General features: G+C 33.7%; 1 long non-coding RNA gene across 7 annotated transcripts; it reads right to left on the minus strand.

Annotated features, from left to right (window-relative positions):
- Positions 1–13,679: 13,679 nt before the first annotated feature.
- Positions 13,680–103,284, minus strand: LOC144291482 (uncharacterized). Of its 7 annotated transcripts, none has more exons than XR_013358763.1 (10): positions 103,203–103,284; positions 102,324–102,496; positions 100,085–100,147; positions 95,765–95,900; positions 80,785–80,874; positions 46,757–46,790; positions 43,098–43,338; positions 25,016–25,181; positions 17,624–17,770; positions 13,680–15,482 (listed from the first exon to the last, which is right to left on the minus strand). It is a non-coding gene; the product is annotated as an uncharacterized LOC144291482 (long non-coding RNA). The 7 variants fall into 7 exon arrangements; XR_013358764.1 differs by lacking the exon at positions 17,624–17,770 and adding an exon at positions 34,731–34,909; XR_013358758.1 differs by lacking the exon at positions 17,624–17,770 and having other exon boundaries at positions 13,683–15,482.
- Between the last annotated feature and the right edge of the window lie 40,895 nt (positions 103,285–144,179).

The raw sequence follows: 144,179 nt of genomic DNA on the forward strand, positions 1-144,179 counted from the left end.
CAAATTTGGGGTGAGGGGCTCATGTATGGGAAAACTACAATAAATTAGTTTCACTAGACAGATTTTATTTGGTGCCCTTTCTCTTTTATTTTTTCTCCCAGGAATTTAATAACATGCTGCATATGTTATCTTAAGCTATGATTGTTAAGGAAAACATATGAACCCTTCGCTAATTTTATAGATAAGTTCATAATATGCATGATGTTTGTAAGTTGGATACATGCTTTAATATGCATCTAGAGAGTCCACTTAAATATTAAGTTGCAGCCTGTAAAATGTTTTTCTCTCTAAAGATGCCTCCTTTGCTAATAATGTTTGGGGTTGTTTTTACTTCTCATTATTTAACATCACCTTCCTTGATACTTTTACTCTTTTCTTTGTTTGCTTGTCTTTACCTTTGCTTTTAATATCTTGATTTTTATTATGATTCTTTCCAAATGATACCTTTTTTCCCCCTTCTTGTATTTATTGAGGTTCTATCTATCTTTTACTTCTTAAACTCAGGGTTTACTTTTCTATACTACGTGGCTCCTTTATTGTCTAATCCATCAGATCTCATACCTTCAAAATTACTACTTCTAGTAGGACACAATATAGCAGAAAACAATGGAGTTGTTTAGGGTATTTTTTTTTTTTATATACTTCTAGTAGGATACAATATAGGAGAAAACAATGGAGTTGTTTAGGATTTTTTTTTTTTTTAGTATTTCTGTATTTTTTTTTCCTTTTTACAATCAGGATCTTTAAATCTTCAACATTGTGGAAATAAAGTTCAAGATCTCAACATCACACATAATCTAAGTTACAAAAATAAGAGTTAAATGTGTGTTGTAATAAATAGTGTGAAATGAAAGTATTTTGTTTCTCTGAAGAGTTTTTCTCTATTACATCGACAACTTACTTGATTTTGACATTTACATTCAATGAAGACACCAGCCAGTATAAGGGGTTAGGAAGCTTCTTAAATTTTGTGATTGATGGTACTAGTTGCCTAGTCCACCTATTAAATACCAAATTACTTTAACCTAATACCCAAAATCTGGGGGGGACATGTTCCATGTAAAGAAGAAAAAGGACATTTCAAAGTAAGAGATTGTGGTGCCATAAAAACTAGCCATAATCCAATATTTAAATTTTATAGTGGTTGCTGTATCAAAATGCTTAAAAATAAGCAAAGGAATTTAATGAGCACACAGCCCATGAAAATATCACGAGTGTATAACATGTTCATGTGTACCAAGAAAACTAAATAATCTTGGTTGTTGCATACTGATTTGCTCAAAATACATCAAGTAACTATATAAAATTTTATACTATATATCCTCTATTTTTCTATTCAGAGAGAGATATATTTATTCATTCATTTATAGATTAGTAAACAGATAATAAAGTGTTAGAAACTCAATCCATGTCACACAGGAGTTAGTAATAGAACCAAGGTTTGTATCTAATGGCGTGACGTCAAAATCTAAGGATAAAAAAAAAATCTAAGGATAATGAACCGATATAAGCTATATTTTTTCATCAATATACAGGAGTTTCATGCAGAATACTCAGAAATTAGAAAATGTGCAATGCTAAAACTCGACCATTGTCATAGTTAATGATCAGACAAGTTTATCCAGACTTTGTTTTTTTTTTAATTTTTTTAAAATTTTATTTATGATAGTCACAGAGAGAGAGAGAGAGGCAGAGACACAGGCAGAGGGAGAAGCAGGCTCCATGCACCAGGAGCCCGACGTGGGATTCGATCCCGGGTCTCCAGGATCGCGCCCTGGGCCAAAGGCAGGTGCCAAACCGCTGCACCACCCAGGGATCCCATATCCAGACTTTAAATACTTTATGTGCTTGGTGCGTCACTCAGGAATAAAGCTGTCAGCATTAGAGACACAACTAGCTACAAAAAGAAAAAAAAAACTTTTTTTTGTTTATTAAATATCAGAGGAGGCAGTTTTTTTTCCACAAAATTGTCATGGACCTGGGTGTCTTCCTTGATTTTTTAGTTTTAATTTATTTTGTTTTTGTGTTCACTTTCATGGCCTCTATGCTCACGGTCACCTCTGTTGTTCAATCTGCTATAGACCCAATCACTTGGATTAAAGTAGACATTAGTTGTCATATTCCTGGAAAGTTCAATGTCACTTCCATACCATGCCCAGGACTTGATGCAATGGCAAACAAAGCTTTATAATGATGAGAAAACTTACAGTCTTTCCTTCACCTGGTTTTATGTGTTTTTTTTTTCCTAAGTTTTTTTAACCCATAATGGTTAATAATAATGGCCCAAAAATATCTTTTGGAAGCTCATAATATTTAATTTACATAAATATTTTTAAGCATCAGCCTTTTGAGAAATACTGTAGTGTGCGGTCTTGTAATGAAGGTAAGTAAAACAATTCCACCTTTCTCAGAGTATTTCCAAACTGGGTAAAAAATTGAAAGTTGAGGGACACCTGGGTGGCTCAGCAGTTGAGTGTCTGCCTTTGACTCAGGGCACAATCCTGGGATTCTGGGATCGAGTCCCACATGGGGATCCATGAAGGGAACCTGCTTCTCCCTCTGCCTGTGTCTCTGCCTTTCTCTCTGTGTCTCTCATAAATAAATAAATAAAATCTTAAAAAAAAATTAAAAGTTGAAAATTGGCACATCAATCATGTCAGACGTGGTAAGTGGTAAGTGATAGAAAGGAGTGGCAAAAGTGTGCTAAGTAGCATAGAAGAGAAAAACTTTGATTTTTTTTTCTTACCCAGTTAAGTGAGATGGTTCCTTGTGATGACCAATCATCCTTTTTCCTAGTCTCACTTAGCCAATGCTTTTATTTGGAAATGTTCTTCAAATGAAATAACTGCACACTGGTACACTATATGTCTTGTTGAGCATGGTTCTACTCAATGATTTCCATTATTGAGGACAGCTGTTACACACACTTAGTTTCACCATTTTGACATTTTTGCATTACTTAGTGTTCAGCCATTAGCACATATCCCATTAGCTTTGCATCATAGAACTTATCACAGAACTCTATGAGATTATTTTTTCATTTCACATTCTCTCTCTCTTGATAGTCGTATCCACATCAATGAAGACCCAATCTGAATTAGAGCACTTTAGATCCAGGAAGATAGTATCATTTCGCACGGCTCTTTATTTTCCAAGTTAGGAACTAGAGACCCAGTATTTTTTCTGGGACTCTTAATTAACTTTTCACATTCTACAGTGTCTGTCCATGCTCTCCAAAAAAGTCTATCATCTGGCTGATTTGGTCAATGAATTCCAAACCTGGATTTCCAAGTATGCTTAGGAAAGCTACGAATAAGCGATGTATAATGAACATTAGATTTCGTTCTTTCTTCTGTATCCAAAAGAATAATTGAAATGCTAATTTCAATACTTAGAAAAGTCTGTTATTAAGTGAAATAGCTTCTTAAGTAGAGCATATTTCTGGTAAAAGAGGTGCTATTTTTTAGTCACTTAATCTTTTAGGGCCAGTTATGATATCATCCCTAGTATCTGACTCATAGATGGTGAATTAGCTCTTAGAGAGATAAATGTACTTGGTTCCATTTAGCATAAAACTAAGTGTTCTAAAGATTCATTTTATTATTTATTTTTACTTATTTATTTATTTTTAATTTTTATTTATTTATGGTAGTCACAGAGAGAGAGAGAGAGAGAGAGAGAGAGAGAGAGGCAGAGACACAGGCAGAGGGAGAAGCAGGCTCCATGCACCGGGAGCCCGACGTGGGACTCGATCCAGGGTCTCCCGGATCGCGCCCTGGGCCAAAGGCAGGCGCCAAACCGCTGCGCCACCCAGGGATCCCTCTAAAGATTTAATAATATAATTTTATATACATCCATGCATCTATATTATTATTCATTATGCAAAAGTTTGAGATAGTATTAACGAAGATCATATGGGTTTTTTTTTTTTTTTAGAGAACGTATCAAATAATTAACCGTAGTTTGTAAAGGGGATAAAGTATTAAAATGGGATTTAAGAAATTTTGGATCTATCTTCTATAACTAACCAAAGTATCTTGGGATGCTAATGTCAATTCTATGGATATCAATTTCCTTATTTGATAATTAACAGGCTTGGACAACTTTGCAAAAGTATTTTGATCACGTATAACCATAATCAATAGAATTCTATAAATCCCTGTAATGAGCTAGAGTAGAAGTATGAAAAGGAATAAATCCTACCTCTATCATTTAAGATCCATCACTGTTGTAGAGGATGAGTAAGAACTAGGACACATGGAGGCACACTCACCTCTCAGGCATTGTTTCACTAGATGGCAACCATATTTCAGGATTTGGTAATAAGAGTTGGATATTCGAACTTCAGTTTTATCAGTACACTGGCAGATAACAAGGTTTTGGGGAGTCCGACCTACTAACAAAATTCAGACAATACTGGTGTACAAATCAGAGGGACAATTTATTAATATAAAGCAAAAATATAACCAATAAATTAACCATAAAATTTAATTAAATTGGCCCATCCACTTTTTCTCTGTTAAGGAGTTACATGGAAACCTAAATTACAATTCAAAGGCTACATGTGGAACATGTAAGCAGAGCGATAGAATTTGACATGTTTTTAAAGGTATACAATTACAAGTGGGCCAAAATAGATTCGTGAGTTTATACTTCTCAAAACAGCTGGTCCACAAATTCTTTGTTCCTTGCTATGTGAGATAAGAAACCTGTGCCAGAAATCTCAGCTGAACTGAAGTAGTGTTGTTAGTCTTGTTGATTTAAACTAGAACTCTGGCTCCTTTTATTACAGTGACCCATTAACACACTTTGTAGACCACACTTGAGATAACACGAAAATAGAGGACCATCTTATGTGAAGCAGTGAACACACAGCAATCAATACTTGCAATTTTATACCTGTTTTTCCAGCCTTCACAGTCAAAATTCTCTATCTGGAAACAAGGTCTGTCATCAAGCAGGGTACGTGAAAATTATTTGTATTACTGTTCTCATCATTACATTTACATTCCATATAGACTTCTCCTGGCTTCAACAAATTAATGTAAGCTAACATAGCTATCCCTAAATTTCTTCACCCTCCATAGTAGATGCCATTAGTATCCTTCCATAGCCTCTTGACAATGGGAATTTCCCTAAGGGCTGCCCAAATTCCAACTGCCAGCCCCTTTTCACCTGTGGGCCTTTCATGTCCTCCAAGGCACTCTCTGCCCGCAAATGCTGACAGAAGTACAGGCTGCAAGTGTGGGGGGATCAGTTTCCTTCGGGAACTGCCTTCAACTAACTACAGACACAAGTTGGTAGAAAATCCTTATTCTACTCCTCATTTTGAGAAGCCTTGGACCTGCTTTAAATTGTTTCTGGAATTCCCCAGCAGCCTTGAGCTCCATTTGTTCACAGTGATATCTGCTGGCACCCTTTATTAAGGCTCTTCCCTTTCCTCTTTCATTTCCCCAGGCTCCCACCAGACCTCAGGAAGCACCTCTCAAATAATCCATTTACACTGTATTATTTCTCTCAATGTCTTCTGGGAGAACTAATATTATGATACCCACCCATTCACAAAGAAAAACCACTGAGTTAATTCTATCAGTGAGTCATTTAAGCTGTTTTCTTTCTTTTTTCCCCTCTAGTTGAAAAACTTAATTTTCATGGTTCTTCACAATCTTGTTTTATGTACTGGATTTATAATCTAGTTCAGTTCATTTGTCAGGAAACAAATGACAGTTCCACATTGGATTTAGATTATTTTATTTTATTATTATTTTTAAAAGATTTTATTGAGAGAGAATGGGAGAGTGCAAGTGGGGGGCGGGTGAGGACAGAGGTAGACTCCCTGCTAGGCAGGGAGCCCCATGTGGGGGCTCGATCCCAGGACCCCAGGATTATGACCTGAGCTGAAGGCAGAGGCTTAACCAACTGAGCCACCCAGGCCCCCAGTTAGTTGTATTTTAGACACTCAGAAGGTAGGGTCACTAGACAGGTCTGAAAAAAGAGACTTCATAGACTTCATAGACAGGACTTGAGCAGGTTTTGAGGATCTATGGACACATATGCATAGGCATGCATTTGGGAGCTATTAGACAATTTGGAGTGCAGTGGGAAGAATGGCTGGTAGATTGGAAAAGCATGGAAAACACATTGCAAGAGCTGTAAACAACAGATCTAGGAATAAAGGAACCTTTATGCAATAGAGCATCACTGATGCATCTAACAATAAAGGAATCACATATTTTAGGTGTTGCTTCAGTCTCAGTACATAACTGTAGTAGCGAGAGATGGCATTGGCATGAGTAAGAAAAGAAGTTGGACTAAAAGGTTATTTCTTGGGATGCCTGGTGGCTCAGTGGTTGAGCATTTGGCTCAGGGTGTGATCCCACATTTGGGTATCGAGTTCCACATCGGGCTCCTCTGGGGAGCTTGCTTCTCCCTCTACGTATGTCTTTGCCTCTCTCTGTGTGTCTCTTTTGAGTAAATAAATAAATATTTAAAAAATAAAATAAAAGGTTATTTCTTGTTAAAACCGTAGATGCAGAATCATCTTTCTATGTTTTTGGAACTTCTGTGCATCATGTCCTTTGGCTGGGGTACATGGTAGAAGGAATTCACTGCATTGGAAAAAAGAGATTAGGGAGACTGGAAAGATAAGCAAAATTGTCTTCAGGCATCACAGCGTTAAGTTCGGCACCAACCAGAGAGCCGAGCGTATAGTCATCACTTATCATCACCTATGAACAGAGTCCATGGAAGCCCCTGCAAGTTGTTTTCACCCAGGTTTAAAAACAAGGTGTAAGGTTTCAGCTGTGAAGACGGTTTGGTATCTCAGGTTGGAATTAGCAAAACAGAGCATAATTCCAGGAGATCAGATATGTGAGAAAGGTAACCACCCAGGAACTCAGGCAGAGGAAAGCTGACATGAACTAGAAGCAGAGACATAAAGTGGTAGTAAGGGGTCAATTATAGAAGGGCAAGATATTTACTTACTCACTTTAACCAAAAGAAAAAAAAAACAGAGCCACAAAGGAAACTTAGACATGAAGTCCAGGATGGAAGTCCAGGATGAAATTATAATTTAGATCGATATACATGTGATTTTAAAGAGAATATGTATATGCAGCTAAATATTTTATTTATTCAATAGAAAGATCTATACAGCTGTATACCCACTTCAGGGAGAGTATTAGGGTTTAAAAGTGAGATAAATATAAAAATATATCATTGCATTATTATGATTAGTACATAGTTAAGTGGTAGTAGGAAAGTGATATGATGTGTTGGGTGATTTAAAGCTCATGCAAGAGAGAGACTGCTTGGATTTAAATATTAGCTTTGCCAGTAGAGAAAGTTACTTCAGTTCTCTAAGCCTCACATATATATTCCATAGCTACAGCTATTAATAGCACATGCCAAATGGAGTTTGGGGGATTTAAATAAAACAATATATGCACAGTCTTAGCGCAAAGCCTAATATCAATGCCCACCAGCCAATGATGACATGGAATCACCTATAGTGAAAGAAAATTAGATTTATTAGCTTACTGTAGCAGGAGAGAAGGCACACCATGGAGACCCAGGAGGCATCTCAGGAGGGAGGATTTAGAAGACATCATTAGAGAGTTTTGGTCTAGAAGACTAAACAAGTGAGGATTTGTCCTGGATTTTTGCTCTCAGGGATAGGGTCAATTTCATTTTTGTGCAGCTTAACAAATTTTAGGGTGCAAGAGGAACAAAGCACACCTAGGTTTAGCATGGGTAACCCTATGCTTAGGTAAAGAAATACTGGTGATACATGTTAGTCAAGACAGGGGCATGACTGGTTATTTTTCTGATTGTATTATACCCTTCTCTTTGTGTTCAGACATGATTCCTGAGTCGTTTTGCTTTTGTCTTATCCCACCATAGCCACAGAATGATTCTACCCATTATTCTGAATTTTTTGTCAAAATTCTTTATGTTCAGAATCATAGGAAGTAGGGTTTTTATTTTTATTTTTTAGATTTTATTTATTTATTCAGGAGAGAGAGAGAGAGAGAGGCAGAAGCAGGCTCCTCACAGAGGAGGGAGCCCAATGCAGAACTGGATCCCAGGACCCCGGGTTCATGACCCAAGCTGAAGGCAGAAGCTCAACTGACTGAGCCACCCAGGCGTCATATAAGGGGGGTTTAAAAATGGTTGCCAATGTTCCATCTCTCCTGGTATTTGTCCCCTTGGGTAATTCCCTTCCCTTGACATGAGCTGAACCCTTAACATGCTTCAAATGAACATAACATGGTAAAAATGATAGGATACCACTTCTCAGGTTAGGTTATAAAGCTTATAATTTCCATGTTGCTAGCACCCTTTCTCTTGCTGGCATTCTCTTGCTCTTTCTCTTGACTTTGGGCTTTTTCACTTTATGGAAGCAAGGTACAATGTTGGAGAGGCTCACATGGCAAGGAACTGAGGGATGCCCCTGGCCAAGAGCCAGTCAGGAATTGAAGATCTCAGTCCAGGAGCCCACAGTGAAAAGAATCTTCCCCACAACCACATGAGTGAGCATGGAAGTATGTCCTTCTGCAGTAGACCCTTAGATGACTACATCTTTGGCCAACACTTTGCCTCCTATAAGAGACTCTGAATCAGAGGATCAGATAATCTGCCCTTGGATTCCTGGTCCACTACAACCATGAGGTAAAAAAAAAGGTGTTTCTAAGTTTTGAAGTATGTTAGTTATTATGTCAGGAAGAGTTAATTTAGCAGTCCTGGACAGCTTAAACTTGTCACATTGTCAAGAAAGTCCTATCTATCTTTTGGACTGGCCCTTGGCCAGCACCTGAGACATTAACTCTGGGATATTCTTACCTAATCCATGTTTCTGTATGCCTGAGGCAGTGAGCCACATGGTACCAGTTGATCATATAGTTTATATTAACACAATGATTTTTTAAAAAATATTTTATTTATTTTTTTTCATGCAAGACACAGAGAGAGGCAGAGACATAGGCAGAGGGAGAAGCAGGCTCCCTAATGGATCCTCATGTGGGATTCCATGGGTCATCTGGGATTCCATCCGGGATTCCATCCCAGACCCTGAGATCATGCCCTGAGCCAAAGGTGCTCAAGTGCTGAGCCACCCACGAGTCCATACTGACACCATGATTTAGAGTGAACATCCAGTTTTGCTCTTGTGGGTCTGGAGTCTAGGTAGCTAGCTCCTAGCTACTTGGAGGTCATTCATACAAATGCTGCATGTTTTTGCTGATTTTAATCTGTATTCTTTTATCATACTCGTATTACAACTTTTCTGAGTCCTGGCAGACATAGCGATTCATTGAGTCAGATTGTAATCTTGGACCCTCAACACAGTTCCAGAGCAAGTCTAGCTGTCTGCTACCAAAAAAAAAAAAAAAAAAAAAAAAAAAAAAGAGAGAGAGAGAAGGACAAGGAGAAAAGAAAGAAAACAAAGGAAAAACAAGAGTATGTAGTAAATGCATGGTTAATCTTAGCTTAGTAATTTTTGGCAGGCCCAGAAAAATAATCTACCTTAAGATCCTGAACCAGAACCTCCCCTTCCTGTCTGTGGCTAAGATAGGCTTAAATGACCTTCTTTTCCTAACTTTTCTTTCTTCTTTTTATGAGTGAGATATAAATACTGATTTTTAAGCATGGGTACTACTGTTTTCGTTACTTTAGTACTTTTTAATAATTATAGAATATTTTAATACCTATATCATTTTCACCCTGCAATGAAATTTCTGACTACAAAGTAGATCATTATGGCAAAGTCTGTTTATTAATCCAGCTCTTTACAGTAATGTCTTTATTCTCAAAATAATTTGCTGCTTGCCAATTAAATTCTATTTTTTTATTAATGAGAATATCATAGTGACATAGATATGTTACAAAACCACTCTTTTTTTCTTCTTGAATATTTATTTACAAAATAAATCTGAAATTGAAGTTTTGAGCTTGCCTTTGAAAGCTTATTTGATCATTGTTGTATGTGTTCGTTTGAATTGATAAATAATTGCATTTTAAAGATGTATTCATATATATTTCACTATCCCTGCTCCATTATTAAATAAGGTCATCTTAGGACTTGATTTTATCAGTACTATCCTGGCATATGGACTGAAAGACTTTAAAATATTATATACTAAAAATAACAGATGTTGCAAGTGTTTTCTTTAGTGGGTTTAAAGTACTTAAAAACCTCTTTAACACACTCTCTTTTACTGAATCTGTTGAAACACCTATTTAATTTTCATATGATAACTATTAAAATTCATTCTGCATTATCAGCATAAGTGAACAAACATTATGTTTGTGAAGACAATTATCTCTTTTGAAAATAATGTTAAATTTTAAAGAATTGTACATTTTTCATAGAAAGAGACATAAGACATAACTAGTATCAAAATATTTTTGAAACTTAGACTATACCAAGCAAGAAACTAAATTGAGATTATTTTCTCTTGTACATGATGTTAATTTGGCTTTCTTTTGCTTTTAAACATTTTACTCTAAAATTTTAATTTAATTTCATGTGCTCTGCTGTCATTCTCTTTTTCTGATTCTTAAAAATTTATGTGCAATTTATACCAATATATGGCAATTTTCTTTTCTTTTTTTAAGATTTTGTTTATTTGAGAGAGAAAAAGAGACAGGGAGAGCACAAGCAAGAGGGGTGGAGCAGAGGGTGAGGGAGAAGCAGACTCCTTGCTGAGTCTAATGTGGGGCTCGATCCCAGGGATCATGACCTGAGCAGAAGGCACACACTTAACCAGAAGCCCCTATGGCAGTTTTATTTTCTGAAATATTCCAAACTCAAAAACATTGTTCGAAGCACAGTGCAGTTAACATGGACATTACTACATATGATATTTAAAATAATTAAATAATTAATAAAATGCATTGGAAATTGCAGTAAATGATAAACATGACAATATAATTATACAAGGAAACTATGTCTCTAATTCTGAACTTTATAGTATTGATATATTTATATTTTAACTGGAAGGAAAAATGCAATAGCATAGTGTATCCAAATATTAATGGTCAATAAAATGTCATCAGCAAGGGTACTATTTACTTTCATGGTAAACAAAATAAAAAATTACATTTCAGAAAGAGAAATGCACACACAAACTATAGAAATGATCCCTGAAAGTATATGTATGTTGGCAAATTGAAATCCAATTTAAAAAAATAAAATTAAATTAAAACAAAACAAAAACAAAAACCAAGAAATGCACACACACACATGCACATTTGTGGACACAAATCTATTCCATATATAAATAAATATAGAGACAATAAATATGCATATAAATAAATATATTTATTTAAAGATTAGACATAGGGCAGCCTGGGTGGCTCAGTGTTTTAGCACTGCCTTTGGCCCAGGGCATGATCCTGGAGTCCCAGGATCGAGTCCCATGTTGGGCTCCCTGTGTGGAGCCTGCTTCTCCCTCTGCCTGTGTCTGTGTCTCTGCCTCTCTCTCTTTCTCTCTGTGTCTTGTGGATAAATAAATAAAATATTAAAAAAAAAGATTAGAGATATATAAAAATGAATATTAAAATTCTTGAGTCTGCCACATGGGATATAGAGGTCATATGATAGATTTATTAGGTCAGCTCCCTTTCCACCTAACTGCGTAGCTTCTTCAGTAGTAAATCTAGTTCTAAGAGGAAGGCACTGTTTTTCTTTCCATTTTGCAGTTCTGGTGGTCAATAAGACTTGTTACATCAGTACTGAAGAGAAGGCAGGCAACCTACTAATTTCATAAATGTAATTATACATTTGCCCAAACCAGATTAGCCAGACAGTAATGTGATAGCAAGATTCACTTCTACATGGATTATTTATGAACCTTGTTCAAGATTATATGGTCATGGATAGAACTTTGCATTACTGGAAGAGACGGTGTAGTTACCATAGTGACTAAAGTGCTCAGGTGTGGGTTATAAGATATAACAACTACAGGTAATCTGGTATCTCAGAGATGCAGGGGAGTGTGGAACTTAAAATATATTGGGTGCAAATGAAATATATAGTCTTCCTGACAGCTCCTATAATTGATGTCTGAAATCCCCAATGTATAATATAGCTATTTTTTCTTTTCAATTTAAGTATGCCTAGTTTTTAAAAAATATATAAAATATACTTATTAATAAGCTACGTTCAGGTTGAAATAGCCTTTAATAATTCCTTCCTGTCTCTGAGAGATATGCACTCTAATATCTTTAAAAAGAAGTTAAAGTTTAAATAATTTATTTTATCACATATTTAGTTTCAAGCTGCCATGGAAACTGCCTGAAGATTTTCTAAATAAACTATATAACATATAGCCTATATATTTGACCTTCATCTCCATTTGTCCCTTACACACTTAAAAAACAAACAAATGAGATATCGTATTAAATAAAAGGGAATGATTACTACCAAAAAATCCTTATGAAAAAACAGATTAATACTATCAAAGATGAAGGATTTCTAGAAGCCAGGTCCATTTCAGCTATTTTATACAGATATGAATGATGTACTAGTTAAGTAAATTTTCTCAACCCTTGGCATAGCTGGTCTTATAAAATGTCAGAAATAATCAAAGAGGTATGATCTTGAGTTCACTTGTTAAAGAATCAAAATCTGAATATGAAGGAGGAAAACTTTGGCAACATATTTGAAAGTCAAACTCTCTTTTGTGTTCCTAACTGAAAATAATTTCAGGCACCTATTATCCTAAGACACATGTAGCCATTTTATTTTATTTATTTTATTTTATTTTTTTACATGTAGCCATTTTAGATAAGATTTAATTTTCTTTCCAAATTATTTTTATTTTTCATTAATAAAATTTAATGAGTATGGGAAAATGTTGGTTGCTATGATTATATTACCTAAACTGTATAGTTCATAAATCATTTCTCTACAGCATTGTATAAGTGATAACATAGCATAAGTGCTAAACATAATGTGTTTCTATGTCTAAAATATACTCATATATATTAAATTTTTAAAATGTCATAATGCTAATATTTTGACTCCTAAAGTATTATTTGAATAACATAATTTTGTTTTATGAATATAATCTGTCCTCTTTAAGTAATATCCTTTGGAAATATCATTTTATATCACCATCGGAAGAGAATGTTAATTTTTTTTCTTTTAAACCTGATACTTTTTATACCAGAACCAAAAAAAAAAAAAAAAAAACTGTTCTGTGCTTCTGCAAATTAAAGTCTCCTGCAATGCAAACAATGTTTTATTAATAATCTTCTCTTAATCCAGTACAAATATTATTTCATAGTACTATTTTATGAAATATGACTATTTTAATTTTGTGAACTGAGTTTTATAAATAAGGCAATTAAACACAATTCACTAGCAATATTTCATTATTGTTAATGATAGTGGAAGGTCTAGAACAATTCTGCTTATGTCAGGCACTGTGTTAGGTGCTCCATGGTAGAGAAATGAGCAAAGCAAAGTCTCTGCCCTCAGAGAACTTTCTATGGTCATTATTAGAAGAAGTCTTAAAGTTAAAAGTAACAATTTTAGTAATATTGTTAATAGATGTCCTCTTATTTAATGTCTATTCAGGAGGACACACCAAGCTAAGTATTTGAGGAAATATTTAATACGGCAGCCTCACTGGGTAGTTATTTTAGACACAGTGTATGAAATATGGAGCATTAGGGTAAAACCAGATATTGAGATAGTATATTATTCATTGATGATGAAAAGCCAAACTTATTTATTTCAAGGTTTTACTCTTCTGCTCATAGCTTGTATATCATCGGGCAAGTTGTATCATTACCACTACTTTTGAATAACAAATGATACATTATTTTTACCTCAATAATAAACATATGACTATGTTTACATTTTATCCAGTTTATTTAAAATATTTGACATGTCTTGTCTTATGATGTTACTGATATATCAGTCTATTTTACTCAGGAAACAGAAGTCATTCTATGTAATACTATAATCCAAGTTATTATAGGATTTAGGGGCTTACACCAGAAAGGGCAAGAAAAGCCAAAGAAGTACTCACAAAAGAACAAACCAAAACCAAAATAAACAAACAAAAACAAAACAAAAGAGGGAGGACCTCATGCTGAAGCTCCAAAGAGCCCATGAGGAAGCATCTGTGCGTATCAGATCCACTCAAACATCGAGCAACATCACCTGCAGAGAATCCTAACTTCTCTTCTCCATTGAAATCCAGGGTGAGGCTGCCATTTTACAAACCAATAACTAAATGGAAAAGGAGATTAGGGCAAATAGAATTTTTGGCATCTGTGAGCTAATGCAAAGGAGGTTTTGAATGTGGTGGCAGTGACACTGCAAGTTAACAAGTTAACAACAATTAAGACACCTACATCCCCAGTGCTCCGCCATGGGACTGGTATTCCTTTGTTACACTAGTAGAAGCTGAGACCCAAAGACATTACATGACTTGCCTAAGAATGCCAGATATTAAGTAGCAGAGTAGGATTTGAGGTCAGGGCTCCCTGACTGTAACACTTGTGTTTTATTTTAGCTGCTAGGCATACAATTTCATGGAGGTCCTGTACCTAAGATATAGCATGAAAAAAAAAAAAAAAAAGAATATTAAAAAAGACCTTCAACTTTTTTTTCACTTAAATTTCAAGAAGTCACCAAATTGGTATTGAACACATGAAATAATCATTGTACATTAAATTTTTTTTTTTTTTTTTTTTTAATGGTGGGCAATTGAAAGTTAAGAGTGCTCCAAATTTCAGGTAATTCGAGTTTGTACCAAAGGACGGTTGTCACTAGAAAAGAAAATTTAACACTCTATAGTTTAAAACTGAGTTTGTCCAGCTATATATTAACGTCTGAAGAAAGAACTCAAGGTGTCAATGTAATACTTACAATTTAAATGACAGTGAGAGGTGAGTGACCTTTAATAATTACATATAACCTACTCTAGTTCATTCACGGAAATAATACGCTTCAGATGCACGTAGACATTGGGAGTAAAATTCTTAGAACCCCCTGAAACGGTCTTTAGATTTTTCAAAATCACAAAAGGAAAAGGTACCCGGTTGTTTTATTCTGTTATGTTCCATCTTCAAGATGTATAGCCACTTTGTATGCAGAAAACCTTTTCAGGAGGAAGTTGTTGGAGAGGTAGTCAGTATGTAAATTCACTAATTAGATTACTGCAAATACCAATAACACATCCTGCTGTCGCTTCTTTAAGAAGACAGAGTAGTTTCCACAATGTATTCACTATAATGTAAACTAAATATTTGCCTGACTGCAGAACAGAATCACTATTATGGCAATCGGTAATAATGCGGATCCTGACGGTGCAGGCCTTTTGCATCGCCACTTATCTTCTAAATGAGTCAGGAACTCAGGGATGCCCTCAACTTGTCCATACGTAGGAGACGCGGTGCTTGGGTGGAAGAACCGAGATTTGAACAGAGCAAAGACTTCTTTAAAATGCCAGTTTGGGCTGAAATATCTGCAACAAAAATTTTAAAAAGAGCCATTTGCAATTGCTTTTCTGCATTCAGAACCCCCTTAGGAGACATTCACATGCCTAAGATCTGAATCATGCAAAAGTTTTTTAAATCCCTGCATAGTCCATCTATTAGCGGGCAAAATAAAAGGATTTTCTCTCACTTTAGCTTTTACTAGCAGGTTTCTAGAACACAGCTTTCACTTAATTAGCATTTTTAAATGACATATCTGTAAAATATTATTACTGAGATAAAAAGAACATTCTATTAGGAAGAATAAAGGATATTAATAGTGGACATTATTTTGGGGTATTTGGGGGTAAGTCACAAAACTTTCTGAGCCTCAGATTTCTCATTTCTATAATAAGGAGGATGGGATGCTTTCAAATGGCCATACAATTCTATTTTCCCTTGATAGATAGTATAGATCTTATAGTTCTTGCCATTTTAGCAAACCATCATTGACTATCACATGCAAAGTGAGCTCCTAGTTTTACCTCTGCTCGAAAAAGGATTTCCTTTCAGGTTTAGGCTCTTAAATTGTTGACAGTTATATTTACCTCAGCATTTCTGGCAAAATCCTCACGCTCCATTTTTTTCCTTTCCCTTTGGCAATACCCCAGAACTTTCGAATCTTCAAATGCTAGGTGTGTTTAGGATTTTTTTAATTTAATAAATTTATTTTTTATTGGTGTTCAATTTGTCAACATACAGAATAACACCCAGTGCTCATCCCGCCAAGTGCCCCCCTCAGTGTCCGCCACCCAGTCACCCCCACCCCCCGCCCACCTCCCCTTCCACCACCCCTAGTTCGTTTCCCAGAGTTAGGAGTCTTTCATGTTTTGGCAAACATTATATGGTCTCATTCATTTGGGGAATATAAAAAGTAGTGAAAGGGAATAAAGGGGAAAGGAGAAAAAATAAGTGGGAAATATCAGAAAGGGAGACAGAACATGTGTTCAGGATTTGAAAGATCATTTAGCTCCATGTTTTTTTTTTTTTTTTCAGAAACGCTGTTGGCATCTGATGGGGATCATTCTTTAAGCACACTTGTGCCCTCCTCACTATGGTGCATTTAGTGTCCCCAGGGCCCTGGTTCTAGATTCCAGTGGTACACGTCCCTGCCCCATCATTCCATCTCCACTATTTCTCACCTTGGAACAATTCAGTTAGCCTATATTAATTGTCACATGAGAATATGATGTCATAGGAGCTTGGGTTTTCTACCTAAATCAAAGACAAGTGTGAGTAGATTCTTGAACCTGAAGCAAGGGTATTTTTTTTTTCTTTTTGAAATCACAAATCAGAATCTTTTCCAAAAATAACATTTCTTTGTAGCTGTAGTTTAATCTTTTATTTTTTCTTCCTAAAATTATAATTGGGACAAATATTTTATCTTATTTTTTTTTATTTTTATTTTTCAAACTTTTATTTAAATTCCAATTAGTTAACAACATAATACTAGTTTTAGGTGTAGAATTGGGTAATTCAACATTTCCATACAATACATCTTGGGTTCTTTCAAAAGCAAGGATTGTTTTTGCTTTCTTCTTCCTTACCCATTTCTTTCGATGACTCTCCAGGATTGGAGATTTATATTTACTTTAACTACCATTTTATTTAAAAGTCCATTAATATTTCATGGAAACTTGAGTTTATTCTATTTTCTTCAGTAACTTTACTCTCCGATGCATCTGTGTCTATTTTGAGGTTATGTATCATGCTTTTGTCTTCTTTGCCAACTTCTTCAATACGTTCTCTTGGAAGGCTTTTTAAGATATTCTTTTCTTGCACTAGTGTGTGTGGGTTTTTTTTTTTTTTTTTTGTTTGTTTGTTTAATTATCTGTATTCTCCACCAAGGCACACCTTGGATGTCTATGTAAACAGAGCATGAAGGCTTGCTCTACTTGTTTTTGTCCTTTGCAATTCTATTCTTGAAATACAGACACCTTAAGCTATAAAATAATACTCCATTCAACCAAAGTTTCCTAATTGGAGTGATAGGCCAATATATAACAAAAATATATTTTTCTGGAATCGCCTTCTATGTCCTTTGGCCAAACACAGGAATCTCTTAATTTGTATGTAACTATGATTTGGAATAATTTTTGTTGTAGACATTATTGTCATGTTTTTATCTTACCTTTCCACATTTTTCCTCAACAAAATGATGTCATGAAAATTATTTCCCCCAATTAGAGTGTTGGAAGTAGTCTCGAAGTCTGTGTGGGTGTACAACCTCAGGCAAATCAGAGGTGCTCTGGCTCTTCCTGCCACTGTCAGTTAGCAGCTGTGTAATTTAAATGAATCCCCAGCCAAAAAAAAAAAAAACAACAACAACAACAACAAAAAAACCCAACAAAACAAAACAAAACAAAAAAAAAACAGAAAAAAAGTTTATGGAACCACCAAACTAGTGTAAGACAAACAAGTGGTAATTTGCCTTAAAATGTCTCAAAGGAGAATTCCATAGGAAGTATTGGAAGCCCCCTGAGTGCTCTAGTATTATCTTAAAAGTGAATTATAACAATGTTTAAGCTTCTCTGCGACTTGATTTCTGTACCTGAAAAGCTCACATTTACTTGCCTAGTTTCCTTTGTTTCATCAGGTAATTGATTTGAGTACATTTTAGAAATAAGGATTAACATTTGGGGTGCCTGAGTGCTCAGTCAGTTAAGTATCCTACTCCTGATTTCTGCTCAGTTCATGATCTCAAGGTTCTGAGATCAAGCCCCTCACAGGGCTCCATGCTCAGTGGAGAGGGGTGGGGAGTGAGGGGTGGGAGGGACCTACTTGAGATTCTCTCTCTTCCTCTCTTTCCCCTCCCTCCTCACACTCTATCACTCTCTGTCTCTGTCTCTTTCAAATAAATAAATCTTAAAAAAAAAAACAAAAAAGACTTAACATCTGAGACATTTTATAGGTAAGTTTCTCAGAATTTGGTTTTATGGGCTTTTGACTTGTCTTTTTGAAAGATTATAACAAGTCATCCTGGCAAGAGAGATTAACCACAGTAGAACGGGACATTGTGTTTCTTGTTATATGCACTTATCTCTCATTTCCCTGTTTGAGTATATTTACATAAGTATTGGATTTATATGTGACAGATAGTTTTAACTTCTTGTGTCATTTTGATGAAAAATATTTTGGAGGAATCAGGCTCCTTATGTGTTTTGTAATTTTCAAGGATTGCAAAATCTACATAAATAGCATAGAATTTTTAAAGAGTAGAATAAAAATTCATTACAATTATATTGGTTCATCTAGCAGTCACTGGAACTAAACACTATAGCAGATGTAGAGCTATGTAAAACAGTATTTGCCTTCAAACATCAATGCCTATTGGGATGAAAAGGATAAAAAAAAAATGTCAAGAAAACCTACAATTGACCCTTGAACCACACAGGCTTGAACTGCGTGGGTCTACTTATATGTAGATTTTTTTTTTAAGATTTTTTTTTATTTATTCATGAGAGACACACAGAGAAAGAGACAGAGACATAGGCAAAGAGAGAAGCAGGCTCCATGCAGGGAGCCCGATGTGGGACTTGATCCCCAGACTCCAGGATCACGCCCTGGGCTGAAGGCAGGCATTAAACCGCTGAGCCATCCAGGGATCCCCTATATGCAGATTTTTAAAAAATGAATACAGTACTGTATTGTAAGTGTATATTCTCCTCTTTTTGATTTTAATAAACTTTCCCTTTTTTAGCCTACTTGATTATAAGAATGCAGTATATATTTAACTTACAAAATACGTGTTAATTGACTATGTTTTTGGTAAGGCTTCCAGTCTATAGTTGGATATTAGTAGTTACATTTTTAGGGAGTCAAAGTTATTCGTGAATTTTCAACTTGGCAGAAGGAAGGAGTAGTGGCCCTAACTTCCATGTTGTTCAAGGATCAACTATACGATAACTGCTATGAGGATTCAAAAGAGCATTCACACAATGTGAAAAATCAGAAAATGCCCATGTAGAATAATGAATTTGGAGTTCTTGTTAACCATGAAGATAATCTGTTATTTCATAGACAAATGTTTCTAAGTAATTTAACATGATTGTTGCTATGCCAAAGTCAGGTGATTTTTCGCATATTAAGTACTGAATTTTCACATATTTTGCTATGTGGCACACTTCCTTATTTTGAGATTATCAAAAATGTCTTTTTTCATAAGTTTCTTAAAAGTATTTTTTCATCTTGCTTTGAGATAATAAATGCCACTACAAATAGAGATGTTATCTGCATACTGTAACATTAATCAGCTTCACAGCTGGAGACAGTGAATTTCCCTAAATATAATTTGTCTGTGTAGTACAACATGCTTTATACCGTGAGGTCAGAGAGTGAGTTCAATCAATTACAAAACAGATTAGATCCATTGTGTGTGTTCGTGTGGGAAAAACGGAGAAAGAAATAGGGGAGGATCTAGAAATTAACTAAATAGTAGCACAATCATAATTGATTTTATTTTTCCTCGACTCCCTTTGAATCTTACATGGACATTCAAATTAAATAATGCTAACAGAAAACTACTATAGACCCATCCACAACCTTTTTCTATTTTTAAAAATTATACTTGAAGGCCCTGAAACAGATTTTTTAAAGCAATTCCCTTATTCTTTCATAAAAGTGCTTAAAAGTTCACTCTTTTCAATATTTAAGTTTAGTCTTAAATTTGACTGCTTATGCAAATCTTATCTGTTTCCCAAAGAGACTAGAGTGGTTGCTTTCTCTTCGAATTTTGTACATTCTCATTTCTATCACTCATCACACTTTATGGTTGATCATTGTTACTCATTTACTTTTTTCCCTGAGACAAAAGGGCTTTTTTTTTTCTTTTTAATTTTGCTCACTTTTGAATTTCTCTTGCCTCACACAGTGTTGGAAACTACAGAAGCATAATAATGTATTAAATGGATGAGTGAATTCTAATTCGTTGAACTCAATTGGTTTATCTTTGAACAACTTGCAAATTACTCCTCTGGTTATATTTTAAACCTCCCATGTTAACCTAATTTCCCCTACCTCCTGTCTCTCTCTCTCTTTCTCTCTCTCTCTCCTCCTCCTCTCTTATTCTTTCTCAGTTTCTCTGTATCTTGTTTCATGTGGATACTTAATCATCTATTAAACAAATAAACAAATATATATTAATGTCTACAGTATGTTGGGTCATGTGATATAGCAGTAGCAAAAAAAAAAAATGCTTCCTATTCTGATTCAGAATAGAATCTATCACATTTCAAGATAAAAGAATTTTACATTTTTGGTTTTTTTGTTTAGTTGTGGTGACAAAATATCAACCCAGTTATTAGGTATTTTTTCTGTATTTTACATTGTTTTGAAATCAATGTATCATTGGGGAATCATGCAAGAAAATAAAAACTAGTATAGCATAACAAACCTGGTGGTTTTCCACCAGCCAACCTAGTCAGCAGACCCATTCTTTTTCTTTTTTTTTTTAATGTTTTATTTAAATTCAATTTGCCAACATACAGTATAACACCCAGTGCTCATCCCATCAAGTGCCCTGCTCAGTGCCCGTCACCGGTCACTCCATCCCCCCACCCACCTCCCCTTCTGCAACCCTTTGTTTCCCAGTTAGGAGTCTCTCATGGTTTGTCTTCCTCTCTAATTTTTCCCCACTCAGTTTCCCTCCTTTCCCTTATAGTCCCTTTCACTATATCTTATTTTCCATATGGGAGTGAAACTATATGATGATTGTCTTTCTCCAATTGACTTATTTCACTCAGCATAATAAATACTCTCCAGTTCCATCCATGCCCAAGCAAATGGTGGGTATTTATCCTTTCTGATGGCTGAGTAATAGTCCTTTGTGTATATAGACTACATCTTCTTTATTGATTAATTTGTTGAAGCACATTGAGGCTCCTTCCACAGTTCAGCTATCGTGGACATTGCTGCTATGAACATTGGGGGTGTAGGTGTCCCATCATTTCACTACATCTATATCTTTGGGGTAAATCCCCAGCAGTGCAATTGCTGGGTTGTAGGGTAGCACTATTTTTAACTTCTTGAGGACCCTCCACACTGTTTTCCAGAGTGGCTCCACCAGTTCACATTCCCACCAACAGTGTAAGAAGGTTCCCCTTTCTCCACATCCTCTCCAACATTTATTGTTTCCTGTCTTGTTAATTTTAGCTATTCTCACTGGTGTGAGGTGGTATCTCATTGTGGTTTTGATTTGTATTTCCCTGATGGCAGTGATGCGGAACATTTTCTCATGTGCTTGTTGGCCATGTCTATGTCTTCTTTGGAGAAATGTCTGTTCATGTCTTCTGCCCATTTCATGACTGGATTTTTGTTTCTTGGGTATTGACTTTAATAAGTTCTTTATAGATCTTGGATACTAGCACTTTATCTGATATGTCATTTGCAAATATCTTCTCCCATTCTGTAGACTGTCTTTTAGTTTTGTTGACCATTTCCTTCACTGTGCAGAAGCTTTTTATCTTGATGAAGTCCCAATAGTTCATTTTTGCTTTTGTTTCCTTTGCCTTCATAGTATCTTGCAAGAAGTTGCTGTGGCCAAGTTCAAAAAGGGTATTGCTTGTGTTCTCCTCTAGGATTTTGATGGATTCTTGTCTCATATATAGATCTTTCAACTATTTTGAGTTTATTTTTGTGTGTGGTGTAAGAGAATGGTATAGTCTCATTATTCTACATGTGGCTGAACAATTTTCTCAACACCATTTGTTGAAGAGACTTTCTTCATATTCATTGGATATTCTTTCCAACTTTGTCAAAGATTAGTTGTCCATAGAGTTGAAGGCCCATTTCTGGGTTCTCTCTTCTGTCCCCTTAATCTATGTGTCAGTTTTTTTTGCCAGTACCATGCTGTCTTGATGATTAGAACTTTGTGATATAGCTTGAAGTCTGGCATTGTGGTGGTTTTCTTTGGTTTCCTTTTTCAACATTCCTCTGGCTATTCAGGGTCTTTTCTGGTTCCATACATATCTTAAGATTATTTGTTCCAACCCTGTGAAGATAGCCCATGGTATTTTGATAGGGATTGCATTGAACATGTAAATTGTCCTGGGCAGCATAGACATTTTCACAATATTTACTCTTCCAATCCATGAACATTGAAAAACATTCAATACTTTACGTCTTCCTCAATTTCTTTCGTAAGTGTTCTATCTTATGGTTATGGGTGCAATTGTAAAGGAGATTGATTCCTTAATTTCTCTTTCTTCAGTGTCATTGTTAGTGTATAGAAATGGCATTGATTTTTGTGCATTGATTTTGTATCCTGCCACATTGCTGAATTGCTGTATGAGTTCTACCAACCTTGGAGTGGAGTCTTTCAGGTTTTCTATGAAAAGTATCATGTCATCTGTGAAGAGGGAGGGTTTGACTTCCTCTTTGCCAATTTGAATGCCTTTTATTTATTTTTGTTGTCTGATTGCTGAGGCTAGGACTTCTCGTACTATGTTGAATAGCAGTGGTGAGAGTGGACATCCCTGTCGTGTTCCTGATATTAGGGGAAAGGCTCTCAGTGTTTCCCCATTGAGAATGGTATTTGCTGTGGGCTTTTCATAGATGACTTTTATGATGTTGAGAAATGTTCCCTCTATCCCTACACTCTGAAGAGTTTTGATCAGGAATGAATGCTGTATTTTGTCACATGCTTTCCCTGCATTTATTGAGAGGACCATACGGTTCTTGTCTTTTATTGATGTGATCTATCACGTTGATTGTTTTACAAATATCAAACCAGCCTTGCATCCTGGGGATAAATCCCTAGGTGGTGAATAATTATCTTAATGTACTATTGGATCCTATTGTTTAGTATCTTGGTGAGAATTTTTGCATCCATGTTCATTAGGGTTATTGGTTTGTAATTCTCCTTTTTGGTGGAGTCTTTGTCTGGTTTTGGGATCAAGGTAACAGCAGACCCATTCTATATTTCCTTGGACACACTTTGTGACCTCTAAAAGGATTGCTTTTGCCATGTAGAAATCCACATAATATGTAATAATGGTGTAATGAGGTAACTTACATAAAATATTTAGTACTGGCTTCCACATCCTAACTGGTCAATCTTTTTTTAAAGATTTTATTTATTTATTCATGAGAGACACAGAGAGAGGCAGAGACATAGGCAGGGGGAGAAGCAGGCTCCATGTAGAGATCCCGATGTGGGACTGGATCTGGGGTCCCCAAGGATCATGCCCTGGACTGAAAGCAGATGCTCAACCACTGAGCCACCCAGGCATCCCATAACTGGCAATCTTTACTAAGTTTTGCTACTGTAAAAACTGTTATCACACAGAAAACTGCATCTATTCAACTGAGATCTATTTTTTCATTGGTCTGGAATTATGTTTTCTAAGATCATCTATTTGGATTACACAATCTTTAAAGACATTTCCTCAATTTTATTAAAATATTAGAAATATATTTATCATATATAAAGTACCTTTATGAATTTTTAGGTCGTTTTATTTGTTTATGTAACTTGAATAAGGCTACACATACAAAAACTAATATACCCTGTTTATGTTTGTGCCAAATGACTATAAATAGACTCAAACTTGCCTATATGTATATTCTATATATTTGAGTATTTGAGTTACTTGAATCTATGAATGAACAGGCTAAGATACTCAATGCTATGGAACATCATTAATATAGTCTCAAAAGATTTCACGTTGCTTTTCTTGTTTACTACAAGGTGAATCATTCTGTGCATTCTTATTATACAGCCTATATTTTCAAAGTTGAATATATTGACATATTGTGATTATTAATATTTTAATTTTAATCTCTCATTTGCTCCAATAATAGCTCTCAAGAACCATTGAAAATCTGCAAAACACAGGAGGTAAGGTAAATGCTCTTGGATTTTTTCTTTTTTTGGAGGGACATTGAGGATACGGGGTCATTCATTTATTGAATTGCACATGTGACCCTAAAAACAGCCAGAAAGGATCAGTATACACAAAAAAGTATGGTTTCACATAAAAACATTAACATAAGTAGAAACTGATAATTCAGTTTTTAGAACTAAACAACTACAAGAGTTATTTTATCATGCATAAGAAAATAAAGACTACAAATATTGCACACATCTCTTTGAAGTTTTTATAGAAAATTTCCTATAAGATTTAAATTCTAGCAAGGACTTTGGCATCTGTTTTGGGTCCCTGTTATTTCCAGTTACTTTAAATGATTCTGAAACAAAACGAAAAAACTAAATTTTCAAAATGCATGGCCTTAGATGATATTTACTTGGCCTTTAGCAGTGAGATATCAGCCTAATGAGGTAGCAGCAAATGTTTGGCATGTGTAGAACCAATCTGTTTCTCAAACATTGTTAGTCTTGTCTGTTTCAATAAATGCCCATGTGAATGGAAATATTTTACTTCCACTATAGGTACAGAGGTAGGTAATTGTTGCTCAACATGGCCATTATTTAGTATGAATGAAAGTCACTTGTTTCCCAAATGAGAGAATCAAGATGAAAATAGGATTACAGATAATGCCCTGGCACCCTAATATTTTGACTTACCTTGTTCCTAGGCTATTTTTGTCCAATTCCAGGCTGAAACAGGAAGTCACAACATAGTCACCTTCTTAAATATCCACTTAGTATGTATCAACAACTGGGGCACATTGTGTATCTGTTAGACTCTGGCATGAAGGAAGGTGCCTTGTTATAGAGTGTTCTCAATTTCCTGCATAACCGTAGAAAAGAACAGGTCATAATAAATCTACTGTAGTTGTCTAATCTGTTAACTAGATTGGAAGGGACATAGCAATGTCAATGTTCTTATACTGCCCATGAATAACAATAATAAAAATTACAAAACAAGATATTATACTTCCTAGTTATTTATATGAGTACATTTTTCTAGATTCAGCCTTCATATTTAATACTCTGGTTTTTTAGGTCTTTTCATCACTATTTTTATGTCATTATAATAGAAGCTGATATAATGCCTACAAATTTATGAAGATTTAAAATGAACTGCTATCGTAGCCACAAAACAGACATATCTGCTCTCACAAGAGTATACTTTTGGCATATATTAAATTTATTACAAAGTTTTCAAACCATTTCTCCCTGCATATAATAAATTTTAAAAAGCAATTTAGAAATTACTCATAGAAAAGTGAATTGCCTAGCAATCCCATGAGTTAAAATTATGTCCTTGAGAAATCATTTAAAATAAAACAGACTTCATTAAATGAGGAAAATAAATCCCTCTATTAACATAGCACCCAAACTCTAACAATACAAGTAATAAACCGCTAGAGGCCTCGAATCATAAGATTCTAACCAAGGTTAATTTATTTAATATTTTGAACACTGAGAGATTGTAGTCTAGAAGAAAGAATACATTAAGTCACTACGTTATCAAGATATCATGGGAAAAATAACAGCTTTAAGTTTTTTAGTATCCTTCTGCTAAAGCCCCCTTGAGTTGGCAATAGATGACTAAGTTGAAAAGAATATTTGATCTAGAAGTTTGGAAATCTTTGGGGGTGTAATGATTAAATCTCTATAGCCTTCTTCTTAAATATAGAGAGTAGCCATTCACCCAAAGGTTTTAGAAAAATAAATAAATAAATAAGAAATTTAAAAAAGCAAAAAATATTTTTCCCAGCAAAGTAATTCCCCTATTGCTCTTTGAAAAGCATATAATGAACACTAAATAATTTATTTCCAAATGCAAAAATATCTTCAGAAAAATTCATATTAATCTAACTTTCATTCACTTCAAGTCAACAAATGTTTATGGGATGATATTTATAATATGCAAAATTCTATGCTTTACATTCCTACGGGATTTATAAAGATAAGCTAGATATATTCTTGTTTTGAGGCAGTAAATATAGGAAGGAAATTGAATTACAAGGGAGTGAGATACATCTTTGCAGAGCCTTGAAGAGTCATGATGACATGAGCAAGCAAAAATAAATGGGAGATATTTCAGATAGAAGGTACACTAGAAATAAGAAAAGATGGAGGTTACTGAATATGTAAAACTGATATAAACTTAAAACCTGTTAACTTCTCATAGAAGATGACTACTTCCTCATGTATAGACATACTGTCTTTAAAGCAACGCAAATATTTAACAGACTAGGTGTCAGGCACTTGGGTGTGTGTGTTGCACATAAGAAAATAGTGCCCCTTCCCTTTTATTAATAAAATAAGTAACAAAATTAGAAATAAATTCTGTCCTTTGGTGACTAGAATAGTTCTCTTCTCACTGCACTACATGATCCTTTATATTACTTTTGGAACATATTCAATGAGCCCTTCTCCTTAAACAAAATACAAGCTTAAGAAGCTAAACATTGTGGAATTAGGAGAAACTCCAGACCTCAATTAACTGATGTGAGACTACTCAGTTAACAAATAGCTAAAACACTACTGCCCAGTTAGGTTTCAGCTATATCTAGTCATATTAAATAAACATGGAATAAAGGAAAAGGCAAACAGAAGTCAAAGTACAAGGTCCTGAGAGAAAATCATTAACAATGATGAGGAAGACTTTTAGCATGGGTTCACACTAAGTCATAAGCCTTAAATGTGGTAAGGAAACTGTAATTTGGATTTTCAAATACATATCCTATTAAATTATTTTTGTGACATGGTCTGAAAAGACCCTCAGTTAACATAAATTAGAAGAAACAAAATAAATTATCAATTAAATTTATTTTGTAAATTGTTTCAGTAATTTGATTCAACAAGTTTCACCACTCAAGAATATTTATTGATGATACACAAAACTAGAAAATTAGCAAACAATTCAATAAGGGTAGATCTCAATGAGCCAAAATATCACCAAAAAAAAAAAAAATAATAATTTTTTGGAAGTAAACTTTAAATGTTTTTTCATTATTAGTCCATATTTCAAAATTTACTCCCTTTTGCTATTCATATTTTTATGTACATCTCCAGTTGATAAATAATCCCTTCCTAAATATCTCTTTTTCTTAGAGGAAACTTTTATTTTTGCTTTTGTATTTTGTCAGGTTTTTAGTAATTTAAGAATTCAGCAAATAGTAACATTTTAGCTCTTCTTTCACATTAGCAAGTAAGGAGTTTGACAAAGAGAACCAGTACCTTAGATAGTCTGTTCAATTTTTTGTCTATATGGGTCTGATTTTGCAGGTACCCAATACCAACCTCTGGTCAGTGATTTGCTAAAACAAACTCACAAAACTCAGAAAAAACATTGTATCATGGCTGCAGTGTGTTGCAGTGACAGCATGTAGGCAATATATCAGAGGGTCCAGGAGAGAGACACCAGGTGTAAGCTTCCAGGTGTCCTCTCCTAGTGGATGGTATAGACAGGCAGGGCTTATTTCTCTCAGCCACCGTGTATGACAATATACATAGAGTATTGCCAACCAATGAGTTAGATGTGGTTTTTATGGAGGTTCCGTGATCTATAGCTGGCTGTGTGGCTTGCCTTTATTCTCCAGCCGTTTCAGAGAGCAAGCTGATAGTCATGGCCCATGCTTGTCACAAGTCACATTATTATCAAGAACTATCCTTTTTTTGCCTAAATCTCTGTGGCAAACAAGGATGCTCTTGCCGGACAGGATAGTCTAGGGACTTAGATGTCACCTCTTTAGAATCAGGCAAAGGATAAACCTTTATTTTTAATTTTTTAAAATTATTTATTTACTCATGAGAGGCACAGAGAGGGAGGTGGAGACACAGGCAGAGGGAGAAGCAGGTTCCCTGCTGGGAGCCCAATGTGGGACTCGATTCGGGATCCTGGGATCATGCCCTGAACCAAAGGCAAATGCTCAACCGCTGAGCCACACAGGCATTCCAGAATAAACCTTTAATGTACAGAGTGGGCATACTTAGACTTGCTGAGTTAATCATTTCCTACACAATGGGATTAACTTTTTGTTTAAAAAAATTAAAACACTCCTCCTTTAGATATTGGAAACACCAAAAGTTGGGGGCAGATAAAAAGATAGTGAAAACAGAAAAGATATTGTTGATAGCAAAGCCAGCTTAGTTTTAGACAGTGTTCTACATCAAATGTCATTATTTTGTACCTCTCATTGATTCCTCAGAACACAGTCATCTGGCTTCTCTTTTCACCACACTCAAGAAATCTCCCTCATCACCCGTAAGGACATATACAACAACTCAGGATCAAAAGTCCATTTAATTTTTCAGTCTTTGACTTTAATGAACTGAGGATCACAAATCATGCTATATTTTATTTGCATTTTTGACTGTTTAAAAATATGTGCACAAAGATCCACAGTATTTACAAGTGTACAATGAGAAATACTACTCCTGAGAATATTTTCAAACTTACAAAATAATCGCTGTTTGCAGATCCTGTATGTCCATCCAGAAATTGTCTACATACACACGTGCACACACACACAACTCCATTTGTCTCCATTATTTATTCCAAGTGAAAAATAAAATATATGAACCAATCTGTTCCTTTTACTTAGCATCTAACAGTGAGATATTTGCAATGAAATATAAAGATAAAACTTCTGGATTTGTACAACTTCAGAGACTATTGATATATGACTATGGTATATTTTAGGATATTTAGGTTGTCGTAGTTTTGTTCTTTTAATATTTCTCAAGCTACTATGATAAAAAAAGACTCATTGTTTTTTTTCTTCATAGTCTTTGAATTTGCATGTATTTATTTATGTTTATCGACCATCCACTTTTCTTGTTTTTATATTCTTATTGTAGCAGAATCATTAGAACTGTAGTCTGTCACATTTGCTGTAATCATGTATTTCCTTTGTTTTGTTTTTATTTTTACTGCTTTTTTGGTATAGTTTCTCTACCAAAAAAATTCCATAGTGAAATTTTGTCTTTTCTTTTATAGTTTTTGGGTTTTGATAGCAGTTTAGAAAGAATTTCCAAACAAGATTATGAATAGTATCTTTTTGCATTTTTCATGCATATTTTAGTCTGTACCATTTCTTTTTTTATTTTTTTTTTTAGGATTTTATTTATTTATTCATGAGAGACACAGAGAGAGGCAGAGACACAGGCAGAGGGAGAAGCAGGCTTCCTGTGCAGAGCCTGATGAGGAACTCGATCCCAGGACCCCAGGATCAGGACCTGAGGCAAAGGCAGGCGCTCAAACCGTTGAGCCACCCAGGTGCCCCTGGTCTGTAGGACTTCTATGTTTTGCAATCTATATTAACATTCACTTTCTGGCTTAATATATTTTGAATTTTTATAACTTTTTCATATCACTGAAATATATTTTCATTATATTGAAAATATAATGTAGTCTCTGTTTTCAGGGGCCAGAATTTAATAGTAGCTATTTACCCCAACTTATTTAGGTCCTCAGACTATGACCTAATTTCCCGTTGTTTACTTGCTTTGTATATTTTTAGAAATAAGTTAAAATTCTAACATCATTATGAGTTTCTGTTAATTTCTCCAATATAACTTCTGTAGGGTTTGATAAATTTTGATTTTATTATGTACTGCAAGTTTTTCTTTTAAAAATAATTTCAATATGAAATTCTCTCTTTCATTTTGTTTAAAATTTTGCCTTGGTTTCAAACTTCTTTATTTTTATTTGCGTTGTTTGGTATGCCATCTTTTTCTAAGACTACGCATATCACTTTCAACCATATTAATAATATGCTTTAATTTAGCTCTTATTCTATGCTTTGGATGTTTCTTTAATTTTTATCTTTTACTATAGCTTCCACTACTGTCGTGAATGTGTGAATGAACATGTATTTGTGGGGTTTTTCTTGCTGAATATTTAAAATTTTGACATTTTTATTTTGACAGATGTTAACATCTACACTTTTAAGTAATATTATTACACTTCTGTTAGTGAATTTATCAGCATTAAAGAGCAGCACAATGTTGATTTTTCTCATTCTAATCATTGATTGCTAATCCTGAAAGAATATGAAATCAGCATACCTAATTTATCACTTTGCCTCTCACTATTCTAATTTTCTTTTCTGTAATATCATTTTTTATAACTCCTTTTTAAAATTCCATAACCATAATTGGCATAACTGTTTAGAGAAAGACTTGAGGGTGCTATGTATACTGATTTCTCTCATTCTGCAGATAAACCTTTAGGCTTGTCTAAATTGTCTTAATCCTTGTTTCCTTTTTTGAGTATTCTTAAGACATATTTTCACAATCTCCTCACTCTAGTTGGACATCTAAGATCAGCTTTATTCTCCCTAGGCAGTAAAGAATTAACTTGGAAAGTCAGAGTTGTCCACAACCCATACATTCCAAAGAAAAATTGGTCCTTGTCTGGGAAGTAACCTCTAAAAGTCCTTGGAATATCCTGTCTGAGTGTTTGTTTCTCTGAGGGCCTTGGGCCAGGATGCACACACTAGGCTAAGAATGTGGTTTATAATGGGGGCCTCAGGCCATGCAGCATCAGCTTGACTTCTACAGGGATAGGAGTCTGAAAGTCAGCCATGCTAATATGAGTGACCTCCCAACAAAAGACCTGGACACCAAGGCCCATGTGATCTTTGCTTGTTGGCCATACTCCATATGTGTTGCCGTATGTCCGTATATATGAACTATTACTGGGTAAAGTAACTTTTGTCTGCAAAACTTCACTGGGAGGAGGAAACTGGAAGTTTTGCTTGGTATCTCCTAGACTCTGACCTAGGAGTTTCTTTCCTTAGCTGATTTTATTTTTTTATTTCTGTTTTTTTTTTTTTTAAGATTTTATTTATTTATTCATGAGAGACCCAGAGAAGGCAGAGACACAGGCAGAGGGAGGAGACTCCTCACAGGGAGCCTGATGTGGGACTTGATCCCCCATCCTGGGATCACGCCCTGAGCCAACTCACCTTCTGAGCCACCCAGGTGTTCCTCCTTTGCTGAATTTAACTTGTATTATTTCATTGTAATAAAACATAACTGTAAGTAAAACAGCTTTTATAGATCCCTGAGTCCTACCAGTGAGCCATTGAATCCAAGGGTCCTAGGACCCACCCCCAACAGTACCCCTGTTACACTTACCTTGACCTTTTTTGGCTTTTGGGGCATGAAGAGCAAGAGGGGTGTTTTTTTCATTTCAGGAAATTGTTAATTTCATTATTTGCTTTCAAATGTGATTCTGTTTCAACTTTTCTCTTTTTCTTTGAAGAATGCAAATTGTGGTTGTATTGGCTTTGAGTTATCTGTCACCGATATATATTTTCTCTAGTAATTTGTAACTTTTGATTTAATTTTTTCCTCCCCTTGTTTTTTATGCCTAGCTTCCATGTCCTTGACTGTTTAAAGCTGGTGCCTATTTTCCTTTTCTGCTGCACCTACATGAGGATCATTTCTATGATTATTTTATTTTTGCTTCCATTATTTTCTGAACTCTTCTACCATCCTTTTCATACTACCTTTGTATATTTTCTTTGCATGTTTATTTTAAACAAATAATATTTTATTTAATTTGATTGATTTCTTATAGCATTTACCCACAAATCTGTGAGATGGCTTTTCTGATATGTAATTTTTTGGTGTATATCTTATATCCTCCTACCCCCTTTCCCTCTGAATGTTTCTTTTTCCTCTTGTCTTTTAATATCTTTTCAAAGATCCTATACTGGTTCCTTTGTGATTTTTTTTTGTTCACTTTTGAAATGTAGGGTTACTTTTTTGAGCTGGCTGTTTGCTGAAGGGTGGTTTAAGTGCGGGACCAGACTAAAGACCTGGGTCAGTAGGCCACATGGACTTCGGCCCATTTTCTCTGAAATCTTCCTCATGAATACTCTCTCTCAGAATAATTCTCTGCTCTGGTGTAGAAGGAAATAAGTAGAAAATGCCCTAAAGCCTTGAATGTTCCTGTCCCCTGCAGTGATTTAACATTTACTTCTGGTGATCTGACCAAGACTATCCTTAGCAGTGAATTCCATTTCTTTTTCTTTCTCCCTTGTCCTGTTGAAAAGTTAGCTACATATTACAGAGAAGCAAATCTATATGTTTTCTTTCTTAGCCTTCTCTCCCATCTTATACTTTTTAAATTGTCTGAAAGTAATTGTTTAAATCAGTTGAAACTAAGAGTGGACTGAAGCGATTGTGCTTTGCTTGTTTTTAACTAGAGTTTAGAAGTCATTTTTCAATATACCTCCCATTTCTTTTCTAGTCACCTTGCCACAGCGTCAGATACTATTCTGGGATGATCTGTAAGCTCTCTCAGGCTCAGCAATAAATTTGGTATTTGTCTCTCAAGATGTATGTTGCTCACTGACCAAAGTCCTTTTAGTAGTGTTCATCTCCTACATTCTTTCTGAGAGTTTCCAAAGATGTTTGATGTAAATGAGAGTTAACTAGCCCACAAATTCACTACCATGTTAAAATAAAATATAAGCAGATCTCAGAATGAACATTGTCTCATGCATAAAAAGCCAACAAACATTTATTAGACAATAATAGAAACATTTTTGGAATAGAAAGCATCTCATTTGAAATATTCTAGGAGTTTGGCAAAACCCAACTTGACAACTTCATATGAAAAGTCCAGATAAGCAGAGAATAGTATTCTGGAGGCAAGACTCTGTTATCCTTAAGATTACCATCAGGGAAATAGAAATTCTTCAAAATCAATTTCTGGAGAGAAGTATGTGTAGGGATCAAGCTTCTGGCTTGCCTAGATTCTTAAGGAAATGGTGAGTATTCAAAAAAAAAAAAAATTCAACTTTTCCAAGCTTAGTGAATTTAAAATTGAGAACCTGTTTCTAATGCATCATGTTATTTAACAAATCAGTGCTTTCACTAATAAAACCTCATTTGTACTTCAAATTCTCTAACGAGGAAATACTCAACCATTGATCTAGTTGTACGAAGTAGGAACAGCCGGTACTACCTTGAATAATAGCCTTTCTGAAATGATAACAGCTAATCACTCCTGTAGGATGTTTTTCTGATTGCCCCTACATAGATTTGAAGCTTAAAATAACTGGTATATACTTACTAACATACTGTCTATGTTACTATGCTGAAATCTTGAAATCTTTAAAAATAGATTACAGACAAGAAAAAAAAAAAGTCCAATTTACTTTGGGAGAAACTGGCTCATTTCCCAAGATCAGCTTTCCAGCACACAAAGTACCATATTGTCATTACTTCTGGTAGTTCTTTTTTATTTTTTCATACATTATATATTTAAATGATCATTAACTGTATCGTGGAAAAAATTTGGGATTTGAATTCTTAATTTTAACATATTCAGGCAGATTTCCCATCAACCCCTCATTCTTCAATCAAGTATTCATATATTCATTTTTGTGAGTTTTGCTTCCTTTTATCCCTTTCAGTGATTTTCCTCCCCTGCTCAATTTTTTTCATTCGTTTTAATTATTTTTTTTAGTTTGTTATCATTTCAGGAGTTATAGAAAATATGCAAGAATAATTACCCAACCCAAAAGCAAGTGTTCAGTTCCTCAGACTTTTTTTTTTATCTTGCATGAATCTCAAATTCTGTCAGTGTCAGAACACATGGCTATTAATTTGTAAAATGCCCCTCACTTGAGCTTGGCTGGTGTTTCCTGGTGACTAAGTGCAGGTTAGACCATTTGGCAGGAACATTACAGGATATATTTTACATCTTTCAATGTGCATCATATCAGGGGACACGTAATGTTCATTTTTCCTTTGATCTGTCATCTATAAGCTGGAGACTCAGGAAAGCCAGTGGTGTAGTTTTGGTCTGAGTCTTAGAGCCTGAAACCCAGGAGAAGTTGCAGTTTCAATTCTAGTCCAAGTTCAGGAGCCTGAGAACCAGGAAGCCAGTGGTGTGAGTTCCAGACCCAGGACAAAAGTAGACTGATGTCCCAGCTCTAAGCAATCAGGCAAAGAACATGAATTTTCTCTAACCCTGCCTTTTGTTCTACTCATACCCTCAATGGATTAGATCAGACCCAATAGCACTGGAGAACACAATCTGTGATACACAGTCTACTGATTCAAATGCTAATCTCATCTCAAACATCCCCACAAAAACATAGAGAATTAATGTTTAGCCAAATATCTGGGCATCTCATGGTCCAGCCAAGCGGACACATAAAATTAACTGTTACAAATACTATTCATCACTTGCAAGCCCAGAAAGCTGGGATATTTACTGGATTACTCTTCAGTACTCACCTACTTCCCTCTACTCCCTTCACACTAAAAATTCACTGAGAGATATAATTAGTACTTCTCTTATGACTCTCAAATATAGCTTCTCTTTCTCATTATTTCATCAACAGTCTTAGGTACAAACCTGGTAATTTTACAATACAGTACTGTAGAGATTTTCTAACTGATCTTTAGGGCCCTGTCCTTTTTCAATCGCTCACATGTAGCTCCAGTGTCAGGATCCCATAATATAAGATCTGTGACAGCAACGGCCTCTTTTATACACCATGGTTCTAAAACAGCTTTTAGTACATAGGATGTCTTCTATAAATATCAAGTGAAGAAAATAATAGAGTGAAATTTGAAAATGTAATTTCCAATCCCAAATTATCCCAAGACTTCTAAAAGACTTACAAACGTTCTTCAAGCACGTTAGCCTAGCAAACAAAACACACATCATTTCAAATTCATCATCTATGACCATTTAATGTCCTCTATTGCTCTGGTGATACAAAATGATTGTTTTTCCCTTAACCTGTCAATCTATTTTATAACAACACTGTTTCATAAATGCTGTTAATTTGATTCTTTTTTGAACTAACTATAAACTTACTTATATTTCAAAAATGCAGATCAATTCTTGCTTGATTGCAATGCACCCTCTGTTGTCATGTAGATTTTTTGGCGTGTGTGTCTGTGTGTGTGTGTGTGTGTGTGTGTGTGAGTGCGTGCGTGCTCCAGTAACAGACTTCATCGCAGCACTTAGTTCACTGAACTGTAATTACTGTCCTATTTTTCTGCCTTTTTTTGGATATGGACCATTTATTATTTATATTTCCATCTCCTGTTTATAACTGAGTACCTGTTACAGGTAGACAATCAATATATATTTGTTGAAAAAGTGAATGCCAAACCTTAATGTCAAATCTTTCATCCTTTATTTACTTTCTTTAGTATTGTAGTTCTACTCACAAATTCTTAAAAACTCAGTTTTCTTCTCCTCCAGGAGGAAAGGTCTATTTTCCTTCTTGGAATTAAATAATCACTCTTTGCTCATATTCTTCTTAATGTTTGTCAGTATTAGAACACTTAAATCAATCTGGTTTGTCATATAAATGACTATTTGGTTTTTTTTTTTTGTCTCCCCAAGTGAACTATAAACCTAATAATAACAAAATCCACCCGTTAGTTCTCACTCATTAGATACACTAAATAATTATATTAACAATAGTTCTTTAAGGAAAAAGCAGTATTACATTGAGCAATAGTCAGGTTTTATTGCAGAAACAAACCATTAGAGCCAATCAAAGAACTAAGCTCTATAGGGGAAAGATCTTTATGAAGAATAAAAATAACATTATATTGTGTACCAAGGTATAGATTTGGCTGCTTTGTACAGAATGCTATGTAGACATATCTTGATTGAACATAATCTTTTTGATCAGACCATAAAGACATGTCTTATTTCTTTTACATATACTTTTCTATTTTGAGAATTTTTAGTTAAGTACAAATTATGAAAGATTGTTATTATTGCTTATAAAATTTCTTCTCACATTTTAATAGTGATTCACACTTTATAAATCATGTTTGCATACATTATCTTATGTTAATATTTAATATTCTTCTGTAAAGTAGGAATTATCATCTCTAAATTATAGGAAAGGAAATTGAGATTCAGGAAATTCAAGCACTTTCCTAAGCTCTGTTATATCTTCATTACCACAGAAATGTGTAATTGTATAATCATGGTAATATAGACCGGGGGGGGAGTAATGATTTGGGATCTAAGTTATTATTATATTTTTTAATTTTTAGGGCAGCTATTAGGGAAGCTTATCCTGGTGCATAAGCTAACTATAGGTGCTGTGAGTCTGAAGCATGTCTAAAAAATATCTAATAGAAGTAAAGTAATACAAATTTCAAACATCAAAAGAGTTTCTATTTATCATCAATGAAAGTAATATAAAAAAAATAGAAAGATGACATGGGGCTGGTTATTTAAGCCATACTTAGCAAAGGGAAAAAAAAAAGAGTAGAGAGGAGGCAAATCAAGAAATAGATTCTTAACTATAGAGAACAAACTAATGGTTACTGGAGGGGAAGCAGATGGGGGATATGTTAAATAGGTGATGGGGAGGGACACCTGGGTGGCTCAGTGGTTGAGCATTTGCCTTTGGCTCAGGGCGTGATCCTGGATTCCCGGGATAAAGTACCACATTGGGCTCCTTGCATGGACCTGCTTTTCCTCCTTCTGCTTGAGTCTTTCTCTCTCTCTCTCTGTGTCTCTCATGAATGAATAAATAAAATCATCAAACAAATAAATAAATGCATAGGTGATGGGGATTAAGGAGTGAATTTGTGATGAGCACTGGGTATGTATGGAAGTGTTGAATCACCATACTGTACACCTGAAACTAATATTGCACTGTATGTTAACTACCTGGAATTTAAATAAAAGCCCTTTAAAAAGAGAGAGATGTCAAGTGGATGAAGTATAAAATGCATATTCCTGAGATTTCCATTATGGTATTTGGTTCTGTAATTTAGAGCATTAAGCAAAAATCAGCAGATTCCCATGCTTTGTGTGTGCCCAGGGTTAGAAGATGGTAAGTTCTAAAACCAAAGCAGTTCTCCCATCCCTGGACCCAAATTAAGATATGGTCAGTTGACATAACAGTGTTCTCAGAGCAGGAGTCAGGACAAGAAATTTAGGTGACAATGTTAACTTATTGCCTCATGTGAGAGTTTCTCCAGTATAATTTGGAAAAAAGGCTAGTGTTAGTAAGCCTGGCAATGAAAAATATCATGCTCTCATGACCCCCCTACATATCCATTTTCTCATTCGGCCAGATTTGAGTCCCTAACCTCTTCTATTAGATAAATGATACAGTATTTCAGTTCATTAGCTATATTTAATAAGGCATTCTATTTGTGCACACTATCTCTCAAGTTCTTCATTCAATAACATATCACAAATTATATATAAAACTCTTCATTCTCATTGAATGAAGTTCAAGGCTCTCATTGTTATATGCCTGATTAATGACAGTGATATTCTACATCTTATTCCTATTTCTAAACCAACAGATATGCTAAAGGTCTTATTTTTATCAGACTTTCTATAGCACTATCATCAAAGAAAGAAAGAAAGAAAGAAAGAAAGAAAGAAAGAAAGGGAAAGAAAAAGAGAAAAAGGGAGGGAGAAAGAGAATGAGGAAGGAAATCAAGTTGAGAACTCATCTTAACCCACATTTTTTTATCCTCATTTTCAAGTCCTCACTCTGATGCCATTGGAAGGAACATAAGCACTACAACAAAGAAAAAGCAGTGATTTTTCCATTTATTCCATCCACCCACATAAACATGTTGTAAAAACACATATACATAATTCAGGTAGAGTCATAACTCCTACTCTGTCTCTTCCTCACCAGCCAATCTGTATTTAATAATGGATTACTAATTATTTTATATAAATTGTAATGTGAAAATAATTGTATGAAAATCAAGGTACACTGGTGATAAAATGGTTTATCTTAGGATATGCTCAAAATGATGGTTATAAATGTTCAAAAATACTGTTATGTAGTGTTGAAGGGATTAGTCAAGTTTCCTACCGAAATGTTTCCTATAGACATCCTGACTAAAAGTTTCGTTCAGTTCTTAAGCCAATAAAAAGTCTCTTGAGAACAACATATGCTTAAAACATTATATAGATAGGGTATCTTCTGTGACTGAATTATGCATATGCATAAATTGGTTTAGAATATATAAAAATCTTGGGATGGGACTCTAACCATAGCAAAGACCTTAGTTATATCAGTTTTAATTTTTGTATTGTTAATTTCTAAATTTCTAAGCATTTCTGCAAAAGTTCTAAACATGAGTCACATTTCTAAAAATATATTTTCAGGTTTGCTGTCATTTTCTTCCAGTAACTGAAATAAAGTTTGGACTCTTTGGATAATTTAGAAAATATAATGAAACAGTAATCTAATGACCAGTAAAGTTCAGTAAATGTTCTGATGCATCTCTTTACTACCAGTAAAAAACAAATAGTAAGCTAATTTCATTACAGTTAATTTTTGGTATGAATAAAATATTAATTTAATGATAAGCTGTAATATAATAATACATAAAAGGAAAATACAGTTGAATTTATTTGTTTCTTTCTGCATAAGGAATGCTTCTCAGTTGCCCCAAAGCTTAAAATATTTTTTGATTGCAGAGGTTATTTTTTAAAATGATCTAAAAAGTTTCAAAACAAGGGGCGCCTGGGTGGCTCAGTCCATTAAGGATCTGACTCTTGATTTCAGTGAAGATCATGATCTCAGAGTCCTGGGATCAAGCCCCATGGAGGGCCCCTCCCTTAAAGTCTGCTGGAGATCCTCTCTGTCTCTGCCCCTCCCCACCCCATGCTCTCACTCTCTCTAAAATAAATGAATAAATCTTTATAAAAAATAAAAAATAGAAAGTTTCAAAATCAAATTTTGAGGAGTAAAATATGATCTAAGTAAAAATTAGTAAAACAAATAGTTGAAAATATTATTAGAATCCTAAAAGAATATTAAAATTAGTTCCATTAGTTAATATGAAGTTTCTATATTGATTAATATGACACTGTTTTTTCAAAATATATTTAATTAAATCGAAGTGACATATTTTTCTTAAAAAAACTGTATCCTTCATATTGCCATTCTTAAGTCATTCATACGTTTACCTCTCCAGTTGAATGCTTTTTAAAAATATGCAGCTCATTATATGAAGGAAGTTGACTTCATAATCACTTTCATAATAAAAACAGCAACACTTCCAAACACCAATCTGTCACTACAGTTCTGTTCAGTGTCTTTTGAGTATTCTGAGAGGAAATGAGAGCTCAAGGATCTAAAAACTTCCAACAGAATCCCTGAACATAACATCATGATATTCTTCCAACATCATCATGATATTCTTGTCTTTTTTTTTTTAAAGATTTTATTTATGTACTCATGAGAGACACAGAGAGAGAAGAAGAGACAGTCAGAGGGAGAATCAGGAGCCCGATGCCAGACAGGATCCCAGGACCCTGGGATCATGACCTGAGCCACAGGCAGACACTCAACTATTGAGCCACCCAAATGAAATAGTTGGCAAAAGTACATGACAAATACAAAATATAGTTACTTAATGCCTTGTGAGGTACAGGGTCCTAATATATGGTCAATAGGCTAGTTTAATTGGAAAGTATTTGGAGAAAAAAAATAATGTTTTGAAGGTAAACTGGATATCAGTTGATTCATGGGAGACACAACAGCATTTCCGTGAGGACACTTAAATATGGGGTAATAAATATACGAACATTCTAAAATATTAATATTAAGCTGAATAAATAAGTAGCCCCCACTGACTTACCCTGGCTCCTACCTAAGTATATACCTGAGCTGAGCCTTCCCAGCTGAGTTATTATCTGAATATTCCAGACATTCTGAGGGCACCTCAGATCATATAGAAAAAGTGGTCATTATTTGAGTTTGTTTCTTTCAGATCACTCTCAAGATTGGAGAGCCCTTAATATCGGCTTCTGGAAATAGAGCATGGAAAGAAGTTTGAGGTACCAACAGCTAATCCCCTTGCTATTTTATCTTCTCCAAAATATTGCCATCTGTCAGTTGCCTAGTGAAAAGCAAACTAATTTACACCTCTCTCAAATTTCTTCAATATCAACAAGTTCCCTTTCCACACAACTGCTGGGACTGTGCCTTAGTTATAGAAACACTGAGTCTCTGAAAAGCAATCAGAAGAATTCAGTTACTTTTAGTGTCTGTAGAAATTAGAGACCAGAAAAATGAGAAGAGTACAAAGGAAATAAAAATAATATGATGTATTTTCCCTTGTATTGTGTCTGCTCATGAAAGTGGTTTAAATTACTCGAATGTGTCACCAGTTAAACATAACTCATAAGAATATCTATTGATAGTAATATTAGAAATCTACAGAAGTTATTTCATTCACAATGAAGCAAAGCCACTTGATTATATTTTATTTCATTATGGTGGGTTGATGCTAGCTTTGCGTGCAAGACTTGTTGTACGTGAACCTATTTTAGCAAAAGAACTTCTAAAACCAGTCAACATGTTACTGTTTAATAAACATCATTGTTTAATAAGTTCAGGTGTGCATTTTTACGTAAAAAATACATATATTGAGTTAATGTTTTACCTGATATGTCATAGATTTACTGCAAACATAGCTAAAGAACTTTTAATACCATCAAAATGAAAAATAAATTTTGTATATTAATTTGAAATAGGCCAATATAATTTGTGATGGATAAATATTAAGTTTACAGTATCAAAAATTAAGTAAAGTTGTTTAATAAATATATTTCCCCATTTTATTCATTCATTGAAAGAAATAAAATGACATGTTGCTAGTTAGTAATAAACATGGAAGTAAAATCATTGTTCCTATATTTTACTACCCAAGAACTCATTAACTCACTTATAAGGCTTATTATTTCTGAATTTGTTTAACAGATAGGTTGATTGACTTGCTCAAGGTTTGATGATTCTTTCATTTTATTGGTAGGAGACGACTAAACCTCACTCACCTGGTATGAAGTATTTTACCAAAGTATTAGAAAACTCAGTAGAGGAATTAAAAATCAGTTAGTGGCAGCTGCATATGTCAATTGGCATTCATGGTTGTGCAGACTGATATGTAACTTTTGGTAGGCATTAAGTTTCTTTAAGGATACTTAATTTTGTGGAAATCTCCAAATTACACAATAACTTTTGCTAATGTTCAATGAACCATAGGTATGTACATAAATATACATAAATAATATTTAGACATATTATATGAGCATGTATTTATAGACAAAAATCATATGCAGTGTCAAAAATTATACAGACATGGGAAGACTCCTGACTTCAATTTATTTTTTGAATCTACCAGACATAGTTGTGATGTTATGTCGCTCTTGAGCAGAAAATAATGAAAAATATATAATGCCAACAGTATTAAAGTAACTTTCTCCGCATGAAGATTTGTAGAGGTCTGTGCTTGCAAAACACCAGCAGAGATATCCAGTCAGACCATAGAAAGCTTTGCCTTGCTCCTTCTTTAATCTTAGGAGAGGTGAAACCAACTAGATTTATAAAGATAAGTCATACCAACTGGAAGAATGATCCTCTTTCTCTTCCTGATGGTTTACTTTCATAAGAAAGTCAAAATAGTAAGTGGAAAATTTCTGTTTATAATTGACCAAATCCATGACCTTTTCCCTGTTTGAAAAACTCTTTTCTTAGAAATTCTAAACCCACTCAGCATAAGGGATCAGAGATAAGAAGTAAAAATTCTTCAAATGGATTTTTAGATATAATAGTGCTAGGGGAGAGCCCCACTTCCTATCTTTTGATCCCATGTCTGTGAATTCAGTACACAGGGAGGACAATAGCATTTACTGACCATGGTTTTAACAATATGCCAAATCTTGCAGAAAAAAAAAAAGCCTAAATCTCAAAGGTATGTCCTCCAAGCAGGTATAATAACTCACCTGTTAGCTGGCCATCTTCTCATATAATCAAATCAGTTACTTCCCAATGATGGGACTCATGGCAAAGATAGTAAATTCTTTGTGTGGGAACCAATTATTACAATTCCTTTGCTAAAAAATATATCCTGTTTGAAAGTTGAGAAATCTAACCTAAGTTGAAGATGCTTGTAAAATTAATTTGTATAGTAAATTATTCAAGAGGATAAAGGGCAGGCAGGGTAAGGGGCAAGTAAGCCAAGCAGTGTTGTCTCAGCTGAAACATAGCTTCAGGTTGATCACACTGAGAGGATTTGAAGTAAAAACATAAGCACAGAGGTTGTTTTGTCTTGAGACAAGGAAATAGTCCATTATACCCCATATCAATCTAACACTGGTTGCTGAGTTCAATGCTGCAGAGAAAGGTATAGCTCTAAGTTATTTGCAACCAATATTAATATCTGTAGGGTATGTGTGCATGTCTTAGTAAAGCCATGTCTCATTGGGCATGGAAATAGCAGCACACCATAGTCAATGTCGTGTGGGACAGTGTAGCACTGGATATAGAACAGTGAAGTCCAATCATGTTAACCCCGACTGGCATTATGGGCAATCCACATCTGAAATATTTACTTTCCCTATGAGGATAAAGGGCTGAGCCTCCATGATGAAAAAAATGTAATATAATTAGCCAGTCACCATTATCTCTGACTGGAAACCCAGGAATTTCTACTACGTCACAGAGTCATTATGTCAGTAATAACACCCAGATCATGGTGAAAAGAAGACCATACTGTTTTGTCTCCTGGCACAGAGACTTTGTTCAACAGCCAACTATTGAAAGCTTCTTCTACTATAGAAACCTTCTGATTTGACATTTCATGTGATACACAGATGTGTTCACTCTCTTCCAAGAACTATCCCTACATTTCTTTAGATTTCCTTGGACCAATTTGCCAGTATTAGTCTATGTAAAACTTTCCAAATTTTGCCCACCTGTTAGCCACTGTCCAAGAGTCCATGCAGATCCATATATTAGACCATTTTTTTATTTTTATGAGAAATGGACAACCAAACTTGTCTCATCTTCTGACCTTTGGAAAGTGAGTTTTTATAAAGTAGAAGATCCTCGTGGCTGGAGATTATTCAGGTCTATCCATAAACAGAATTGCAACTTACACTCTTTAAGGAGTTTGTCAGAAGGAGGTTACCATCAATCTTGGGTTTAGGAAGAGGCCTAACAAGAGAAGATACCATAGGATTGTGAATCATAAGCTTGAATAATTTACTTCTGTCTTCTCATCATGCTCAGGACTAGTCTGTATAAACCTCTTCTATTTAATATTACTACTAGATATATCAATTTTATGGGAAATTGGGGCAGCCTGGGTGGCTCAGTGGTTTAGTGCCGCCTTCAGCCCAGACCCTGATCTTGGAGTTCCAGGATCGAGTCCCATGTCAGGCTCCCTTCATGGAGCCTGCTTCTCCCTCTCCCTGTGTCTCTGCCTCTCTCCCTGTCTGTGCCTCTCATGAATAAATAAATAAAATCTTTAAAAAATTGGAAATTGGCTTAATCAAGGAAGAGACAGGATCGTGAAACAGTAATATACAACAAGCTTTGTTGGGTAACACTTAAGCAAGGTTGCATGAGAGAGGAAGTCCCTCCCAGCAAGATATTTTCCATGAAGTTGCATGAGGCTCTTTCCTACAAGAGAAATAGAAGCTATTGTGGGGAGAAACAAAATCAGAGAAGGGGCTAATTTGCTTAGCAGCAAGGTAGGAATTCTCTGGGTTATACAGTTCCATTAAAGCAGCAGAATTTTGAAGTCTTTTATAGCTATAGGGTTTGGCTTATTTATGGTTAGCAAATGTTGGATGCAGTTTACAGGGTATGAAAAGTAGTTCCAATCTAAATGACTAAACAGATGTCTAACTGCAATATACTTAAATAAATTAACTGTAAAGAATCTGAGTTTGGTGTTGGTAGGTTTGGGGCAATATGACTAAATACTTAGGATTGGGATTATTAGATCATAAGTGTCTAACTTTTAGGAAATGGTTAAAGTGCTTTCCAAAGTGGTATCATTTTACATTTCCACTAGCAGTGTGTGAGAGTTCCATTTCCTCCACATCCTCACCAACACTGGATATTAATATTACTAGGGGTTTTAATCTTAGCCATTTAAAAAGATTTGATTTATGAATATTTTCCCTTAGTGACTTATCTTTTCATTCCTGTATAGTTCTTTTTGAGAATGAATGGTTTGAAATTTTCTTAAGTCTAATTCATCATTTTAAAAATTGAGTTGATTTTTGGGCACCTGGGTGGCTTAGTCAGTTAAGTGTCTAACTCTTGAATTTGGCCCAGGTCATTGTCTTGGGGTCATGAGATAGAGCCCCATGTCAGCTCCATGCTCAGCTCAGTCTGCTTGTCCCTATCTTTCCCCTATCATGACTTTTTTGGGCATTCTCTCTCTCTCTCTCTCTCTCTCTCTCTCTCCCTCTCCCTCTCCCTCTCTCCCTCTCTTTCTCTCTTTTAAAATAAATAAATTAAAAATCTTCAAAATTGAGCTGATATTGCTTTTGATATCATAGCTAAGAATTATTTGTTTATGTTTAATCATGTTTTCTTCTAAGTTTAAAGTGGCTTTATAATTAGGTCTATGATTCATTTTAGTTACTTTTTATATATGTCATGAGGTATGGCTATAAATATTTTAAAATTACTTGTGGTAGCAAATAATTATATTTTGTGAATATAATAAAAATTAGTCTTTTGTTTTCATTTGTAATTTTTTATCATTCTTTAAATAGTTCTATATACCTATAGTAAACATAAGTATTTATTCAGCCAAATATCTTTCTCTAGAGGATAAAATGTTAAGTGGGAGGCAACATCAAATATTTAATTATAGATTATGATTGAAGATGGAAAAGAAAAGTCCATGCAATCATGGATAGGGAAAGCAGCAGGATCTGAACTGATGGGGAGTGATGGCTGTTGTGTGTGCAAGCCATGATATCTTTCATCTTTGAAAAGAGGTCTGAAAGTTAAGGAGGACTCCTCCCCACTTACCTCTGCATCTGCTTGTGTGTGTGTGTGCATGTGTGTGTGTGTGTGTGTGTGTGTGTGTGTTGTAGGGCACCATTTATCAGGAAGTACAACATTCATTTCCACCATATTGAAAATCCCTAGAGTGGGAGAAAACAGGGAAAGTTAAATGTACTCAGAAAAACTTGCTGGAATGTGGAATGCCCCAATGCCATGATAGATTAGCATTGCAATGTGGGATTTTTATTATTTGGAGCCCTTTATGTGAACTACCAAAGGTTTTCAAGCAACCTTTCGAGAGAGAAATTTTTATGTTATATTGTAAATGATTACCCTAGATGCGATGTGAACAGAGTATGGAGGGAACAATAGAGCATGTAAGGAAATAAATTAGTACACTAATAAATGCAGGATATTAAAATTGCATGGATATTTATGATGTGCGTTAGGCAGAACTTGGTAAGAAATTGGAAGAGTTAAGGAAACGGGAAACATCAAAGATGATTTAGTGTTTTCTAGCTTACAAAATTGTAATTTATTTAAGTAAATAATGGTAGAAGTAGCTTAGCAAAGTTTGTCTTTTAAAACATAATTTTGTAAAAACAAAACATTGATTTTGTTGTGTTTATGTGATAGCACATAAATTATGTGTTCATTGTGCCTGAGTGGCCCTGTCGGTTAAGCATCCAACTGATTCTGGCTCAGGTCATGATCTCAGGGTGCTAAGCTCAAGCCCTACATCTGGCTCTGTGCCAGCTTGAGATGCCCTCTTCTCCCTCTGCCCCACCCCTTGTGTGTGTTCTCTCTGTCTCTCCCAAATAAACTTAAAAATCTTTAAAAAAGAAAAAAAAATCCTGGTAACAGTGCTAAATTTTACTAAAGCATACATCACATAAACTCTCTGGAAATGTGTAATTTTAAGCATCCATTTCCACGATAGAGAGAGAGAGAGAATTTAAATAGAATTAATTAGTTCTATTCCTCTTTGTTTTACTTAGGGTTAAATAAAATAAAATCAGAAGGTTGCTAATTCAGGTTATTTCTGAAAAAGAAAGAATGAACACTTACCATTTAAGATTTACTAAAAAGTCATGCTCATTTTAAGGTTGTTGATTTTAATATTTAAAAGTTTGGAATAAGTATAATGATTTTTATATTTAATCTATTAGAAATTATGTCACCCATTATGTCAGTAACACTGCCCACCAGTTTTGGGGAACAGTCCTTAAGTAATAGATCTACAATGAAAAGCAACTTGAAAAAAAAATGAAAAAAAAAAAAAAAAAAAAAAAGAAAAGCAACTTGAGAGGACATACCAAGACAGCAAGATTAATTGGTGTTGCATTTTTAAATTTTAAATTTTTAAGAACTTTATTTTTTTAGTATATATGCATTTATTATATATTATATATTATATATATATATATGCATTTATTTATGTATTTGAGAGAGAGAGAGTGAAAGCAGAGGTAGGGACAGATGGAGAGCAAGAGAGAATCAAGCAGGCTCCCTGCTGAGCCTGGACCCCCCCCCCCTACATGGGACCTTGATCTCAGGACCCTGAGATCATGTCCTGAGCCAAAACCAAAAGCTGGATACTTACCCGACTAAGCCACTCAGGCACCCCTGTTACTGCACTAAAAAAAAAAATAAAGTAATAGTTAATAGACATGTTTAGAAGATTCATAAAGGAGAAATTTTCTACTGAATAACTGATATTCATAATGCCTTTTTTTATTTTTACTGGATTGTATTAGAGATAGCTCTCTAAAGTTAAATGTTTATGGCTATTCAACCTGTCTAAAGAAATTTCTTATTTTTTTTGTCTAAAGAAATTTCTAATAGAAATTTAACTTACACTCTTCATTTAAATTGCATTTGTACAAGATGATCCAATAAAATGTCACATTGTACTTGGTGACACTGATTTCATTTCAAGGATATCCTTTTGCTGGTTATGAATATAATGCATCTTTACAGGACAAATTTTTAACTTTCAGAGAAGAAAATAAGTAGCACTCATATGTCTACAGAGATTGCTACAGCACTAAGTTTGGGACAATTTTAAAACTTGTAGGAATGACTCTTGAAAGTTGCTTTCAGTTTGGTTTACTATTAAACTAGTCAATAAGTTGTGAAAAGGAATTAGTTAAGATCCCAGATAAAAGAAGGTGGCCTTAGCTCCCAATGTTTCTGATTTTTCAACTTCACGAATATGGGACTAAAATGCAGTAGATTTAGCAATACATTTAGAGTGAATCTACCAGGCAGAGATACCGAAATCCTCAGCTTCAGTGCCTTGAATTTAATTTTAGTCTTAGAAGAAAGTCAAGCCAAAATCAGTTAAAGGATATTAATTTATGTTATAATTATGTGGTTTTCTGGGGCACCTGGTTGGCTCACATGGTTAAGCACCTGACTCTTGATTTTGGCTCAGATCATGATTTCAGGGCCCTGGGATCCAGTTTCACACCATGTTATGTGCTCAGTGGGGAGTCTGCTTCAGGGTTCTCTCTCTCCCTCTTCCTCCCCCACTTTTTCTCAATCTCTCTCTCAAATAAATAAATAAATCTTTAAAAAAGAAACCACAGTTACATGGATTTTCCATTCTGTTTCTTACTATATTATCAGGTTCATTAGGTGTTTTGGTATATATTATCATTTATAATAAGAAACATAAATTTAGTTTCCTCTCATTCCTGGAACAGTGCTTCTAAAACTTTGGAATTTCCAGGAATGAGAGCTAGAGAAATTAGGTATCTTTTGTTATGTTAACTAAAACTTTTAGAAAGTTTCTGAGGAGAAGGTGATTGCCAGTGGAACCAACCTTAGGATTAGAGGGTTGAAATTCTCAGTTCCAACTCCTGACTTCTAGAGAGGGGAGGAAAGTGCTGGAGATTGAATCAATCACCAATGGCAAATTATTTAATCAATCATGCCTATGCCATGAAGTATCCACAAAAAACAAAAGGAATGTGTTTGGAGAGCTTCCAGGTTGGTGAAACAGAATGCTTCCACATGCCAGTACGCCAGGTCCAAACTCACAGGGACAGAAGCTCCTTGGTTCAAGACCTTGCTGTACATATCTTTCATCTAACTTTTGGTTTGTATCCTTTGAACCTCCTTTGTAAAAAAAAAACAAAAAAACAAAAAAAAACTCTAATGAGTAAACCTGTTTCCTCGGTCATGTGAGCCTTCCAGCAAATTAAAATAACCCAAGAACTGCCTTATGGAAACCTCTGATTTATACCCAGTCTATGAGAAGCACAGATAACAACCTGGGCTTGTGCCTGGCATCCGAAGAGTGGGGCAGTGTTGTGGGACTGAACACTTAACCTGTGGAGTCTACTAGTATTTCTGGGTAGATAGTACCAGAACTAAATTAAATTGTAGGACACACAACGGCTATCAGAGAATTGCTTTGTGTTGAGACAAACTCCACATGTTGGAATTGGTTGCTGAATCATATGTAATAAGCTTGTCTACAGCCTGCCACACTCAGAAGGGTCTATCATTTATGGATTTTCCAATATTTATACAGGGTGTAGTGTATAATACATATTACTTATCTTTATGCAAAAATACATAATAATAAATATTCAATTGTATTCAATATTATGATATATATAACAATATATATTCAATCATATATATGCATCTGTATCAATATGTTTTATCTATATATCTATCATCATTAAAGTCTTTCTCTACACTTTGTTTGGGTTATACAGCCCAAATAACTCATCTACTATAGAATCAGAAAGGAAAGGCTGCAAATACTTGGAAACACTTCCAATTCATTAGTGTAAGTATAAGGGAAAAGAGTCATAGTTATAAAAGTGGCATTTAGGTGAGCTACCTCAATCCTAGACAAAAGAGAGAGAGAATGGAGCAAAGAGAGGGAAAGAGAAAGGAAAAGTGTGAGAGAGAATGGAAATCATCTAGTGGGACAAAACTCAAGCTACATGAAGAGTAAGTGCCATCTGCAAACTATGAGAAGCTAAATGTGAGCCCCGCTCTCTTACTTTTGCTGCTTGGCAAAGACCAACAGCTGGCAGGAGCTAACGTGGTTCCTGTCAAGCAGGGCACACCTATGCCTTCAGACTATTAGTTTCCTTCTGAACCTCATAACACTCTTAGTATAATAGGTTGCTGTGTCCTTGGAACGATGTTACTATCATGATGCAAAAGCTCCCTCATCTAAAGATGAGATGGAGAAACAGCACCAAATATCTTACTATTTTTTAAAACTATACTATCAGTCCTGTTTATACAATGGTATTTTTGTCTCTATTTCCACATATTTTAATTTGATTGAAGTTTCCCTACATCCAGATTTATTTTTCTTTTCCCATGGGATACTGTACTGGGACGTGTTTCTGCCTTGATTATTCTTTGAATACTTCGGTTTCACTGCTGGCATAGCAGAGTACAAGGTGGGAGCCCTTCTCCTGTGTCTCCCTGGCCCGCCTCCCCATCAAGCCACAGACACCATGTTGTATTGGAAACAAAAAAAAAGCCTTTGTGGCCTAAAGTCATCCTACTTCTGCTTACTCTGTTATTTTCACTTAACTTGTTTCCAGTTTTGTTGTTATTATAAATTAGGATGCAATTAACATGCTTTACTTTCATCTTCATGCAAAGATCTCATTATTTGAGGGATATATTTATAGATGTAAATTTATTGGGTAAAAAGCACTTTTTAAGATTATTAATAAATATCCCTATGTTATAAAAATGTTTCTTGTATTCATCCTTTCACAACACATGTACTTATGATACCTGCAACCTATTTTTTAGTTAAAAATTTGTATGAGGGCACCTGGGGGGCTCAATCAGTTGAGCATCTGACTCAGTTTTGGCTCAGGTTATGATCTCAGGGTCATAATATTAAACCCTGAGTCAGACTCCAAACTCAGCACAAAATCGGTTTCAGATTCTCTCTTTTCTTCTGTCTCTTCCCCCCAATCTCACTCTGTCTCTCTAAAAGAGAAAATATTAAAAAAAAATTGTGTGCCCCATATATTGTCCATTAGTAAGATTTGACATATACCCATGAACTTTTCTCACTTTGTCTTCTGGAGAATCATTTCTTTGCAAGTGTTCTGTAGTTGTGATGTGGGTTTTTAGAACTTTGTAAATTTAAAATTTCTGCTTCAGTTTGGCATTTACTTTAAATTTTATGTGCATCAATTTAAAATATTACCCCGTCAAATTGCTAACTCTTTTATGTTATATAATGTCATGTCAATATAATTAAAGTACACATCTACCTTGTCAATATAATTAAAATACACATCTACCTTGATTTTTAAATTTAAATTTTATTTTTCCTCTCAAATTCTTTAGCTCATTTAGAAGGGACTTTGCTTTATTATTTGTGCTAGATATGTCTCCCAATATTATTTATTTAATAAGCTACCCCTTTCTCATTAATTCAAATCAATTTTATCTTTAAATAAACCTTTATATACATTGAATTTCTTATATTTTTATTCTACATAATCTGTTTTGTCAGTCATGACAGTGACTATGTCACTAATATAAGCTAAATGGTAGTTTTATGTAGTGCAAGGTCTCTCAACTATTCAAATAATTCACTTTCATATTACTTTTTAATTTTAAAGTTCATATGTGTGTATATGAATGTATATATTTATTTTACCATTTATATTCATATATTATATACACATAAATTTACATAGAGTATAAATTTAGAATGGCTACATCAAAATCTTTTTCCAAAATTATAAATTGTAAAACACATTGCATTAATATTTCAAAATGATTTGAGAATTTGGTATTTTGCCATATTAAGTCTTGCCTATAAAAATTACTGATGTTAAAAAAAAAAATTACTGATGTTTTTCCATGGATAGATATCTTGACTTGAAAGCTTTAAGTTCCAAACTCTATCCCCACACAGAGTTGTGTATATTTCTTCTTATGTTCTTTACAGGATAGGCACATTACCTGGGGAGATTCAGAGAGCACTACTCCATAAAGCAAATAAATATTAACCCTAAAATCCTTGCAATTAAAACAAACAAATCAACAATAGAAGGACAGTGTCATTATAGGAACTTCTGCGATTAAAGTGTTATGGTTAGTAGTCAAAGGCAGTATCTAATGAAAAAGGAAGTTAAACCCCTACAGGACTTAAGCATCAACTAAAGGCACAACTTGGTAGCTAAAAAATAAGTATGCAGAATCTGAGACTAGTCCTTAATTTTTAAAATTATGTCTCATCCCATTTAGTTCTTCAAATTTTTTTTTGCCATCCTGTATATTTGTTATTCAAATAAAATATTTGAGCCAATTTATACACACAAAATCAAAGTGGATAATACAAAATTAATTTAAGTAAAAGAAGTATCTAATAGACCAAAAGAGTAAAAAAAAAAAAAGTGAAATATACTAGGAAGTGAATATTAAACAAATATGTGCAGTGATTTCACCAAATGTATTATAGAAATGTTTTTGCAAAACTTCAGATGTGGTATCATATTTTTTATTTCAATTTTGATCAAATTAAATTTCTTTAAATTTAAAATCCTGACATACATGGTCAAAGATATAGTACTTTTAGGAAATCTAAATCAAGTTCAAATGCTTAACACATCAAGGGGAAAACTCTGCTATATCTCATTTAGGAATTGTCTATATAAACATAACATCTAAAAACCGCAATATCTCATACTGTAACTCAGCATGTATGATTTTAATAAATGGTTTTGTTATTAAATGCAACACTTTTTTTGAAAAAATATATTTTATTTCTATTATTAAATATCCATATGGTCTTCTTTACAATTGCAATCTACTGCTGAAAATTGTGCCCACAAATTTTCACAAAAGCCAAATTATTAGACTTGTTTTTAAAATTAAAGTTTTAAGAAAAAGAAAGGGACATGAAAAGACATAGTTATGTGAAAAAAAGATTCTTTAATGATGGAAGAAATTATTTCATAGCTCTACATGTTCCTCTGTATTTCATTTATTTCTTTAGATTTTTGTATCACTATGTTTGCTAAATAGAGATACTAAATTACTAAATTACACCTCATCTGCTTAGAGATAGATATTTGTAAATCTTGATACAGATTTCTTCCTTTCCTCCCCAATTCCACTTTATCCCACAAAATCATTAAACTTTTCGTTGTTATCTATACTGATAAATGGGGCAAACTACCATGAGACAATTGCAATTGAAAATGTGTCTCTGAGAAAAGACAGATACAGGGCACTTACCTATTTTTTCCTCAGACGATTCTTACACTCTTGTTTATTTTTAAATTATTTATTAATTGATAACATTGCTATTGGTCATCTGTAATATTAACTTACAATACCAGTATTGTAGCATGCATATATGTGTAAATATGTGTATAATGAGTGAAAAAAGAAGCCATTGTATCAAAATAGAGAAAACACAAAGACTCCCTTGCTTAACAAATGATACAAAAGCACTTTTCTTCAAGTTAGCTCCACAGTGGAAATGAACAACTCAATCAGAGTCAAAGTGTTAAAAGAATTGTAGTGTAATGCTCAAATCTCATATATAATTACAAGCAAACAAAAATTAATAATTAACCAAAAATTAATGTAAGAATGATCAACCAAAATCTGTTTCAATTTCTATAAAATTATCAGGTACCAAATTCATTAAATTGCTTATGCTCCTGTTTCATTCACCATTGAACATTAGCCTTATTCAAACTTCTGAAAACCTCCTAATTACATATCAAAGAGGTAGGTGAATATGAAGATTCTTAAAAGCATTTGTGATGTTTTGGTGACATCAAAATATAAATATTATTGCAAATAGCTTTTCCTCTCCAGAGACATAGAACACTCTTTAGGTGGTGTTTTTTTGTTTGTTTGTTTGTTTTTTTAGATTTTGTTCATTTATTTGAGAGCATGAGAGAAGGAAAGATCACAAGCAGGGGGGAGAGGTAAAGAGAGAAGCCGACTCCCTGTTGAGCATGCAGCCTGATGTGGGACTTTATCCCACAATCCTGGGATCATGACCAGAGCCTTAGACAGATGCTTAACCTACTGAGCCACCCAGGTACCCCATCAGTTTATTTTTAAAGTTTTTATTTAAATTCTAGTTAGTTAACATATAGTGTAATATTGGTTTTAGGAGTAGAATTTAGTGATTCATCACTCACATATAACACCTAGTGCTCATCCCAATAAGTGCCCTCCTTAATACTCATCACCCACTTAACCTATCTACTGCCCACTGCCCTCCAGCAACCCTCAATTTGTTTTCTAGAATTTAGCATTTCGTATTGTTTGCCTTCCTCTCTATTTTCATCTTATTTTTTCTTCCCTTCTCCTATGTTCATCTGTTGTGTTTCTTAAATTTCACATATGAGTGAAATCATATGGTGTCTGTTTTTATCTAACTGCCTTTATTTGCTTAGCACAACACTCTCATCATTGAGAGTGGCACATCCAATGGTGGAACACATCCACATCATTGAGAATGGCAAGATTTCATTCTTTTTAATGGCTGAGTAATATTCTATTGCATACATATACCACTTCTTCTTTATCCATTTATCAACTTATGCACATTTGAGCTCTTTCCATAATTTGGCTATTGTTGATAATGCTGCTATAAACACTGGGGTGCATGTATACCTTAGAATCTATATTTTCATATCCTTCAGGTGAATACCTAGTTATGCAATTATTCAGTTTTTGTTATGATACGTTTACCCAATCTAGTCCTTCACCAGTGTACAGAGTAATTAACACATTTGTCATTAAAAGATGTTTCATTAGGCAGCTCAGAAGGAGCCATTGGGTGGCTCAGAGGTTTAGTGCTACCTTCAACCCAGGGCCTGATCCTGGAGACCTGGGATCTAGTCCCACGTCAGGCTGCCTGCATGGAGCCTGCTTCTCTCTCTGCCTGTGTCTCTGCCTCTCTCTCTCTCTCTCTGTCTCTCATGAATAAATAACTAAAATCATAAATAAATAAATAAATAAATAAATAAATAAATAAATAAATAAATAAAATGTTTCATTGAAATATTGAGTAGATGTGTTATTTTCATAAAATTTGTGGGCATCTATGCTAGTGCTAGCTAAGTTTTCCAAGTGTATATTAATTACAAGGCACAAAAGAAATAAAATTGCAAAATTTTGTAAAGCTGAGCAAGAAAGGCAAAAATCAAGGAATTATATAAAAGATGAGTTGGTAAGGATAATATTTGTAAACTCAATGCTTTGGGGAAAGTAGACATTAAGTTACTTGCTCATTAAACTGAATAAGTTTTCACTACAGATGTCTTTTTTTCTTACATTTTTCCATAAACTGTTCAGATTATGCAAGATAAAAAATTTCAGTGAAGAAATTTGTTGTTTCCTTTTTAAGATTTTATTAGTATTCAAATACTTTTCCAATTTGTTAAGAATAAGAATATTCTTATCCATAGGAAGATGTGTGCTGAGACCTTATTGTCAAAAAAGTTAAATCAGCTACTCTAACTTCTGATAAACAACATAACTAAATGAAGCAGAATATAATAATATAATATTATTATATAATATATATATTAATGCTAAAAATATAATATGCTATATATATATAATATAATAATGCTAAAAAGAACAAGAATATAATAATGCTAAAAAGAACAAGAACAAAAAGAGAAGCATGTTGACACAATAGGTTGAAATTTGTTTTCTTCCTTAAATCTATATATTTGAGTAGCCATTATATTGATTTTATTATGTGTTAATTCCAATTTTAGTGATGCCTAGGCAAAGAATACACCAATTAACAAAACAAAGAACACACCAATAAAAGAAAAAGTCAATTTCCACTGTGAGTTTTATACTCACTGAACAATTATCCCAATAGTCTGCCAACTTTGTTGTAAAATGTATAAGTTATTTCTTCTTGCCCTTTTCCCTCCTGGGCAGCTCTGTCCTATATAGATACACCCATCTGTGCAAAACCCACATCCTTCTGATTAATGTGCTGCTACACTTTTAAGATTGGGAACTGTATATTTAGTTCTTGCTCTTGGAAGTTGTTGGAAAGTGTCACGTTTATAGAAGAAAATGATAGTTTAAGTTCTCAGAACTTCCTTTCTCCAAAAAATACCTTTTCCTCAGAAAGAGGAATTTTATCTGGTATTTATGTGAAGGACAACTATTGTTGATAGGATCTTGTGTGTGTTGACTATATTTTTTCAATGAATGAATATTCATCACAAAGATATGCATTTTAAACTCATAAATTAGTTTACTTTAAGATGGATCGTGTTTAAACTTTATGAGAGTAGAGATTCCATATATCTTCCATAGTCTTTTCTGGTTTCCATTGTATCCTGTATTAAAATATCTTTCCTAAATAATTTACTGACTCAATTGTTCCTAAGGCCTATTTTTGTCATTTGTTTTACACTTAGTCCTGAGCTAGATGTTGCAAAACACATGACAAATATGCCATTTTCTAGCTTCAAGGAATTTATTCCACTAGAATAGTCAACATAATTATTCATTGGAATCGATTAAACATTTTCCTTGTTTTTTTTTCCTTTGAACTAATTATGAGTCAACAAAAATGTATTAACTCCTACAGAATACTAGAAACTCTGCTAGTTGGCAAAGATTGAAGACATAAGATATTTTCCTCCTTGCAAGCAAAATTTTTTCTTTGCTAAGTTTTAAAATCATACATTTTTATTATATACTAAAAAATTAGAGATAACTAATTTGAAGCATGTATATATACTTAAAAGGCAGTTTCATACATTAGTATTCTTTTATTCAGTGATAAATATGAGTATACATGAAATAAATATAAATGCAAAATAAACACAGGAAAATTTATCAACACATTTCTCTTCCCTTCAGTTATTTTATGTTTTCTATATCTTAATGGGTCCTATATTTTTTTTATGTGAAGGTGAAATGTAAATATAAGATCGTATTAATAAAATAGTCATATTTACATTATGGATATGCTTATATGTATTTCTATTAACACTTGAGATGCTAATTTTCTTTGGTAAATGCACTAATAAGAAAGATAATTGTGAAAATAAGTACCAGGCAGCTCTGTAGATGAGAGGGTTGTTTATGGGTTAAAATAAATAATTCTACCTATTAAATATGACTTGTGCAGTTTGTTGCTTGATCTCATCCCTAATTGAAGTAACAAATTAGTGTTTTCCATATCCATATTGAGAGATAACAAAAATTTTAATTCATTACTTCTTAATATGCAAGTTTGTTTCAATATTTTCCTGTCTTCTAATTTACAAAATAATAGTGATAGTAATATTAGCCTGAAAGAAATGTATCCACGTAAAATTCAAAGAACTTGGGGGGTAACTGAAGATAAGTTATTAGCTGCAGAATTACTGACATCTTGTTTTTATTACTTTAAAACATGTATCTTTATTCATCTCTTACAAACAGACATAAGAGCATGCATTATTTTTTCTCCAGTCTTTATTGATATTATAGATGAAACAGAGTATAATAAACTAACCAGGAAACAAGTTGTCTATTTTACTGAAACTTTGCAAATGATATGTTTTCTTTTGTTGTTTGATAAAAAAATTAATGATGATCTATTTTTATGAATTATGTAGTTTTAGTTTCATCACAAGCAAGTTCTTCAACCTTATATCAAATCAGCTAAAATTTAATGGTAGACTGAGTAGGAATTGTTATATATCTGTAACAGTTAAAATGATGATGTATATATTATCTGATTTTTGGACTCTTAAGCAACTTCTTGGGCAACTCTCTTTCACTCATATTTGGAATAAGAGTTAATATTTAAAAAGATAACATAACAGAATTCGGGAAGGAAAGGTAATTTTAATAGAAGGTGTAACATTTACTGTTCTAAGTAAAGATTACAAATGTCAAACATGACAGTGTCATATCACAAAGAAAAATATAACAAACACACAAAAGATAATTTGCATGTTAAAATTCAGAATTTAATGTATCAATAACTTTGTAAAGGGAAGAGAGAAGGCAAACTATGTTAATTCTTAGAGAGGACAGAAAGAAAACAATGCAATTAAAATAGTCTTACATCTGAATTTAATAAACAATTCAAAAATATAGTTCTAAGTTCTTGCTTAATTTTGACATTATATGAATCAATTAAATGTACCTTAAAAATTATATTTACAGAGCACCTGGATGGCTCAGTTGGTTAAGCATCTGCCTTCATCTCAGGTCATAATTCCAGGGTCCTGGGATCAAGTCCTGCACCAGGCTCCCCACAGAGCAGGGAGCCTGACTCTCCTTTTGCAGCTCTCTCTCTCATGAATAAATAAAATCTTTAAAATATTATATTTACATAATTTATATAGTAATAGATAGAAATTAAGAAATACCAAAATTCCTTTGCATATGATATACCCTTACAAAAATGAAGTTGTATTTATATATGTGTGTATAAATATATATATACTTATGAACATACATTTATATAATCAAAAATTTTTACAAGTTTTCTTTTTAGCTCAGATTTATTGAGGAATAATTTACATACTACAAAACTCATCCTTTTTAGTAAGTATTTCTATTTATTTTTAAAGGAATCTTAAGTCTAACAATCTCCAACTGAGCCATTTTGGCTGATTTTTATTTTTTGATAAAGCCATATAACGTGTAATCAGGACCACAGTCAAGATCTAGAACAATTCTATTGTCCCACCAAATTTTTCATGCCTTTAGTAATCAATCCTTACAATCCATCCACTCCAGCTACGGAGGAACACTGATCTCTTTATGTTCTTTTGTTTTTACAAGATTTTCTTTCATGCTGACTTTATTATGAATTTTTGAGGTGTGTAACAATATTCCATATTAAATCAAAGTATTAAAATGCTCTTTAACAATATAAAAGTAATTTTTGCATCAGATTCTTGTTTTACACTCACAGAGTATATGTGTGTATTTCCTATGGCCAATTAGAGTAGTAAACTGATATGTACCTAAAAATAACATTTTAGCAATTCCTTCTGTAATTCATGATCAAAAGCTTGAAAGTTCTCTCTTTTACAGATTAGAGATTTGCCTTTTCATGTTAACCTTTTAAATATTATTTGCTCATAAATTTTCATTATTATTCTAAAAATAGCTTTCTTATTTTACTGTAGTTCTTCTTCTGTCACTGAATTCCCTGAGAATTTCCCAGTGCATTTTTATCTTATAATTTAATCGTAATTATTTTTGAAATATTATATATAATAATATTACTAATTTTCTGTTTGTTTCCTGAAAGATACCCTTTCATAGTTTGAAGTTACAATAGTATTTTATTTCAATATCAATAAAGTTGAAATATAGAATTAAACTGTTCAACGTGTAGAAAATCAGATGCCTTCCAAATCTGATGGTTATGAAGTTGAAAATCTTCAATTTAAAAATGATAAAACAGAGGCTCAGAGAAGATGTTATTCTTGGAGAACATAGATATAATTAACAAAGCATGTATGGTGGATTCATAATTTACATTTCTACATAAATTTACATAGATTGGAGACATAAGTAGAGTTTGTGTTAGGACACCCATGATCTAATACTTGCTTTACCACTAACTATGTGAACTTCTTTCCAGACCCTTTGTGTGTTTTTTTTCCCCCATATACAACAAATGGGTATCCCAATGGTCCCTCCTATTGCTAAAATATTTACTTTTAAAAAATCCCTTAAAATTTATTATATTAAAAAAGTCACAAATGTTCTACGAAATTATCTGTATTTCTGATGCAGAAAACTAAATATTAACAGAATAAACTAAATATGCAGTTCACTTAGTCTAATTTACATATCCTTAATTTATTCATTAAAAACTCAGTAATATAAACAATACAATAATTATTCAACAAATATATAATAGTCATTCTCTTTAGGTTTCAAATGAGATTCCACTGGACACCCTAATTATGAATTTAATCCCCATGATACAATGCTTCTTGTTAGCCATTACTGTAATATTCATTACAGTTGATTTTATGATAGATTTTTGTTAATAATTTAGTTTGTCCTTCTTCAAAGATATTTCTCATGCTGTAAATTCCAGTGAACAATTATTTTAAGTAACATTTTTAAATATTGATGACAGACACTTATAAACAACTTCTATCTATTCACTTATTTAATGACATACACAGTAAACTTCACACACACATAAAAAAGTCAATGTAGCTTACAATGTATAAAAATCACAGTGAAAATATTAATTATGACATGTAAAAATCCACTTCAAAACACTGCTATTGTTATTCTCCTTATGAAAAGTATAAAAATATGTTTTCCTATTAAATGAAAGATCATGAGAATTTAATATGCACAGAGGAGGATTAATAGGAAATTTTGGAAGAGAATTTTGATTAGTTATTAATTAGACTGTAACTAAGGCTAAATTATATAAATACCCAATTTGATTTATTCATCGAATAAAACAAATTGTTTCTTAGAACTTGTATATATATTTTATTTAAAAAGAGACTGTATGAGTGGATGTTAAGGATAGTCAATCAACAATATACTAGAAGAATAAAACCACTTTTAAAAAAGAAATATTTCAAGCTATAATAGGACTTACTTGTCTAAGTATGTGTTGGTCTGTGTGAAAATAAAAGGGAGGTTAAATTCAGATCTAGAGGATCAACTTTCCATTTTGTAAGAAGCCTGTGGAATTCATCTGATCATGTATCTGCCTGGGATGTCAAAGAAATATGAGAAATGGCATTTTAGCTCTATTCCTAGATAAAACACAAAAATTCAAAGAAGTGGAAATATACATTTTGATAGTGTTACAGAAACTGCATTTCCCAAAAGTATTGTTTGGCATCATTTTGAACACACAAAAAACTCTGATTTGGTCTGTTTACCACAATGAATCCTTAAGTTTTTCCTTTAGTTACTCTTATTTTTGGAAAAATAACAATGTCTGCATTTAAATTTGTGCAACACATCTCATAAGGCTATATTAAATGGGGTTATATATAATCACTTTTCACAATAACATGAATTCACAAATAAATTCATTTTAATTACAGTTGAGTAAATTAAATTTTGATTCTTAAAATACAAAACCTGATATTTTTGCTATTTTTAATAATACATTTTTGAAAATAGCTTTTATATAAAACTTGAGGGAAAATGTTGATATATCTGAACTTGTACACCAGAAAAATTATATATGACTAATATCTATATGTTTCATTAATTCTTAGGTGTCCCTTCTGATTTTCCAGAATATAGACATTCCTTCAAAGGAAAATAGTTTATAGGCAATTTCCAAATTACCGGTGGTTGTTTTAAAACTATCATATAATTTTTAAAAAATTATTTATTTGACAGAGAAAGAGAGAGAGCACAAGCAGGGAGAGTGGTAGGCCGAAGGAGAGGGAGCAGCAGACTCCTGACTGAGCAGAGAGCCCTATGCAGGTCTAGATCCCAAGACTCTGAGATCCCACTGAGCCACCGGGGTGCTCCTTAAACTATCATTTTAAAATCAGTTACTATTGATGACAATTGACATCTCCATGAAAACAATCAATGTCTTAAATTTTAGGTTTTTTGAAGTACGATTGCTTCTATGCCCAGGCAGTTGAATGTATCGAAAGTAACACAGTAAAATGCTAGGAGCTTCCCCTTAAGTTCCTGCTTACTAGCCTCAAGCAAGTCATTAATGCCTCACTGCAATTCTCCTACACTTCCTTTGTCCAAATCTCCCAAATGACTGTTGCACATTCCACTCTCTCCTCCAACTGACAATCCATTCTCACCTCCAGCTGACAAAGTCATCTAAGGATTTCCATAGATTTCCACTATCATAACATCCAACTGCCAAGATCATTTGCATTGGGCACATTCATAAGCCACAATTCATTTTTTTTTTTAAATGTGAATGCTATTTAGTAGAACAAAACTCCAGCAGAAAATGCTGTTAAAGATACACCCTGGAGTTACAAAATTGGCAGTCTTGCCTATCAATTTATGTGCCCAGAGACTCTAATCATTACTCATAATATATTAATCTTGCTCTACTCTAAATCCAATCCCATCACTTCTTACATATAAATAAATAAATAAATAAATAAATAAATAAATAAATAAATAAATAAATAAATGAAATTTCCTTTCTCTCTCCTATGTCACAAGTTTTTATGCTCTGCCAAGATTTGTCCAAGTCTTCCGTGGAAAAAGAGCCACAGTTTTCCATGATCATCCTCTCCCCTGTCATGTACAACTCCATTTCTCAAATCTTTTTTTTTTTTTTAGAAAATTCCTAAAAAGATCCTTTCTACATGTTGTGTCTAATTTTATCAACCTTTTCAGTAGAATTCACCCTCTACCCCTCAACTCAAAACCATTTCTATCAACCTACACACTGCCAAATAAAATGGTAACTTGCCAGTCTTTATCTTACCTTACCTATGACAGAATTTAACAGAAATAAATAATTTCTCCTTCTTGAAATATATTACTTGGATCCAGGTCACCACTTCTTACCAGTTTGCCTACCACTCATTGAGTATTCCTTCTAGGTCTCCTTTCCTGATTTTTTCACTGCTCTTTCGTTTTTCCATGTTGAATGGCTGTAGAGTGTGGTTCTTGAAACTCTCCTCATTTATACCCACATTCTTTCATTTTATGATGTTATACAAATTATTGCCTTTAAATGCCATCTATAAATATGTACCTGAGTACCACATTTGTGTCTTCAGCCCTGTATTTCGAAGTACATACACAACTCCATACTTAAGAGAATTATGGTCCAACATTTTGTATTTTGTTTCCAAACAAGAGCAAAAAAATCTATACTCCTAATTTTATCACTCATAAAAATACAAATATTCCTTATTAAAAAAACTCTGAAAGACATGTCAAATATATTCTGAATTTGTAAAGATTATTTCAAATTTATAGCTATTATCATGTTTAACATATGTATTTCTACTATGAGACATCTCAAATTTAAAATGTCATGAACTCATGCTCTGAATTCTGCTATCTCTGCAGTCTATCATCCCAGGCAAGTCTATCCTTCTAGATGCCGAAGACAGTATCTTTGGCAAGATGCCTAATTCATCTATTTTCTCAAGACACTATAAATTCTGTTAGTTTTACCTTCAAAATACATACAGAAACTAATTACTTTTCACTATTTCTACTCAATTATATTTATTTTGACCTCTTTAAGAAGCTAATATCTCTCTCTAGAAGTATTGCATCAGCACCCTAACTTGTCACCTTGAATCCACACTCTTTCTCAAGCCTACAACCACAGTGATCATGTCACTCTTCTGCCTTAAAGTCCTTTATTTATTTTTTATATGAGATAGAGTGAATGGTCAAAGTCCTTAAAATAGCAGAGGTATACAAGAACTGACTTTTAGTTAGAAAATGGCATGTATACAGTGTCATTCAATATATTTTAAAATGTAAACATAAATCTTTTTTTTAAGATTTTATTTATTTATTCATGAGAGACAGAGAGAGAGAGAGAGAGTGAGAAAGAGAGAGGTAGAGACAGAGGCAGAGGGAGAAGCAAGCTCCATGCAGGAGCCCAATGTGAGTCTCAACCCCGGGACTCTAGGATCATACCTTAGGCCAAAGGCAGACGCTCAACCACTGAGCCACCCAGGTTCCCTAAACATAAATCTTAACATAGGGCAAAAGTGTAAAACAAACAAAATCTAATAATAAGAGTATAAGTACAAAATACAATATAAAGCAATATCATTTACAGCCTTAAACTAAAATTCCTTATTATAGACACTTAAAATGAGTAGTAATATGGTTTAGCTGATAGTTCCAGTGATCAAGTTCCCAGGATGTAGCTCAGCTTTTACGAAAAATTCTCTATTCTCTCAGGCTGCCTTACAACTGGGTTTTCATACATTACATTTCAATAACTCAAAGAAACCAACAAAACTGGTGCCATTTAACAAATGAAGTGCTAACACAAAAATTTTAAATTATATTCAAAGAAAATATATCATAACCAAAAAAAGTGTTGTCTCATTAATGCAAGTATGTTTGTAGGTGACATAATATGGCCTCAAGCCAAATATCTAAGTAGATGTAACAAAGACTTTTTTGTTGTTGTTGTTTTTGTAACAAATACTTTTTAAAAATAAAAATTATACATTCCCCCATAATACTGAAAAGATTAAAAGGAATCTTTAACAAAGTTAAAAATTATTTCAAACCAATAGCCATTATTGCATTTTACAGAAGCAGTTAAAAATGGTAAGTTGACTTAAAAACATTCATAATGTGTAAAAAACCATGGAATGATGCTTATCTATAATGATGTAAATATGATAAAAATTCAATGGACTCACAGAGTATAAACATAAGTTAAAACTATAACAGCATATTCATTAAAAGGAACGAATGAATGAATAAACTAGAAAGAAGTGTACCACATGGTTATCTGCTGTTAGGATTTGATGATGGGAAAAGGGTAATTTTTATAACAAATTTTTTATTACTTTCAGTCTATTCACTGGGATTATACTTTCTTTATATTTATAATATTAATAATAAGGAAATACTCAAAAATAATGGATAACAAAACTATGCATGTCCTCAAAGATAGTTTTGCCCAAACATTCTGTGATCTTATTCTTTGTCATGTACAATGAGTTTCTTCTTCCTGGATATACACAGCTAAAGAGATGTAAAATCTTACTTGAAACAGACTTTATTGTTTTTAGACATAAGAAAGTGATTCATAACTCAAATTTTTTTTATTTTTTATTTTTTTAAAAGATTTTATTTATGTGTGAGAGAGAGAGAGGGTGAGAGTGAGAGCAAGCATGAACAGAGGGGAGGGGCAGAGGGAGAAGCAGAAGCAGACTCCCATTGAGCAGGGAGCCCGTTGTGGGACTCGATCCCAGGACCCTGGGATCTTGACCTGAACTGAAGGCAGGTGCTTCACCTGCTGAGCCACCCAGGCGCCCCACAACTCAAATATTTTTAAATAATACTATGAAATATAAAACTAATGGATCTTTAGGATAAAAGAAATCTAATGGATAAAACCAATGCCAATTTTACTAAAGAACACAGTGGGAATACAATAGACATTAAACAAATTTAAATTAAACTATATTATTCAACTGTACTATGGAGATTCCATTGCTTTGTGTATTTTTATATATTATGGGACTAAATAATGAAAAATTATTCAAAATGAAATCAGACTGAGTTACAACACAGGAGCAATGAATTCTATCCAGAAAACCATTATATGTAATTTATTATTATATTTTACAAGGATTTAGAAGAATACCTTAAAACAGATATTTAGGTTTTTAAATATAGGTTTCTATAAACAAGACTTTGGAATATATATTTCAAAGTTCTACATATAGAAAATACTTCTATGCTAAGAAAAAAGTTTTTTTTTTTGTTTTTTTTTTTAAGAAAAAAGCTTTTAAAACTTCTTATGCTTACAGGCAGTTTACTGATTGCATCAGGCTCTGTCCCTAGAGTAGAGAATCATTAACTCATCCTTACACTTTTTTCTCTAATTTTTAAAAATTAATAACATTTACAGTAATTTTATCTTGTATAAAATGTACTTTAAATATACCTTTTGAAAATGGTTTTGAAGTTTGTTTTTTTTTCCTTAAAAGTTTAAACTTTATTTAACAGAGACACAATCTGCCTCAAAGGCTCATAGGTCCATAATGCCATAGTTTTGTATGGATTCAATACTTTGTTTTCACCTTGGAAAAACTCCCTGGGTGGATGTATATCTAGGATTCAAAGTCCTGATAACCTTCAATAGTGTGAATGATGTCTCAAGGTTCACAAGTTGTAAAATGTGGAAATAGAATCAACAGTGAAATAACATAGATAAAAATTCATTAGAAGAGACTTTCGAAGGTAGTTTTAAGTATATAGAAATGATAACTCAGATAAAGAACAGAAATAAGATAAATAGACTCAGAACAACCAGATTTATTTTTATAGGTACAATTTTCTAAAAATATAAAATGATATTTGAGTTATCATCTACATGTCCACTACATGGCAAATTGCTATTCATCATGCAAAGGTGTTTTTTTTTTTTTTTCCATTTGTTCGGTTTTGTTTTTTTTCTTTTTTTAGTGATTGTGGCTGAAGTCTTTAACCCCATTGCAGTTTATTATATATGTAAACTTCCATGTTTGCTTCTGATAAATGGGAATATAGGTTTACTGTTACCTCCTGGAATAACTCTCTTCTTGCCTTAAAATAAATAAACTGTCATTTACCAAGTATTTTTTGGAAAACCTACCTTCATCACACTATTACCTGTGTGTAAATGCAGAGCATAAAAAGATATAATCACTAGAAGATTAAATCACCATCCATTTACATTTTTGTTCTCTGTTCCTCTCCTCATATCCAGTGCCACCTCCATAATCTCTTACACAGAATACAGAAATATTTGTTCAATTCTTCAACTTGACTTAAAACGTATTTCCCTTTGAATCATTCTCTTTTTTAAAAAGTCAAGTAATAATCTTTCATTCTTTTAAACACTTCAACACTTCAACATTATCTTAATGCATAATGCACCCTTCAGGTCATGGAGTAGTGTGCTGGGAAAAGTTTAACTACTGGCACTCCGTGAGGAAAAAAAAGTTCTGGTGTATAGCATTTCTTAACTTTCAGTATTAAAATATTCCCAAAATATCTGATTTCAGGCAGCCAACAGTGACATAAGTGAACTTGGGCTAGTAAAGAGATGTTACCCAAGAACACATGAAGCCAAACTCAGGCCACTACTGAATCCAATATTCTATTTTACGTCTGTTTGGTTCTTCTATCCCACCCCTTATTCACTGCCACCTAAAATCTACAGAATCCATGACACTTAGAAGGCTTCTAATGTAGTAAGGCTTGCTCTGCCTTTGTTTCTTTTCTCATAAAACTCCCCATGCCAACAACAGCTCCTCCCAATAATTTTCTCTCTCTCTCTCTCTCTCTCTCTCTCTCTCACACACACACACACACACACACACACACACACACGTATATCCACTTTGGTGCACACACCATTCATTAAGCATTAAATAAATACCTATTGAATCTCTCCTAAAAAAAAGTTTTTGCTATTTTGTATTAGATGTAGATAAGTCTACCAAAATTCCACATTGTGAAAACAAAAAATACCATGAGATTCTTAAAAAGTGGTCTATAAGACAGGGAGGATTTCATCAAATCGAGAAATCAAATGAATCATGAGGAGCAATTCTGTTACTTATCCAACCACTATTAGTACTATAAATTATATAAACTAAATGCATACTGATTAAATTGGGCTCTTAGAATTTTGATAATTACATGTCACAATTTTAAATTTGTAAGTTTTTTTTTTTAGTGCTACTAAAGATGTGTTGACTATTTTACATCTAAGGTAATTTAGCTATAGTTGGTTGATGTATTTAGTAATAGTTAATACATTTTTTTTAATTTTTATTTATTTATGATAGTCACAGATCGAGAGAGAGAGAGGCAGAGACATAGGCAGAGGGAGAAGCAGGCTCCATGCACCGGGAGCCTGATGTGGGATTCAATCCCAGGTCTCCAGGATCGCGCCCTGGGCCAAAGGCAGGCGCCAAACCGCTGCGCCACCCAGGGATCCCCTAGTTAATACATTTTTAAAAATGTGTATGTATAGTGCAATTATAGATCAATATCCAGAAAGCATAGAGATGTAGGTATTTTTTCCGGACACTGTGATTGACTGCTTGATATTAGAAACACATTATTTTCTCCATCTGTAAAATGGAAATACTATCCTTTGTCTTTTGAAACAAACACATGGAGGGATAAAATAATAAATAAAAAAAATCAAAAGATACTATTAGATTTAGGGTCAATAATGGCACCCAAACAGTGTTGATAACTCTGTAGTTTAAATAAATGTGATTTTTAAAAAAAAATCTGATAATTGTTTGACAATACTGGTTAGTGCAATGTAGAGGTATAATTGATAATCTACTTTTGCATTAGATATTGTCATTTGTTATAGTCAGTGAAACTTAATAAAAGTATAGGAGATCTCATTATTTTGGTTGACATACAGTATATTTGCTGAATTTCTTTCAGACAATATTTGCAGAAGTTGATGATGTTCTTGAAGTCATTTTGTGATAGTTGATGCTTTGCATTGCAGGACTGCAAAATTAAGTGTGCTATTATTTTCCCCCCCTCAGACATAAACCTACTGAGGTAATTCAATCTTTTCTATGATACATTGAAAGTTTGGCATGGGAGTTAGCCCCCCATATCAGATGACACTGCTGGGGGCTTTACCACTTGACCTTCATGTCATGCTTCTATGGTCTCTATGAGAAGATTTAGAAATGAGATATTTTATTAATTATTACATTTTCAAATAAAGCCCCAAGATCACAATAATATAATCTAAACCTTTGCTTAACGGAGTGTTGCTAACTATTCTGATATAGATTTTCAGAGATAAACAGAAAATGGTTGATATTTTTCTCTATCTCATGTCTAGTAACTACAGAATTAAGGAGGTTAGAAGATAAATTTGGTCCTGGTTCTGCAAGTGCTACCTGTATAATTGCAATAATGATAGTGATCACCATCATCGTCATAATCAAGATCTAAAGGTACAATTAAGTTATCTGGAAAATAAGATTATAAATAAAAACATTCATTCCCTGTCCTCATATTTTAACATAAAAAGTAAATACTCGGGAAACCCTGGGTGGCTCAGCGGTTTAGCATCTGCCTGCATGGAGTCTGCTTTTCCCTCTGCCTATGTCTCTGCCTCTCCCCCCCTCTCTCTCTCTCTCTGTCTCTCATGAATAAATATATAAAATATTTAAAAGGCAAATACTCAATGGTCATTAATAAATATTCAACATTTTATTTTCTTTTTAATTTATTTTTATTGGTGTTCAATTTGCCAACATATAGAATAATACCCAGTGCTCATCCCATCAAGTGCCCCCCTCAGTGCCCGTCACCCAATCACCCCCACCCCCTGCCCACCTCCCCTTCCACCACCCCTTGTTCGTTTCCCAGAGTCAGGAGTCTCTCATGTTCTGTCTCCCTTTCTGATATTTCCCACTCATTTCTTTCTCCTTTCCCCTTTATTCCCTGTCACTATTTTTATATGCCCCAAATGAATGAGACCATATAATGTTTGTCCTTCTCTAATTGACTTATTTCACTCAGCATAATACCCTCCAGTTCCATCCACGTTGAAGCAAATGGTGGGTATTTGTCATTTCTAATGGCTGAGTAATATTCCATTGTATACATAGACCACATCTCCTTTATCCATTCATCTTTCGATGGACACCGAGGCTCCTTCCACAGTTTGGCTATTGTGGACATAGCTGCTATAAACATCGGGTGCAGGTGTCCCGGCATCTCAGTGCATCTGTATCTTTGGGGTAAATCCCCAGCAGTGCAATTGCTGGGTCGTAGGGCAGGTCTATTTTTAACTCTTTGAGGAACCTCCACACAGTTTTCCAGAGTGGCTGCACCAGTTCCCATTCCCACCAACAGGGCAAGAGGGTTCCCCTTGCTCCACATCCTCTCCAACATTTGTTGTTTCCTGCCTTGTTAATTCCCCATTCTCACTGGTGTGGGTTGGTATCTCATTGTGGTTTTGACTTAAGATTTGTGTGGAATCAGAAAAGACCCCGAATAGCCAGGGGAATTTTAAAAAAGAAAACCATAGCTGGAGGCATCACAATGCCAGATTTCAGGTTGGACTACAAAGCTGTGGTCATCAAGACAGTGTGGTACTGGCACAAACACAGACACATAGACCAATGGAACAGAATAGAGGATTCAGAAGTGGGCCCTCAACTCTATGGTCAACTAATATTTGACAAAGGAGGAAAGACTATCCACTGGAAAAAAGACAGTCTCTTCAATAAATGGTGCTGGGAAAATTGGACATCCACATGCAGAAGAATGAAACTAGACCATTCTCTTACACCAGACACAAGATAAACTCAAAATGGATGAAAGATCTTAAAGAATCTTTTTTTTTTAATTTTTTTATTTTTATGATAGTCACACAGAGAGAGAAAGAGAGGCAGAGACACAGGCAGAGGGAGAAGCAGGCTCCATGCACCGGGAGCCCGACGTGGGATTCGATCCCGGGTCTCCAGGATCGCGCCCTGGGCCAAAGGCAGGCGCTAAACCGCTGCGCCACCCAGGGATCCCGTAAAGATCTTAATGTGAGACAAGATTCCATCAAAATCCTAGAGAAGAACACAGGCAACACCCTTTTTGAACTTGACCACAGTAACTTCTTGCAAGATACATCCATGAAGGCAAGAGAAACAAAATCAAAAATGAACTATTGGGACTTCATCAAGATAAGAAGCTTTTGCACAGCAAAAGAAACAGTCAACAAAACTAAAAGACAACCTACAGAATGGGAGAAGATATTTGCAAATGACATATCAGATAAAGGGCTAGTTTCCAAGATCTATAAAGAATTTCTTAAACTCAACACCAAAGAAACAAACAATCCAATCATGAAATGGGCAAAAGACATGAACAGAAATCTCACAGAGGAAGACATAGACATGGCCAACATGCATATGAGAAAATGCTCTGCATCACTTGCCATCAGGGAAATATTCAACATTTTAAAGTATGCAAATCCAATAATTAAGAAACACAGTGTTTTGATGATCAGATTGTAAATGCATATATATTCATATGTTAGTTGTAATAAGTTTCACAAAATATATGAGACAGTTATGTATGTTTGTTAATATTTCTGAAAACAATACCATACAAAAGTTTTAGAAATTATATATATTTAGCCAAATAGTGCTCTCGTTGAATGTATTTAAAGGTAATAATTATAGATATACATAGACATATAATAGCAAGATTTATTCAATGCAGTTCTATACAAATATTGAAGAACAATAAATCACTTAAATGTCAAAGATGAGAAATTAGATGAACAAATTAGTCTTTGATTCATTCATCAGATCTACAAATATTCCATATTTTCCCCCATGAAGAAAGAAATACTGTGTATTCTTCTGGGATATAGGAATAAAGAAGATAGACATCAGTCATCCCCTGTCTTCTTCGTGTTTTCAAGTTATCTTGGGAGAATACATTATACCAAAATTACAGTAAAGAAAGGGTCCACTCTAAGGGAAATAAAAAAACGTATAGACATAGAACAGGGGAATTCAATCTATTTTATGAATCAGTAAATGTTTCACTGAATTAGTACAGCACAGGTCCTAGAGATTTTAGTCTGATGATGGAGGAGGAATAGGGAAGAGCAAGCTGAACATAAGAAAGAGCAAGTTTGAAGGCAATAGGCAAGATGATCACTTTGGTGGGAAAGACATAAAAATAAGCATGGCTCAAAAGAATTTCTCAAAAAATTTATTAAACAGTTCTATTTCTAGATAAGAGACAAGGGAAATAAAATACACACTGGAAAAAAACATTATAAGGAACCTGAGGGAAATGTCCTATGGATTTATTCCTGCATATTTTATATATTTATAACATTTCTTGATATTTATTGCAGTCTTGTGAATAAGCTCACTAATGCTTGGGGTCAAATATTCAACACAATGTAATATTAGCCATTTTCCATGAATTTAAACTGTTAAGGAATTGAAGTCACTCAGCTATTTTATAAACCCCCTAATTTTTTTTGCATATAAAACATGTACTGATAATTGTGAGGATTAAATGAGTCATATAAAAAATACTTGAACCAGTGTTTGGCACATTGTAAGGACTCTACACAATTAGCTTGTTAAAAAGCTATGACTGAATGGCATACAGCAATAAGCTTTCCATTTAACACAGAAATCGTGAATATTTGGAACTATAATATGGTGGAATTACAGACTTTTTTGGAATAGTATCATATGAAAAAATGCTTTTTGCTTTTATTTTGGTGTGGTTTCAAGATAGCCCTATCTTCATTCATGATTGTAGATTTTGTCTGAAAACAAACGTGGGAATTGTGACATCCCATATCCATGGGATTTTTTTAAATAAGAATCAAATTATATTTTCCCTCATGTAAATTTTTGCTTGATTATACTTTTATAATAAAAAGAAATATTTGAGAGTTTTTTTTTAATTCTCATGTTCAAAGTCTACAGAAAATAATGCAGATAGCAACTTGGGAAATGTGAAAACTGGTAACAGAAAGGAAATAGTGAAAATAGTGAAAAGACAAAATAAGAATCTGTGCTTTGGGGGTGGGGGTGGGGGTGGGGGAGAGGGCATGGATGGGCAGAGGGAAAGGGAGATGGGGAATCTTAAGTGGGTTCCTCCCCAGGGCAGAGCCTGAGTGGGGTTTGATCTCACAACTAAGATCATGACCTGAGCAGAAATCCAAGTCAGGCACTTAGCTGACTGAGACTCTCAGGTGCCCCGGTGTAATATTTTTATCCAAAATCATTCAATTTTCTAAAAAAAAAAAAAAAAAAAAAAAAAAAAAACCAAAATCATTCAATTTTCTATAAATTTCTATAACTGCATAATCTAAATATTACAAGGAAGCTTCTATTGAGACTTAGGAGGAGCAGTGTAGGAGGAAGAGTGTTTCATATGGAGAAAGTTCCTACTCAGAACCTCTACTAGCAGTGATCACTGTCTGTTGAGAACCTTAGATCTTATCCTCAAACTCTTTTTGTGGTGGGAAAAACTCCCGCCATCCATTTGAACAAGGAGCATTCTTGTCACAGTGACAGTGAACTTCCTGAGGCCCTGCAGCTTGTTTATGCTGCACAGCTCTAGATGTGTTATGGTAAAATGCTGTGTTATGCTTTGAGTTCTAAATATTACCTGAGTTGTAGAGCATTGTCAACAATTAGTATAGATAGGTTGCTATTTTTTTTAAGAAACCTCATGTAATAGTCATCATGCGTGTTATTGGTAAAATTGTGTCCCCCAGTCCCCTCCCTACAAAAAATATGTTGGAATTCTAAACCAAAGTACCTCAGAATGTGACCTTATTTGGAAATAGGGCCGTTCTGATGTACGTCAACTAAGTCAACTAAGTCAGGATGTGCTCATTTGGAATAGAGTGTACCCTTAATCCAAAGAATGGTGTCTTTATAAAAAGATGGTCAAAACACAGATATTTAAACACACACACACAGACATACAGGGAGCATTCTATGTGATGACAAAACAAAACAGAGTATTCAGCTGTAAGCCAAGAAATGCCAAAGATTGAGAGCCACCACCAGATGGAAGAGGCAAAGGATGATTGCCTTTGCAAGGCAAAAGGTTTCAGAGGAAGTGTGGCCTGACCAACACCTCATTTCAGTCCTTGAGCTTTCAGAACTAAGACAATAAATCCTGTTGCTTTAAACAGTTTGTTGTATGTGTTACAGCAGGCTGAGGAAACTAATATCACAATCTAAAGAATTTTTCAGCTAGGGTCATTGAGCTAAAGATACATCAGTATCTCTGTATATGCAAACATTCCTTTATGTGTGGCACAATTATTTATCCATTCTATTTCTCCTTTCCTAAATATCAATGTATTCTGTTGGGAACCACTTCATAGTCTGATATTAAGTTACTTTAGCTTGATTCTGTTATAAATTTGACCTTAATTAACCTTCTTAAAATGCATTGGATTTCAAGGATAGCTTCCTTGAAAATGATGCTATAGTGCTAGTCAAGTGATAAAGTAATATCACTTCATAAAGCTATTTATAGAAATGATCTTTGAATAGTAAAAGCTTCCAATCACTTAGAACTTACATAAACATTATAATAAAAATGTCATTTATCTTGACTTATAAAAAAGACATTCTTAAAGATAGAATAGCCTTTTGAATAGTGTTCATAGATAATATTATGATAAAGACATAATGCAAAAAATAACTTAAAGTGACCTTTAAAAAAATCAAAGGAGCTTAATTTCATCATATTCTAAATACATTTTTTTAAAATGGATAGAGTATCCCTACCATAAGTCTTGCTGATGCCACAAATTTAGAATATATGTAGACATATTTATTTTATATTTATATGAATTTTTCAGTACCAATTTTCTGTGTGTTGAAAATTTGACACACTATAATTCAGAAGGTCCCAATTTTAAAAGAATCTTTTATTAAAAAGTCATCTAAGGCACTACTTAGAAGAATAATTGAAAGTGCTTGAGATTAAATTGTTCTGTTTGCCCACAGTCGACAAGGTACAGGTTGCAGAGCTAATAATGGGTTTTTATTGAACAAATATATGTCAACTTTCTGTTGGAAGGGTCATCCTATAAAGCTGTAATTACTACTCATATTTTTTAAGTAGAGCTAGAGTTAGGAAACGGGTTTAAATAAATGGAGGTACATATAACAAATATAAATCTTACTCAGTATATGAATATTTGGCTGCTGTTTTACTTAGTGTAATTTAAATCAAAATGAGAATAGCTTGACTCAGCAATTGCACTACTAGGTTTTTACCTGAAGGACAAAAAATACTGATTTAAAAGGGCACATGCACTCTGATATTTATAGCAGCATCATCAACAATAGTCAAATTATGGAAAGAGCCCAAATATCCATTGACTGATGAATGGATAAAGAAGAGGTAGGAAGTATATACAATGGAATATTACTCAACCATAAAAAATACTGAAATCTTGCATTTGCAATGACGTGAATGGAGCTAGAGAGTATTATGCTAAGTGATTTCACTCCTACGCAGAATTTAAGAAACAAAACAGATAAGCATAAGGGAAGGGAAAAAAACAGAGAGGGAAGCACACAGTAAGACATTCTTAGTAGTAGAAAATAAACTGAAGGTTGCTATAAGGGAGGTGGTTTGAGGATGGGCTAAAATGGTGATGGGTATAAAGAAGGACACTTAAAAAAAAAAGAAGAAGGACACTTATTGCATTACATAGTGGGTGTTATACATAGTGATAAATCACTAAATTTTATTCCTGAAATCAATATTACACTATACTTTAACTAACTAGAATTTAAATAAAAATTTGAAAAAAATGATTTAATTTGATAGAGTATAATAGATCTTGCTATCAAATGCAAATATCTTTTGGTTTAATATCATACAATTTTATGGGCAAAAAATAATGAAACACTAAAAATAAAAACTTTGATATTGAACATTTGCAAAATGATTTTTTTTTGCAAAATGATTTCTTAAGACACAGACATACGTATTTGCTTCTTGCAAAGATCAAAGTAACACTACGTATGCTGACCACTGAAAAATTGACAAATAGATATCTTTTAAAAGTTGAATTACCCATAAATTCAACTCACAGAGATAAGACTGTTAAGCTAATTACAGTATTTCTTGACAAGGTCCTATGTTATTAAATATTTTTCAACTAAATATTCATGACTCGTTGTATAGGTGACCCAAAATTTAGACTCAAGAATTATATCTATTTTAGATGCTTACTTTGTTGTCAATGTCTTATTGCCACAAATAATTCCACTATGAACACAGATGTTCAAAGTCTTTGGGTGCCCCAGGGTTAATTTCTAAAAGTGAAATTAAAGGTCAAAGAACAGAAAAATATTGCCAAATAACCTTTAAGAAAATAATGATCTGAATTTCTACTCAATAATATCCTATTAAAAGTAAAAGTGCATGTTAGAAAAAGAAACAGAAAAAATTAAGTAATCATTCATGTTTTTACTACCTTAAGATATCTGGTTTATCTTGTATTTCTGAATGCAAATTTTAATATAAACTTTATATGCAGTTAAAATATAGTTTATAAACAATTGTGAATCCTATATTTTTTATATTTTACTTTTTGTTGATGTGTATGCAATTTGCCGTGTTGCCAAAAAGTCTTCACATTTATTATGAGTACTTAATAGTCCATAAAGCATGTATGTCTTTTCTCTAAAGAAAGAACGAAGTCATTTCCGATTTTCCATTATTATAATCTTTCTCCTTTGTATGTATACATTTTTAAAAATACATTTCCTGATATTAAATTCCACTGAATGAGATACTGTCTAATGAAGGAACAATTTAAATGATTTTCGTGGGGGTGGTGGTTGTCGTGGAAATGCCAAAGTGTCATTCAAATTTCAGTACCAATAAGACTAAATTCTTGTTTCAGTTTTTAAATAGTCTCCCATTAGTTCCAGAATTTATTTAGCATAGGATTTTAAGTATCCAAGACCTTGGAGTGGATTGTCTAGTTTAAATACCAGCTCCTTCCATTTTATAGCTGCTTAATATTAGAAAAATCCCTCAACTTTTGGGTTCTTTCTCTAAAATGTCTAATACTCTTCATTTCAAAGTGGTTTTGGTGTTAACTGAAGTAATGTATTTAAAGTAGTTACTACAATTGAAGTTTGCACATAGAGATAAAATACACCCTATTACTGGTAAGTGCTGTTATTATATTTTTCTAAGTATAAATTGTTGACAATTTATGCTTTTAATGGCCATTAAGAGAATCAAAATGATTTTATTAATTCTCAATTCCATATACCCAGCCAGATGGAGAGCAAAATTCAGAGATGGCCTTGCCAGAGTGGAGGAGAAAGTAAAGCTTGCTCTTTATAGTAGCACACTCTTTTCCACTATCCTATATCTGTCCTGGAGTGTCCTTTATGCAGTTCCCTGGTTGTCTTCTGCTTTACCCCTTCTACAATTTCCTTTCCTGTACTTCAACCCTGCTGGGGTCAATTCTGGTATGTTCCTTAGATTATACCAGTTACTAGCTTTCTTTCCATAGAGGATGTAGAATGTATTAATTATTGAGTTGGACTGATGTGCCTTTGTTGAGTATAACAAAATGAAATGCCATCATAGCATCCTAGACTGGAAGGGATGATTTCTGTATCAATATGTCTTAAAAAATTCATTTCAGTTTACTATAAATGCATATCCACTGTAAAATGCAAATAATGCATTAAAATAAAAAAAGGAAAACTTTCTTGTCCTGGCCCTATTTACATTTCCATTCCAGAATACTGATATATACCTACAGTTAGAATACTGAATCTGCATGTGTTGGTTCCTGTGAGATCTGATTACTTCACTCCCTGGATACAGAAACATTGCTCTTGAACAACACAGTAACCTTAGAAATATCGTATTAGCAATATACTTGACCTCTGATACACTTAAGTATATTAGGCTGATGTTAATGACAATTTGTTGTTTTAAAATTCTTGCTAAAATGCAAACATCACTGAGTGAATTATATTTTTGAAGTGATTGTCAATTATAATCAATGTCATATTAATATGATGTTGGACACTATGTGATTAAAAACCATAGAGGCTTTCCCAATCTAATTAGATGCCTGACATACCTCTAAATAAAGCCAGGCCATAAAGTTAGAGCTCTTGAAGAGTGGCACAAATAAGTTGAAAGGCAGACAAACAGATACATAGATAAGATTTGGGTAGAGGGATCCCTGGGTGGCGCAGCGGTTTGGCGCCTGCCTTTGGCCCAGGGCGCGATCCTGGAGACCCGGAATCGAATCCCACGTCGGGCTCCCGGTGCATGGAGCCTGCTTCTCCCTCTGCCTGTGTCTGCCTCATTCTCTCTCTCTCTCTCTGTGACTATCACAAATAAATAAAAATTAAAAAAAAAAAAAAAAAAGATTTGGGTAGAAAAATTAAGGGATCAATGTTGATGTTTTAATGATAATCACTTTTTCTCCTTTAAATCATCTTATTTTAGCAGAGCCTTTGACATATCGCACCTGTAGTTTACTCTATAGTAATTTATTGTTCTGTGTTTACAACTAAGAGACAAGTTACTTTTAAATCCTCTGATTTTACTTTCTCTTGACTCTTCAGAAAGGTATGATAAGCAACTTCTAACTATACTAAGAAAAAATTCCTAATACAAAAACCATACTTAATCGCATATATAAGAAGATGAAAAAAATAGTAGTTACTACTGCATGAAATGGGCTTGCCCTAGAAATTCAAGACAAAGTCATGTATCGGTTAGTTATGCATGAATGATGCTCCTCAGGAGAAAGCATCACTTCAAATGGCTTAGTTGTAGTTGTATGTAAAATAGAGCAGAAGCAAAATATGTTTATAATATAAATTTCTGTGAGTTCTGTCTTGCTGATAAATGGTGTGCTGATACTATCACAGGCCATGAGCATTAGAAGGCACAGAATTTACAAGACTATCTCTTCCAATTTTCAAAAGTAGATACAGGGACTTAGAAAAACTTTTTAGTGTATTGCAATTTTACCTGTAGTATCAAGTTGCCCGTTGTCAGAATATAGAATTCTAAAACTAATATTGGATTAATTTGATTTTTCTAGATTACTAGTAACCCTATCATTTTCTGAGTAATTGTAATTTAATCAAAGGAACTTAAAATATGCATTTACATTTGATTATAGCATAATTTCAAATCAATATTATGTGGCCCAGAATTGAACCATGCTTTCCAGAAAGAGTAATTAATGCTTTCTTTACTCCCTAAGTAATGTCTTCCTTGCATTTCTTCCTGGGAGAAGACAGAGTCAGCATAGTGTGTCTGATGTTAGGTTATTGTTTATATCTTCATTTTAGTAAAATATTCCTGAAAATGATAAATTTGGAGGCTGTAAATATAGTGGTTCACTTATCCTTTCAAGATACATAATTTTTACAGTTTCTTATTTAATATTTTTTTTCACTTACATAGGATGCTTTCTCTTTAAAAGAAATAAATGGCAGGATCAAGGCCTCACTTGTTTGCTTTATGATAGCATTTAACAATGTTTAACAAGACAACATCCTTGTAAGTAGAATATGAAACATTGTTTATAGAATTATTCAATATTGAAACAAAACAAATACATATTAGAAAATGTGGAGTGATTTTATTTCAATATCATTGTAATATCAAAAATTGTATTTTTGTAATATTGTTGATATTACAAATTATATTGATATGTAATATCAAAATTGTAATATCAAAAATAAGCTTTATTTCATATACCACTTTTGTAACTACCTTTGAAAATATGAATGAGGACAATCGGCTCTCTTGGCTATATGTTTGTCAAATGTTATTAATAGCATGTACTTTAATTTCAATTGCTAAATATTGAAGACTTTATAATCTAATATTTTTGCATAAATAATAGCTTGTTATTTGTTGGATGTAGAACAATGAAAAAACTGTAATTCAATATAAAGCATTTTACTATTACATGTCATGCACATGATAAAAAGGCTCAGATATTGGCACAGGGAGAGTTAAGTATTAGTAAAACACAATCTCTTCTTACATATAAAAATATTAATCAAATAATAAACAAATACTGGTATACTTAGACCCTGAAAAATATGAATGCCCTAACAGAGGAGTGTTTCTGGCTAGGAGAAATCTGGAAAGTCTCCTTGGAAGTCATGATATTTGAGCTAAATGACTGATTTTTTGTTACTTTACTTTTATCCAGGGGGTACTCTAAGAATTATAATTTTTTTAATATTCATGTAACTGAGGTTAGTTTTCATGATAATATAGGTAGAGATCAAACACCAGCACACATACTGATAGCCCTTGGAACATAACATTATATTAAATGTTTTAAGCAACCTGAAGGACGGATGTAGCCTTGAAACCAGTGACTCTTACCAGAACCGTAAAATTTCCTTTTCCATAATTTTTCTACACCATTTTCCTGACTTATTGGTAGGCTAACCTCATCTAATCTTCTATTAGGACCCTTTCTAATATCTTCACATTAGAAACTTGCTTTCTGACCATTAGAAAGAACTCATCATTGGATTTAATAGTTGTCTTCAGCAATACAGCTTCTCTACCATAAACAAATAAAACAAACAAAAAAACCCATACATCTCACATTCTGCTTTTTTTTTTTTTTTCTAAACCCTGGCATCCTTTCAGTTCCTCTCTGAGAACTTTTATTGTTAACTATATCTCTTGCCACAGTTGTCTGTGCACCTTGCTTCTGTATATAATTAAGTCTTATGCTCCAACTGTAGATAAATCTGAAAATTTGATTTTCATTGTATTAATTGAACACGTGTAAATAAAATTCAACTTATTTTGGTAATTCAAATTGGTAAGTTATGCCAATAGTTAACTGTTGTTTATTAAGTAATTCTAACCTATGAAAGTTAATCTTATTTTATACAAATGCAGTGCATTTAAATATGTCCAGGAATTCTATGGATATGTAAAAGGTTATAAAGTACCCGAAGAGAAAAACGGAATCATCTTAAGGTATGTTATGTTACTTTCAGATACTACTTAACTCACATATAAAAAGTACTGACAAGAAAAATAAGCATTTTACATGCCCTATTTCACATATGTACTTAATTCAAAAGAGCAGGTGTCTGTGTGCGTGTGACATTATATAGGATAAGTTACTTATTGAAATGCATTATATGAAAAAGATAAAAGTTCATTGTTTATCATATACACCTCAGGTTGTTGCTATTGTGACATTTAAGCATATGGCTAAATATACTAAGTTATAATATTTTACATTTTTAAAATTTTAAAAGATTTTATATATTTATTCATGAGAGACACAGAGAGAGGCAGAGACACAGGCAGAGGGAGAAGCAGGCTCTAACGCGGAACTTGATCCCAAGACTCCGGGATCATGACCTGAGCCAAAGGCAGGTGCTCAACAGCTCAGCCACTCATGTATCCCTAATATTTTACATTTTTAAATAAACCATTTGGAAACATGCACAATTTGTATTTTATTCTATTAATCAGGATACAACATTTTAAAGGCACATCTTACTAAAAGATATTTACAAATATACTGCTTCATTTCTTAACTCCAATACTTGCATTGGTTATGTAGGTATGCTTTCTTACTTGAGCTTACTTTTTTCAAAAGTAAAATGGAGGGCCCTGAAAAAAGCTAAAAATAGAACTACCCTGCAACCCAGCAATTCCACTACTGGATAAACCCAAAGAGTACAACAACACTCATTCAAAAGGGATACATGCACCATGATGTTTATAGCGGCATTATTTACAATAGCCAAGATATGGAGGAAGTCCATATGTCCATTGATTGGTGAATGCTAAAGATATATATATATATATATATATATATATATATATATATATATATATAAAATGGAATATAACTCAGCCATAAAAAAAGAATGAAATCACATTTTTAAGTAGGCCAACTAAATATTAATTCACATCTGTGCCTTTTTCCTACCAGCCTAATTTTTAAAAAAAATATTTTATATATTCATGACACACACACACACACACATACACACACAGGCAGAGGGAGAAGTAGGCCCCTTGCAGGGAGCCCAATGTAGGACTCAATCCCGGGATTCCAGGATCATGCCCTGGGGTGAAGGCAGGTGTTAAACTGCTGAGCCACCTAGGGATCCTCCAGCCTAATTTTTTATAGTCACTAGCAATAAGAGAATCTTGAATTAGTCCTTAATGCTCCAAAATTTCTCCATATTCTTTAACTGCTCACTTTACACTACACTGAGAAAATAAAAGGCATCAAAATGGAACCCCTTCGATCCACAGATCCACCTACATCCACACATTTTCATATCCACCCTTATTATTTTTTAATTATTTTTATTCTTTATTAAATTTAATCAGATTATTAAAAAAATATTTTACCTTTTTATGCCATTATATCCTCTTAGATTTCTTCTTACCTATCCCCAAGCAATATTTGATTATCAGTGCCTATTTAACACTGTAGACATCCTATAAAACATGAATTAAAAACACAAAAAAGTAAAATAAACCAATGACAAGTAAGTATTCTGAGAATTTCTGAATCTAATTTTACAGTCCATTTTCAACACAGTCAGAAAAATAGGCAAATATTTTTATTAAACTATTAATACATCCTGAAAACTTTCTATATGTTGATTAAAAACAAAAGGGATAACACAACAGGCCCCAAATGGATTCCCTTATGCTAAGCCCCACATCACCAAACTGACACATAATTTACAGTTTCATTTTCCCAAGAAATTGAATCTTAAGCCACCCAGTCAAGAATCTCCTGATCAGTATTAATTTAGTTAAGTAATCTACTTGATAGACCCTTGTCAATACCTAAAAGAAAATAGCTTTGTAATAACCCACTTTTTGTCAATATAACTTCCTTGTTTCTACTTTCTTCTACTTATTAAAGTTGTTCATTTTGTACAGCTCTTTGGAGTTCCTTTTTATCTGCTAGATTGGATGCTGTTCTGATTCAAAATTATTTTTGCTCAAAATAGCCCTATATTCTATAATTCTTATGCCTCAGTTTATCTTTTAGCAGTATCTGGTTAATTTTTGGATATGATCCCAAAAGTAACCTCACAGCAACATATAGACTAGATTCAACCAAACAACTGATCACCATAGTCCATTCAAGTTGGCACATCAAATTAGTCATCACAGCCATTGACAGATTTCCTCTTCCATCCTTTATGTATCTCTTTTTTGTTGGTTTTATTGCTATTTTTTCTCTTTAATTATTATCAATTTGTTCCTACTACTTCATCTCTTTACTCTAATAGTTATCTCCAGAAAAATCTTCTACTTACAATATTTCAAGTATTACCATGCATACGGCTCATACATTTGTTTTTCCAAATATAATTAATCCTTTAAACTCCATATGAACATATATATATATATATATATATATATATATATATATATATAAAACCAAATATTGAAAATGTATATGTAGATGTTCCACAAATCCTCATGTGATAGTTATGAATTATGTAAAATCGTATTATTTTGGGGGCATCTGGGTGGCTCTGTCAGTTTAGTGTCTGACTCTTGATTTTGGCATAGGTCATGATCTCAGGATCATGGAATTGAGCCCTGAATTGGGCTCCCTGCTCAGCATGGAGTCTGCTTGAGATTTTCCATCTCCAATTCCCTCGGTCTCTCTTACTGATTATGTGCCCACTCTCTCTCTCTCTCTGTTTCTCTCAATAAATGAAATCTTTAAAAAAAAAAAAAACCCTATTGTTTTTAAGTAATGTCCTGTTTTTACCGGTTCTAGTAACTGAAAAGATAAATTTGAAAATGTTATTATTTTCATAAAATCTTTCAATTGTTTTCTAGTATCTATAGGGTAATAATCAATTAGTGATTAGACACTCTTTACTTCTTGTCCTCTATTTTCAGTTACATCTCTAGAGCTTTCTATAAGGAGCTTCAACCTCATAATTTGCTATGTGATTCCCATGCTACTTGCTGTGTTACTTATTCAAAAATATTATTGAACAGATACCAAGTACTAGTCATTTTGTGGTTCCCCTACCATCCTATTAATGGGTTTAGTCACAAATATAATACACAACCTGTGCTAAAAAAAGAAACAAAGACCAACTAAGGATCAGTGAATTCTAAAATCTATAATATTTAGAAATCTTTAGAAACATATTTATGTTAGATAACATGTAGTGCTTAACAGTGAAGAAATTGGGGATCCCTGGATAGCCCAGTGGTTTATTGCCTGACCTCAGCAATAGGAGGAAGGATATGGAGTCCCAGGATCAAGTCTCACATCGGGCTTCCTGCATGGAGCTTGCTTCTCCCTCTGCCTGTGTCTCTGCTTCTTTCTCTCTATCTCTCATGAATAAATAAATAAAATCTTAAAAGAAAAAACAGTGAAGAAACTATGACTAAAGTCTGTTTTTTGTTTGTTTATTTGTTTGTTTGGTATGGAATATTGGTCTGAGAAATGCCAGTCACAGATTTAGTGAGGCAGAAAGTAGCAAAATGTTTAGCTTACATGTCACACAAACTAATAGCTTTATGTTCCTTTCTGATCATAAAATAAATTGTACTCTGAGTTCATCTGCATGGGATCCCACCCATTGAGTTAATTAGGATTAACTAATTCTCAAAGATCAGAGGCCACAAGTTAGATGACTAAAATACATTTTAAGCAGTGTTTGTGTTGGAAAATCTTCACCATGTAGGTTAAGATTTTCAAATCAATTAACTGAGCAGAGAAATATTATAGAGTAAAAAAACAAACAAACAAGAGAGAAAGCTAATATATACTAACTTTAAGAAGGATAACCTTGAAAATATAAGATTATCCTATAAAATACTAGTTTGTCAGTCATTAACTGATTGGAATGCTTTAGAATATTTCTTGCTCAAACTATAGTTAAGAAAATATGTCTAGATTTATCTTGATTGTTGGTTTTTATTTTTGCATATGGAGAATACTTCCCAAATATTTTTAATGTTGAACTTAATTTAATTATTTTCCATTTGATAATAACACACTGATGGGGTGAAAGGAAAAGGCTCTTCTAAAATTAAACTGAATCAGCATGTTTACAGATTTTTTGTGTGTGCAGTAAAAACCTTTGATATATTATGTTTCTCTTATATACTCTTTTGCTCCACTAATTTTAATCTTCATTTGATAATAGAAAGTAGATTTTAAAAATGAAGAATATCTTAATTCTCATAAATAAAAGACTTGAATTAGAATTACATAATATGATCCAAGATGGCAGAGGAGTAGGAGACCTTAGTTTCATCTGGTCCCAAGAATTCAGCTACATAGCTATCAAATCATTATGAATACTTGCAAACTCAAACTAAGATTTAAGAAAAAAAATAGCTGCAACTCTACAAATGGAAAAGCGACCACTTTCTGCAAGAATGACAGGACAGAAAACACCTTGAAAAAGAGAACAAGCAGTTCTGACTGCCAGGGACCTAATCAGCATGAACAGAAGTAAGATGTGGGAACTAGAGTTTAGAATAAGGATTATAATAATATGATCTGGGCTTGGGAAAAGCATAGAAGACACTAGAGAATCCCTTTCTGGAGAAATAAAATAACTAAAATCTAATGATGTCAAAATAAAAAAGGCTATTAATGAGTTGCAATAAAAAATGGAAGGCTCTAACTGCAAAGATAATGAAGCAAAAGAGAGAATTAGAGATATAGAGAAAAAATGATGGAGAATAAGAGGCTGAGAAAAAGAGAGGTAAACAACTACTATAACACAAGGGGAGAATTTGAGAGATAAGTGATACTGTAAAGCAAATAATAATAATAATAATAATAATAATAATAATAATAAGGATCCCAGAAGAAGAGGAAAGAGATAGGGGAGCAAAAAATATATTTGAGCAAATTATCTAGAGAATTTCCCTAAACTGGGAAAGGAATTAGGCATCCAAGTCCAGGAGGCACAGAGAACCCCACTCAAAATCAGTAAAAATAGGTCAACACCCTGACATATAATAAGGAAACTTGCAAATCTCAGAGAAAAAGAGAAAATTCTGATGGCAGCTCAGAACAAGAGGTCCATACCTAAAAGGATAGAAATATTAGACTGGCAGTGGACTTATCCAGAGAGACCTGGCAGGCCAGGAAGGGCTGGCATGATATATTCAGGGTGTTAAATGAGAAAAAAATGCAGCCAAGAAAATTATATTCAGCTAAGATGTCATTCAAAATAGGAGAGATACGGGCAGCCCGGTTGGCTCAGAGGTTTAGCGCCGCCTTCAGCCCAGGGCCTGATCCTGGAGATCCGGGATCAAGTCCCACATCAGGCTCCTTGCATGGAGCCTGCTCTCCCTCTGCCTGTGTCTCTGCCTCTCTCTCTCTCTCTCTCTGTCTCTCTCTGTCTCTCATGAATAAATAAATGAAATCTTTAAAAAAATAGGAGAGATAAAAAGCTTCCAGGACAAACAGAAATTTAAAAAAAAATGTGATGATTAAAATGGCCCTACAAGAAATATTAAAAGGGATCCTTTAAATGAAGACAAAGCCCAACAGTAACATAGACCAGACAGGAACAGAGAAAGTATACAGAAACAATGACTTTATAGGTAATACAATGGCATTAAATTCATCTTTCAATAGTTACTCTGAGTAAATGGGTTAAATGCCCCAGTTAAAAGACACAGGGTATCAGATTAGATAAAAACACAGGACCCATCAATATGCTGTCTGCAAGAGTGTGATTTTAGACCCAAAGACATCTCCAGATTTAAAGTGAGGGAATGGGAAACCATTTATCATGCTAATGGACATCAAAAGAAAGCTGGGTGGCAAACCTTATATCCAACAAATTAGATTTTAAACCAAAGGCTGTAATAAGAGATGGGTTTGGAGGATACTATATCATAATTAAAGGGTCTATCCAACAAGATTTAACAATTATATTGCCCCTAACATGGGATATTTATGCCCCTAACATGTAAGCAGCCAATTAATAACAAAATTAAAGAAACACATTGATAATAATACAATAATGGTAGGGGACTTTAACACCCCACTCACAGCAATGGACAGATTATCTAAGCAGACTCATCAAAAAGAAAAGAGAAAGGACCCAAATAAATAAAATAATGAATGTTAGAGGAAAGATCACAACCAATATCAAAGAAATTCAAAAAATTCTGAGAACATATGAGCATCTTTATGCCAACAAATTGGGCAATCTGGAAGAAATGGATGCATTCCTTGAGATGTATAAACTACCAAAACTGAAACAGGAATAAATAGAAAACTTGAACAGACCAGTAGCCAGCAAAGAAATTGAAGCACTAATCCAAAATCTCCCAACAAACCAGAGTCCATGGCCAGATAACTTCCCAGGGGAAGTCTACCGAATATCTAAAGAAGAATTAATAACTATTCTCCTGAAGCTTTTTTGAGAAATAGAAATGGAAGGAAAACTTCCAAACTCTTTCTATGAGGCCAGCATTCATTCTCTTGATCCCAAAACCAGATAAAGACCCCATCAAAAAGAATTACAGACCAATAACCCTGATGAACATGGAAGTCAAAATTCTTTTTTTTTTTAGATTTTATTTATTTATTCATGACAGACACAGAGAGAGTGAGAGAGGTAGAGACACAGGCAGAGGGAGAAGCAGGCTCCATGCAGGAAGCCCGACGTGGAACTCAATTCTGGGACCCCAGGAGCACACGCTGGGCCAGGGGGGCTGCCCTGGGTGTCAAAATTCTTATCGAGATACTAACCAATAGGATCCAATAGTACATTAAATGGATTATTCACCATGACCAAGTGGGATTATTCCTGGGCTGCAAGGGTAATTCAACATCTGCAAATCAACCATTGTTATACACTACATTAATAAAAGAAAGGACAAGAACCTTATGATCCTCTCAATAGATCAATAGATGCAGAAGAAAGTATTTAACAAAGTACAGCATCCTTTCTTGATTTTTAATATAATTATATATATATATACATATTTATATATATATATATATATATATATATATATATATATATTCCTTCTCACAGTGTAGGGAGAGTGGAACATACTTCAATATCATAAAAGCCATCTATGAAAACTCCACAGTGAATATCATTCTCAATGGGGAAAACAGAGATTTTCACCTAAAGTCATGAACATGACTAGGATGTTGTTCAACATAGTACCAGAAGTCCTAGTCTCAGCAATCAGATAACAAAAATAAATAAAAGACATCTGATTCATCAGAAGAAATCAAACTCTCTCTCTCTTTGCAGATAACATGATACTCTGTGGAAAATCCAAAAGACTCCACCTCAAATTGTTAGAACTCATACAGGAATTCAGCAAAGTGGCAGGATATGGAATGTACAGAAAACAGTTGCATTTCTTTTTTTTTTTTTTTACATTTTATTTATTTATTCATGAGCGACAGAGAGAGAGAGAGAGAGAAGCAGAGACATAGGCCGAGGGAGAAGTAGGCTCCATGCAGGGAGCTGATATGGAACTCAATCCCGGGTCTCCAGGATCACGCCCTGGCTGAAGGTAGCGCTAAACTACTGAGCCACTCGGGCTGCCCAACAGTTACATTTCTATACATTAACAATAATACAGAAGAAAGAGGAATTAAGGAATCAATCACATTTACAATTGCACCCCAAACCATATGATTCTTAGGAATAGACCAAACCAAAGAGGCAAAGAATCTGTACTCAGAAAATTGTAGAACACTCATTAAAGAAATTGAGGAAGACACACACACACACACACATACACACAAATGGAAAAACATTCCATGCTCATGGACTGAAGAACAAATATTGTTAAAATGTCTATGCTACCTAGAGAAATCTATGCATTTAATTCAATCTTTATCAAAATACCATCAACCTTTTTTTTCTCACAGAGCTGGAACAAATAATCCTAAAATTTGCATGGAACCACAGAAGACTCTGAATAGCCAAATGTTGAAAAAGAAAACCAAAACTGGAGGCATCACATATCCAGACTTCAAGGTGTACTACAAAGCTGTGATCATCAAGACAGTACGGTACTGGCACAAAAACAGAATCATAGGTCAATGGGACAAAATAGACAACCCAGAAATGGACCCTCAACTCTATGGTCAACTAATCTTCAACAAAGCAGAAAATAATATCCAATGGAAAAAGAAGTCTCTTTAACAAATGATGGTGGGAAAATTGAAGGGCACATGCAGAAGACTAACATTAGATCATTTCCTTATATCATACACAAAAATAGTCTCAAAATGCGTGAAAGATCTAAATAGGAATCCATCAAAGTCCTAGAGGAAAACACAGGCAGCGACCTTTGTGATCTCAGCCACACCAACATCTTATTAGACACATATCCAAAGGCAAGGGAAATAAAGGCAAAAATGAACCATCGAAGCTACATCATGATAAAAAACAAAAAAAACAAAAAAAAACTTTTTCACAGCAAAGGTAACAGTCATTTTGGAAAGAAAAAAGTATGTGCAAATATGAAATAATAAAAAAAATTAATCTTGGTCTAAAAATAATTACAATTATAATCATGACTATAAGAGCAGCCAACTAAAAATCCTAATACATAGATGAACAGTGGTCTCATGAATAAGAAAATAATGGGATATTTCACCCACTAATAAACATGTAACTTTGGTTTTTAGTAATTTTGCCAGAAATTTCTCAATGTAAAGTCCATCCAATTAATATTAGAATAAAAGTTATTGCTATTACAAGATTTTTTTTAGATATCATTAAGGTCAATTGCCACAGTGAACTATGTAGCACAGAATTTATGCTAACTACTTGGATTCTGTGATTTAGATTTTTGGCAATATGTTTAGAACATATAATTTTTAAAATATTTTCATTCAATGATATCTCATTAAATGTTCAAATTTAGGTCCTAATCTTTCTAGCAGCATGTCAAGCTACTCAAGGTCTTGTTGCTATACACCCTAATACCTTCATCCCACTTTTAGGAAGGAGGGAAGATGATAGGAATGTGTTTAGGAAATAATGTTTGGCCATAACTGGAAGGAACATAGTTCCTCTATTGGGATCTTTCTCACACGTCTCCTCTATGGCTCTATTAAGATTCTTTTGCAAACTGTCTCATTGTCTTCCATATCTGTGTTGTAATATGAGCTCTGGTCATTCCTCCTTGTTTTAAGGACCTATATGAGAAAAGGGCATAGTAGAAAGAAATACACAGTTATGGACACTAAGCCAAATGAGCATTATTAATACACATGGTGGTGGTCAGCAGATCTAGAACTTGCATAAGGTTTAAAGGAGTACAATATAGGGTGTTCCTCTGAGTGTATTTAATATATCATGTGACCCCGTATAATACATGTATTGTATTGAAATTATCTCAATTCTGGCAAATCAGATAAAAAGGTAACACAATATTATGCTTTCCCCCCTCAAAATCAAAACATTTTGCCACATAAAATCATACTAAATTTTAGCCATGAAGCCATTAATTATATTTGTCAATTTGCATGTCCTTGTGGCAACTGAGTTTGTCTTATTATGACTTACCTACTTGAGTTGAAAGGAAAAAACAACCCTAAATTTGAATAATTCATCCAAATAATTTATACTTATGAATTCAGACTCAAACTTAGTAGGCAAAGAGTGACATTATTAATGCATATATCTTCCTTGTTAAGCATCTGTTCTTATCTTGGATACAGAGCTATTCAGTGACTAATTTAAATTGGTTGAAATATTTATATGATGCACATTTTTAACTATGCTTCCCCTCCTCTAATTTGTAAATACAATGAAATAGCTGCCAAGTATATCCCCAGTCTGTAATTGACTAGCACAAAGAGGACAACCTTAAGATTGTCTTTTGGAAAAAATATGAACATTTTTATAGCACAAATAAATGGTATAATATAATCATTGGGAATTGCTCGCTGCAGAAGTAATATTATTTCTCTTAAAGATGATTTTATGTCTTTCTTCTCCAAAATGGTATGAGATAGAAAAGAGAATGAGCAGGGTAGGTAGATTTATTTGCTTTATGGTTGAGCTAGCTTGATGTATTTTCAGTGACACTGGACAGTAAATGAGAAATCTAGATACTTTTATTTCAAAACATCGTGTGTTTTTTAATTTTTTTTTTCCTCCTGGGAATATTTGCAAGTGTTCTATATTGATTATATCTTCCTAGAGAGTGTTAAGACAGATTCAAGGACTTAGTTTTTATTTTTTATGATAGAATCTACTTGATGCTCAAATCTCTTTTTGGAATGAAGTAGTTTATAATCTAACTGAATTTTTTTTAAGCATTAATATTATAATAGGTCTCGATGTTGAGGATTCCTTTAAAATCTTGTGTTTTCTCACCTTTTAAAAATGGTAGTACTTTCTATTAGAAAAATTAATAAAGTTCTCTTTAGGCTTGTTACAGAAAGGTCAAAGTCTTTCCCTTAGTAATTCAGTAACAACACATATATATATTTTTTTTAAAAAAGCATCATGCTGTATCCTAGAAAACATCTCTTAACCTTGTCTGATCTTGGGCAACCCTCTTAGAGCAGGCACAGTGCAATTCTTTACACTTTTGCTCTGGGCCCAGAAGCACTTTTTATGCTACTTCAGTTGTGATTTCTCTATCCCTTCTCCATTTATTCCCCCCATCTCCTTTAAAACAATCATTTTATCAGTCATGTGCCCACCAGGCCTCCCTTATATTTGTATTGTCTTATTTTCTGCCATTTCTATTGGTTTTGCACCCTAAATGTCATGTTCTTGTTCTTGAACTGATTTTTAAATTCATGCACACCTCAAATGACACTTTTTATGGAGACTTGTTCTTTGCTTTAATTGTTTTACTCCTTAAAAGATGGCCACACATTGTTGTTGTTGTTTGTTTTTTTACATTTTAATCATAATTCCTTGCAATGTGCTTCTGAATTCACTATGCTTATAACACTACACTGTTTTAGATTGTATGCATCTCATAAATCCCTCATTTTCCTTCACTTCTCCACAGTATTGAAAAGTGAAAAAATCGGGGCAACCCTAGTGGCCCAGTGGTTTAGCGCTGCCTTTGGCCCAGGGTGTGATCCTGGAGACCTGGGATCGAGTCTCATGTTGGGCTCCCTGCATGGAGCCTGCTTCTCCCTCTGCCTGTGTCTCTGCCTCTTGCTCTCTCTCTCTCTCTCTGTGTGTCTCTCATGAATAAATAAATAAAATCTTCTTTTAAAAAGTGAAAAAAATCAATTATATCTTCAATTTTTCTTCTTTTGTTTTGGACATCTTTAAAAATAGACACTTCTAGATTACAGATAATCCTCAGTCCTTAGCTACTGTCCTCCCACCCATCCTCCCTCTGTTCTTTTCCTTTTAACTCTATAGTTTCTCCATAAAATCCCATTATTTTTATGGGTTATTTTACTTATATGAGGATAATTCTCACATCTACATGTCCAGAGCTTACTTATTATCCAGTTTCTAGTCTTAAAACATCTACTAAACATGTAGTTAGATGTCCTGCCATAATCTCTTCTAGCAAAACTGTCTCTACTATTGGTCACCATGAAGAAATACTTAGAACACTGCCTTAGAGATTGTTATTTGTATTTTGTGTAAAGTAGCAGTAGGGAGGATGTGACATTCTTTTGTAGATACCTCTAAGCTATTAGTCACACCTTGCTGGGATAGTGATCAATATTTGGTAGTCATCAGATTGTATGAATTTTTGAAGGTCTGAAGGTATACGGGATGGCTAGATTGAAGACTATGGTCAACTTATTACTACTTTCTTAGATTGGGACTTTGTTTCTTATTCAATATACTGTTTCTGATACAAAGTTCATGAAAATAATTTACATATTATTGCATAGTATATAATATTAGTCATTACTTTTGTGATTTTATTGTTTATATATTTTATATTAACTTTATTTTCCTTTTTTCATAGTATTATTTTCCTTTCACAGATTTACAACCCATTTCTTCATCCCACCTTCCTAGCCTCTATTAATAACTGGTCTTCTACTGTCTCCAAAATTTTGCCTTTTCCATAGTGTCTTATAGTTGGAATCATGTGGTATATAGCTTTCTCAAATTAGCATCTTTTACTTAGTAATATGCACTTGTTTCTTCCATGTCTTTTTATGGTTTGACAACTAAGTTATTTTATCTTATTTTTTTAAAGATTTTATTTATTTATTCATGAGAGACACACAGAGAGAGGCAGAGACATAGGCAGAGGGAGAAGCAGACTCTGTGTGGGGAGCCTGATGTTGGACTTGATCCAAGGACCCTGGGATCATGACCCGGGCCAAAGGCAGATGCTAAACCACTGAGCCACCCACATGCCCCACAACTAAGTTCTTTTTAATGTTAAATAATATTTAATAATATAAATTAAATAGTACCATTTATTTATCCATTCATCTACTGAAGGATACCTCGATTACGTCCAAGCTTTGACATTATGGATAAAACATGCATATCCATCTGCAGGTTTTTCTGTGGATGTAAATTTTCAATTATTTGGGGTAAATACCAATAATGCACTTGATCATACAATAAGAGTATGTCTGATTTTTGTGGAAACTTTCAAATTGTCTTTCTAACTGGGTGTAACATTTTCCATCACTACCAGCAAAGAATGAAAGACTGTTCCTTCCCATTCTTTCCAGTCTTCTGGTTTGTCAATGTAATGGGTTTGGGCATTCTCATAGGTTAGTAGTGGTACTTCATTGTTGTTTTAATTTGCATTTCTTGGGTGACATATGGTGAATATTTTATCATATGCTTACTTGTTTTCTGTATATCTTCTTTGGTGGTTTGTTCAGATCTCTTGTACATTTTTTTTAACTTGGTTGTTTATTTTCTTATTAACTTTTAAATATTCTCCATATATTTTAGATAACAGTTGTTTATCGGAAATGTCTCTTGCATATATTTTTTACCAATTAGTGGAAGTCTTCTCATTCTTTCCACATTGACTTCAGCAGAGCAGAGTTTTTTGTTTTTTGTTTTGTTTTTTTAGAGCAGAGGTTTTTAATTTTAATGAAGTCTAGCTTATCAATTACTTCTCTCAGGGATTGGTTTCTTGGTATTGTATTTTAAAAGTCATCACTATACCCATGGTAATCTAGTTTTTTTCCTATGTTATCCTCTAGGAGTTTTATAGTTTCACATTTTATATTTAGTACTATGGTCCATTTTTAAAATATTTTATTTATTTATTTATGAGATATGCAGAGAGAGAGACAGAGGCATAGGCAGAGGGAAATGCAGATTCCTTATGGGGAACCTGATGTGGTACTCCGGACCCCAGGATCATGCCCTGGAGCTGAAGGCAGGCGCTCAACCACTGAACCACTCACGTGCCCTTCTATAGCCCATTTTAGACAAATTTTGTAAAGAATGCAAGGTTTTTGTTTGCTTGTTTTTAAAATGTTCAATATTCTATTATTCTAACACCATTAATTGAAAATACTATATTTTCTTCATTGCATTATCTTTGTTCCTTTGTCAAAGTTCCATACTGTGTTGGTTCTTCTGGGTCTTTTCTCTTTCCATATAAACTTTAGGATCAGTTTGTTGATATCCACAAGATAGTTCCCTGTGATTTTAGTTGAGATTGCATTGATCATTTGGACAACTGACATCTTGACAATGTTGGCTTTCTCTTTCTGAACATGGAATGTGTTTTTATTTATTCAGTTCTTTGATTTATTTCATCAATTTTGTAATTTTCCTCATATAGATCTTATAAATATATATATGTATATATATTATTTTAGTGTTTGGAGATTTTTTTGGGTATCAATATAAATGGTGTTGTGTTTCTAATTTCTCTAATTTCAAATTTCATAGGTTTATTTTTAGATTCTGTACTTTTTTACTTCTAGGATATCCATAGGGTTCCTTTTTAACTGGAATCCAATAATATAATTTATTTTAAAGGTGTCTGAAAACCCTTTTATCTAAACTTTTTTATAAGATTTTATTTATTTATTCATGAGAGACACAGGGTGGGGGAGAGAGAGAGAGAGAAAGGGGAAGACACAGGCAGAGGGAGAAGCAGGCTCCATGCAGGGAGCCCGATCCCAGGTCTCCAGGATCATGCCCTGGGCCAAAGGTGGCACTAAACTCCTGAGCCACAGGGCTGTCCAATCTAAACTTTTAAAAATTTGTTTTAATATGTGTAGATCTCCAGATCTTTAGTCAATTGTCCTCATCTTCTATGATATCTTATTATATTTAAAAATTGTATATATTGTATATGAAAAATTTGAGCCTACGGATGATAGTAATTTGCTGCATGTAGAGTGCAATTTTGTCTTTCATAAGTTGTTGGAGGTAGAAGCAATGTAAGATAATCTTAATCCAGTTTTGATTATGGAGATGATTTTAAAATGTGTCAGTTATGGAAAAAAACGCTGGACTACTTCTATTTTACCCTTGCTTAAAAAATGTAGCATATTCTTTCCCTAGAGTCAATTTTTTATCACTAGCTTCCATCTGAGTTTCAATTTTTCTCCTCAGTTTGTGGGCCTATCGGTAACATTTTCAAAGTCACCAGACATTAAAAGGATAAGAATGGTCCAACTTGCCACATAATTCTTCATGCTTTGTTATCTCTTCAATTTGTTTGTGTAGATTATCTTAAAGACATTTTATTCATCTCTTATAGTTCTGTTTTTTGAGAAGTTTGATATGAATTAACTAGAATGCCATTATTGTCAGTAGAAATATGTAATTATTTATTTACCATACACAAAAATAAATTCAAAATGAATGAAAGACCTAAATATAAGACAGGAAAAAACAGGCAGCAGCCCCTTTGACCTCACGCTCAGCAACTTCTTAATAGACAAGTCTCTGGAAGCAAGAAAAACAAAAGCAAAAATGAAGTATTGGGATCTCATCAAGATAAAAAGCTTCTGTACAGTGAAGGAAATGATCAACACAAGTAAAAGGCAACTGATGGAATGGGAAAAGATATTTGTAAATGTCATGTCTGGTAAAGGGCTAGTATCCAAATTCTATAAATAACGTGTCAAAATCAACACCCCAAAAGTAAGTAATCCATTTAAGAAATAGGCAGGGACATCAATAGACATTTCTTCAAAGAAGACATACAAATAGCTAAGAGACACAATGAAAAAATGCTCAACATCACTCCTCATCAGGAAAATACAAATCAAAACCACAGTGAGATACTGCCTCACACCTGTCAGAATGGCTAAAATTAACAACTCCGGAAACAACAGATGTTGGTGAGTATGCAGAGAAATAGGAACCCTGTTACATTGTTGGTAGGAATGCAAACTGGAGCAGCCACTCTGGAAAATATTATGGAAGTTCCTCAAAAAGTTAAAAATAGAACTACTTAAGACCCGGCAATTTCACTACTAAGTATTTATCCAAAGGATACAAAAATGTTGATTCACAGGGGCACATGCACTGCAATATTCATAGCAATTATGGAAATTTAATTATTGTTGATAGCAAAATTGAAATATGTCTGTCAATGTCCAATATCATCAGACATTGATCAGAAGAGGTGGTGTATACACACACACACAGAGTAAACTAACTCAGCCATCAAAAAAGAATGAAATCTTGCCATTTGCAACAATGTGCATGGAACTGGAGTGTATTACACAAAGTGAAATAAGTCAGGGAAAGACAAATACCATAAGATTTCAGTCACATATAGAATTTAAGAAACAGATGAACATCGGGGAAGGGAAAGAAAAATAAAATAATATAAAAACAGAGAGGAGGCAAAACATAAGGGACTCATAACTAACAAACTGAGAATTACTGGAGGAGAGGTATGTAGGGGGATGGGCTAAATAGGTGATAGGCATTAAGGAGGGTATTTGTTCGGAGATCACTGTGTGTTATATGTAAGTGATGAATCACTAAACTCTCTAGAAACCAATAGTACAGATATGTTAACTAACTTGAATTTAAATAAATAAATAAATAAACTGTTTTGATCTCTTCAAGTGAAAGTTAAAATAGAGATGAGTTTGAGGTAAAAAAATCAAATCAAAAGTAACCATTCTACAGTATTAGTAAGGATATTGAGGTAAAAGGAAATATGTAAAATATATCAAACTCAAAACAGATTTAGGATATAAATTCTAATAGATTAAACAATAGGTTTTATTTCTGTTTAATAAGTCACAACACATATGTTAGTAGAAGAATAAAGCACCTGAATTAACTAAAACAACTTGATTACAAATAGATGTTTGCATAGATAATATCCAAATTATTTATTCTCTATCACAGCACACTGGAACTAAACAAAAGGATTAGATATCTATCCATTCAGAAAAGACAGCCTTATAACTTATTTAAAATATACTTACACGTCTGTGAATGCTGGCTGGGTATTTGCTGTATTTATTTTCACACTATGATTTTTCAGCCAAGTAGAAGTTTATATAAGAGTAATGTCTAATTATTAATTATTGATAGAATTTTACAATCTTATTTGTTCATTCACTATAAAATATGCAAAAGAAATTTTAAGTATTAAGTTTAAGGTATTATTGAAATATCTCCACATATACATTTTTAATATGTAAGTTTCAAATTAAATAAAAATTAAGGGACATCAGGTTAAAGTGGCATATTAGACTTCCCTTTAAAATGTCTTTTTTTTAAAAATAGATACCATGTTGAAATCAAATTTTCAAGAGATTATCCAAATGGATGCAACCTCAGTGTCCACTGAAAAACAAAACCTCAATCGAACTGGAGAGTGGAAATGAACTCTACTTTAGTTTGGCAGTAGTGAAGTATTGGTGACGTTGGAGCATGCGACTCATCCCTGAAATCCAATTACTAAGGTGAAATTAAGTCTTCTCTCTCACATGAAAAAGTAAAAGAAACATCTCCTCATTAACTAGATGTCTGGGAATTATGACTTTGTAAAGTGGGAAAAAAAAAGACACAAGGACATACTGTGGTAGATAAGAACCAAGCCACACCTACCACTGGCTATGTAACTGAAGTGATAAGCTAATATTGCTGAAAGGAAGGAATCAGAAAACATCATTATAACATGTGTGTCTGGACTGGGTGTGAGGGTAAGCAAATGGAGTCAAATTAACAATATATCTACTAATATGGGCAACCTGGGTGGCTCAGCAGTTTAGCGCCACCTTCAACCCAGGGCGTGATCCTGGAGACCTGGGATCGAGTCTCACATCCGGCTCCCTGCATGGAGCCTGCTTCTCCCTCTGCCTGTGTCTCTGCCTCTCTCTCTCTCATGAATAAATAAATAAATAAATCTAAAATAACAAAACAAAACAAATCTACTAATATGATATCACATGATAATACGATTTATTATCATCTCATAATATCATAAATAAATAAATATGATAATATGAGAAAGTAATAAAACTAATTGATGTTTCAAGTCATATACATATGTAAATTTTACACATACACACATAGCAGAGACTAGAATATCCCTATCTATAGTGCTAAATATGATAGGGAACATGTACATTTTTAGGCAAATGTCTGCTATTGCAATTGATATTACTAAACATTGCAAAAGAAAAAAGAAACAAATATATGACTGAATACTTGGAATACAACTCATAGTAGAAACTGACCATGGATGATCCAAATGGCAGGGTTATAAGACAAATAATTTAAAATACCTCTAATTAATATGTTCAATAAAACCAAGAAAAGTTGGACAAAATAGAGAATGAGATGGATAAGGTCCAACAAGGATTAGATTGGAAAAATAATCAAGTTTATTATAGAAATGAAAACAAATATGTTATCTAAAATAAGAATTTGATGTGTTTAACAGTAGATTTCATATAGCACAAGATTGCCAAGTTGGCCAGGAAGACAAAATAAAAGCAGAGTAGAAAAAATAATTTTTAAAAATGTAGAACAGAGCATAAGAAACAAAGGAAATGCCAAGCAGTCAAGCGGTCTCTAAGCAAGAGTGACTGCTTAACTGCTAGGTTGTTTTGTCACAATTCCATAGATTTGGCCACAGAGGAAACAGTGAGCCCACGTGTATTTATATAGTTTATTAGTTCGATGGATAGCATAGGCAAGATCAGCATATTATCAGCACCTCTTGTACCCTGTTTCATAAAATGATCAAAGTGGGGAAGCCAGATGACAGATGGCACAGAGGATAGATTCTAACCTTCAGGGAAGTAACTTCATAGTCTCCACTTACACTCAAATAAGTCAATCAGAGAAGGACAAACATTATATGGTCTCATTCATTGGGGGAATATAAAAAATAGTGAAAGGGAACAAAGGGAAAGGAGAGAAAATGAGTGGGAAATATCAGAGAGGGAGACAGAACACGAGAGACTCCTAACTCTGGGAAACGAACAAGGGGTGGTGGAAAGGGAAGTGGGCGGGGGTTTGGGGTGACTGGGTGAAGGGCCCTGAGGGGGGCACTTGATGAGATGAACACTGGGTGTTATGCTATATGTTGGCAAGTTGAACTCCAATAAAAAGAAATTTAAAAAAAAAAAGGGTACAAAATTAAAAAAAACAATACCTCCCTGGAACCATGAGAGCAGATGGTTAACTGCCGTGTGGCAGCCTCCTACAAATTAAGGAACCTTCTGAAAATCAATCAACAGTTGAGAAATAGCCTTGTGGTAGCTCCTCATTAGACTTCCAGGTGAATGATCACATGGTATTCTGTCCAAACATAGGTCAGACTGTGCTTGAGCTTTCCTTTTGTGTTTAGTGTGGGCATGAAGAGTTGTCAGGAGTCCATGATGAAGATATTCCCATTTGGTACACAGGGAAAGTTCTTACATATCTGCAAATGGAGCTCCAGAGAGAGAGGACAGGCATAATAAGGAGGAAGAAGCAATACTGCAAGCACAATTAATGAAAGTTCCCCAAACTGGTGAGTCATCAGTCAGTGACTAAAGACATTCTATGAATCCCAAAGAAGAAAAGGCACGTAGGAAGCACAACCAGGCTTATTATAGTTAAATGGATGTAGACCAAATAGGAAGAGAAAATATTAAAAGCAGCTAGAGGAAGATACACGTTTCCTTTAGAAAGCCCTAGCAATACTGGCTGCAAGCTTTATAAAACAATGCCAGCCAGAAGACAACTGACCGCCTTACTATTAGAAGACAGTGACTGCCAATGTAGAATTCTATACCAGATAGAAAGGAGGTTTAAATTTTTAATACAATAAATATGCAAAAAATATAAAATAAACATACAGAATAGTTGCACTAAAATATTTTATTTGAAACCCAATGGGCATTTTTCAGGCAGAAGAGATGATACCACAAAGGAACTCAGAAATACAAGAAGGGACACAAAGCGATGAAAGGGTAATACATGGGCCATGATGTTGACTACATTACATCACACATTATGTTGATGATGATGTAATATATTTAGAATCAAAATGCATGATGACAATAATACAACAGGCTATGCAAAGTTCTAGTATGTTTAGGAACACAGCTAAGTTGTACTTATACTACTGTCGTATGTCAAAATCCCATAATAAACAGCATAGCCACGTAAATAATAGAAACTATGTGTAATTAAGATAGTATTAAGGAAAGATGGAATAGTGAAAATGAGTAGGTAACTATAAGTCAGAACCATAAGAAAGAAAATGAAAGATTTGGCATAACTTTAATAAAAATGTCCATTCTAAATGCTGGAAATAAATTAATAGATATTGAAATAAAAATGAGGCTCAGTCGACAGCATAAATCCTTTCGTGGACAGTGTAAAACATTTTCAAAATGGAAAATAGACTCAAAAACACTATATTGAGAAATAATGAGTAAATAAGTGAAAGAGGTAATAAAATGATTTGGTCAAACATACAGCAGGTGTGAAATACTGAAATGAAAGATTTGGCGCAGGAATGGTATTTGATTACCTAATATTTTAGAACCATTCAAAACTGAAAAAAGTACGTATCCCTAGGTTAAAAAAATTCTGTGTTTATATAAATGTACATGCGTGTGCCTATTGTGTTAAGAAGTGTAAATAAATATGAAAATTTTGTGGTCATGTAATGATTGAAACTTCACCATATGAATTATAAAGTAAAACAAAATATAGTATCTATTACAGAGAAAAAAAGACATATTGCTTAAAATAAATGAATGGTTTCATAAAGGTAAAAAAATAGAAATAAAATAATAAGGCATATTGAAAATGGAGAAGATAAAATAACATCATATTATTTACCACAAGAAAACAAAATGTTGCCATTTATTGTCATAAGATCCCATTGACTATAATTTCACAGATATTATGTATATAAAAGCATATTAGAATCAATTTGTTATTCAAAATGTATGTAGTATGTTTATAGCAAGCATTTGTAGGCTTATAGTCATGAAATAATATAAAAATATGTACTTGAATTATGTCTGTAAAACTGGAGATTTTTGGTCTTTCCTAATAGATGGAGGGGAAAAAAAGCTTGAAATCTCTCTGGTAGACATATCAGAGAGAAAATTTAATTTTTTTTGTCATTTTTGTTAGATGCAAGTAAAACAAAGTATTAGTAGTTGACATCTTATTCCTTGACTTTTTCTGTATATTATAAATAGGTCACAATAAAAACACTAAATGCATGATATATCTATAGAGTTTAAGATTTTTCCTATTTATTGTAAATAGATGATCAATTTACTCACAGAATTTAAACGTATCATATTAAGTATGCACACCGAATGCTTGATATTCCAATTTCAGAAAGACTAAAATACAAAAAAATATATATATTCAAAGTCTTAGAAATACAATAGTTCACTAACTTGCCTACATTTGCACTAGTCCCAGTGGATAAGTGCTTTTTTGCTGAAGAGGAATTAAAGAATAATCTACTGCTTTTCACGTGAAGGTGTTTTCCATAGTCTGCTCCCTGAGGATTATTTGTTTGTTTTACTGTTATGCCAGTGATCTCTGCAGGAATAATCTCTATCTTATGTCCCAATAATAGCTTATATTTGTAAAATGTAATCAACATCCTACTTCCTCATTTTGTTGTATGAATCAAAAAGCTTAGCCTTCTTAATTCTATTCTGGAATTTGTTTATCTAAGCAAAGAAAAAAAAATCAATCATTGAACAACCCCTTGTAGTCACCTATGGTTTTATGGGTAAACATTATTAACTAAGAAATGATTCCACAAGTGAACTAAAAGACAGGGGGAGTCCTTGACCTGTGAAACACAGCTATGGGATTCCTGGGATAATGTATTCCACTGGTAGCAGCCCCAGGTAAATTCAAGAGACTAATTCGGTTCCTCTTCAAATTGCATTCAATCAATGACTCAGTCCATTTGGAAAATCAATATCCACAACTATCATCTTTGAAGAACCACATTATTCAGCAAAACCTAATTATCATAAATACTTGCTCTATTACAACAGCTCTTCACTATTGTGTTAAAATTATAAAATAAGATTGTCCTGATATTTTTAGTGAGTGAATCTGTAACAGCAACAGGAAATTAGCTTGCTGTACTATGCTATTACTTTTCGTATTGTGATTCTTCTTCTAGTCTGGAGATTTGATTTTTCAAAATTAATCTGGAGCTGTACTAATCATTAACTCTGTTAACTTTCTGAAATTCATAAAACAGTGATGGGAAGGTATGAAAATCTTCTCACGGATCTTGAAAAATACCGAGAAACAGCTACAAATTAAAAACTAATTTAAAAGAAAATTGCATACCCAGCTATTTATAAGATAAATACTTACAACATCGAATGGAATAAACCTGCATGAAAGAACAGAATAAACTAGAAAACAGAACTTGCATCAAATAAAAAAAATTGATTGCTAGTGTAAATATCCTCCACATATATTTTTAGCTGCGAACACTTCAACAGACTGCCTGATATTGCTGACTCTAGTAACTATGCCCAGGGTGAATCAAAGGAGCTCTGGATTCTCTGAAGCACATTGGAGTTATTGTCTGACAATGACTTGGCTTCAATATAGTCAGTGTGGTATTACATTGATTCTGAACTGAAAAAACTTTCTACCGATGCCCTGGAGATTGCTAGTGATAGAACACACCCTGACTGGAGAATTCAAAATATTTTACATAAAAAATATAATAAAGAAATGACGTAGTATCTGAGGAAGGACATGGATCACAAGAGAATTTGCATTACTGCTGTCGCTGCTTTTTAATTTGATATTTATTTACCTTCTATGACATATTAGTATGCTGATGGGAATGATCCCAAAGCACAGAAATAATTTGATCCAGAGGAGAAAGGCAATATGCAGTAAAAGATTGACCTTGGCCAAGGAAAGGTTTGGCCCTTTGCCTCCAGTTCCTGGAAGGGAATCCCGGTAGCCTATAGAATGTCCTCCTCAACAGGACTGTTTTGCTTACTTGGTGACCTTGGGCCGTGCCGGGTAATCTATTCTAGTATTGTGATTTATAGTCAAAGTTTGGGCCACATGATATTAGTATAACCTATGTAGGGACTGGAGAGTAAGATCAGGTATGTGAGCAAATGGTCATATTTACATATTTAAAAAATATTTTCTTAAGATATAATTCTTTACTTCTAAATATTTATCACAATTTTTGTAATAAAATTTAGCACAATGTTCTCGGCAAAATAAACCGAATGATTGCACATTGTCCATTTTGAAAAAAAAAAAAAGAATAAAATATTTAAGGATAAAAAAAGAGCTGAATTTTTAAACTCAACATTGCCTCTCACGTCTTTCATCTTAATTAACTCTGCATTTATTGAAATAATCAAATTCTTTGGTGGAAAAAATCTTCTTCCATGTATGATGCATATTGGGGCCATATTTTATGGCTATAGTGATATTCAAGCCTTTAAAAACATTGAAATTATATACGAGATATAATCAAAGAAAATCATCAATGAATCTTTGGGGTACCTGGGGGGCTCAGTTGGTTGAACGTCTGCCTTAGGCTTAGGTCATGATCCCGGGGTTCTGGGATGGAGTTCCACATCAGGTTTCCTGCTCAGTGGGGTGTCTGATTCCTCCTTTCTCTCTGCCTCTCCTCTCATTCCTGCTATTTCTCTCTCTCAAATAAAATAAATAAAAATCTAAAAAAATAAAATAAAATCATCAATGAATCTTAGATATAATATCCATACTCAAAACGTTTTACATATAGTGATTTTGAAAACGTTTCTGCATCCTCCCTTATACACGTTGTTAAGAAGAGCCACTGGACAATCTTTTACGAGTCTACGTTGCTTCTCTGTGGGTGGAGTAACTACATTCCAACACTTGGCTACGCATCCTGTTTTTATGGTAGTTAATGCAGTTAGCATGTGGTGATAATTAAAATGCAAAAGTAAGCAGATGAGTATCTGCGCTGAGTCCCAGTCATGAAGATAATGAAAGATTAAGAAAAAAATTTACTATGCCTACTTGAATTATCTCCAGTTTAAGCCCAGTTTTATTTTTGGGTCTTGGGCTATACAGATTAAAAACAATAAGAACATTTAAAAAATATGTTCTAATTATTTCTTCCCATTCACTGAATTCTTCATATAAAAATATTTCCCTAAGTCAACCAATTCCAGTTTCTGTGTTTTTCTAAAGAAAGGAAATACCCTATAAACAAAGAGACACGTGTGTTACAGAGGATATAGTTTTTTGTTGTTGTTTCTTGTTTTTAAATCCTGTCTCTTTATCAAAGCTGTGTGCTCTAGGATAAGTCATGGGATATTTCTGGTCTTCCCCACGTTCTTTGGGAATTGGGAACGTTAGCACCTCACAATGTTGTAGGGAGGATCTGGTTACCTAACATCAGTCCATTCATTTAACAGGTGGTGTTCTGAGTGCCCGCTGCGTGCTGTGTTAGATTCTGGGTGAATGAGACACATTCCCTGACATCATAGAGCAAACATTCTATTTGGAAAACATATTAAATAAATGATTGCCTAGCCCCTGTGGTTAGAAGCTTTATAAAGCTGCAATATGTTAAAGCTGCTTTAATATTAATTAAAGACAGAATTGAAAATACGTGAGGCTTCTTATGCTGTGGAATTATCTCTGGCTTGGATTTTGTAACTGGTAGACCCTTCCTTTCCTTTTTTCACATAAAATAATATATAAGCTTTAAAAAAAAAAACAGTTTTTATCTCATAGTGTCATACTAAGTGTTACCAGTGAGATACTTAGATTCAAATAAACTGGAGGTAGTATGTAAAAACATGTTTAATGTGTTGTCTAACTTGGAAAAATTATCTTCCCAAAGTACTGAAGCTTTCTTATTCATCAGATGAGAGGGTTAATTTAGGTCCAAAGCTGAATAATCAGTTGTTATAGATAGGATAGTAGTGAGATATATACTGAGAGATTATACAATGTGTAGATCAAACTTGTTTAATCTCCACGGAGGGGAGATGGGTGGAGAATGGGCTAAAAGGGGGATGGTCATTAAGGAGGGCACTTGCGATGAACACTGAGTATTATATGTAAGTGGTGAATCACAAATTCTACTCTTAAAATAATATTACACTATATGTTAACTAATTAGAATTTAAATAAAGCTTTGAAAAGAAAAGAAATAACAAATTTAATTAAAAATAGTTAAAAACCAAAATCAGTGAGTTCTATATACTTAGAACCAATAATTTAAAATTAAATTTTTAATAATTTAATAATTTAAAATTTTAATAATTTAAATTTATTTTTTTTTAAATTTTTCCTTTGGAATGTGTATGACTCATGGAAATAAAAACAAAAAAAATGAATAAAGGAAACAGCTAAAAAAAACCCTCTTCTCACCCCCGAAAAATCTGTAAACTGTTTATGAATCAATAAATGACACTGATAGATGGAGTATAGAAACTGTAGGAAACTTATGGAGAATGAGTGAATCCTGATTCCTTCATGTTGTTTTGAAGTGGAGTCAGATTTGAACAAAACATATAAGCTGGTCAGGGGTCGGCACACAATTTTGTAAAGAAGCTGTAAATAGGCTTTGAGTGTCATCCAAGCTCTCTTGTAAATAAATACTCAACAGTTCAGCCCTTGTAGTGAAGAAGTGGCCAAAGACAATAAGTAAAAGAATGGGTCTGGCTGTGCTCTTACAAACTTTGTTTATAAAAAAAAAAAAAAAAAAAAAAAAAAAAAAGAAAGAAAAGAAAAGAAAAAAAAAAAAAAGCATCTGACCTTTGGGTCACAGTTTCCTGAACTCTGATACAGGTGATGTAGATCTTAACAGATCGAAAATAATTTTAATTTTGGATATTAGTTTTTATATTTTTAAAAATACCAGTTAGTTTAACTCTGTTTTAATTTAGGACCTGCCACGATATAAATATTATTGTAGTATAGATTTTAGAAGAGCCCAAAATCCAGCATATCTTTTTCAGTCTTAAATCATCTAAATTTTACATTTATAGTTTTAGAATACTAGGCGATGGTCTTTTTTTTTTTCTTTTTTACAGTTTTACTGATATACAATTGACACGTACTGCATTAGTTTTAGGTACAACATGATGATTTCTTATATGCGTATATTGTGAAGTAATCACCTCAATAAGTCTAGTCAACATTCATTGCCTCATATTACTTCACATAATTGCATTTTTTCTTGTGATGAAAACTTTTAAGTTCTACTTTCTTATCAGTTTTCAAAGATTGGATGCAGCACTGTTAACTATAGTCATCATTCTGTGTATTATGTCCCCATAAGATAATTCTCTTACAGCTGGAAGTTTGTATCTTTTGACCACATATACCACATATATGTGAAACTGTACAGTATTTCTTTCTTTGTCTGACCTAGTTCACTTAACATAATACCCTTTACATCCAACCATATTCTCAAATATAGTAAGATTTCATTCTTTTTCATAGCTGACCAATATTCTATTGTATATACATATAATATTCTATTGTATAGACATATAATATTCTATTGTATATACATATAATACATATACATATAATATTGAATATACATATAAATAAATCCATTTATCCTTCAGTGAACACTTAGGTTGTTTCCATCCTCGGCTATTGTTAACAATGCTGCAGTAAAAATGGAGGTGAGGTACAGATATCTCTTTGACACTGAGATTTTCCTTTTTTTAGTATATATGACAGTAGTCTTAACTATTTGTTGTTAGTTAATCATTTTACATAATATTTTGGAAAGATTTTATTTTTTCCCTGATTTAATGAATAGATTCTTTTGTGCCCTTTTTCCTTAAAGACATCAAAGGTTAAAACTTAGGTCAGTTAGTTTTTTTATAAAATCATGTTTGGATCCCAGTCACAGCCTCAGATATATGGCCATTTACCTTCATTTATTAAAGTTGACAGGATATTGACAACTCAGAAGGAATAGTGGTCCTCAGTTTTTCTTTGACATATCATCATTGATCAAATTAGCAAAAATATTATCACAGAGAGAAGTTTGGATGAGGTCAGGTTGACATTACTAAATATGTATTTGTAAGTTCAATCTAAAAATATAAGTTTGAGAAAATAAAACATGTTTTAGAATGAAATAGAGAAAATAATTTTAATAAGCAAAAGTAGCATTATTGCACAGAATGGAGGAACGGTGGGCAATATGTATTAATGAAGCTTAAACAGAGCGACATGGGGAGACAGGAGATGAAAGTTGTCATGGAAGGTCAAGGAACTTAGATTTTATCCTAAAACTAAATTTTAAGGAAAGTGATACAATCTGATTTACATTATGCATAGATCTTCTAGGCAGGCCATTGAAGTGTGAATTTTAATTGAATAAGTCTGGAGATAGGGAGAAGAGCAAGAAGTACAAAAAAGGGACTCAGAGGAAAGATAATGTAGATCTGAACTTGGATAATAAAAAAAAAAAGAAAGAGTGAATTGAAAGATACAGATCAATAATGAGGACAGAACACACAAACCACGCATGGACAGTGGGAAGTTGTAATAAAGAAGGACATCCTGGATCCTAAATCTAGACTAGAAAATATAGAAAAAATCATTATCCATGAATGTATTCTTAAATAGTAGAAATAATAATAGAAAATGTGTTAATAAGTGTGTAATTACATGAAATAATTGAAAAGAGTCCTTGATATTAGGGGCACCCAAGTCACTCAGGGGTTGAGTGTCTGCCTCTGGCTCAGGGCATGATCCCGGGGTCCTGGAATCAAGTCCTGCCTCAGGCTCCCCACGGGGAACCTGCTTCTCCCTTTGCCTATGTCTCTGCCTCTCTCTCAGTGTGTCTCATGAATAAATAAATAATTAATTATTTAAAAGCATATTTGATATTAGCTGCATCAGTTAAGTTGGGTTATATGGCTACATTTATCATCATTTCAGTATGATTTCAATAACTATTCAGTATCCCTACAAGTAAATATTCTAGCTTCATTTTAACTATCCACCTATAGCTGTAGACTGAATTTTTAGTAACACAAATTATGTTATGGTGATTTTTCATGTATGTAAACTTTCAAATTATTTTCATTATTTCTCTAGGGAAAAGGTACAATCGTGGCATTGTTACCACAGCCATATAAATATTTTAAAGTTTTTACTTCTGTGTAAAACTTGCTTCCCATTTCTATTTGTACCAGCAATATATCACAATGTCCATTTCTCCTCACTGTTCCTTATAACTGGAGAAAGACAAGGATTTCTTGTTGAAAAACTTAAATGGCATTCATTTTTAAGTATTATTTTGTATTTCATGATGGAAAACATAAGCACATTTACTTAAAGATTCTAATTCTGTGAATTACTAATACATTTTCTTTAATATTTCCTTGTTAGATGCTATTATTTTTATGCCGGTAAGAGTTCTTTCAATTCATAATACTTAACATGCTTGTCCTATTTGTCATCTGTTTTCGTTCTCCTTATGGTATCTTTTTTAAAATGGGATTTTTTAATAGCAATAATCTTCCATTACTAGATTTTTGGAATAAAGAGAGAAAGTATTGCTATTGATATATTATCAATTTGCTGACAGAGACTGTTGAATTGATCAACTTTTAGAGACAGAAGAAAGACTCTTTGAGTGAAGAAAGCAGAAAAAGCTAATAGAATATTGAGAGTGGGTATTTAGAAATAAAAATATTATGAACAAAAGGAAGGAATAAAAAAAAAACGTCAGCCACAATGAAACCCATTAAAAGTGGTTAATGAGTACAGTATGTAAAAAGGATCAAAGTATGAAGAGAGCCAACTCGAGGGAGCAGTTTACACAGGAAGACCATATTATAGAGGTCTTGAGAGTAAATTCAAAGAGGTCATGCTTATTAGATGAATGAAATAAGAAACCCATGCAAATTTTTGACAGAGAAATTACTTGAAAATTATATGTTTATATAAATTTAAGTATAGAGAGACTGGAGACAAGTAAACGGATTAAATAATTAACTATATTTGATATGTGGATGGTCATAATCTTCTTTTACATATTCTGATACTAACTCTAACTGGGTCATATTTTTAGGACCTAAGAGCTTCAAATATACCGTTAAAAGGAACACAGTCATTTGTGAAATACAGCTTTTTTATTCATAGTTTAAGACATGTGGAGAAGATATTTTAACAAATTAGTAAACCCACCTCTTAGTTTTCACTCTTACAGACAGATGGGTAGGCAGGAACACACTGTTGATCTGAAGTTGTTGGGTGAGTTAATCTAAATATATAATGCCGAAAGGATGACATTCTGCTAGGCACAACTAACAGATCATTTTAATGTCAACTAAGAATGCACAGAATATAGTTCTGCTTTCACAATATGGTTAAAGAACTAACAAGATGGATTGTCTTCTTTGGGGAAAGTGCACAAATAACGCTTTGACATAATAGCATTCACGGAAAACCCACAGCAGTTTCAAGTTAATGATATTTTACAATTCATTATTAGTATCAAAATAAATATGCAAAATGGTATGATACTCTCTGGTTCTTAGTAGCCGAAATTAAAGGCATTTCCTTTTACAAGAAGTACTTAGTTAAAGCTAGAAGGAACAGTCACCTGTAGAGGAAAAAATTATTCTTTTTACCAACAACGTATTTCATTGAATTTTCTCATTGACATTAAAGTAATATATTGTTACACATATAGCTTCTACATGTGTATACAATTATGAAAACTCTCCACTGACAACACATTTGCTTGAAATTTCTAACATGCAACTACTACATGGGTACCCAAATATCGTTTATATACATGCAATTATAAAATATGATCAATTAAGTGCAATGTAATGAAACCACATAAAATCTAGTAGATTCGACAAAGGTTTTCAGTGATCATGAACACTAAATTTCACTTGTAGCTTTTTTATTGAGGTGTAAGTGACATAACATCATATTAGTTTCAGGTGTACAAAATAATGATTTGATGATATATGTATGTATTGTGACATGATCACCCCAATAAGTTTAGTTAACATTCATCACTGACTATAGTTGTAGTTTTTTTTTCTTGTGATGAGAATTTTAGCAACTTTGAAATATACAATATAGTGTCATTAACTACAGTCATCATACCGTATACATTAAAACCCCAGGATTTAGTTATTTTATGTTTGTATATGTGTGTATATTTTATATGTATGTATATTACACTATTTATGTAAACTGTAGAAGTAGTGACCAAAAGAAAGAAAAAATGGTCAAAGACCTGGAGAATGTACAAATTGGAAACAATTTCAGAAAAGTCAAGATCTGACTCTATTATTATTACTGCTTCCTGCGTAAAGTAACCAAACTCCCTATAACTGGACATCAAGCCTCTTGTCTTCTGCAATGCACATATCACTAACAGATCGATGCCATTATTAAAAAACATAAACACATACCATTATGACATCTAACAAAATTAGCAATAACTTCTTAATATCTTATGTTTTCAGTTTTCCCTATTTGTCTCAAAAATGTCCTTTTGAGTATTATCAGTTATAGGAAAAATATTGTATGTTTCCTGATTAGATTCACTGAGGAAGAGAAAACATCATGCTTGAGGATTTCTTCAAAAAATGCATAATGTAAATATAACAAAGAGATAGTAGTCAAACCCAAGTTGAGGGACAGTCTACAAAATAACAGGCCTTTATTCTTTAAAAGTCTACGTCATGAAAAACAAAGACTGAAATACTATTCCAGATTAAGGAAAACTTCAGAGATACGACTACATGTTATCCTGGATTGGATTCTGGACCAAGAAAAAATATTTTTTTTTTTTTTTTTTTTTTGCTGTAAAAGATCTAGTGGGACAAATGGTACACTTCTAATAAGGTCTGTAGCTAATGTTAATTGGTGTTAATTTCCATATTTTGATAATTGTACTGTGGTTAAATATGAGAATATCCTTGTCTCTAGTTAATACACGGTGAAAATTAGGGGTAAAGAAAAAAAAAGTTCGTATCTTTTGACCACCTTCATTCATTTCCCTCAATTATTCTCCTACTCTAGCAATTCCTACTCTACTCAACTTTAGTTGAGTTCCATATCTCTGGTTCTCCGTATTTGAGTTCGGTTTTTGTTGTTGTTATTTGATTCCACATGTAAGAGAGATTATGTCTTTCTCTGACTTCATTTAGCATAATCCCTTCAAGATCCATCCATGTGGGGCACCTGGGTGACTTGATGGTTGAGTGTCTGCCTTTGGCTTGTGTCATGATCCTGGGATCCTGTGATGGAGCTCCACATCAGATTCCTGCAGGAGCCTTCTTCTCCCTCTGCCTATGTCTCTGCCTCTTTCTGTGTCTCTCATGAATAAATAAAAGACATCTTATAAAAAAAATCCATCCATGTTCTTTGTGTTTAAGAATTTGGGTTTTATGTTTGTCTATTTTTTTCATTTGCTTATTTGTCTTGTTCTTAAATTCTACATTTTATTGAAATCATATTTCAATCACACATCTTCAATCATTTGTCTTTTCTGACTCATTTCACTTAGTATATATCTTGTAGGTCCATCCATGCTGTTGCAAATGGCAAGCTCTTATTTTTTTTATGACTAATATTTGTGTGTGTGTGTGTGTGTTGTGTGTGTCTGTCTCTGTGTGTGTGTGTGTGTGAAATTTATTCATTCATCTATGGATGGACACTGGGTTGCTTCTGTATCATGGATATTGTAAATAAGGTTGCACTAAACATAGAAGTGCAGGTGACTTTTTTGAGTTAATGTTTTCATTTTCTTCAGATAAATACCCAGAATTGATGAATCACATGATAGTTCTACTTTTAGTTTTTTGAGGAACTTACATAGTACTGTCTATAGTGGCTGCCCCAATGTACATTCCTACCAAGGGAATGGTTTCCTTTTCTCCAAATTTTCTCTAACACATACTATCTCTTGTCTTTTTGATAATAGCCATTCAAAAAAACTGAAGTAATATATCATTGTGGTTTCGATTTGCATTTCCCTGATGATTAGTGATGATGAGCACCTTTCCATCACCTGTTGGCCATTTGTATGTGTTATTTGGAAAATATCTGTATAGATCCTTTGATCATTTTTAAATCAGATTCTTTTAGTTTGTTATCAAGTTGTGGGAGTTCTTTATGTATTTTGTATATTAACTCCTTACCAGATATATGATTTGCAAATGTCTTCATCCATTTAACTATTTGCCTTTTCATTTTGTTGATAGTTTCCTTTTCTGTGCAGAAGTATTTTTAGTTCAATGTAGTCTCAGTAGTTTATATTTGCTTTTAGTTGTCAAATCTAAAAATCATTTCCAAGATTGATGTCAAGGACTTGCCTTCTATGTTTTCTTCTAGAAATCTTACAGTTTCAGGTCTTATATTCAAGTCATTAATACATTTTGAGTTTAACATTTGGAGCTTTCGATGACCTCTAATGTTTGCTAATCCAGCAGTAAGATGATTGACTTTTTAAGCCACTGAACAAGCATATAATTTTTTTTCCACAGGAAGTGGTTTATTGCTTTTAGAACAAAATAAGATGCTATTAAAACTTTTGTTAAGTGAAGAGACACTGTTAGAACATGAAAACTTTTCTAAAACAATATTTTTGTCTGCTGATGGATGTAGCATATAATTACTTTTTTCTTTATCTACTAGAAAATTTCAATTAAAGAATTCAAAAGTTCTTAACTCAAGGAAAATCTTCATTACACACCCCATAGTATGTAAGATGATATCTCTCATTTCCAATCCTTCCCTCTTCTCCAGACTGCCATCCCATTTTTCTTCTAAGGATTATCTGACATTTTTACGATCTTTACTGTATATATTTTCCTCACAATATACCATTTGGGCTTTCTTAATGAAACAAGTATTTATTCTTCCCTGTTATGTTTTACATTTAATATTGTTTAAATATTTAATATTTATAATTATTAAACACCTTCCATATAAATCTGTTTGCGAAAGTATACATATTTTGAAATAAAGTTTTATTAAGCAATTTTCTCCCCAAATCAATAGCCTGTTACCCTGAAAAAACAATCTATTCCCTACTGACAGATTTAAATTTGTTGCTCAAGGGCAACACTCTAAGAACAGCGGTCATTTTAGCACAAACATATTATGGTTTGTCTCACTTTTAACTAGATGCCCAAACCAATAAGGTCCTTTCCTGAGTGGTGCTGCCATATTGTCAAATAGGTTCTAACTTGGTAAAATCTGAAGTGAAAAATATTCTTTGTAACTTGTCATGTAGATCAAGATCAGAAAATGTTTTGCAGGTGTTCAATGTTTGGCATTAGCAGGAGCATCTTCTTGATTCACCATAACACTTTCAATAGCCTATGATCCTTAAAGGCGTTTTGACTTGAAGAAAATAAGTAATATATTTTTTCACCTATAGCATAATATTTATTTCAACAATAAATTAGGTTTTCCTTCAAACATTAGGAACAATCTATATGGCATTTCAGTACTTATGTTCAATTTTTACATTTCTTTTTGAATTATTATGGTAGAGTTTTGCTGTCCAGGTGTTTGTTTTCTATCGCTTTTTCATATCACATATCAAGCAGTCTGGAACTGGCTATGTGTAGTTATCTTCCCATGCGTAATACAGTAGTTTAGAAAATCAAAATACTATAATCAGAGAGATATTTGAAATATACAACTATACCTGTATCTGTGTGTGGGGAAAAATACCTATATCTGTATAGGATGTTTATATATGTATCTCTGATCTCTCTCTTTCTCTCTCTCTATATATATGTATGCACAATTATACATATACTTATATAATCCTATATACATTATTATACATACTTCATTGACAAAGAAATTATCTTTATAGCATTCAAATCACATTTGGGGCGTTCTTTAAAAAATCATTTGTTGACAGAGAGATTCAGACAGAGGAAATAGAAATAACTGAACATAATATAATATGACTATATTGCCATTATGCAGATTGTTCCAGAGCACATAATAATGCTTTATTTGTACCATGCTGTAATTGGCACTTATGCATTCCTTTCTCTGAGAGCCCATTAGAAATGCAATTATGCCAAAACATGATGATATATTTCAGCACATGGAATTGAACCTCTGCCTTTGGCAACAGTCCCACGAGGTAAACACAAGCTCTGTGAGCAAAATATTTAACAAAGAATAAAAGAAAACGTAAAAGCTCATTGTACTATTGTAGTGTATAGTATTTGCTTTACACCTAGGATCATTTTTTTTTTTTTTAAGTTTGAGGGGAGCACAAGCTGATACTCTTCCCTAGAAAGTGATCAGTCAGTAACTGATAAGATCATATTAGCAGCAGGGGCAGGCTTGTGATATTAACCAGTTTGTGATCTTATCTGCTCCAGATAATTATTTTGCAGTGGAAAGCAAGCAGCAAGCAATAACATCAGCTGCTGCTCATGGTAGGAAAAGGCATTATCATCAGCCATTCTCCTTGTGTTGTTTCAGTGTCAGAGTCAATCCGGATGCTATGTATTTTGAAACTCTCCATAATACTAGGTGATTCATTTATCTAGTAAGAATTCTCTAAGTCACAACCAAAATGATTACAAATGTGAAAAATAAGCATTTGAAAAAAGTCTTAGTGATTTTGGGTTCTATAATCAGAGGTTGATATAAGTCAATCATATGATTGAAATACTATAGAATTTTTTTAAAAGATTTTGTTTATTCATGACAGGCAGAGAAAGAGAGAGAGACGCAGAGACACAGGCAGAGGGAGAAGCAGGCTCCATGTGGGGAACCTGATGTGGGTCTTGATCCAAGGTCTCCAGGATCACACCCTGGGCCGAAGGCAGGTGCTAAACCAGCGAGCCACCCAGGGATCCCGAAATATGATAGAATTTTTGTCTATGTTATAGGATATTTACCATGATTCTTTAAACTTAAAATATGTTAAAAATTTATAAAGTGGTTTTCTTTATATATTTTAAGGAAAGAACAGGGGCTATTTCCTTCTTTTAATATGAAGATACTGAAAATCAGAAAGGTGGTAGATTGCTGGAGGGAGACGTGGCTAAACTAGAACCCACATAAAGGATGAGATCCACCTAACCAAACTATACGTACAAGCAGCTTACATTGGAAATACACAGTTTGGACATTTTCATGTTATATGTTAATAAGTAAGGAGGAGATTGAGGGATGTAGAAAGAATCAAAGAATTCTAGGCTATGTGAGACTGTACAAAAGATTATTATGTTCTGTGAGAAGAGTCTGTGATACAAAAGATGATTTAATATGTTTTGTGCTAAATATAGTACTTCTCCCCAATTGCCAAAGACAGAACCTAAAGCTTTAGTATTTTTTAAAATATTTATTTATTTATTCATGAGAGACACAAATTGAGAGAGAGAGGCAGAGACGTACGCAGAGGGAGAAGCAGGCTCCTTGCAGGGAGCCCGATGTGGGACTTGATCCCAGATCCTGGGATCACACCCTGAGCTGAAGGCAGATGCTGAACCACTGAGCCACCCAGGTGACCTAGGTACAGGGAAGCCTTTTCTGACTATGCGTTAGGTCACATTGTAGCAGGCATCCTCATTGAAGACCTTGCTTCAAGAGGAGATGAGTTATGCTTCAAGGAACACAATGTATTTCACTCTGGCGGGTGTGGCTTACATAAAGCACAGGATCATAAGTATAAAAAAAATAGATTTCAAAAATTCCTGTTGGCTTGCTGGAAAACAGGTTGAAAACAAATCTTGTGTTTAGAGTAAATGGAAATAAAAGTAAATTTAGACATTTGGACTGATCTTTTTATAGCTAATTTATAATGAATTAATACTCATAGGGAGAAAATTACTATTACAAAAATATAATTACTTTCAATTAAAACAATACAAAATTTTAAGTGTAGCTTTTGGACAATTCTGTTATACTACGTATAATTCTTCCTCAACATTACCCTCCCCCTTTTCTTTCTTAAATAGAAACAGGCTATTTGCATTAATTTTAATGGTTCAACTGCTTGATTTCTCCCTGCATGAAATTGCATGCTTCAGTACCTCATACCTGCTGATATAATAATTCATATAATCTCAAGAGGTGTCATGAAGGGGCTTAAAGTAGAAGTAAAAACATATGAACTAAAATTAATGATGATTCCCCACCACTTCCTGATGAATAGGGCAACAAGTTCATCCATTTCAGCACAGAGGGTCTGCCTTTTTCTGGTGCCATTGGCCATAGGAGTGTCATTACAGACTCCTTGGGCACTGTTGGGCAGTACTGAGTAGAAAAACGCCAAGTTCATTCATTAAGGAATAGAAGGCCATACTATCAATAAAATAATAATGCATTGGCTTGTAGTAAACAATGGTATCCAAATATATTGGAATAATTCATGCTGCATTAAAAATACACAGTTTATGGGCAGCTCAGGTGGCTCAGGGGTTTAGCGCCACCTTCAGCCCAGGGCCTGATCCTGGAGACCCGGGATTGAGTCCCACATGGAGGTCCCTGCTTGGAGCCTGCTTCGCCCTCTGCCTCTGTCTCTGCCTCTCTCTCTCTGTCTCTCTCTCATGAAAAAATAAAATCTTAAAAAAATACGCAGTTTATGGGGAAAATTATGTTGATTGCTTAGGAAAATGACTAAACATGTCAGACAAAGCATACCAACTTACATGGAAATCTAAAATTTTAGTGCATTTTTAAATATTCAGGGATTTGGAAAAAATATATTGCTTTTGTTTCTCTTCACTGAACCTTTCCCCACCAAAACTTCCCACCTAACAATATGTAAAGTGACTTTTTCCCCCCGTAATTTCAAAACAAGTGGCTTTCTTGAATGTCATAAGGACAGTGCTGCCTACATGTCTGAGATGCTTCTTACTGTTTAAGGAGCTGTGCTAAAAGACTGCCAAGTAACATCTCCTGAATTGGGTGTTCCATTCCATTGACTTAGGGGAAGGTGCATAGGTAATAAGATCCACCCTCACATTGCCATTACTGCTATTTTTTTTTCTATAATTTCAACAACAACAATACCAGCAATAGAAAGAGACTGTGGAACATTCACTGTTGAACTCACTTCCACTAGCTACTTCATGACATTTAAAGAACACATACTCGTTGACACAACGTTCCCTGTACTTATTTTCAGAATATTTGAATTTTTTGAAGTGGATGGTTGTCAAATTTGTGAACACTTAAATCACTTGAAAAATTGAAAAGCAAGAAAAGTCATTATTTAAACTCCAGAGAAGTACTTCAGCTGACCCAGGATTGGGCATTATGCCATCAGGACAGATGGATGAGAGTGTCACCTCCCCAAATGACATGTCAGGATCTAAAAAAGACCACTTCACTAGTGTCCTGTTATGATATGATATCCATACGGGGCCCAAACATGCCACAGACTATTATCAACCTATCAAATTGACTTTGAAATATTAAATAGTCTTTGAGGCTATGCAAATGAAAGGATAATCATATCTTTGATTAGCTAGCATAGCAGATAACACGAAATAGTATACTAAAAAGCCCATACCTTTCTTTTTATTTTAAATCTCTAGAAACCCCCATTTTGACAGATTCCCCATTTTCAATTATTTTGTAAGTTGAATAGTTAGTATATATTCCAAAATGTCATACTGGCAAAATCTTTAGGGCTTTAAACAAGAAATGTCTACCTGCCAGCTTTCTCATTAAGTGGACTCGATGTGGGATTAAGGATGTTATTTTTTCACTTTTGATAGGAGCACAATTCAACTGGCTACATTATTGCAATTCACATTATCTTTTCCTTTATCACATGTAAATGTATTCATGATGCATTTTTGTGGAGTGAAAAAGAAAAAAAAAGTAGAATGACATGTAATTGTCAGTGTAATAAAATGGATCTGCTTAGCCAATTAATATTTTCTTTTGTTTCACATTTCAAATATAATTTTAGTTGGCATCTTATGTCTAAGCATATATATCTCACTACTGAATTATGACAAGGTCCGCGATTGAACTAACTCAGAAACCTATCATAAGTCCTTATCAAGTCAATTTCTATGTGTTCATTTTTTATGGTTGTAATTTGTTGAACTCTCATGGGTCTTGCACATTTTCAAAGCTGGTAGATGGCAATTAAACTTAGTTTCAAGCTCAAGCATAGGAATTAGTTTTAAATCACTAAATCAACCCTTACTTTCACCCTGGGATCTATTCAGGGAACTTCACAGGTTCAACATGCTCATCAACCAAGAGCAGTTAGATTGTACCAGCTTCCCACATCTTTATTTGCCTGTCCAATGTCAGTGCAGCCCTCAGATCACATAAGTTTGTGAAAATCGATTTGCGGCAACGCTTGTGTACACACTAAGAATCCTGGTAATTGGCAATACCTCTATAAATATTTCTTTATTTCTATTTTTTTCTGTTCTTTTTGTCTATAAAGGCATCATTTGAAATAGCATTTTTCTAAAAATTTTGTTTTTATTTTGCTTTAATAATTACTTTCCACATTATAATCAATTGATATAAAGCATATTATTGTGCTAAATTTCTCTATTTTCCCATATTCATTTATTCACTCATTCATTTATTCATTCATTCATTCATTCAACAAACAGTTTTATTTAGTTCGTAGTAAGTGAGGCATGCTATTACATACTTGAAATGCATCCATCAGTGAACAGAAGACAGACCTTTACCTTAAATAGCTTACATTCCAACAGTGAAAAAAAAACAATAAACACACATAAAAATTAGTAACATAAAGAATTTTGATTTAAAAAGTGTGTTCTAAAAAGGGGAATTAATATAATAGCATTATTTATTAAAAGGCAGTATAGGTGTCAATGAGAATACCATTTTAGCAACTAACTCAATCATCATTATTATTTTATCTCTTTATATCTCCCTGAAACCTTTTAGGATTGGTCAAATCAATGCCTTTCTTTGCATGAACAAATCATTACAGATAGATGACAGATGATAGATAGATAGATAGATAGATAGATAGATAGATAGATGGTAGATAGATAGACAGGTAGATAGATCTTTTTACCTATTTAATTTTCATTTCTTTTTTATGATTAATTCCCATTACATGTGAAATATGTGGAAATACTTATTTCCTTAAATTTTATGGTCATTTATATATTATTTTTGTCAAATATGTTTTGCCCATCATTCTTTTGAGTTGATCTTTTCTCACTGTTTTATCAGAACATTAGTCACTTGTATACATTGCAAAATTTTTTCCAGTATGTGTTTTTCAAATTCAGTTTTTCCAGTAATATTATTGCTATGCAAATATAATTTTACTTTTTAGTATTTATATTTTAGTATTTAGTATTTATATATCGGGGTTTAGAGTTTTGTCCCTAGCTAAATATAGCCATCCACATATTGATGCTTTTTTCTAATAATTTGTTTTTATATTTATCGAGCTTCTGCTGAACAGGGAGCCTGCTTCTCCCTCTCCCCCTGCTCATGCTCTCTCTCCTTCGCTCTCTCTCTCTCTCGCTCTTTCCCCCATGCTCTCTCCCTCAAAGAAGTATATAATATCTTAAAAAAAAAATCGGGGTGCAGGTGTCCCGGCGTTTCATTGCATTTGTATCTTTGGGGTAAATCCCCAACAGTGCAATTGCTGGGTCGTAGGGCAGGTCTATTTTTAACCACCTGCACCCCGATGTTTCTAGCAGCAATGGCCACGATAGCCAAACTGTGGAAGGAGCCTCGGTGTCCAACGAAAGATGAATGGATAAAGAAGATGTGGTCTATGTATACAATGGAATATTCCTCAGCCATTAGAAATGTCAAATACCCACCATTTGCTTCAACGTGGATGGAACTGGAGGGTATTATGCTGAGTGAAGTAAGCCAGTCGGAGAAGGACAAACATTATATGTTCTCATTCATTTGGGGAATATAAATAATAGTGAAAGGGAATATAAGGGAAGGGAGAAGAAATGTGTGGGAAATATCAGAAAGGGAGACAGAACATGAGAGACTCCTAACTCTGGGAAAGGAACTAGGGGTGGTAGAAGGGGAGGAGGGCGGGGGGTGGGAGTGAATGGGTGACGGGCACTGGGGGTTATTCTGTATGTTAGTAAATCGAACACCAATAAAAAATAAATTAAAAAAAAATCACCAGTGAAGCCATCTGGTCCTGAGCTTTTCTATGTAGATATTGAATCAGTAAGGAAGCTGATTCAATCTCCTTATGTGTTTTGGCTCCGGTCAATTTTTCTATTTCTTCATGATTGCATGTTTTAGGAATTTATCCCACTTATTCTAGGTCTTCCAATTTATTGGTATATAATGATACCATGTTCATGGTATTCCCTTTTTATCTTTTATATTTCTGTAATGTCAAAAGCAATGTCTTTAATTTCATTTTTAATCTTATTTATTTGAGTCTTCTCTTTATTGTTGTTGTTAATCTAAGGGTTTATTTTGTTTATCACTTAAAAAATCAGCTCTTAGTTTTATTGATCTCTTTTGTTGTTTTTCTATTCCCTAATTTGTTGATTTCTGTTCAATCTTTACTATGTTCTTCCTTCTGCTAACTTTGGGCTTAGTTTATTCTTTTTCCAGTTCCTTGAGTTGTAAATTTAGATTGCTTATTTGTTATTTTTTTCTTTATAGGCATTTATCACTATAAATATCCCTCTTAAAACTGCTTTTCCTTACCACATAATTTTTATATGTTGAATTTTCAATTTCATTTTCTTTTTTTGTTGTTGTCTTTTTTGTTTTTGTTTTGCTTTGTTTTGTTTTTTCAATTTCATTTTCATTTTCTTAAAGATATTTTTTTGGTTTCTCTTTTTATTTCTTCTATCATTGTTTGTTAAGTTAATTTGCATAACTGGTTTGGAGACTCGTTTTTGGGGCCTGCCTGGTGCTGGGCCAGGCCAGGAACCTGGGTTCCCAGGGGGTCCATAGAAGGGCCCAGTGCAATGGCAGCTGGCCAACTCTGGATTAGGCTGTGATCCTGGGTTCACAGGAGCTTGCTAGGTGCCTGGTCTGCCTGGTGCTAGAGCTTCTGGTGCTGAGGTCTGCAGTGAAGTAGGTTGCTAAACGTGGAGTGGGTATTTCTCTCCATGCTGGGTATCCTGGGCTTGGGGAAGGAGTGAGTGATAGGCATAATGTTAATCTAGATTTCTTACATTCTTCAATGCAGCTTTCTTCTTTCTGCACTTCACTCAAAAGCTGTAATTCCTCACTTGGAATCCTCTTCTATGAAGGTATTTTGTGCATGGACAGTTACTGAAATTGATATTTCTGGGAGAGGACAGACACTAGAAATTCCTATATTTCCATCTTCCTGGTGTCATTCTATGGCTTGTTTTATTTTTCAGTTGACTGAAACCAGTGGTCCAGCAGTTTTCTCAAGATGGAAAACAAAATTTTCTAAAAGTTTTACAATGTCTGAAAATGTTTGTCTTATGCTTTTTTATATGTAAATGATGGTCTTACTCTTTTTAAATTATTTGATCACTGTCTCTTTCCCAAAAGGCTTTATAGTCACTATTTATTTTCTTCTCGTTCTGAATTGCAGAAGTAATATCTGAAGTCAGTCAGCATTTTTTTGTCCTTCTCTCCTTCCTTCCATCCTTTTATTTTTGTGTGTGTGTTAAGGAGATGATTTTATTTCCTATATTCTCAAGGGATTTATTCTTGATCTTACAAATCTGGCACAGTTTTGGTTGGTATCCAGTGAATCTCACTTGGAATAGTATGTAATACATTGTGCTATAAAATGATGTCTTCTATTATTTTTGTAAAAATTTCTTGAATTCTTTTTCTGTAACCACTTTATCTGTTTCTCTTCCTCAGTGATCCTAATTATGGATGTATTGGGAATGTGGATATACGGGGTATGATTTTTAAAAGATATTTATTTATTTATTTATTCATGAGAGACACAGAGAGAGAGAGAGGCAGAGACACAGGCAGAGAGAAAGCAGGCTCCATGCAGGGAGCCTGATGTGGGACTTGATCCCACGACCCCAGGGTCATGCCCTGAGCCGAAGGCAGGTAGGTACTCAACCGCTGAACCACCCAGGGATCTGATATATGGGGTATAATTAATGATCATTCACATCTGTGAAATGTCTCTCTGAACAACTTTTTTTTTTTTTTATTTCTCATTTAGTTTGCTCACTTTCACTTGAGCTGATGTTCATTGTCATTAACTCTGTTTGGAGCAGAGATTGTTCTTTCTTGAAATCTTAAAAAGAAATATTTACGCAAAATTTTTTAAAGATTTTATTTATTCATGAGAGACACACAGAGAGAGGCAGAGACAGAGGCAGAGGAAGAAGCAGGCTCCATGCAGGGAGCCCCATGTGGGATTCGATCCCAAGACACTGGGATCATGCCCTGGGCTGAAGGCAGACACTCAACCACTGAGTCCCCTCCCAGGTGTCCCTCTGAAAAACTTTTTACAGTCTGTCTTCTCTTCTGAATTTTTCTAGTTTATCTTTTATATTCTTAGAATTTTTAAAAAATTTCTCCCTTAAGAATTTTATATATTATATATTTTAATTATGTATGTTATTTTTAAAAGAAATCTGAACATAAATTTCAGCTAATGTATGACAAAGAATCTTCACATGTATATTAAGCTCTGTTCTGTCTTATTGATCATATCTAACCCCTCAGGACTTTATATGTCTGATGTTGTGTGTCCCCTTCTATGAATACTCATATTAAATAGGAATAATTCTTCCTGAACCAACCAAGTACCTCCAGGACTTTGCTTTAATCTGGGTGGACATCTTCTTGATTCACAGCCAATCTTTAAATGATAGGGGTAGAGATGCTCTGTGAGTATTTGTGTGTGTGTGTGTGTGTGTGAGAGAGAGAGAGAGAGAGACAGAGACAGAGAGAGAACTGAAATTATTAGAGAGACAAAGAGGCATAGAGAGAATTGAAATTATTAGATCAGCAATTGCATGGATGCTTATATGGTTAAAAGCCTAAGAAAGAGATGCATTCAGCTACTATACTATTGAACTGATGGATCAAGTCATTCTAACAAAACGAATTGCTCAAGTTGCTTCTGAAAATACAAGATGTATTTATAGAAGAAATAATATAATGTATTATATTAGGAGAGAGTTCTATTGGATAGAGCTCTATATTTTTAAAGTTGCAGAGTTATACACCATAATAGAATGATGTCAGAGTATATCATTAGGGTTTAAAGATTGTATTTATTTTATTATGATCTATTTACATAAAGTTTATGTCATTTGGAATACTTTTAATTAATCAAATTTAGCATTGATATGAATAGAGTTTAGATTTTAAAGTCTTCTTAGATCTAAATTCTTATGTTTGTTAAATTTAGAAATAAAAATCCATCCATATATAATCAAGACTCATTTTTATACAATTATTCAGATATTTTATTATGATTGGATATAATTTTATTACCTTCCATGGATGTTCTGATATATTACCTCCCATGGTTGTTCTATTTAAAAATTTATTTATTTATTTTTATTGGAGTTCAATTTGCCAACATATAGCATAACACCCAGTGCTCATCCCATCAAGTGCCCCCCTCAGTGCCCATCACCCAGTCACCCCCACCTCCCACCCACCTCCCTTTCTACCACCCCTTGTTTGTTTCCCAGAGTTAGGAGTCTTTCATGTTTTGTCTCCCTTTCTGATATTTCCCACTCATTTTTTCTTCTTTCCCCTTTATTTCCTTCCACTATTTTTTATATTCCCCAAATGAATGAGACCATATAATGTTTGTCCTTCTCCAATTGACTTATTTCACTCAGCATAGAACCCTCCAGTTCCATCCATGTCTAAACAAATGGTGGGTATCTGTCCTTTCTAGTGGCTGAGTAATATTCCATTGTATACATAAACCACATCTTCTTTATCCATTAATCTTTTGATGGACACCAAGGCTCCTTCCACAGTTTAGCTATTGTGGACATTGCTGGTATAAATATTGGGGTGCAGGTGTCCTGGCGTTTCACTGCATCTGTATCTTTCCCATCACTGTTCTGATAAAAGATATTTATTGTCAAATTCATAATAGTTGTTACATTTTTATTAATGAATGGTTTGGCAAAGGAGTCAGTATAAATTCAAAGTAAGTTAAATCTTTGCTCTTAGTTGAATTTACAAAAGCCACCTTATATCAAACATATAACTTAAAAATATAAGGAGAGATATCCATTTTCAAGACACAATAGTATACACACAGATCCCTACTAGCTTCGGGTAACCTACTTCAATGGTGACATTGTTGTCTTTGTTATTTAAACTTTTTTTTTAAAGACTTCATTTATTTATTTGAGAGAGAGAGAGCACAATGTGTGCAAGTAATGGGGAGAGGCAGAGGGAAAGGGAGAAGCAGACTCCCTCCTGAGCTGAGAACCAGAGGACTCAATTCCAAGACCATGAAATCATACCTGAGCCTAAGGCAGATGCTCAACCAACTGAGCCACCTGGGCTCAGTTGTTTTTAACTTAATTTTTATTTTTATTCTAATGAAAAAGAGTATATGAAAGTATTCACCAACCTCTAGAGAAGCATATTAACTGTCAAACCTGGTAGGTTTTTCATAGGAACACAATTATTTTCTGCTTGTAGATCTTAATGTTTATTTTTTTAATCTAGAAAAATAATATCAAATGATGTTCTGCTAATTTCATTATAATAATAAACTTGAGAATTGATGCCTAGACTTGATGTTTAATTTTGTCTCAAAATAAATCTGATAAATTTATCTTTGGTCAGGAAGATTACAGGAATTAGTTTCACTGGTTTCCCCCTGCCTGCCTGGATATTTAATCATAGAAACTAAAATATTATTTACTGTATTTACACTTAAATATTTTAAAACTTGACATAAAATTAAGTGGACACAAAGTCTTTTAAAATTTTGTTGTGGATTTCGGTCCTTTCTCTTCAATGATCTAAATGTTTTCAGAAATCTAAAATGTCAGAGTTCCCTGCCCTGAAACTCAATGATAAAATTTCTGACAAACTGAACAGTCTGGAATCAAAGTTTTTCCTTTAGTCATTGTAATTTTATAATGTTTTATAATTTAGATTGCATTTTATTAGGAAATGATCACAAATAAGATCAGCCAATATATTTTCTTTAAGTCAATGTCCAACTTCTATATTCACCCTCAGCAATCTGGGCACTAAGATAGGAGAAAAGGAAACAGAGGTATCACTTTTGTTGGGACTGGGACAATACCGATTACTGATTTTTCTTTATCTATTATATAACACTCAATAAATATTGAATATATGGCATACAGAAAGATTTTCATCTTTCTTTCAATGGTTACACCATAAAAATGAGTTAAAATGATAGTGTGGATTTTATAAAAGATATTGACAACACTTTGAGCCTTAACAAAAAATAAAAATTTCAATATTGTATATTTGCATATGTCTTTTTAATTTTGTGCTCTGAGCATTTTAAAAACGTATTTTCACACTATTTTCCTCTGACAACTATTCAAATAGTTTAACCCCTGCTAAAGAAAATTTATATAAAGGAAAAATATTCTGGAAAAAACTGAATTCCCAACTTCTGTGCTTATGTGATTATATTATATTCAATGTAATATGAATATTAAAGATATAGAAAGTGTGAGGAGTAGATAAAATAAATATTAGAAATAACAGAGTTGTTTGAATTAAAGTTGAATATTTGACATTCTGTACTAGAGTATTAATATATAAATGATCAATATAGATGTAATTAAACTTCATTTATATAGCAGTTTCACAAATTTGGAAGAAATAAAATATAAATCAAAGATCAAAGTTGTTGCAATGTTTTATATAAAGTGATTAAATTAAGTACCAACAATATTAGGGTGAATTGTGTGTTGGTTAAATATGAAGGTATGAACAGGATCTAAAGGATAGCTCTTCAATCAGGAAATTAAAACTTCCTGGTTTGATGAATGATGTTTGCAATATGAGATGATAACGAAATGCTAAAGCAGAAACTTCAAAACTCATGAGAATCATTGCATATGAAACAACATTGAAATACTATTCCTTCTGTATTCCTATCTTAATGTGACTTCATTAACAAAATCCGATGCAATTCTCATAATGAATAATAAATGGGGTAAACAGAGGGATAAATGAATATGATGAAAAACAAGACTTCTTAGAGCAAGTTGAGACTCCTATTTCATTTGCATCCAGTTGAGTTAAACTAGCACACACTGGGCCCATGCATGTGCTATTTACTTTCCTGGGTACTAAATATTCAAAATAAAATATCGACTTTTGTGTCCAGGAACACTAGACATGAGATTCAGGCAACATAGACTGAGCAGACAAAAAATAAATTTTTAAATGGTTAAGCTTCTTGAATTTTTGCAAGAATTGTTTCCAAAGAGTTAAATGTGCCTTAACCTCATACATATTTGAGATAATTGACAGTAATGATATCTAATTAGAACTTATCTACTACCACACCTTTATGTTTTGACAGTCAAAGGCAATCTTTTTTTTCCTATAGTCTAATAAAAATATTAAAAGTGGCATGCATGAATAATTTTCCAGACAGAGAAGAGAGACAAAAATTACATTATTTTGCTCACTTACCTATCAGAGCATATGAAAATTATATCTTGGAAGAAAGTGACTCTCCAAGTCTAGACTCTAGAAATAATAGAGTGAGATTATTGATCCAGACTCTTTTCAGGTAAAAGTAAAATTATGGCATGGAAAAAAAAAATCCATCTGGTTATCAAATTGATTATCCAAGAGTCCCCTAGAAAAAATGAGAATAAGATTTTGTACGTTAATAATATATATGGAATGCTCTTAAAAAGGGGGTTGGGAGTAGCCCCGGTGGCTCAGCTTTTTAGCACTGCTTTTGGCCCAGGGCCTGATCCTGGAGACCCGGGATCAAGTCCCATGTCCGGCTCCCTTGCATGGAGCCTGCTTCTCCCTCTGCCTGTGTCTCTGCCTGTCTCTCTCTCTCTCTCTGTCTCTCTCTGTGTGTGTGTCTCATGAAAAAATAAATAAAATCTTTTAAAAAGGGGGGTTGGGAATAATAAATACTGAATTAATTCTATTGTTATTAATAATCATTTACATTACTAAATACCTAGGTTGTATTGATTTTTTTTTTCACTCCAATATTTTATTTGCAGTGTCAGAGGAGTTCATTTAGAATTTTACATAACATCAGAATTTCTTCTTCAGGAGCTGAAACCAAAGTTTTTCATTACTTTAAATATTATAAAATAACACAAAGTTAGTACATCCGAAGTTAAAATATTCCAACAGAATTTTTGCAGAGTAATTGACATACAATAAATTGCATAAATCACGCAAGTTTTGACATATATGCATACCTGTGACACCATTACCACAAAACCATACTGAATATACTATTGCCCCCCAAAACCTCCTCTTGCCCCTTATATTATTTCCCTTCCTCCCTCTTCCTATCCTCTTCAGATCTGCAGGCATCCACTCATCTCCTTTTATATCCACTTAGATTATTTTGCACATTCTAAAATTTTATATAGATAGGATTATACAGTATCCATTCTTGTTTGAAGAGTATGACTTTTTCCCTCAGTAAAATTGTTTTAAGACTTCATTTATCTTGTAGCAGGTACTCATTTTTATATTGGGCAATATGCCAACGCATGGATGTTTATCCATTTGCTTCTCCATTGCATTGTAATGAACATTTAGATTGTGTTAATACAAATAAAGCTTCAATGAATATTCATGCAAAAGTATAGGCATATGCTTGCATGTCCCATAGGTATATAGTGAGGGGGAGGATGGCCGGATCATAAAGTATGTAGATGTATTATTAATTTTAAAGAAATTGCCAAACCATTTTCCTGAGTGTCTCAGTGAATGAGAATTCTAATTTCTTTCTATCCTCACCACCTTTTGGTCTGCTTGGACTTTTAAATTTTAGCATTCTGACACACATGTAGTGATATATCATTTACTTTTCTTTAATAAACAGTATATTTGAATATTTTTCATGGGCTTATTTACCCTGTATTTATCTTTTTGGTGAAGTGTGTGTTCAAATATTCTGCTCATTCTAAACTGGCTTTTTTTTTATTACTGATTTTGAAAGTTCTTTATATAACCTGGATAAAAGTTATTTATCATATGTGTGATTTGCAAATATTTTTCCAAATTTGTGGATTGTCCTTTCTTTTTTCCTAACAGTGTCTCTGAGGAGCAGATTTTTAATTTGATGAAGTCCCAATTTTTCAGTTTTGTTTTGATGGAGCATATTTTTGTTGCCATATCTGAGAAATCATTGTCTAATACATGGCAATATGGATTTTCTTCTAGAATTTTTATAGGTTTTAAGGTTTACATTTACATCTCTGGTTCATTTTGACTTATTTTTTGTATGTGGTGTGAGGCACAGGTCTAAGTAAATTTTTCGTGTATGAATATTCAAGTATTCTAACACTTTTTTTTTCTAACACTGTTTTTATAAAGTGTACCATTCTTCACTGAATTTCTTTTGTGACTATATCACCATACCATATTTTGTTCTATTTCTCTATTTATTTGAATTTGTGCCAATACCACATATTTTTACTATTATTACTTTATAATACCTTATTTAAAAAAGGAGTGTCGTTCCTACTAGTTCTTTGTCAAAGCTGTTTTGAGTATTATAGGATTTTTGATTTCCATATAGATTTTAAAATTAATTTTTTGATTTTTGCAAAGTACCTGTGGGGAATTTGGTTAAAATTCCTTCAGATCTTTATATCAATTTGAACAAAATTGTCCCCTACCAATATCAAGTCTTTTGACTCATAAACAAGGTATGTTTTTTATTTATTTAGATCTTCTTTATCATACTAGTGTTTTATGACTTCCAATGCACACATCTTTTATATCTTTGTTAGATTTATCCTTAAGTATGTCATGTGTTTGATACTATTGAATATGATATGATTTTAAATGCAATTTCTGATTTATATATTACTATTACATAAAAATGCAATTGATTTTTGCATAAAGATATTGGTTTCTTCACTCACTTGTTAGTAGTACTGTTCAGTTCATTTATTAGTTTCAGTAGGTTTCACAGATTACACTGAATAGATGATTGTGCTATTTGCAAATAAAGATACAGAAGATCATCAGAAAAAAACTTTTTTCCTTTAGAATTTGGATTCTTTAATTTATTTTTATAGTATTATATTAACTAAAATTTCCAGTTCAATGATGGGTGCATTTATTGAGAGGGTTGTGTGAATTTTTTTTATTTTTAAATTTGATATAGTGAATTAATTTACTTTACATGTGTCAAATCAACTTGGAAAAACCATACTGGTAATTGTGTGTTATTATTTTTTATTGAAAGATTCAATTTGCTAAAATTCTACTGAGAATTTTTACAGTTTTTGCGATGTAACTTTTATTTCCTTCAGTGTCATAATCTACTTTTGGCATCATGATATTCCTGGCCTTGTACAATGAGTTGAGACATTTTCCATCCTGCTCAATTTCCTGGAAGAGTTTGTGTAGAATTGATATTTTCCTCTTTAAATGTTGAATTGAGTTCATCAGTGAGGTCATGTAGGTCTAGAGATTTCCTTGTGGGGAAGTGTTTTAACCTTTAAACATAAACTGTTCCTCACTGGGCCCTCGTTTGTCCCAGATTTCTAACCCTCAAGTCTCAACCCAGTGATCTTTAGAGGATAATTCTCCAGTTCAGAAAATGTTGAAACATGGACATCATTTCTGAGGAGCTGAAACAATCAGAATAAAGAATCTTAGCAGTAATAACAGTCACTATGACACAGATAAAAAATGTCTGGGGGAATATACAAAAAAGAAGTACAGAAAGACCAGCAAGAGCCTGAGACTGTGGAAAATACACAGCAAAAAACTTTTCTTTTAGTATCACCCTCAAGGTTTCCAAATCCAGTCAAATGTCCAAAATTAATGTGCAGTGAGGGTGAACAGAGATCCATGTGACCAGCTGGTGGCAGGTCTAAGATTTCAGTTTCCATGATTGGCATATAGTACATTCTAAGAGGAAAGAGATGCAAATAAGGAACAGCCAAGGTAAGACAAGCATTAGATAAGGTCCACAGGTTAATTCCTATCAACACACACACACACACACACACACAATTTAACATTTGTTAGAAGCTTAAAATCTCTCAAATTCTACTAAACATAAAGGCAACATCCAAAATGTATATTTCTCTGTGATGCCAGGAGTAGTATGTGCAAGTAACCTCATGATGAGAAACTTCTGTAAACTGTTTATATTAATAAGCTGTAGCTGTAGCTTCTGGGAAACCAGCACTGACTAACGGAAATAATGGCCAAGCTGACGCCAATGATATTTCCTTTTTCTTCTGTGTTTTATTTGTCTCCTTTCTTCTCTGGATGACATAAATTTTCAACGTTCAGAGGCTAATAATGTCAATATTCGGGTCTTCACTGTATTATGTATCGGGCTATAGAAATACAATAAAGATAGAAAATTTGTTTCTACTTTTTAAATACTTGGATATCAGGGTTAATGTTTGAGAAAGTTTACAACATGAAAGTAGTTTATAGAAAGACAGAGATAAAAAGAAAAGGAAAGGGGCACCTGGGTGGCTCAGTGGTTCAGTGTCTGCCTTTGGCTTGGGTCGTGATCCCAGAGCCCTGGGATCAAGTCCTGCATCAGGCTCCTCGCAGGGAGGCTGCTTCTCCCTCTGCCTGTTTCTCTGACTCTGTGTGTGTGTGTTTCTCGTGAATTATTAAATAAAATCTTAAAAAAAAGGAAAGAAAGACCAAAAGAGAGATGGATGTGGACATAAGTCCATTGTTTATTTTAACATGTTAACATTGTCCATCAGAGAAACTAGGTCAAGTAACTGTCATTGTCCTACCAGCCTTTCTTGAGTGGATATTTATAATGACAACAGTAACTGCTGGCACTTACTGAGTGTTTATTAATGACTATTCAGAGTGTTTTCTCCACGGGAAGTATGTCCACCCTCATTAAATAGCTCTTATACATGCATGGTATTACAATAGCTCTTTCAGGTATGTATTTTTACTATTCTTATTTTAACATGAGAGAACGACGATACAGTGAACTTCAGTAAATCTTTAGGATCATAAACTGGTCAGTTGTGGGTTTATTATTTCAATCTATTTGTTTTGTACCTTGAGCTTGCACTAGGTTATACTCTGGAAATGTATTTCTCTGTGCTTATATCTTGGCAAAATATTGGTTTAAATTCTATCTGCTTCAGATAATATGAGAAAATACATATGAGGATATGTATTTTCCCCTAACTAATAACTAGAAAATAAAGTTCAAACCACTCTGAAAAAGCATTAAATTAATATATGGTTGAGTGAACCGTTTCTTATATCCCTTACTGCCTCTCTCATACACTCAAATACATCACTCAAGGTTTTCAAATTCAGATCAGCTATAGTAATATGGCCCCAATTCCTTATTAAATACTTTCATTGTTTATTTTACAAATATCAGAAAAAATATATAGTTTTGAATAAAAGTATTCAAAGCACCAAGAGGGTAGCTTTATAAAGATGAAAGATGTAATTCACCATGCATAGATAATTATAACTTTATTTCTAAAAACTTTACTAGAGACATCATACAGAACCAATAGAATCCAAGAAATCCATCCAGATTTATAAAGAGATCAAATGAATATTTTCATTAGTATAATCCTTTTCATCTTTGCAAAGGCAAACTGCACTTTGCAAAGTACAGAATCAATATTCACATATTTTATAAAGCATTCATAAGTGGAATTATGTATTAATCATTCTCCAATAATTTAATATCAAAAATGCTCTATTTTTAAAAGACCTATTATGTGTTTTCCCCCCGTAGAGTTCATTTAGTTACTCCACCCTTTTCTCCATACCAACAAAGTGATATACAAAATGTACAAGGAGAATTTTGTATTATTTAATCAAAACTGGTTCATGCTACATAAGTTTTTCTCTTAACAATATATTTTTGAAATTATTGTATGTAATCATGTTTTTATTATTCTAATTATTTTTATTGCCTTAATACTTGTGTATTGTTTGTATGGCCACAACTTATTCTCAAACTCAAATATGTTGGGCATTCATGTTGTCAACAATGTTTTGGTACTATAAGCAAATCTATAGTAAATATTACTGACCATAAAGTTTTTGAAGTAGAATTTCTATTTCCAGCTACCAAATTCTCAGAACTCGAAGTGTTATGTTCAAGAGCATGGGCATTTAAATTGTAATAGATATTGACAGACTGATTTCCAAAAAGGCTGAAAATATTTCACATTTCTACCATTCAGTATGTTAGAGTACAACCTCTCTCTCAGCATCAGGCATAATCATCTCCCTCCTCTCTTTATTTTATAGTATCAGGTGTTAGAGTCACATTATTTTTCATTTCTTAATATCTCTAGAATAAAAGTAGAACTTACAATCAATGGTATGCTAAATTTCTATTTTCCAATTGTTTAATATATTTTAAGATTTCATTTATTTATTCATGAGACACACACAGAGAGGCAGAGACAGAGGGAGAAGCAGGCTCCATGCAGGGAACCTCATATGGGACTTGATCCTGGGACTGCGAGATCACGCCCCGAACTAAATAAAGGCAGATGCTCAACTGCTGAGCCACGCAGGCATCTCTATTTTTTTCATAATGATATATTAAATAATGGTTTGTCTTAGAGTCCATGAAATACAATATCAACTCATTCAATGGGTATAAAATGAATTTAAAAAAATCGTGATATGAAAACACTGTGTGATAGTTTAACTGGCAATTTAATTTTGTCTTTTGGTAACATATAAAAAAATACAAATGTCTTATAAACAATGGCATCTTAAATTCAATGAATTAAACAATATTCCATGATGTTGTACCATATACCCAATAGCTACAATACATGGGGTCAGGAGGAAAGGTAAAAATAAAAAATGGCCCCTCTCACCATCACTCCCAATAACCCACATGCATGATAATGAATTATTCATTCCATCCCAAAAACTGGATTAAGGTTTCTAGCTCATTAGGAAGAAGGAGAAGTTATTTCTGCCAGGGAACACAGTAAGTAGCCCACTGAATGTGGAGCTGCCACTCCCCACTGGTCACTTTGGATTCTTTGGCATATGGTCCAGAGGGCAAAAGAAGGAGTGAATTTCCTGGAAATGGTAATAGATCCTGATTTTGACAAGAAGCTGTAACCGACACTATACAATTGCAACAGTAAGGAAAGTACCTAGAATCTAGGGGATTCACTGGGCACTTGGTGGTGTGTGTATGTCCAGGGGTAATAGAAAACAAAGCTACTAAGACTCAGATACCTGCAGCAGGATATGGGTGTCACTGACTGAGTCTGTTTGCACTGTTAAACACACACACACACACACACACACGCACACACACACAGACTGGTTGGCTTATAAACAACAGAAATGTAATTCTCACAATTCTAAAAATTGTGAGAAGTCCAAGATCAGGGCACCAGCAGACCTGGTTTCTGGTGAGATCTTACCTTCTGATTCATAGATAACATCTTTTCACAGTGACTTCACATGGTAGAAGAATCAGGGGAGCTCTCTAGCGTACCTTTTGTAGGGGCACAATTCCATTCATGAAGATTCAGTCTTCATGACTTAATCACCTCCTCAAGAAGGCCTACTTCCAAGTATGCCCTCATTGGCCATTAGGTTTCAACTTATGAATTTTGAGGGGACACAGACATTCAGACCATAGCAGTCCTCTTATCATAGAAGCATCGCTGAATGACCAAAATGTTGCCCAGATGTAAGAGAAATCAAAATAGGTTATGGGGAAGGCAGATGATGAGACATATTTTTAGCTATAAGAGCAATTACACTAAATAACAGGACTGTAGCTTGTTTCTTAAAGATACCACCTTGAAGTGGACTCTGTGACAGATTATACTTTCTGTCTCCAAGAAGAATAATGGAGTCTTCATCCATAATAAATCCCCTCTTGTAATACTGGAGATGGTAATAATGAAGGTACAAGGAACTGTGATGGGTGTAGTGGACTGCACCAGATATCTCTGATTAATTACTTGAAACCCCTTGTCCTTTCCTTTTTTAATTGTATCTGTTGTCTGGGCTCCCTTATCTTCATTTTTCTGATCTGATTAGAAGTAGGATCTACAATTATCAGGATCTAGTAATACAATAACAGAGCCCATCTCCAGTATAAATTCAGGGTCGTGAATTTAAACAGCAGATTTAATATTTGAACCCATATTACTCTGATTACAATTTCTAAGTTCTTAAATATCACTGCATTTTATCTCTAGGTCTAAAAAAATTATAAAATAATTCATTGAAAATTAAAGAAAAAGAGTTGACCTTTGAACAACAGAAGGATTAGGGCACCCACTCCCACATAGTGGAAAATCCACATAGAACTTTTGACCTCACAAAACTTAACTATTAGTAGCCTACTGTTGACTAGAAGTCTTATCAATAACACAAAGGAGTCCACACCCAACCACTCCATTGACACCCTGGGTGACCATCAGCTTTCCCAGGTTTGGGGCCCAAGGATACTAGCAGAGAGGGACCACACATACTCTGGGGGCAGCAGGTGCAGACATGTGCCCCAGTAGCCTTCCATTCAGTCCTTGGAGACTTCAAGTAGCCCTTGAAGGCCACCGAAGGTGTTCCGTTGTAAATGAATGCCTTGTGGCTTTTGCAGTCAACTCTTTTTTTTTTTTTTAAGTCTATGTATAACTGGATTGGCACAGCTTAAACCTGTATTATACAAAGGTCAACTGTACACATAATTAGAGAAATTAATTGTTTCTTATTATAGAAAAGATTTTGCTGCAAAATATAATTTGTTTTCAATTGAAAGAGGAGAAATTCTTTTGGAATGTGTAATTGTCAATTTATTTGGAAGATAAAAAGGCATATGCAAGGCATTTTTTGAGATAGAAATATAATAGTGTGGGGTTTTATTACCAAATATTAGAACTCTAATAACATAAACTATGTATGATAGGTGCAACAAAGGCAAAGGAATTAAATGAATAGAACACTAAATTTAGAAATAGAACATAATACATGAATTGATTTTCTTAATTTGCTGTTTCAAGAGTACCTGTTAGGGTATCTACTTGGGTAACTATAAAATTGTGTTTAATGTAGATATACATTGTGAGGGAGATGAATATGTCATATTCATTCACTGCTTGTGTAAGGATGAATAAAAATACAAAAGAGTGAAAAAGTTTTATCATAATAGACAATAATTAGTGCGTAACAATTACGACTTTTCCATCCACAAAATACTTAGTAAGAAAAAACTCTCTTTTGTTTGTTTACATAGTAGGAGAGCAGTACTGTGTTAAATTTTAGAGGCTAGGGATGCCTGGATGGCTCAGTGGTTGAGTGTCGGCCTTGAGCTCATGGCATGATCCCAGGGTCCTGGAATCAAGTCCCACATCGGGATGCCCATAAGGAGCCTGCCTATGCCTCCCTCTGCCTATGTCTCTGCCTCTCTCTCCGTGTCTCTCAAGAATTATTATATATATATATATATATATATATACATATATATATATATATATATATAAAATTTAGAGGCAAAATATTTTGGCCCTATTATTTTTTTAGAAGCCAACATATTTTTTCTCTCTTGTCTTCTGTCTCTTCCTTAATTCTTCCCCACCCCCTCTCTTTTCTTTTCTTATTACCTTCACCCACCCTCCCTTCTTTTTTCTTTTTTCTTTTTTCTTTCTTTCTTTCTTTCTTTCTTTCTTTCTTTCTTTCTTTCTTTCTTTCTTTCTTCTTTCTTTCTTCTTTTCTTTCTTTTTTCTTTCTTTCTTTCTTTCTTTCTTTCTTTCTTTCTTTCTTCTTTATTTCTTTCTCTTTCTTTCTCTTCCTTCCTTCCTTCCTTCCTTCCTTCCTTCCTTCCTTCCTTCTTTCTTTTCTTTCTTTCTTTCTTTCTTTCTTTCTTTCTTTCTTTCTTTCTTTCTTTCTCTTTTTCTCTCCTCTCTTCTTTCTTTCACATAAATAATTATGATTTCCCATGATTGTTATTTAATTTTCTCCATATAAAACAATTTAATAAGAGTACTTTTTTTACATGTTCAAGGGGCTCACGTCCTTACTAAGAAACAGACCTTCATTTTCAGGCCTAGGGGATCTCATGCTTTACTAAACAGACACTTTTACTTTTCTTCCTTTCTTTTTATTACTAACCACAAATCATTATAAAGAACAAGGGCACTCTTTTTCCAAAGCACCTGCATTTAATTGTACGTTATTGCATGTCCTGCAGGAAGACAAGAGCAGCTGTACTGATACAAGAAGAAAAAAAAGAGATAGGGAATATGCTCACTTGGAGAATGATTTACATTGTTCAGAGGGGAAAAAAAAACAAAATTAAATAGAAGCTCTGAAGCTAAATAATATAGGTGCTTCGGTTTTGCCAAGATTTTATTTTTACCACCTCTTCCTTTGACTCCATCATGTTAACACTCTGAAATAAAAGCATTATAATCTGAAAGTCAATATCCTGAAAAGTATCTATTAAAACCTCACCTTACAGAAAAAAATACTGTAGTTGACTGAGCTTCAGTCTCTTGTTTGTTATTAGCAGAAAGATTTCCCACACAGCCTTGGCTGTTTTTCAAAGTCTACATTTAAATGCATATAATTCAATAAGAGAAGGCACTATGTCTTGTAGGAGTGGTTTACTTACAAGGTAAAATTTAACTTAAATCAAGGCAGTAAATATTTCTTCTTCATCTTGCTGTCTATATAAAGTTTTAATTGGTTACTTGTGAAAGGTTATAAAAATCCAGTCATGCAAAAGGATAAGAAAAGTATGCACACTTTGAATTTCATAATAACTGCTTTCAATCTTTACAAGAGTGTTTTATGGAACAGAAACTATAACTAGAAAGTTGCAAAGACCTCTGCAAAAAATACCTTTCTCTCACTTTTTATTTAATGTTCTCTCAGATTATGCAACTATAGGGCAGGGAAAGATAGTACAACTGGATATGGAGTCTGGACTTAAACATGTTATACCAGGATTTTTTAAAAAAATCCATTGCAGTTATATAGCAGCATAATCTATATTTACAGCATGGAGCCTGGGAATTAGGAGTTACACTTGACTCCTCTGCTGTATTATTCTTTTTCTTATAATTCTGCATATTGCCAATCTGGAAAAAAAAATTTATCAATTAAATTCATACTAGAAAATGACATAAAATGTCTAAAATACAAAACTTATTTTGTAGTTTTGACTGTAGTTATGAGCCGGAGATTGCAGCTCATAATACCTAAAACTTAGGTGTTATGAAATGTCATCAGGCTATAAAGAGGAGTCAGGGTGAGTGAGCCTGCCTCTGATCATTTAAGCACTGGCGAGTCAGAGAGAGTTCTGTCTTTATCTTTTGTGGCACTTTGAGGACAGGCTCCTGGGCCACCATGCAAAAGGTGCTAGGAGCTGGTATCCTTTCAATTCAGTGTCACAATATGACAATCTCCAACCTTCTCAGGAGAAGAAGAAATTAGAGCACTGTATTAATAATGGATGTCATGGATATTAAGGAAACACAGTGGAATGAATGAGAATGGAATGGAATGAATACTTTAAAGTGATACAACTGAAAGCAAGTTGCTGAACATTCACTAAATATTTCTCAGCTGTAGTTACTATTTGCTCCCCTTTTCCATGATGCCTATGCTCTGTATGCTACAAAACCAACTATTGTTTTGGAAATTCACTTTACATATGGTAGTTACTCAGTTAAGAAGTTCTCATGAATTCTTCTCCAGATATCATTTCTATAAAACCTGTATATATCTAATATATGCTATATATGATTTTAGTTCCTTTCTTCTCTTATTGTTATTATTATTCCTGATTTTGCTTTGCTCAGGTTTAAGTTCTTTATGAAGTATATATTTTCTTCCCCCCCTTAATGTGTGTTGGTACATGCATGATATGTATGTAATGAATATTTAAAACCATTTATTTTAGGTAAGCTTCTGAATGAAGACTTTTTTTTTTTAATTTTTTAATTTATTTATGATACTCACACAGAGAGAGAGAGAGAGGCAGAGACACAGGCAGAGGGAGAAGCAGGCTCCATGCACCGGGAGCCGGACGTGGGACGTGGGATTCGATCCGGGTCTCCAGGATCGCGCCCTGGGCCAAAGGCAGGCGCTAAACCGCTGCGCCACCCAGGGATCCCTGAAGACGTTTTTTTAAAAAACATTTAATCAATGCTCTTTGGTTTACTTATTATTAGATGTATTTCTTCATTAAATTTTCTGTATCTAAAATTAATTCAATATTTATGGAAATTTTATCAATTCTAGTCACTATGTAACCATAATGTAAATTCAGAAAAAAAAATTTATTGAAAGTGTAATTATTTAAGTGTATATATATTTCCATCGATTCGATTTCTTAAGAGCCTGATACGTAAATTTCAAGAAAAAAAACTCAAAAGAAAATAAGAAAATAGGAAGCATAAGTTAAATCTTTGACAAAGAGAAGAAAAATACAAAATCAGTTTTATTGATGCCAGAACTGATTCTGTTTTCCATAGGAAATAAAATTATTTTGTAAGGAAAACAAAATCAAAGTGGGGTTCAAAATGAAAGTGGTTTCAGGGTTTTTTGCTTTGTTTTGTTTTATTTGTTGGTGGTAGTGTTTTTATCATTGAAATTATCTCTGAGTTAGGGGATTTAGAGTTCTAATAAGAGAAGTAGTGAAGTTGGGAACCAGATTGCCTAGGTTTTTTTTTTTTAATAAATTTATTTTTTATTGGTGTTCAATTTGTCAACATACAGAATAACACCAAGTGCTCATCCCATCAAGTGCCCCCCTCAGTGCCTGTCACCCAGTCACCCCCACCCCCTGCCCATCTCCCCTTCCACCACCCCTAGTTCGTTTCCCAGAGTTAGGAGTCTTTATGTTTCTGATATTTCCCACACGTTTGAATGAGACCATATAATGTTTGTCCTTCTCCAATTGACTGACTTCCCTCAGCATAATACCCTCCAGTTCCAACCACGTCAAAGCAAATGGTGGGTATTTGTGGTTTCTAATGGCTGAGGAATATTCCATTGTATACATAAACCACATCTTCTTTATCCATTCATCTTTCGATGGACACCGAGGCTCCTTCCACAGTTTGGCTATTGTGGACATTGCTGCTAGAAACATCGGGGTGCAGGTGTCCCGGAGTTTCACTGCATCTGTATCTTTGGGGTAAATCCCCAACAGTGCAATAGCTGGGTCGTAGGGCAGGTCTATTTTGAACTCTTTGAGGAACCTCCACACAGTTTCCCAGAGTGGCTGCACCAGTACACATTCCCACCAACAGTGTATGAGGGTTCCCTTTTCTCCACATCCTCTCCAACATTTGTGGTTTCCTGCCTTGTTAATGTTCCCCATTCTCACTGGTGTGAGGTGGTATCTCATTGTGGTTTTGATTTGTATTTCCCTGATGGCCAGTGATGCAGAGCATTTTCTCATGTGCGTGTTGGCCATGTCTATGTCTTCCTCTGTGAGATTTCTCTTCATGTCTTTTGCCCATTTCATGATTGGATTGTTTGTTTCTTTGGTGTTGAGTTTCATACGTTCTTTATAGATCTTGGAAACTAGCCCTTTATCTGATATGTCATTTGCAAATATCTTCTCCCATTCTGTAGGTTGTCTTTGAGTTTTGTTGACTGTATCCTTTGCTGTGCAAAAGCTTCTTATCTTGATGAAGTCCCAATAGTTCATTTTTGCTTTTGTTTCTTTTGCCTTCGTGGATGTATCTTGCAAGAAGTTACTGTGGCCGAGTTCAAAAAGGGTGTTGCCTGTATTCTCTTCTAGGATTTTGACGGAATCTTGTCTCACATTTAGATCTTTCATCCATTTTGAGTTTATCTTTGTGTATGGTGAAAGAGAGTGGTCTAGTTTCATTCTTCTGCATGTGGATGTCCAATTTTCCTAGCACCATTTATTGAAGAGATTGCTTATGTTTTGAAACAAGTCTTTGCCACTTACTAGATATGAGGCTTTATAGCAAGCACTTAACTAGTAAGATTAATTTGTGAATGACCTGAATTTATATGTGTGTTGTGTTTAGGACAGTGACTGGCACATGTATTCTCACTAAAATTATTATTATTGCCTTGTCATTTATTCCTTGCCAGAGCGCTGAACTTATTGAGAAATTAGACAAAGCTATAAGGTTTATCTGAAACCAGAGGGTCTTTCTTTGTTGGAGAATAAGCTGATGGAGATTGCTGCCCATATCTGATGTTTTCCAAAAACTGAATCTGGGAATGAGACAGACTTCTCACCATTTCATAGCCAGTCACACATTAGGAGAGTAATCTCTGCTATAGTGACAGTGTTTATGGCTGAAAAATTAAGGCATGAAGGGATAGAGAGGAACAGAAGAGTAGAGAGCTACTAAAAGACAGGGAAAATGAAGAAGCTATGCTCCAGATTCCTTTTTTTTTTTTTTCCTCTAGATTCTGTTGTCTGTTTCCAATGTCCCAAATCATCAAAATCATTCCAGCAATCTTACAGCCCTGGCAAGTAAAGGTGATAAAAGGAAAGGAGTTTTGCAATAAAGGACTTCTCTCTACAATAATGGTAATTTCCAGGGAAGGAAATAAACCTTGCTCTCTGCTCAAAAAATTACAACTTAGAATAATTAAAAATTTTAAAAAGGATCAGTAAATCCACTACATGACAAATGGTCTAACAATTACCTTGAGGGCCAGACTTCAGATAGAACCTAATTCCAGACAGGTCTTTGGGTTCTTTTCATTGTTTTCCCAGAAGATTGAAAAAAAAATTGTTTGGGAAGTATATTGTTTAGTACATTTAAGGAGTCAAATAATTTCCTCCACATACATACATTTGTCATTTAACCAACATTTATTGCCTTTGATGCAGAAACTGTCAAAACAAATTGTGTGGTGTGGAAGACTTTCTAGTAGGTCTAAGATTAAGAACAGATACAGGTAACAAGTAGGTGCATAGATGTAAGCTAGATATAGATGTAGACATAGGATAAGGTGTAGCTTTGTCAATGTCTATTTGCATGTAAATTCATTCATTTAATTTTAGAGTGAAGCAATTATTAAACTAAAATGTTTTAAGATATGGAATTCTGGAAAACCGTTGCTGGGAAATATTCTTTCCACTTATGTGGAAAAAAACAATTATAATCTAAGTTTGGAGAGACTGTTGAAGATGACTAATTGTTAGACCCACAGAGGCTTGGCTTAACTGATATTACTATCAAAACAATACAAGATAAATTCATATGATTCATGATAAAGATTACCATCAGTCTTTAAGAAAAATATTTGCTGGCAATTTTTATTTTAGCTCTTTTATTCCAACACAATCGACATTCTTATAATATTTTAAGTTAGCCTAATTCTATTTAGTCTAAAAGTGATGAGAGCTTGTCATGAAACTGAAATATTATTCTATTAATGGGTTTATTTTCAACAGACAGTTTCGTGAAAGTGCAATTTCAATTTTCCATTCAAAGGGAATTTTAATTGGTTTCTTGCCATTCTCTAAACATTTATGGAATTCTATTCCATTTTACTACAAAAGGAATTTCATTATAGATAAGTTCACAAGAAATAAAATCCCATCTTAACTCAGAAATAAGTACAGCTTCTTCTCAGAAAACTAAGCATACTAAATTCCTTATAATAAAGGGGAATCTGTCTAAACACAGAGCCTGCTGCTTCTTCATCTTAAGAATGCCTATTATTTAACATGCTCCCATCAAAAATTGCTGTAATGAGAAACTATATACAGCATTATTCTGGATTTTAGGTTAGCAGACACATAGATACTTCAAACATCGAGGATCTATTTTGTAAGAGCTGTAGATGATAAACAGCTATACATTAAAAATATTTCCTTACATTATGTAAATTAGAAAAATTCTACCAAAAATACAAGTGAAAAAAGAAACCGTATATTTGTTACATTCACTAATTTTCCTTTTCTTTTTTTAACCCTAGATGATCCTTTTTATTCCTCGGATGGGTTTTTCTTCTGGAAACTGTTGTTTTCTTGTCCTTTAAAGATATTTATTTAATTATTTATTTATTTAAGAGAGAGCACAAGCAAGGGGAGCCTGACATAGGGCTCAATCCCAGGACCCTGGTTTCATGGACTGAGCTGAAGGCAGATGATTAACTGACTGAACCACCCAGATGCCCAAAGCTGTTGTTTCTTACTTGGCAAATAAATGGCATGATTGGTGCAAAATGGAGAAGAATTAGGAAGTTTAAAGCAGAAACAAGTTCATCACTCAGACTGTCTGCTTTAACTTCCATCATCCATTGTCCCCCTCGGGAATGGGAGGATGTAGGGACATATTTCGTAAAGATGAAGGCTGCAAGGTGCAGAATAATTTGCTTAGTTTAAATTTTTCACAGGAGAATTTGCAAAGCAGTATAATGAGGTGGTAAGGAGGATATATTTGACATCAGACTGAAATATGTTCAAATTCAAGCTCTGCCACATTGTATATGTAAGGACTTGTCAATTTGTCAAACCCTTCAAACCCCGAAACCTCGATTCAAAAATCAGCCTAATAACATCGACCTCAAGAGTTTTTATGAGAATCAAATCCAATTATGTGTGAAAAAACATAATGTGTAATATCCCTCACACACTAAGCAGGTAACAATATTATTCTTTGTACTGAAACAATGACCAGATATAATTACAAGTTGGAATCACAGTCAATACACCCACTGGATTGTCTTAAAGAAGGCAGACACTTAAGGGAAGGATAAATGCTAATTATAGAAATGGTCTTTTTGTTCCTTAATGCCAGAGTGTTCTTTTTGTTGGTTTGTTTGTTTTTAAATCATACACACCTTCAAGAGTTTGACAGCGGATATTCAGAGAGAAGATGTTAGCATATCAAGCAGTGGATAGCTGAGTCAATATCAGGGATGAAGCCTGAGCAGAAATGGTTATTATAATGTGACTGAAACAGTTCTCTGAAACTTTAGGAAATTTAGCTTTGACTTGTGATGGAACTCTGGGTTCCAAAATAGCTGTGTCACTGTTAATTTTCCAATACTTAAATTTCGGAGTTGTCCTTTCAGGACGCTTTTGATTGACTTTCGACTGAGAACCCCAAGGGCTTAAGGTGAGTGGAGAGAGGCCTTGGGCAGTGGAGGTGAAGCAGAGGTTTCACTGCGACAAACACATGGGCAGTGGCCACAGGAACCCACTGGCTGTGGGCCCCGACCGGTGCCTGCGTTGCTCCTCAGAGTGCAACAGGGTCCCTTTGATGCTGGCCTCTTCACTCTCAGCCCATCCCCATTCCAATCACACCTTACACATCCTTGTACATCTTTTCATGGTTCTCCGTGGGAAGCCAGTCACACTCCTTCAGGCAGAGGTGTCATGTGTTTAGATGCTAGAATTGCAGCTCTTACTTTGTAGGCAGTGGCCTTGCATAATACTTTTCTACCTTGGGTGTTCCCCCCAATACTATGGGTTTAGTCAATTATTTATTTATTTTAATTAAATAAATAGTAATGGGGCATTATTTGCAGCATAAAGAATATATCATCTTGCTAGCTGGCAGCATTAAGAATATATACTTTACTTTTTCTATTCAATATTTAACTTGGCATCAGAGTAAGTATGCTATTTTTCCTATTGTTCTGATGTGTTTAGCGTTCTTTGTTCTTTTATGTTCAAAACCTATATCATTTTTTTGTGAATATATTTCTCAAGACTTCTGCAAACAAAAAATAATAATCTGAGAGTTCTTGCCTTTCAATAGAGTAAGTCATTTTAATGAAAATGTTTAATGTGTTGGACATGGACCCGCTATTATATTTAATATATTTTATTTTCTAAGCCTCCTTGTAAATTTTTCTTTTTCTTTTTTTTCACTTTACTTTTCAGAGTTTACTGAAATTTAATGATATTTCCACTGCTAATGGAGGGTAGTGTACGGGATTTACATTTTTTAGCAATTAATTTTAATTTTTAAATAACACTCTAAATATTTCTTTTTTACAAAGTTGGGAATGACTAATATTTATAACTCCCCACCAGATGAGAAGCCAGATATAACCGTTATCCAAGTCGAATTATCCCATTCCACATACATTAATGATACTCATATTTTTTGAGAATTCTTATTCTCTTGTTATTTTGTTTTCTTGGTAACTAACCTTCCTTAATATTGCAACATGCCTCAAACTTTCTGCAGACTTTCATGAGGAAATAATCCAAGTTATTTTTTATCTCTATATCTGCTCCTCCTCAGATTGGTTATTTTTAACAAATATTTATCTATTTATTTATTTAGATTATTTATTTTTTAAATTTTATTTATTCATGAGAGACACAGAGGGAGAGGCAGAGACACAGGCAGAGGGAGAAGCAGGCTCCATGCAGGGAGCTCAATGTGGGACTCGATCCCAGAACCCCGGGATCACGCCCTGGGCCAAAGGCAGACACTCAACCACTGAGCCACCCAGTTGTCCTTCAGATCAGTTATTTTATGAACATTATTTTTCTGTGTATTCTTGTTTCTTTGCTTTTCCAATGACTAATGATTTTAAATGAGTAATACAGACATAAGTAAAGCATTGGCTTTCTTAATTGCAAAGCATAATATTTCTATCCAGCTTTGAAAGTCTGCTTCACATCTATCCCTCCACTGTGTGTATCACCTGGCTGTGGCCGTGTGGCTAAGTGGGCAGGGAGTATTTACACAAAGTGGTCAGTTGGAGTGGTCATAAAGAAAATAGCCCATGTGAATAAAAAAGTTAAAAAAAATGAATCTGGATTTATGTATTATAATTCATTTTATCGTTAAACTTTCTCTTTTTCTTTGTATGTTTTCTGACCTTATCAATAAGATTCAAAGCAGCCTTTTCCTGTTTCTCTCTAATGCCAAAGGACACAGTAAGAAGATGCAGAGGAAAGTTGCCATTTTACTTATGGAGTTTCATGAAGGTTACTCTTGGGGCTACAGAGGGACACGATGAAAGCTTAGAAGGATCATGGATCCAAACGTTTTATGGTCAATCAGCTAATTACTCTAACTTTGGCCTCAGCCTTTCTTCTCTTCCCAGTTCTTGCCCTGTACAAAGGTCACATTTTCTGGGGATCTCTTGAAAAAAAGAGCTTTCACTGCTACACTCATCCTCCTCTGTGCCAGTCGGGTTCCCAGACTTCACCAGGGTGAATTCTAGCTCAGTTTTTGTTGTGGTGGTGGTTGTTTTTTTTGTTTTTTGGGTTTTTTTGCTTTTTTATAGAATTTTGTCGCTGTAAAGATAGGCTGTTGACAAAATGCTTTCTATTCC

This window comes from Canis aureus, chromosome 20 (assembly GCF_053574225.1).
Source record: "Canis aureus isolate CA01 chromosome 20, VMU_Caureus_v.1.0, whole genome shotgun sequence".
Classification (NCBI taxonomy): Eukaryota; Metazoa; Chordata; class Mammalia; order Carnivora; family Canidae; genus Canis; species Canis aureus.